At 43.6% G+C, this 116,023-nt stretch overlaps 4 protein-coding genes and 1 long non-coding RNA gene across 13 annotated transcripts; 2 read left to right on the forward strand and 3 right to left on the reverse strand.

Moving 5' to 3' along the window:
* Positions 1-1,167: 1,167 nt before the first annotated feature.
* Positions 1,168-17,310, reverse strand: OTOL1 (otolin 1). 2 transcript variants are annotated; one of them, XM_081007252.1, is made up of 5 exons: positions 17,259-17,310; positions 7,587-7,964; positions 5,716-5,805; positions 4,694-4,765; positions 1,168-2,574 (listed from the first exon to the last, which is right to left on the reverse strand). In XM_081007252.1, the coding sequence occupies exons 2-5, from the start codon at positions 7,951-7,953 to the stop codon at positions 1,676-1,678; spliced, it is 1,428 nt and encodes a 475-aa protein (XP_080863378.1). In that variant the 5' UTR covers positions 7,954-7,964; positions 17,259-17,310; the 3' UTR covers positions 1,168-1,675. The 2 variants fall into 2 exon arrangements, with proteins under 2 accessions (XP_080863378.1, XP_080863379.1); XM_081007253.1 differs by having other exon boundaries at positions 7,587-7,961; positions 17,259-17,307.
* Positions 17,311-23,896: 6,586 nt separating this feature from the next.
* LOC308478380 (uncharacterized protein) lies at positions 23,897-46,123 on the reverse strand. Of its 5 annotated transcripts, none has more exons than XM_081008057.1 (3): positions 45,997-46,123; positions 28,452-29,039; positions 23,897-25,415 (listed from the first exon to the last, which is right to left on the reverse strand). In XM_081008057.1, exons 1-3 carry the CDS (start codon positions 46,103-46,105, stop codon positions 24,526-24,528), a joined length of 1,587 nt encoding a protein of 528 aa, XP_080864183.1. In that variant the 5' UTR covers positions 46,106-46,123; the 3' UTR covers positions 23,897-24,525. The 5 variants fall into 5 exon arrangements, with proteins under 5 accessions (XP_080864183.1, XP_080864182.1, XP_080864184.1 ...); XM_081008056.1 differs by having other exon boundaries at positions 28,434-29,039; XM_081008058.1 differs by lacking the exon at positions 45,997-46,123 and adding an exon at positions 45,736-45,804 and having other exon boundaries at positions 28,434-29,039.
* Positions 46,124-46,979: 856 nt separating this feature from the next.
* SPTSSB (serine palmitoyltransferase small subunit B) lies at positions 46,980-58,565 on the forward strand. Of its 4 annotated transcripts, none has more exons than XM_081008370.1 (3): positions 46,980-47,118; positions 48,319-48,379; positions 56,521-58,565. In XM_081008370.1, the coding sequence occupies exon 3, from the start codon at positions 56,553-56,555 to the stop codon at positions 56,793-56,795; it is 243 nt and encodes an 80-aa protein (XP_080864496.1). In that variant the 5' UTR covers positions 46,980-47,118; positions 48,319-48,379; positions 56,521-56,552; the 3' UTR covers positions 56,796-58,565. The 4 variants fall into 4 exon arrangements, with proteins under 4 accessions (XP_080864496.1, XP_080864497.1, XP_080864498.1 ...); XM_081008371.1 differs by lacking the exon at positions 46,980-47,118 and adding an exon at positions 47,182-47,222; XM_081008372.1 differs by lacking the exon at positions 46,980-47,118 and adding an exon at positions 48,021-48,045.
* A 17,194-nt stretch (positions 58,566-75,759) lies between these two features.
* On the forward strand, positions 75,760-94,750 carry NMD3 (NMD3 ribosome export adaptor). Its single transcript, XM_081008075.1, has 16 exons — positions 75,760-75,868; positions 77,374-77,463; positions 79,395-79,529; positions 81,097-81,193; positions 82,538-82,618; positions 83,731-83,859; positions 84,310-84,400; positions 84,907-84,985; positions 85,464-85,560; positions 86,352-86,469; positions 86,718-86,863; positions 87,726-87,838; positions 89,498-89,570; positions 90,850-90,956; positions 92,840-92,910; positions 94,414-94,750. Exons 2-16 carry the CDS (start codon positions 77,420-77,422, stop codon positions 94,545-94,547), a joined length of 1,515 nt encoding a protein of 504 aa, XP_080864201.1. The 5' UTR covers positions 75,760-75,868; positions 77,374-77,419; the 3' UTR covers positions 94,548-94,750.
* Positions 94,751-100,638: 5,888 nt separating this feature from the next.
* On the reverse strand, positions 100,639-111,442 carry LOC308478517. The gene is made up of 3 exons (XR_013987094.1): positions 111,324-111,442; positions 103,796-103,841; positions 100,639-101,725 (listed from the first exon to the last, which is right to left on the reverse strand). It is a non-coding gene; the product is annotated as an uncharacterized lncRNA (long non-coding RNA).
* Between the last annotated feature and the right edge of the window lie 4,581 nt (positions 111,443-116,023).

Here is a 116,023-nt window from a genome sequence, read left to right on the forward strand (position 1 = left end):
AGGGCTCAAGAAATGTTGTTTGGTAGTCCAATAGCAGAGGATCTAGGTTTGGAAGGAAAAAGCTGCTTTAAGAGCTGCTTCTTCTACACTGATCAGATGATCTACTTGAGGTAATCTTTACCTTCTGTTTTCAGCATGCAGTGCTGCATAAATGTTAGCAAAAAAGCAGAAGCATTGCTTTCATACTTTGCTTATTGTGAAGAATTTGATGCAGGGGGAGTTGGCTGGTGGCAGGCAGAAGAAAGAGAGAGGGCTACATCTCGACAGCTGCTCTTGGCAAGCAATTATGGAGGCGCACAAAAACAAGCCAAAGTTAAGCCAGGAAGCTGGGTTCTGATGTAATGACAAACCACAGTTAAGCCATGATTCATAGGCCAACAACAAACCATGGCTTCAAATCGCACTGCAAGTTTGGACAGTCAAACAAGATGCACTTATGCTAGACAACCCATCACTTAGTCTTATATGTAAACACGGCCAATGCCACTGGTTAGCCATTGCCAAACTTTGCCATAATGCATCTTCTGTGAGGAAAATGACTGTTCATGCCTCCCAAACCATACGGAGGATTGGTTCGCACATTTGCATTCTTCATGTGCTTTCTCACCACTTGATTACCACAATTTGTGTCCCATTTTGTTTCACATCTATATATTATGCAGAAGAAACACTTGCAATCAAACAGTCATATTACTTTATTATAGAACACTCCAAGGAATGCAATTTACTTAAGTACAAAAGCAAGTTGATGAGCGAATAGACTTATTTTAATACATTGATTATATGATACAATTTCTACATCAAACTTTCATTGCACTTGATGATATTGGATTGATAAACAAACTTTCTTAAAACGATTAATGTGACTGGAAGAAATGAGCACAAGATATTTTTAGCTATTCAATGCAGATACCTTTAGGTAAAATCCTGCAAGCCTTTTTCAGATTCTACAATAGCCATGCCCACTCCATGGAAGGTCATGACTGCAGAAGGAATGCAGAGCTTGACCATGTCTGAATTAATCTAAAACTAAGTTGAGATCACAGAATAATTTTAATTAGCTAAAAATTAAAACATGAACTCCTTTTGGAGGTTTTATCCAGCACCACCTCCCACAGCCTGGTGTTTTCTGGATATTGTTAGACCACAACTCCTATTGTCCCTGACTGTTGGGTATGCCCAAACTTTTTTCAAAGAGGGCCAGATTTGATGAAGTGAACATGCATGAGGGCCAACCAAAGTTGTTGAGCTTTCTTTAGGATTGAAGTTGCTGAGCTTTTTTTTAGGATTTTACCCCAGGACATATACTGCAATGGGGGCCAGATTGAATCAACCGGCGGGCCAGATTAGGCCCCTGAAACAGACTTTGGACTTGCCTGGCTTAAGGGAACTGTAGGCCAAAACATCTGGAGAACATCAGGGAAACTAGCTGAACCAGACCACTGCCAAAAATAAAACCTTTATTACATTTTATTATGCAACAATGAAAATTTACTCTGAAATAGATTCTACGTGCTTTAGTGCAATACAATTAATAAACATGCCTTTTAAAAGAAATATTATAAATATATGGATTGCGGACTATGATATGGATTATAAAATATGCTTCTTTAAAATAAACAAGAGAGAAAGGGGAAAAAATTATTGGTGATGCATTCAAATCCAGACGCCATACTTATAGTAAGGTGTCAAGCATTTCATCAGGATATAAGAGGAAACCAGAAAATATGCTGTCGTCTTCAGCACTAACATAAACCCCGTTCCAGTCTCGCGTGACCTCCAGCCAAACTTGATCCCCTATGTTTAATTTCAGAATGGTTAGGAAGGAAGCCTGGTCTATCTCTTGCCCATACAAGGTCTCCCGAGACCTGACCATCTTCCTGTTTTGGCACACAATGCTGATGCGGGCAGGCCGCCCTCGGATGGTCATGTGGTAGGAGAAGACATAAGCCCCAGCGATGGTGCAATTAAATTTCCCCGTCGAGGGATTGTAATCTTCCTGGTCATTGTACAGAATCTTGTCAAACTTAATAGGCATGTTGGGAGGTGGGAAAGGCTTGGACAGGCCAACGCTGAAAGCTGATCTGGGGGGGCTTAAGATCTCGCCCTTTGACCCCTTGGGACCTTTTGCTCCTTTCTTCCCAGGGGGTCCCCTGATTCCTTTGAAGCCAGTCGCTCCTTTCACCCCAGGGGGTCCCATTATCCCAATTGGCCCTGGGTCACCTTTGTCGCCCCTAAAACCTTGGTCTCCTTTTTCTCCCTTCTGCCCATCCATCCCATGGATCCCCTCGACCCCCATGTCTCCTTTGACACCTTTGTCTCCTTTGGGCCCAATCTCCCCCCGTTCTCCCCTATCACCCTTATCGCCAGGATCTCCACAGTAGCCCTTTTCCCCAAGCTCCCCCTTTTCTCCCTTCTCCCCATTTTCCCCATCGATCCCTGGCAATCCCAGCTCCCCTTTGTCTCCCTTCTCTCCTTTGGTGCCGTTCTCACACGTTTCACCCTTGTTGCCCTTTTGCCCCTTGGCGCCCGGCAGGCCATAGTTTCCTTTGTCTCCTTTGAATCCCATTTCACCTAGAAATAGTAAAGACACAAATATAGGGTCATGGGGTCAAGTAAACCATAAGGGACATTGCAGCCTAGTTCATGAATTAACCCACAAGCTAATTTCTTGCAGGCCTCCTCCCTGCTCAGCACAGCTGGTTAGCCTAAATAAATGCTGAGGAGCAATCCCAATGCAAAAATTCTTTGAATAGCAAGGGCCCGTAGCTCAGTGGCAAAGCATCTGATTTGCATGCAGGAGGTCCCAGATTTAATCCCTGGCGTCTCCAGGTAGGCCTGGAAATGTCCTCTATCTATTACCACTGGCGAGCCACTGTCACTCACTGTGGACAATAGTGAGCTAGAAGAAGAAGAGGAGTTTGGATTTGATATCCCGCTTTATCACTACCCGAAGGAGTCTCAAAGCGGCTAACATTCTCCTTTTCCTTCCTCCCCCACAACAAACACTCTGTGAGGTGAGTGGCGCTGAGAGACTTCAGAGAAGCGTGAGTAGCCCAAGGTCACCCAGCAGCTGCATGTGGAGGAGCGGAGACGCGAACCCGGTTCCCCAGATTACGAGTCCACTGCTCTTAACCACTACACCACACTGGCTAGATGGACCAATCGTCTGACTTGGTATATGGCAGCTTTCCAACACTTATCAGCAGCTTTCCAACACTTATTAGCAGGTTGGTGAGGGAGAGGAACGTGTGGTGAGATTGGGTCTGAGAACATCTGAGGACCACTATAGTTCTCAGCTGTTCCAAGGAGAAGTCGGCTCGCAGCGCCCCCTCCAAATACCTCACACATCTCCCAGAACATGATGCAGGGCTTCACCGGTGTGTGATTACCTGGTTTCCCTGGCCCCTCCTTCACAAAACAGGATACTATTCTTTGCAAAGGTCCATTAGACATAGAACTGTACATGTGAAGCAGGGGCACCAACTTGCCCCCCCCCCCCACACACAGACATACACGCATTGGGGGGGCGGTGTCACATGACATGTCCCACCCCCACCTGGTGCACCAACACTCTCCCGTTAGCAGCAGGGGATGGCAGCCCCCTCAATATTGGGGGGGCTCAGCCCTCTGCCCACAAATATTGAGGGGGCCGAAGCCCCTTTCACCATACCCCCTATGGTTGGTGCCCCTGATGTGAAGTCATGGGGATCCAAGAGCCCCTCCACCGGGGAAGGAACTTTGTGATGATGTAATTGTATTGACTAGAAGGGTTGTGTAGCCTGGTGTGATTAAAAGGAAAAAGGAAAAAAACTTGAAGAGGAGCACAGGACTACAAGTAATGGCAATTTGAGGATGTCATTCCCAACCAGGTGCCATAGCAAAATGGTAGCAACCCATCTACTGGTGTTTCGTTTAAATACCTGGAAGGTTTCAAGGGTGAAGTTAGCATAATTTGACACGAAGGAGGCATGGAGGGAGGGCTGTTGGTTGCTTCTCTAGCAAAATGATCCAGTATGTGTTGGGAGTAAACAGCGACACTTGCAATTCACTACCTGAATTGGGGGGGGGGGCTGAAAGGCAACCTGTTCTTACTCCTCGTTGATTCCTTCTCTTCTAGTAACTGCTTGTTGGTGAAGAAGACCACTTCCTTTCAGATTTTTCTTCCTTCCTGCTTCTTCTCCAAGTTCTAGCCAGTTACAGTATGAGCTACTGCCTCCATTTTGGCCACATGTAAAGCCAGAATGGTTTTGTTTGCCATGTCTTTATTTCTGTTTCTTTTATTTTTTCAGTCAGCATTCTTATTAGATTATTTCTTTCTACACATGTACAAACATACTTTACCAAACTATAACAGTATGATATATATATATATATATATATATTCAACTCCTGTAACTTTGTATCCTACTCCATCTCCCATCTGCCCACTTTTCACATGGCTTTGTGATTTTCTGGGCCTCTTTTCCCTTGTCACCAGGCCTCACTCATTCATCCACCTCCCACCCCAGAACTCGGCACTGATCCACTACAAGCAGTATACAATCTGTGCTTTGCATTGACATGTGACAGCTGGGCATATGGTGACAACTTGTGGCCAATGGAAGAGATTGGGTTCAACGAGAGTGTAAAATTCTTATGCCTTATGAACAGCCCCATCTCCCTAACTCTCATCAAATTTAATGTGGCATACCTTGTTCTCCTGTCTTGCCTGGAAATCCAGGGATTCCATTTGCTCCTTGGGCTCCATGTTCTCCTTTATCTCCTGTGACATTTTTACAATAGAATGCTCTGTTATTGGTGTTCTTTGCGATGTCCCTACATGTCAAATGACTTATACATCACATTTCATCTCTTGCCTTTCACTTAAAATGAGGGCACATCTCGTTCCAAACAAACATATAGTAAGTCCGAATAAACATTTTAGGTTACATTCCATGAATTCAATTGTCCGTCGGGTAATTGTGACCTGTGAAAGAAGGTTTCCTGATACAAAGATGGTCAGACTAATAGAATAAATTCTGCTGGAATCATAGAATTGTAGAGTTTGATCCAAGTTCATATGGTCCAACCCCCTGAAATGCAGGAATCACAGGTAGTCCAATCCCTGACAGTTGGACATCCAACCTTGGTTGGTTGGTTGTTTGGTTGGTTGGTTTGTTGGTTAATTGCTTGGCTGGCTGGCCTCATCTGACTCAAGCACACCCACCGCCTCCTCCTCCTCCTCAGTAGGCTGCCTCAGCCTCATCTAAAGATCTGGGGGCAAGGCGCCCACGAAACTGCTGCTACTGCCAGCAACAGCAGCAGGGTGCGCAACGAAGAGTATTCCCTGCCTCTTGAGAGAGGCACAGGCTGAGGAAGAGGGTGTGCTATTTTTTTTCTACTTCTGAAATTTTGCACCCCAATAGTTTTGCACCCAAGGCACCTGACACTTTGGACCCCTTCCCCCCCATGCTACGCCAGTGTCTGTGATTGTAAGTTGTTTTAGACTTTTCTTAACATTGAGGGTTGTAACCCAGTCTGGAACCTGAGGGTGAAGGGCAAGATGATGCTGATGATGCTAACCCTATTGGAGGTCAGAAGCTGAAAAAAGAGGTTCAAGCCTGAAAATGTGAAAGAAGTTGTGGTTTCCTTCATTTTGCGCTCCAACGACATTACTGTGCAAAACTAATCCCCATTCATTTCTCAAACAGTTCACTTCATCAGTGTCCATACCTTTGTCTCCTTTGAATCCTCGCGCACCTTGTAGTCCAGGACTTCCTGGTAGACCCTGAAGTCCTTTTTCTCCCGCCTCTCCTTTCAGACCTATTTACAGAGTGGACATTTGAAATATCTGCTGCAAGCGAAACAAAAAGTCTTGTAGCATCTTGAGGGCTAACCACTTCAATATCTCATGAGACTTATGCCGTGACAGATTGCTGTTGGTCTTGAAAGCTTCACAAGATGTTGTGCTGCTTTTGCTGCAACAGAGCAACAGGCCTGTCCCCCTGGAAGCAAGTTGCATGACCACACAAGTTTGCCAACAAGGCATTGATATATTGTCCTTTACACTGCATCTAGTTTCACAGACACTAAATAAGAATGAAGATCACTCAGTGATGTTGTTGTTATCAAACTAGCAGACTTTTGAAATCCTAAAAGAGATGTATATGTCATTAGCCATGGAAGATAAATACAGGAATGCTCAAGTTACAGAAGGGCCTGAAGAAGGGGCCTTTTGTGGTAGTCACCTTAGTTACTTAGGTACTGTTTTAGGGAGACAACTTAACTCTGCTGCATCTTTAGCCCTGCCACACACAGCAACCAGGGTGAAAGGGAGGGCAAGCAGATCACTGCACTGGCATGGAGCTGGTGCAGTGATCAGGCCTGGATCAAGCCTCCTGCCATCATGTGATGGCAGCCAGACTGGTTCAGGATCCAATAGATCCCAAGTTGGCTCAACACCCGCCTCCATTGCCCAGAATGCCCACATGCAGTGGACAAAAGGAGTAGCTGTGTCATGGACTGGCCAGATACAGAGGAATGGTGGAAGGGACCAGCTAGGGAATCCCCAGGGAAAAAAGGCTCAGAGCCCAGGGATTGGCGGTGTTCAGAAGGAGAAGAGGGAGAGTACTGGGAGGAGGAGGTGTTGGCTGCTGAAGAGCTAACAGGGTTCAGTGAGCGGGAAGAGCCTTTGGCAGAGAGAAGTCCAGAAGCAGAAGCAGGAGAGGAAGGAGGCCAAGAGGCAAAGATGAGTCAGGTTGGTGAAGAAGCCAGGGTATCTCCCCCTCCTGCTGCGACAAGCTCTCCTCCTCTCTCTGATTGCTTGGGAAAACCTGGGAGAGGAGGAGACTTAGGCAGCTGTGGGAAGGCAAGGACTTTCAGTCTCCACAACTACCTCATAGGGAAGGCAAGGACTTTCAGTCTCCACAACTACCTCATAGGGGCAAGATCAACTGAGAAGAGTTGCTGTACCCATTAGACCTGGTATTCCTGAGTGGACCTTGCTTCTTCTAATAAAGAGTTAACTTCACTTATTCCATGTGATTTATTGCTGGCTGGCTGGCTGGCTGCTGACACTCTGCTCCAGTGACCCTGCATCAGCCTGCAGGTGGCCAATGGAGGACAGCAGAGCTGGAACGAAGGGCAACTCTTCCCAATCCAAACCACCACCCCAAAGCGGATTTGGACTGCTCTCCCAGAAAGTTACAGGGGTGACTTGGTTAAAATTGAGGAGCAGGGCTTAAGGATTTCAGCAAGCTGCTCTTTTTTACTCACCAGCCCCCAAATAATTTAAGAACTGTTTCAGCAGCAGTATACTTCCACCAGATGCTTGAGACAAACAGATTCTGTGTTGCCTTTTTAAAAATCTATATTTTCATATATTCTAGCTTTACCTTGATCATGGCACCGCATCTCTCTTCCCCAGGGCTTGACATGATTATTAAAATGTTTGCACCTATTTATCTCCCTCCCTCCCTCCTCTCTCTCTCTCTCTCTCTCTCACACACACACACACACACACACATCCTGCTTATTTCAGTCTGGAAATATGAATGACAAAAGGCCATCGTAAATCACTCAGTTGTGCATTTGCCTTCCCATACCTGGCAATCCTCGCTCTCCAGGTTCCCCTTTCTCCCCTGGGGTGGCAGCACAGCAATCACAGCAGTTAAAGAAGAAGTCGGATGAGTCGAGGGTGAAGTTTTCAAAAGGGAAGAGAGTAGTGGCTGTTCGGAAGGCGTAGTTTGGAGTGGAGAGCTCCAAGGTGGAGTCGCTTGTCTCTGCTGGTTCAGTGAAATGGTTGTCTTCCGTGGGTGAAGCATCAGATGCACCAAGGCCATCACCGTCTTCCATGCCAGCCACTTTTATCTTTGTGAACTTGGGCGATGGAGTACTTTTGCCCTCTGTGCTCAGTTTAGCAACAGTGATTACCACTGCCAAGACGGCACACCACCAGTGCATGCTCCACATTTCTGCAGCTGCTGGAAAAGATTGATGCAACAGTCACACCTTCAGAGTATTCCTACTATTTCTACCACGACTAATAAAAAAAATACATATATATATTACCTACCCTTCACCAGCAGGTCCCAGGGAGGGTTACAACAATTCAAAATTAAACGCAGTTACAACAGATTACAGTCGTAGGAGTAGGATGGGTCCTGGAAAGACATGTCTCAGGTGCCAAAGGCTTGTGTCTTCAGCATCTGATGAAAGCTGCATAGCAAAGAAGCCAGGAGCGTCTTTCCAAGAAGGCAATTCAACAATTTAGGGGCTATCACAGATAATGCCCTCTCCTTGGCCACCGCCACCCCCATTTCTGAGGAAGATAGAAGCACCAAGAAGAGGAAAGTTCTGCTGACCTTAACATCTAGTAGGATCCAGAGGGATTTGAGCGACACAGTCTCAAATATTTGGGGGGGCCTAAGTCATTTAGATCTTCAAACGCTAATGTGTTTTACTGAAATAGCAAGGGCTTCTAACTTGTATTTTGCTGAAATAGCAAGCTAGTGCACAGTTAACGTTGCCTCTAGGTTCGCCACCTTGCACCAAAAGATAGCAAGGCCTGACTCTTAAAGCACTGTAGGTCTATCTCAACTAATTAAACATTTCTTTACCCTATATGCTTCCTTATGCATAGCCTTTCTTTATCTCTAATAACATTGGCCCACACCAAAGCAGCTGCCTGGGGACCATTAAAAAAAAATTTTTCACACTCCACTCAGTTACCCAGTCCCTGCTCTTTCCTACACAAGATAAGAAAACTCTTCCAAGAACTAATTAATCGCATGAGTACAAACTATCAAATACGCAGGACTGTTGGCTTCAGGAGCGGTGCCGGTTTCAGCATTATTTTCATTACAGAGCCCCAATTATGTTCTCCATAATAACTACGTCCTTTTATCAAAACAGCCCAATCTCTGTGGTCAGTTGTATCTCTTAGGTCAGGGCTTGGCCAGCTGTCCATATTTTTTCCCCTTTGACCTATAAATAAGATGGGCAGAACAATCCAAAACTCCAGCTTCTGCTGGACTGGAGGGAATTGGATTGCGTACAAGTGTCCCCTCTGCCCAGCTCTGGTATCTGAGCCTGCCTTCCCCTGGCCACGGCCAATGGAGTGAAGCAAGTGTTACTTTCCTTGTGAGGAGCTTCCCCTTCCACCCTCCAAATGTAAGGGTGAATAGAGAGGTAGGTGTGTCATGGTGAGATTCCCCACTTGTGATAGTCAGAAGGCCCTGGAACGATGTATTACTGAGGGAGAGAGGAGGAGGGGCTGAACCAGCCTTGCATCTATAGGATCCTGAGTTGGTCTGATTGCTCTTGCAAGGCACCATTGGGTCCGATCACTGTGCCAGTCTGAAAAGGATCACTTGTGTGCATATAATGGTAGGTGCATAGGCTCCCCACATAGTCAGAAGTCACATGAAGTTCACAATTACACAGAAAGCCTTCCGTAGGGAGGGGGAGGAATTCAGATCCCAGTTAAAGACAAATCGATCAAGCTGAACTGAAACTGAAACTGAAACGCAGCCATCTGTCGACACCTGCAAATTCTGCAATGCAGTTCTCCAACCAGTGTTTACAAAGGTTCGTGTAGAAATGTGGTGAACTTAATTTGAAATTGGGAAAATGAGAAATAGGGGGAAGTGAAAATGACAGATCCTTCCATCTCTAGTATTTAGTTAGACATTTTCTTCTGAGACAGTCTAAAGGGGAAGGCAATAATTTCAGAACAGCTAGAACACACTATAGAATCTGGAGAGCACCAGTGTAGAGAAGACTGGGCTAGCATCTTGTTTTTCTAATGAAAACTGAGAGTTCAGGAAAGGATCCTGGAATTTCCCTGAGTGGGGCAGGCCCCCACTTCCTTCCCTGTAGTGATGGCATTGGCTGCGGCTAAAGCCAATCATGGTTTCCTCATAAGTGGCATGTATTTTTGGAAATGCGCTTGCATCTCGGGCTTTCTATTTTTAGGTGTACACTTGAAGCATGTGAAGCATACACCTACAAAATGTAACATAAAGTGGCTCTCCAGTGCATGCTCAACAGGGAGAAACAGTCGATTCCATCTCCCTGGCTTTTTTCCAGCCGGAACTCTCCAGAATGGTGTTCCAGCACCTCTCAACTGGGCACCGGAGTCATGGGGAGAGAACTGACCAGGATCAGCAAAGCCCTACTGCACCTCTGGCTCACAAGGAGATCCTCTCCAGATCCCAAAGGGAACATCCTCTACACTCTCCAGAGAAGGTCTCTTCACAAGCTGGACGTGCAGCTCAGCTTTGCCGAAGCTCGTCAACCCCCCAACTTATAGCTGGTGCATGGGGAAACCGTGTCTTAGCTGATCAAGCCCCCATGCTGCTCCGGTTCACAGGAGCTAAATAGGCAGGCGGGGGGCTTGTTAAGTTCCTCAGCTGAGGCACAGAAACCTCTCTCCATGCCTCAGCAGAGCAGCCTCAACAAGCCTCAAAGATCGTCTTTGGGGTGGGTCTTCTGAGGAAGGTGTGTTCTGGCACCTTTTTTTTTCTCTAGGAAAAAGAAAAGGCACTGATTATACTTGTTTGGTATAAGTACTTCTTTGTCCTATTCAAATAGCTACATTTTTAGCTATTCTCCTTTTAAAAAACTGTGTGAAGAAGCCTTTAATGCCTGCTATATATTGCATGATTCATTTATACCAATAACCAGTGAATTCCATTCATATGTTTAAGGCAGGGGGCCTTCTTGGTAGTGGCACCCGCTCTGTTGAACGCCCTCCCATCAGAAGTCAAGAAAATAAACAACTACTGTATCTGACTTTTAGAGGACATCTGAAGGCAACCCTGTTTAGGGAAGTTTTTAATGTTTGATGTTTATCGTGTTTTTAATATTCTGTTGGGAGCTGACCAGACTGGCTGGGTATAAATAATATATTATTATTACTACTACTACTACTACTACTTACTACTACTATTATTATCCTGAGGGGGGAGAGAAGTATCACATGGAGGAGGAGAGGGGAGTCGTGTTTGGAGAAAAAGCACTCATCTTTCCGGTGAGGAAACTTTGACAATTGCCCACGGGTATGATTTCAGTGCTCACTGAAAGGACAGATTGTGAAGCTGAGGCTCCAATACTTTGGCCACCTCATGAGAAGAGAAGACTCCCTGGAAAAGACCCTGATGTTGGGAAAGATGGAGGGCACAAGGAGAAGGGGACGACAGAGGATGAGATGGTTGGATAGTGTTCTCGAAGATACCAGCATGAGTTTGACCAAACTGCGGGAGGCAGTGGAAGACAGGAGTGCCTGGCGTGCTCTGGTCCATGGGGTCACGAAGAGTCGGACACGACTAAACAACTAAACAACAACATCAATATGATTTCAGAAAAACCCTTAAAAACATGAGACTGCAAACTCACTATGTGAGGAGATTAGTGCCTTGGGCTGCATTTTCTTGACATTCCCCTAACTGTTTAATTTCTGCATTACGTTTGCGCTTTCGCGTGACAAAAAAAAAAAGCCACTTCCAGAAATACAGCAAAATATAGCACGTGTTTAGCACTCGTTTCCGGGGCGGGGGGGAGTGGAGTTTGCAAATAACATGGAAATGAGAGATAACTTTGTGTTGTGCTGCAGTATCCCTAGTGAACCAGCCTCCACTGGGTGGGTGGAGCCTAGATGTGTGATCCCACTCCACAGTCCACACACAGGCTGCAACCTTCTCCGTGGTACTCCAGAATCTGTCACCTGAGAATTCCTCAGGTCTTTGGATCCCTTGCAACAACAGACCACCTTGTTGTGCTGTTTTACATCCAGTCTGCAGCTGTGGAAATTTCAAATCGAAAGAAGATCGAGCATGAGATCCCATTCTTGCAGCAAAACACACCCGCTGATACAACATTGACTACTCCAACGTTCTTTTAATATTTCAGGAAGACAGTTGCCTTTGTTAGAAGTCTGTCAGTTCAGAATTCCAGACTTTTTACAAGAGGACAGAAAGAACATGACCAGTATCCAGCTCAATTAACTTTTCTCCACTGCGACATTACTAATACCAACTTTAATAAAACTTGAAAAAAAACATCTGGTGCATAAGGTTGAGTGAGCAAGAACATTCTGAGCAGCCGAAGAACATTCAGAGTAGCTCATTCAGAGGACGGCACAGCTGAATCCCTATCAGAGATAATTCCATAATGATGATCAAGTCAAGCATAATTACACACGTTGAAAGGTTTTAATAGGAAGGAATAAATGGAAGCAAAATTAGGCACTTTTTACTCAGTGCATTAGGAAGGTGCAGTCATCTTTGGACCATATCTGATTCTCCATTTTCATAAAATTTCACATAAATTACTTATTATGGACATCTTTGGTTCAGGAAGGGTGGTGAGAAGCCTAAAAAAGAACTCAGCACATTGTTTCACAGATTTCCTATCTATAAAAAAATATAGTGGTACCTCAGATTAAGTACTTAATTCATTCTGGAGGTCTGTTCTTAACCTGGAACTGTTCTTAACCTGAAGCACTACTTTAGCTAATGGGGCCTCCCGCTACCACCGGAGCACGATTTCTGTACTCATCCTGAAGCAAAGTTCTTAACCTGAGGTAATATTTCTGGGTTAGTGGAGTCTGTAACCTGAAGCGTACGTAACCCGAGGTACCACTGTATACTTTTTTCAGGGAGTGCTGCTCCCTTCATTTCAAAAACATGCAATGCACAATATGTGGTTTCATACAGTCCATTCAAATATAAGATGGTACATTATGAGGAGGCAGCCCCAATAGCCATGCAGGGGGGGGATGTGTGCAGTGTCATGTGTGTCCATCTCCCCCCCCCCCATGAGCTGTAATTCACACACACCCACGGATTTGGGGGGGGTGAAATTTTGTGACATAACAGAAAATGACAACCACTATTTAAACAATGACAGCTTGTTTTAAGAACAGGAGAAAATTAGTAATAGGATCCTCTTGAAAATTCAGGGCTGCTTGGTGTTATGAAAAATCTTGAATTTTGTTTTCCTTCAGTGTTTGCGAAGAAAGTTATTGAGATTCTAGAACCTGTAGATAAGGTCTCACAAGCCCAAGAAACGTGGCAGGGGGACTTTTTTTGTTGTCATGATACAAAATTCATTTGAATTTTTGAGAAACGATCTCCACACTAGTTTTTAAATTGTTAATTGTAGCATAAACTATTTTGCTTGAATTACACTTTCTGGTACCCTGTGGGTCGCCTGTATTGTAAGCATCCTTTTTTCTTATGAAGCAAAAAAAATATGTGGGTCATTTAATTCCTGGTGTTCATACTAAATTTCTGTGAACTTAACCCTTACATGGCCTGTCATGTAAGTTAACTCCCTCTCTCCATGTAGGTAATTTATTATTATTATTATTATTATTATTATTATTATTCAGGATTGGAAAAATGGGATTATAAACTATCCTGAGGTTGAGTACTCACTCCCAAGCCTAGCCTCATGTGGACCTTCCTACCAGAATTAGTGTATGTGACCGTATGTTAATACAAAGTGTAGAAATGTACTTTTTATTAACTCAATTGTACAAGTAACCAAATTCGGGGGGGGGGGGTTTAAAAGAACAAAATCAGGAGAAGATTATCTATTTCTCCTGAAGGTTCTTTCAGACCTTATCCAAATGGGATTTGCTGTCATCATGTGCGCTCAGAAGTCCGGCCTGCTTACTTCATGGAGCACCTTGTCTCCAATGTGGCGAGAGGGCTTTGTGCCAACAAGCTGATAATAAGGCACACATCTGCAAAGCCCCAGCTTCAGAGTCAGCCAAGAGCCAAACAACAAAAAGGCTGTTTTTCACGATGTTGGCAACAGGTTGAGGGAAGAAGGTTATGTGGTCACTTCCCTTTTCAGGAGAAGCCCTGGTATGTTCTGCTCCAAGCAGCTGAGGACAATCCGTCCCATTGTATGAACTCCCGTAACTCGAACAATTAGCAAGGTAATGGCCTGTGAGGTTTGCTGAAGCAGAACATCACCTCAAACGCTCAGGGAGGAAAGTTTGGAAAGGCCCATGGCTATCAAATGCTACACCCCGCAAACAGAAGAGAAGGGTGGTAACAGTGGCAATGCCGGGATTATCAAAGAAAAGAGAGAAAGCTTGGAAGCCCCTGAATAGCTGCTTCTTTCATGGGGATGGCACAGAAATGCAGTTGAGAAACATATAGAATATCTGCAAATTCAGCCCTGACCCAAGTACCAGGGAGAACCTTCTCTTTTAGGCATTGGAACCTAAATATTTTAGGACCTTCTGCTCCCCCTCCACCTTGCTCACACACTACCAAAGGGTATTTCAAATATTATACAAGAAGAAATTTTCAGACTTTTTATTAAGGAAGCAATTGTTTTGGGGTTTTTTAAAGAGCATTATGCGCTTTTTAAATATCTCCCCAAATTTGCCACTGGAGATAGCTGCCTCGTGACAGAAGTTCTGCGTTATGCCTGGACACAGGGCCATCTTTACCTGGGGGTGCAAGGGGTGCAGTACCCCTGGGCGCCGAATTCGGGGGGGTGCCAAGTGTTTACCTACTGCATACTGGTCCCTCTCAATCGGCGGCAGTGAAAAGCAATGGAGCGGAAGTCCCCGCCCACCTCAGTTGCTCTGTTACTCCGTAGCGTCAAACAAAAACAGTTTTTTCCATTGCGTCGTTGTTACAGGTAAGTGATATCCCCCCCTTAAAAAAGGTCAACAACTTTAAGTTCACCCCCCTAAAAAAGGGGGCGCTGGGCAGATCTTTGCACCCTGGTGGCACATATGCTAAAGACAGCCCTGCCTGGACAAGAAATGCCAACATGTGTCACAGCCCCAATCTTGCATGCACGGTCTCTAATCAAAGATTCTGTTTTTATCTATGTTTTATTTATTGTATAGGTCAAGCGTTTGTGTACTGCTGTACAATTTATGTTCATATGTTTCTGTTTGGCTACAACCTGTATTTTGTTGTCTTATTGATAGATCTGATCTGAATTGTTCCCAATGTCTCCATCCCTGACCTACTTCTTACTTTTATTCATTGTGCAGGAACATCTCTTGGGTGCTTCTAAGTGTGTTCAGCTTAACATATTTTGAAGCCTCCCAATGACTGGGAACTCCGTGTTGCCAATCCTGGAGAACTCCGTGTTTCTGATCCTGGAGAGATTTCTAAGCATGCTCAGCAAAACACACTTGGAAGCCGCCATCAGATCTTCCTACTCGTCATAGGAAGTGTTGGGGTGTAACAGGCTGGGTCAGCACATACAGGGTTATCAAAGAGGGGACGCCTGCACATGTTGGCACACACACACACACACACACACACACATATATATATATATATATACATACAGAGAGAGAGAGAGAGACAGACAGACAGACAGACAGACAGACACCTAGAAATGCTAGAGTATTTGCTAGTGCACTCAAGAGTTGGCTCTAGACTCTGTAAGACTAGATTCATCAAAATCAGGAGAACTTCAGTTACTCATTACCAACTTAAGTGCCATTGATTTCACTAAATATGACTAAATCAAGATCAAACCTAATGTCTTCTTCCCCTTATAATAGAACATTGACCTCCAAATTATTCATTAGTCCTTGTGGTGTCAACGAGGCCCCATTGTATAAATGTGCATGTCAGTGGCACATCTAACTATTTCATCAACTTCCTATAGACATCTGGTTGGCCACTGTGGGAACAGAATGATGGTTTATATGGGAGTTTGATCTGATCTGACAGGGCTCATCTTATGCACTTGTGTTACATTCATATCTAGTCTGCATCCACATCTTCCAGTCCAGAAAAGGAATTTACATGAATCAGCTCTTTTTTAAATTGGGCTAATTCATCAACCAGGAATATTCGTGTTTAGTCAAATATCCTATGGGATAGATAGATAAATGATAGATAGATAGATAGATAGATAGATAGATAGATAGAGGCATTTGAACAAAAACAGAGCCCATTCTATGTTTATCTGGAAGTATAACTTTGTTCCATGGGGTGCATGGCTGGGATTATTTATTTACTTAATTTTTATGTTACTTTTTTAAAATAGGGTTTACATACTGTTACATAATCATCAATAAACCTCTGAGGTTTTCCTAGAATATAAACTTTTTCATTAAAAAAGAATACTCATAAGATCAACCATAAAAAGAAGTTAACCTAAAATATATCAGAATGCAAGTTTTTATAAAACATCTGTATATGCGAATAAAGCTGCATGTTGAAATTGGAGGTATGGCAGGATTGTAGACTTCATCATCACACGTAAGTCCAATTTAATAAATGGAGCTTAAGGTACTTGCAGTTTATTTATACCACTAAGACTGCAATCCTAACCCCACTTACTCAGGAGTAAAACCCATTTAATTCATTTCAGATTTACCCCTGAGTAGCTATGCTTAGGATTGTGCCATAAGACTTACTTGGAAGTCCTACTGAGCAAAGTTACCCTGGCTGACTACTATCCCCCCTTTCTTCTTTTTCCATCACTGCCTTCACCTTGTTATCCAAGTGGGACCAGGGAAGATTCCTATTTGAAGATTCCTGCAGAGCTGCTGCCAGTCAATGCAAGCTGAGCTGGATGGACCAATATTCTGCCTCAATATAAGGCAGTTTCCTTACAGTGTCTTTGTAATATTTTCTTGATACAGGGATACCTCAGCAGGCCCTAGAGAGCTGCTGCCAGTCAGTGTAAACAACACTGGCTTAGGCGAACCAACACTCTGACATGGCATTAAACATCTTCCTGTGTTCCAAGTTCATTGATACCTGGATAGGATCTGTTCTATTTATTTTTTCATTGTATATTTATCTGGGTACCATTTAATGTAAGAAACTATCTAATCAGCTGCCTTGAAGACCCTGTATTTCATAGAAGGCCCTTCCATATAAACATTTTTTTGCCAAAATATCCAAATATATTTAGTTACACTTAATTTAAGTTCAGTATTATTCTCTCCCCCCCCCAACTCAGCTTTAATATGTATTATTATTATTAATAATATTATTATTACTACTACTACTACTCTCTAATAAAATTGGATAGTTCATGTTTTCAGAAGTTGTCTATAAAAGAAAAACCTTAAGAAAACGTTTGCTTGCTCTAGTTCTTTCTCCTTTGCTCTCAGAACCTCCATCTTGAACTTTGCTCCAGGAAAAAGTCTTGTTTCATACGTAATTGGTTTCATGAATCAAACTCTACTGACAGCGACAGTTGAAGCCCAAACGTTTGTTGTAAAAAGCCCTCCTTAAAAAGAACGAAACGTTTTGTTATTTATCTCCTACCTTATGAATATTCCTCTAATCGGGACTTCTCACCCTGCATAGTACAGCGAAGGAGCCAATCTTATTCTCTAGTAGGTTGCAATCTATTTTATTTCTTTAATTACTTTAATCATAGCCAATGAGAAGATGCGGTAGACAGGGAAGAACGGGGATTGGCGACTTCTCTAGAAAGTCAACAGCATGACACTGAAATTGGAGTAAATGCAAATTCAATGCCAACTGCGGGTCAGGAGTCGGTTTTTCAGCTGGTTCTTTGTTCTTTGGGCACTTGCTACTTACCTTTAGAGACAATAGAGTTTTCCTCTAATAGCTACATTGAAAGCAGTTGCTAGTAACTAGATGGTGGGGGCGTTGTCAATTTAGAAAGTTATTTACAGCATATGATGTGTCTACCTTCATAAGGATGCTATAAAGTATCTGTTTATACCTCTGTTATAAACATCTCACAGACAGACAGCTGAAGCACCCAAGACGGCAACTTGTAAAGTTCTTTGTGGTGTGGAATGAGTCCACCTTCACTTCAATGCTGTAAAGTCACTTCTGTTATAGTCATCTTGCATACCCCCCCCCCTACATTTTGGGAGGGCAATTCGGGGGAATCCCCACCACCCCACTGACCACCACCCCCCATTCCTCGCCCCCTACCTGCCACCGTCTTTGGGTCCTTCGCTCTGGCACAACCAGCACAGGGGAGCAAAATTAGGAAATTTGGGATTGGGAACAAAAGCCCCAGTGGCTTCTGCCAATCCGTGATGTCCCAGGTAAATTGGGACACTTAAGGGGTCTGAGACCAGCTCACCTTTATCATCCTCACAGATAGCATTAACCTGCTTAAGGCACTTGCATTCTATTTGCTTGCCTTCCATTTCACCTGGAAAACTTCCAAATAAGGATAACGGTAGAAATATACACTTGTCAATTTTCTCTCATCAGCTGATGCAGGAGCAAAACCAGTTGTCAACTCCAGTGTGTTCAGGGGTGTAGACGTGCAATAACATCACTGTTGCTACACTCCGAGCTAAATGCACATTTGCTGGCACAGTAAGTTTTAGGACTAGGCTATTAATCATCATGTCCTCATACTCTGCGTGGTTTGTCAAAAATGTGTGGGATTGGTGGCCTTCCATTGGCACCCATTTAGGAACTCCTGACCCAGAGCTCCTGAGGTCAAGATTTATGGGGGGAAGCGGAAAGCAGAGCAGATTCCAGGCCTCTTTGGAGCAAAACACCTCACTCCTGTCGGTCTTTGTCAGCAAGTGTGTCTGCTAGGCTGCTTAAGAAGAAGAGTTTGGATTTGATATCCCACTTTATCACTACCCGAAGGAGTCTCAAAGTGGCTCACAATCTCCTTTCCCTTCCTCCCCCACCACAAACACTCTGTGAGGTGAGTGGGGCTGAGAGACTTCAGAGAAGTGTGACTAGCCCAAGGTCACCCAGCAGCTGCATGTGGAGGAGCGGAGATGCAAACCTGGTTCCCCAGATTAGGAGTGTACTGCTCTTAACCACTACACCACACTGGCTCTCTTAACTGATGGTTAAACAAATCTTCACCTGTGCACAAGGACTCTGGGCACTGTGAGAGTGACATGCTCAACGGAGAAAGGGAAAGATGCAGCACGCAAGTCAAAATATAAATGTATTTATTTAAAACATTTATAAGCCACTTTTTTTTCAAGTGGTGCATTACATAAGACCAGTAAAACAGCAATATAAAAGCAAGGATTCAAGGAATTAATATGGATTAAAAAAACAACAACAGGGCCCAACAGGGCCAGAGGATTTATTTATTGCATTTGTATCCTACCTTTTTGTCCAAGGAGCTCTATACGGCACATATAGTTGCCCCCCTCCTCATTTAATGCCCACAACAACCCTATGAGGTAGGTTAGGCTGAGAGGCAGTGACTGGCCCAACGTCACCCAGTGAGCTTCATGACCAAGTGAGGTTTGAACCCACATCTTCCAGGTTCTAGCCCACCGACGCTCTAACCGCAATACCATACTGTCTCTCAAGGAAAGCCTAGGCAAAAAAAAGGTGTCTACAAGACACCTGAAGCAACTGATGGCTGCTGCTGCTGCTTTATGCGTAAGAGAAGGAAGAACATTCCCTAGTACAGGGTCAATAGCAGGAAATACCCATTTTGGGGTTGTTGCCCTGTGATATTCTGTAGGTACCACAAGTGAAATTTCCCCGGGTGATTAGGTGATCTTATAGGTCTATATAGAGGCAGGTGGTCCTTTAAGGTAACCTGGTCCTGAGCTGTTCATGCTTTATATGTTAACAGTTAAACCATTTGTTTGTTTGTTTTTAAATCTTCCTATTTAAGACTTCCAGAAGCTGAGCATGACTAAATATTATGAGGCTGTGTATGCCCATCTACTCTGCATCCAGTGTGTCCCCCATCAGTTTGGGAAATGGTGTACACAAGGCATTAGCTACAATCCATATCCTGTCATTTCTTGTGGAATACTGCATTTTTGTTACATCCCCCCCCCCCCCTCAAACTACCTTCAATCTCAATTCAGAAAAAGAAGGACCTAGCTGGTAGGTAATGTTTGAACAACCAGCTTTTAGGACAAAATCTAAGCTCCTGCCACAATGAACTGCTGGTGATGCATGGGCAAGAATCTCCCTTTAATGGCTATAGAGTTTAAAATGTTTCTAATTACACTCTATTGTAAGTAGCAATAAACAGTATGAAACCAATAAAGTGCATATTGCCTTTCATTTATTGTTCAGGGTGATAAATCTACTGCATTACGAGAGGGGTGAACTTTTTTTTTTTTCCTAATAGCTTTGCATCCAAAAATTGGAAAGAAAATGAAATATAATAACAGACGCAAAAACTGCAATGTTGTTACAAAAGGGCAATTTGCACTTGCAATTTGGAAGGAAATTGCTTGCTTGGGTTCAATCAATTGCATCTTAATTATGATGCACACACTTTGAATCAAAAAGTTTAAATTTTACTTGTGCATCAGCAAAGTTACCCACCGCTTTTAAGAACAACATCTCGATTTTATTCCTCATCCATTCTTTGGCTGGCATCATTTTTCTAAACAATATCGTTTATCTGAATTGCTTTATGGTGTGAATATCTAAAAGAAGGGGATGTCCATAATTATGTCCAGCCCTGGAAAGCGATGAAGTGCAATCTGTTTTAAATAGTAGATCAAGCTGCTGATACGTTTCTTTTTCCCCTTCCCTTTTTTTCATTTAAAGTAAGAAAGTTCAGGACAGTATCACATTCATCTCTCCTTTTTCAAACAACTTACTTTTGCCTGCAATACTCAAAATGATTCTGCTCCCTTGATCTTAGTTAAAGCTGCCTGAAAAGACTGCTGAAGGAATCTTTGAATCTGGCTTTTTAAAAAAAAAAAAACAAAGTTATTAGGATTTGTTGTCTCGTTTTTTATTATTTTATTGATAGGATTATAATTTATGGATTGTGACCTACCCTTAGAGCCTTTTTAAACTGAAAGGTAGCATTGAAATCACTTGACCATGATTCCTGCATTGCAGGAGTTTAGACTAGATGATTCTTTGGGTCCCTCCCAACTAAACAGTTCTGAGTCTACGACATACTTTGCAGGGGGCAAACCTATTAGCTACAAAGAATCGTCAAAGCAATCCTATGCATCAGGCTGGGCAATCTGGGGTCCTTGGGCTGCACAAGACCCAATATGAAAAGTCATCTGCAAGCAATTAGTTCAGATCATATTCCTTCTATGTGCAGCCCTCCAGATGTGGTTGAACTTTAACTTCCATTGATCTAATGTGTAGAGATCTATTCATATTCTAATTAATTCAAGAGGGTTGTGGAAGCTTCTCTGTGTGAAAGAAACTGGTGCAAGCTGGAAGTTTCTGGCTGACACGTAAGTTTCTATTCTGCCTAGAAACAAGCAGAAGGTTCATAATGTTTGGGTTATTCCTTCAGAGAAGCTGAGTACAGCTGGCTTAAACTGGTTCTGTTATCTCTTTCTGTCAAGGTCATGCTGGCTATAATAATAAAGCCAGAAGGAGCGTGGGTTTTCTTTCATTCTATCTCTCTTTCCTTCTGGCGTGGTGTTCTGTATATAGTATGCTTAGTGTTATTATAAGTCACTGTAAGTTTAAATTAAGTCTGCTGCAACTGGATTTCTTATGGACAGTGCCAATCCTGAATGTATTGGATTTGTGACCATTTGCCTTCAGTAGCAGTAAAGCTCTGCTGGATGAAATATTAATTGCCTCTGGTCTATTTTCAGGAATCCTGCAACGTGTTTAAGTTTTTACTCTGCTGACTATACGGTAGAATCTGCTCTGGATCAATATGAGTAGAATTCACGTCACCATCAGCCCCAGGCAACATGGCCAATGGTTGGAGATGATGGAAACTGTAGCCTAAAACAGCTGGATAGCTCAGTTGGTTAGAGAATGATGCAGATAACACAAAGGTTGCAGGCATGAGCCACGTAAGGGATAGCTGCATATTCCTGCATAGTAGGGGGTTGGACTAGATGATCCTCAGGGTCTCTTCCCACTCTATGATAATGATCTGGAGGGCACTGTATTAACTACCTGAAGCTGGAGATAAGGGCAGAGAGTGTGGAGTCAGCAAGGGACTGAAGACAGGGACAGCAGACTAAGAAAAGGGGAATAAGAGAGGTGGGACTTGAGAAAGCAGAGACCCAAGAAGGAGCTCTGGGAAAGTCAGCTGAGAACAGGAAAGGGAAGCTAGGAATGGCCTCACCCTCTCACTCGGCCACAAACTATGGTCATCTTTCAGTAGGTCAATTTATGCTTTCTAGGCTAGGTAAGGAATTAATTGGTCTATAGGAGCAGTGCAAGAAACACAAGGATCCCTGCAGAAGCTTTTGGAGTCATCATTTCAGGTGTCTCTGTTAGAACATCAGCAGTTTTTGACTAGTTGAAGGAGCTGTGTAATGTGGGATCCATGAAGAAGATGGCAGCTCTGGGGAATATCACTGCATGACAAAGAACTGAAGCACGTATTCAACGAGTCTAGAGCAAAGTAAACTCAGGAGTCAACGGCTGAAACAGCCCATGCTCAGAATTGCAGTTTATTATTTTTAAGCCATCAACTTATATAGATCAAACCATCCACATAACACAAAATAAGTAAATCATTTTGCACAAAGGTACGACAAGACACCGCAGTTCTGATAAAAAGGGGCAAAGTCATGACGCTTCACTAAAATTTTATTTCCTAAAGAAAGGAATCAGTTACCAAAAAGGGAGAGTTAATGCACGACTTTTCACCCTCCACGACCATCACAAATGAACAATGACAGATAAATACCTCCAGGTAGGGCTGAGGAAAACTCCTTTGAGAAGCACTTGAGAGTCACTGTGGACAATCCTGAGCTATGTGGACCAATGGTCTGGCTCTCTATAAGGCAGCTTCATAAGAAGATACAAATGGAAGGGTGTAAATGTTCAGTAATTCAGGACAGGGTGGGATCTTCAATCTTGCAATGCAATCCTACGCATTTCTACTCAGACTTAAGCCACATTGCATTCAGCGGGGTTTACTCCCAGGCAGGTGTGTGCAAGAGGGGGTGCCAACAATTTTGAGGCCAGTGGGCACGTTTAGAATTTTGAGAAAGTGCCCTGAACACCAGTCACAAAATGGCTGCCATGGAGAATGTGACACAAAATGGCTGCCACATATTAAAGAGCAGGAAAGGAGACAGGGCCACAAAAAGGTGCAGCCATGCTCCCCCATCAGCCATACCCATCAATGGGAAAACGGCAGCTACATCAGCGACCACAGTATTTGCTCACCAAGGCACCCATGGGCTCCACATTGGTGAATTCTGAGATGGTGACAGATCTAAAATCTTCTAGTGAACTTCATCCTTGAGTGAGGATTTCAACATGGGTCTCCCCAGCTCTATGAATGAATTTACTTTATTCGGTCACAGACCAGCATAAGCAAAACATCTAAATAAATAGCATAACAGTATGAATCTAAGCGAATAATTATTAAATACATGGGAGCAAGAACCAACCGTAGATGAAAACATATACATAGAATATTTGATTAAGCATAAATAATGGGTGAATAAAAACGTAGAAGAAAAATGAAAAAAGACCAGTTAAAACAGCTATATGGGGTGGCACTTCAATGATACAGATCTAACAATATGGGCCTTCATTTTAGGACTGATTTGTAGCATAGACCATCCTTTGACGAGTATCTATTATGGCAGCGCAGGATCTGGCAACTGAATATGTGACTTCTGGGCTTCCGACCTGTAGTAATAGGGAGATGTTGTCTTGTTCTGAACACCCTGGGAATTTATATAGGATGGGCTGGATAAACCTGGCTCGAATGTCTATATAATACTGGCAATGAAGAAGGGCATGCTCCGTTGTTTCCTGCTGCCCAGAGCCACAGGGGCATTTCCTCTCTTCGTAAGGTATCTTCCTAAAACGGCCTTCCTGAATTGCTGAAGGGAAGGCCTGACAACAGGCCAAGGTGAAAGCCTTTCACTGTTTTGGTATTTCAAGATTAGCTATGTATGGCATTTGGGAAGTCAAGTATCTTCTAGTTTCACTAATTAGAAATTTTGGGGACCTGGCTAGGTCTACCTGTCGTTTAGTATCTACCACTCGCTGTTTAATACTGTTCCTTGCTTGTTCATACCCCATGTCAAGTAAGATCTGTGGATTAAATCCTAAAATTGTTATTATATTTTCCACTGCTTGTTTCCATGTTGTTTGGAAATCATCTTTAATGGTCAAGAAAGCAAGGCCGCTCGGAAGGAAGGCTAGTCTCAGCCAGAAATTAAGAGTGGCGGTCCCCAAGTCTAATCTAAGCAATTAATGATACCACACTGACTCTCATTGATGAAATGCTGCTTCATAATAATAATAAAAATAACAAAATAAAAACACAGTAATTTTAGAACTGACAATAAGCCACTGTCAAAGCAAGAGTGAAGAAGTTTAACCTTAAAATCACCCTTTAGGGAACAGTTTAATCAAATATCATGAGAGCTAGAAACCTAGTGTAAAATCTCACAAGTCTATTAGAGTTTGTGGTTTTAGGCCTCTAGAAAGTTCTGCATGTGCTAATCTAATGGTAAAGCTGGAAGAACTGGCCACCGCTGTTCTACAGCTTAATAACCTAGCAATAAATCTGAAACTCTGAAATTGAGAAAAATGTGAAAATATTAGGTATGCCATGTGATCCAAGACACAAAGCTGTCAGGTGTGGGATGCTTATTCCCAAGCCTATATGTAATAATGTTAAATTTCATTAATCAGGGTATAACAGAAACCCTGAAAATATAGAATCAGTGGTTTCATCAGCCACCAGCCCATTTTGAGAGCCATTCAAAATCTGAAGCCAAATCTCATCATCTTCAGAGAGGTGAACCAGCATCGATCCAGAGACCTGGGAAACACTCTGTGGAGGCTGCCTTACACTTGATACCTGCATAACTCTTTCACCGTTATGGAAGAGCGCCGCCCTCAGCGCCTTGCCAGAAACACTCAGGTGATAACTGAAAGAATAGACTCCTCCAGTGCTGGCAGTAAATATGCCTGATTCCTCATGATATGCTTCATTTTCATTCAGGAAAACCTTTTCAAATCTCACTGGGGATCCTGGCAATGGGAAGCTTCTCCTTTTCTGAAGGCCAGCTGAAAAGGCTACAGGTTCAACCGATCTGCAGTCCCCCTTCTGGCCCTTTTCGCCTCTTCGGCCTGGAAGTCCAGTTAGCCCTTCTCTCCCAGGGGCACCAACTGTTCCCTGCATCCCTGCATCTCCTTTTAAACCAGGAGCTCCTTGAATTCCTGGTGGCCCTCCTGGTCCTATCTCCCCTTTCTCACCTGCTATGCCTCTTTCTCCTTTCTCCCCAGGATCACCTTTCTGTCCAGTGTCACCTTTTGGACCTGGTTCTCCATGTTCCCCTGCCTCTCCCTTTGGCCCCGGAATTCCTATGGGGCCAGGGCTCCCAACCTCACCTTTGTCACCTCTTGGAAAAGAAAAATCGGTAGAGCCACCATATTGTTCTGCCTGATGAGGGGACACGGGTCTACCTACAGCAGCCCTGGATCTGGAATCTCCCCTTTCCGCTGTTCTGTCTTGTCTGACGTCTACCAAAGACCGCAGTTCTCCTCTTCTCCTAGCAAGTCTCAGCACATCTGGAAGGAAACAGAAGCAGATCTTTATCCACTGTCATATAAACTGAGAAAAATTCCCAATCAAAACATATAGCAAAATTGTACTAAGCTCAAGTATAAACAGTAACATGCTTACACACACACAGGACCAAGCGAATCTCAACTAGCATCACTGCAGGTCCTCAATTATGTTCCAGTTTCTCCTCTGTAAAACATGCAGCTATAGGGGAGGGGGCACTTCAGTGGAAGTGCTTTGTATACAGAAGGTCTCAGACTCAATCCTTGCATCTTTCCTTTAAAAATTCTGGGGAATGTCGCTGCATGAGACCCTCTGAAGCTATTGCCACTTCACAGTAGACAGATCTGGGCTTGATGGACAAATGGTCTTACATGGTGCAAGGCAACTGTCTGTGTTCCATGGGGACAAGAAACAGACTACAAAATCTATTACTATAGACCTCCCAGTTGGGTTGGTCCTGTACCTGCAGCCAATGCAGCAAAGTGCAGTTCTTTGATCTACACCAACACTATTCAAGGAGGAGCAACAACAAATAGTACTGCTATATAAGTGAAATGCCATAACCCAGCCCTTAACTGAACAACTTCTGCCCAATGTGTTCTACCTTCACCACCCTATGAGTAACCCTTACATATTGTTTTGTGGTGGGTGCTTAAATCTAACACCCCAAAGGTCCAAGAAACAGCTTTGAATTTTACAGTTAAATGTATGCAGGAAAAGATGGTACGAGCATCATGGTAACTATCATCATACTTTGGGTCAATGACTGTAACCATAGGAGTCCCTGAGATCATATTTAAAGAATCATTAAAATGTACTCATTTATATGATACTCTGGTGTGTCTCCAAATGAGCCATTACAGCTCCACGTGGTGAATTATGCACCCCTCTAGAAAGGATTGTGCTTTTCTCAATTACTGCACAGGAGGTGCCAAACACATTCATATTCCACACTGAACTGAGCACCACCAACACTTCTGAAACATAATGGTTAATGCCAGGACATGAATCCCCTGGCATTTTCACATGAGGCTGAAACCACCTTTGAATATATCTTATGCTGTTTGTGTTAATGGTAGGGATGCAAGACAATTAAGAACATTTTAACCGATTAATCGTTAGGTTAAATGTGCCTACACTTACATACGTGTCTAACCAATAGTTCTGATTTTGCATCACAACAGAAATCATCTTAAAAGATACAATCTTCCCTAGGTAAGGGAAGGGGATTTGTTTAAATGAAGCTTGCAGTCTGCAGTTTTATAAGCATTTCCAAAAAGGTGTGCTGGTTTAATAATATATTAAAAGTTTTTAAAAGCAATTAGTCTGGGAGATTAATCAATTAAACACCACAGCCACAGTTCATAGCATTCATGCAGAAGCAAAAAAAAGAGCATTTGCAAGCTTCATGAACATTCTGCCCAGTGTAGATCAAAGAGCTGCTTTAAGCTACACGTGGGGAGCTTAAACCCCCACCATGCTTTACTAGCTGGGCTGTAGTTCAGTGGAAGAACTCATGCATTGCACACACAAGGTCCCAGTTTCAATCCTCAGCGTCTCCAGGTAGGGCTAGGAAACACTCTTGGTTCAAAACCCTGCAGAGCCTACTGAGGTGGATGGGCCAATGGTCTGACTCAGGTCCCATCTGCACAATACATTTAAAATAGTATCTTGTCCCTTTAAAGAACTCCCTGAATCCTGGGGAGTGCAGTTTGTTAAGGATGTTGAGAGTTCTTGGGAGACCCCTATTCTCTTCCACTGACAGAGCTTTGATTCTCAGAGTGGTTTAAAAAGCAATGGTTCTTCCCAGGGAACTCTGGGAATTGGAGCTCTGTGAGGGGAATCGGGGCTTCTTAACAGCTCTTAGCACCCTTAATAAACTACAGTTCCCAGGATTCTTTGCGGGGGGACGTCATGACTTGTTTAAAGTGGTAAGATACTGTTTTAAATGTATAGCACAAATGGAGCCTTAAGTCAGATGCCCTGGCCTAACACTGAAGATCCAGAATGCAGTCATTTTTAGTCTTTTAGTCTGTTAGTCTGTTGTTTATCCCAATAGTTTTCCAACTTTCTACTTCCCAGGAACTCTTCCCACATTGACATTAGTCAAGAATCTTTTGCATGTCTGCCGCGGAGACCCTGTGGGTTGCAGAGGAGTCTGGGAAATGTTTTAGGCTACACACACATACAAAGTTCATGAAGAACATTGGCCATTCCTAGTGGGCCTCATTACTCCTCTGCATATACCCAGGGCTGTTTGTTTGTTTGTTTGTTTGTTTGTTTGTTTGTTTGTTTGTTTTTTGCAGCCGGAACTCTCTGGAACTCAGTTCTGGCACGTCTCAGGTGGGTACCATTCTAAGCAAACAAGGGAGGTGTTCGTGGTGAGTTCCGGGACCTCTTTTTCCTAGAAAAACAGCACTGCCCCAGATTGCTGCAGCTGAACATTTTGTAGTACCATCAATAGTGGAGGACAAGCTTTCCTGAACAGGAACTTGGCAGTTGTTACTGAGGTTCCCATTGAGGAAGCCTTGCTAAGATTACAAGGAGCCCTGGGATTTCCCAGAACACTATTTATCTCAGTCACCTCACGCTGTAGTTACATCTGTCCAAGTCACGCTGCTTCATTGCAGGTGCAACACAGGTTCAGCAGAGTCTTGGGGCTTATAATAAAATTGCAGATGGTCTGCTACCAAATACTACCAGATTATGAGAAGGAGAACATGGGTGTTATGGGTCAGGCAGCTCTGCTGGTGTTTGGTGCTCTACACACCGGCAAGTTTGTGTGCGAGCCGCGAGGGACACAATTTGTCCATTTACCCGCCGCCGAGTATCTCTTTACTTCATTGCACAGAGCATTTGGATTTGGGGGGATTTTCAGTATGATACTGATCCGGTTGTTTTTAATTAGAAAATAAATGAATGGCGTTCAGTTTTGTTTTGTTTTTTTGTTTTTAAAAAAGGAAAGAAAGAAAGAAAGAAAAAGATTTTGGCAACCTGAAGGCATTAAGCGATACAATTACCCGCATTCTCTTTTTCACCTTGGTCTCTCTTTTGTCCTTCGGCTCCTGGAATTTTACAGAAGCAGTGTCGCTCAGTATCGGTGCTGTTTCCCTTTGGTGCATTTGAGAAGGCAGGATCTAAGCGGTCGCCAACTGCAAGGCCTTTGTTAGTCGCAGAAAATGGAACCAGGCGGGTAGTACGGTTTTCCTCCCTGGAAACACCCATAGCTGGGGAGGTATGCTCTGTGTTTGGAGCAGTGAACAATTCCAGGGCCACCTGTTGTCTGGATCCAATGGCAGTGGTGGTTGTGGTGGTGGCCCCTGGTTCCAGAAGGTTCTTCTTGCTTCCACCCACCCCGTTAAAGAAAGAGGTTGCCGCAGGTGTCACGGGGATCTGGGAACTCGCTCGACTCCCACCATCTGTGACCAGATCAATTACATTGGTCTCTGGGTCCTGATCAGGGGGAACAGTGAAGGCTTGTTTAGGGTCTTCAGTTTCAGCGACACCGCTGAGTGACTCCATTGTGAAGAGAGGGTAGGGAGAAAAGCTGACGATGGCTGTTGTCCTCGCAGGGCTCCAGAGGGCGCTGGAGAGCAGAGCTTGGATCAGGAGTATGGGAAGCATGTCTGAAAAGGCGCAAATATATACATAAATACTGAAATGAACGTGACTGAAATAAATTAATATTATAAACCACAGTTGGGAGGAGGGCAGTCATGTTGTTTTGCCGGGATTGTGTTGATTATGCCGATTCACAGGGCTCATGTTGTTTTAAACTTTCACAGCCTCAGACCACCAAGAACCAAGGGTAGCATGATGCTCAGGATGCCAGACTTGGACCAGAGATGTCATGGTTCTAACTCGGGGAATAAAGACCAGAACATCTGCCTTGCATGCAGACAGTCCCAAGTTCAACCCCTTTCATCTCTGTATAATAATAATAATAATAATAATAATAATAATAATAAATTTTATTTATACCCTGCCGTCCCCTCCCCGGCCAGAGCCGGGCTCAGGGCAGCTAACACCAGTAAAATTACAGTAAAAACATAACAGGGGGAAAAAACCAATTTAAAATACAGGTTAAAATGCAATTTAAAATGCAGCCTCTTTTTAAAAGTAGCCCATAGATCAAAACCATAAGGGGAGGGAAAACATAAGGGTCAGACTGAGTCCAAACCAAAGGCCAGGCAGAACAGCTCTGTCTTGCAGGCCCTGCGGAAAGATGTCAAGTCCCACAGGGCCCTAGTCTCTTGTGACAGAGCGTTCTACCAAGTCGGGGCCAGTACTGAAAAGGCCCTGGCGCTAGTTGAGACCTAACCACCTTGCGATTTGGGACCTCCAAAATGTTGTCATTTGTGGACCTTAAGGTCCTCCGTGGGGCATACAGATGTTTCCTGTCTCAAACCCTCGAGGGCCACTGCCAGTCAGAGCAGACAGTGTTGAACTTGATGGACCAATGGCCTGACTTGGTGTAAGGCTCCTTTCTATGTTCCAGGGTAACTCCTGCTCAGCCATGGAAGGTCACTGGGCCACCCTTCTCAGTCTAGTCTGCCTCGCAGGGTGGTTGTGAAGGAGGGAAATTCTGTGCCGCCCCCTTGAGCAAATTTAAGATGGACTTGGGCTGAGCAGTCCTTGAAATACAGAATAGTCCTCCAGGACATCTTAGAAGGGATAAAGGACTCTCCCCCACCCTTCCTTTACTGAGGCATTCCCCTTCTGTGCTATATAAAGAGGCTAAAAAAAAAAAGGTAAAGGACCCCTGACAGTTAAGTCCAGTTGCAGACAACTCTGGGGTTGCGGTGCTCATCTCGCTTTACAGCCCAAGGGAGCCGGAGTTTGTCTGCAGACAGTTTTTCCGGGTCATGTGGCCAGCATGACTAAGCCACTTCTGGCACAATGGAACACTGAATCCAGAGCAGCGCACGGAAACACTGTTTACCTTCCCGCCGGAGCGGTACCTATTTATCTACTTGCACTTATTGGTGTGCTTTCAAACTGCTAGATTGGCAGGAACTAGGACCAAGCAACAGGAGCTCACCCCATCACGAGGATTCGAACCGCCGACCTTCTGATCGGTAAGCCCAAGAGGCTCAGTGGTTTAGACCACAGCACCGCCCGTGCTCTAAATCTGCGCATTATATAGTTATGGGGCAGGGAGGGGTCACACAGTTTTACATACTTTTTTATATAATATTTTTATTCATTTTCAAATACAAATTTATATAACCAATCTCAGAATTTATCACATAATCTTCTTTTTTTTTTTTACTTCCCCCAGTTTCTCTGCCAATCTTCCGTTTTGTTTATTTATTCACACATTTACTAATTTTAATATTGCCTTTAAAATATAACCTCCCCCACACAGTTTTACATACTGAACCATTCCATATATAAAGTGCAAGGGGGGGGGAATTTAAAACACACACAAATTCCCACACCACTCCAATACCCTTCTTCTTCCAGGATAATTATTATAAATTGCTTGGGGCTTGAGCAGGCCAGTTCCTTCTCTCCACCATCCTTTGTGTTCCTTTTCTGGAAGCGTGGGGCACCCTAAAATTCAATTTCTAAGCTGCTTATTTCATTCATTTTATTTATATCCCACCCTCCTTCCAGAAGGAGCCCAGCGTGACAGACCCAGCAATGATAAAATATTAAAAATACAACAGCAACAAAACAACAACACAGCAGCTACTAAAACAGTTTAGAACACTCTAAAACAATTTAAAACAGTCTAGAAACAAGGGGTGCCAACTTGATAAAATATTGGGGGGGCAGGTAAGCCCTACCCCACGTAATCAGTCACGTGATACAGGGCATGCACATCATTTGAATGGCAATGCCTATCAACTAGGGGGGGCCTCTAATATTTTATGGGGGGCGAAGGGACCTCGGCCCCTAGGAGTTAGCTCTTACACTAGAAACCACCTAAAACACTCTAAAGACTACATTAGCCATGTTATAACGTTATAAACATGCGGCACTAGACGGCGCTGTAGAGCACAAAACTTTGTCTATGCATTTTACATAGAGTTTTTTTCTTCATTTGTTATAATGATTTTATTTAAAACTTATTTATAGCGGGGGGGGGGTCCCTGTGTGTAGATCCAGCCTAGGAAATACTTTAAAATGTTCTCAGTCAGTGATCTCAGGGTTGCTAGGAACAGTGCTTTTCTGCCGTCAAATGCCTGGGTACCCTGGAATGTTTTTTTAAAATTTCTCCTGAAAGTCAACAATGAGGGAGACAGATGCACCTCACTAGGGAGGGCTTTCCACAAACTGGGAAACTCCACCAAAAAGGCCCTGTCATGGGTTACTGCCAACTACCTAGACTCAATGGACCTTTTGTTTAAACACCAGTCCATCTGACAGCCCACCAACGGTTTGATTGTACAACGTGGAAGCAAAATCATTCTGAATTCCTGTAGGGGGGGAATGGTTAGTAAGCACAAGTAGTAAATTCAAGATGGATGGTTTACCTGGAAGGAGTCTTCAGAATACTCAGATGCTTTCCCCACCGCATCCGTGATGCTGAAATGGCAAACTGAGCTGACTTAAATACTAAAACCTCAAACAAAGACCACGTATTTTGTACAATAAAGAAAAGCATGCAGGAAGGGCTAAGCTACTCTTTGGTATAAATGATTGCTTCCTAGAAAAGCCCGCAAAATGCACTGTTTTGTTGTATTTTAATAAATAAAACTTGTTCTTAATGACCTCTGTTGTCTGAAAAGATAGGTTAGTTTTCCAAACCGGTGATTGCTTCTCAATACCTGTTATTAAGAGGAATAAGGAGCAACTGTTTCCACAGAACTTCCCTCTTTTTCGTTTCTTTCTCGAAAGAAATTAACTTTTTAAGGACTAGATACAACATTTCCAGATGTATTAAAGACTGAAACTAAAGCGTTACATCAAGAATCATTTTTAGCTAACTGTGCTTAGAACTGGTTGCAGCCCTTTGTTTGGGGAGAAGAGGACAGATACAGGGGACCCAATCCAAAGACGTGTCCTAGCATGGTAAAGGGTGGGGGGATTTTAACCCTTTCTGCTCCCATGCCATTTCACTGCTCAAATTCCCTGCTACCAAAGCCACTACCAAGGCTATTACTTCTCTTCAATGCTGCTATTCGGAGGTGAATGACAGCTGGGTAGACAGGTTTTGGAAGAAAAACAGCTCAATAGAAGTTCAGATAATAATAATAATAAATCATTCCCCCATCCCGTACAGTTGCACTCTGTATCAGAGGTCCTCTTGGCTAATTTTTTTTCTGGGCACGAACACTAGTTGAAAATGGTTTCAGCCAAAAGCATTGCAAAAAAAGGAAAAGAAATGGAGAGGAGGCTGAAAAAATAGGCCAGAAGTCATGGCTTAATTATGAGAAGAGCAAGTGATCCCCAGTTTGTTTTATTATTTACTTACTTACTTACTTACTTACTTACTTACTTACTTATTTCACAGAATTTATATACTGCTTGATTGTAAAATAATTTTAAAAAATTGAAGGCGGTTTGCAAAAAAAAGATAAACAATAAAAATGTTAGCAAAAACAAAACATTCAGAAAATTTTGTTGTTGTTGTTTAGTCGTTTAGTCGTGTCTGGCTCTTCGTGACCCCATGGACCAGAGCACGCCAGGCACATCTGTCTTCCACTGCCTCCTGCAGTTTAGTCAAACTCATGCTGGTAGCTTCGAGAACACTGTCCAACCATCTCGCCCTCTGTCGTCCCCTTCTCCTTGTGCCCTCCATCTTTCCCAACATCAGGGTCTTTTCCAGGGAGTCTTCTCTTCCCATGAGGTGGCCAAAGTATTGGAGCCTCAGCTTCACGATCTGTCCTTCCAGTGAGCACTCAGGGCTGATTTCCTTCAGAATGGGTGAGTTTGATCTTCTTGCAGTCCATGGAACTCTCAAATTAAAACCAGCAATAAACTAAAAACACTTTGGGATTCTAGATATCTAGGTAAGCATGTCTAAACAAAAAACATTTTTGGCAGGTGCCAAAAGGAGTTCAGTGAAGGCACCTGTCTGATATCCATTGGCAAGGAGTTCCACAGTGTAGATGCCAAAAAGATCAATTTCTTACAGATGCGGAATGGGTATGATGTGGGACCTGTAGAGTCTGGCTCAGTCCTCTCCCCGCATACACAACAGGGTTTCTCCCCAAATATGTGGAGGGAGAGCCTCAGTATTTGCCACAAGACCCCTGGTGTTTACATAATTCAGTGACAACAACAGTACGTCCTAAAATTCTATAATTGCAACAATAGGCAAAAGGAGTACTGTGGATTACCTGGCGGCACCCACAAAAATAGAAAATGAGGAACAACTGCCAACGTCCGAATGAATGAATTCCTTATTTCTCTTTCCCAGCAGCAACTTCTATTGTGATTGCAGCAGGTTTAGCACATTGCAGGTACCTTCTAGTCCACTAGAGAGCAACAATAGACCATTTTTTTATTCCCTTGTTTGCTTCACATTTTTGGAAAGGCATCTCTTCAGAGGCCCACACATTTTCTTATCTCATTTATTTATTTATTTATTTATTTATTTATTTATTTATTCATTCATTCATTCATTCATCAAAGTGGAGAAAATCACACTAAAGTGATGGTGAAATTTCGCAGGGACTTTAAAAAAACCAAAAACTATGCGGAAATGTGGAGTATGGGGAAAAGGAGAAACTGAAATTGACAGGTTTGCCCATATCACCACAGTTAATTTATATGTCGCCAGTTCCCCATGGACACTAACACATGCCTCACGATTTTCAGGTGAGACCTTTAAAAGACAACACAGAACAGGATGCAAGGTATACTGCAATTTCGGTGCTGAGTTCAGTGAAAGCATGAAATGTCAGAAATAGTCAGGCACTTGGCACTAAATGCCTCATGTGAATGCCAGGGCCTGCCCCCATCCCCACCCCCAACTAAAATTGACCACGTTTGCCTATCCTTAGGGCTGGTGTACATGTACGCGGATGGCGCTGTGGTCTAAATCCCTGGACCTCTTGGGCTTGCCGATCAGAAGGTCGGCAGTTTGAATCCCCACTATGGGGTGAGCTCCCGTTGCTCTGTCCCAGCTCCTGCCAACCTAGCAGTTCAAAAACACACCAGTATGAGTAGATAAATAGGTACCGCGGTGGTGGGAAGGTAAATGGTGTTCCGTGCGCTCTGGTTTCTGTCACGGTGTTCTGTTGCACCAGAAGCGGTTTAGTCATGCTGGCCACATGACCGGGAAAGCTGTCTGTGGACAAATGCCGGTTCCCTCAGTCTGAAAGCGAGATGAGCGCCGCAACCTCATAGTCGCCTTTGACTGGACTTAAGCATCCAGGGGTGCTTTACCTTTTTACCTTTACCTGCATGTACCCACTCCTCCTCTATAACCACGCATGCTCTCCTGAATGTATGGAAAGGTTTGTAAAAACAACCAGGGAGAGTCCAGACGAGAAAGGTCTTCAGAAAACTGGAGTGAAATTGTTTTCTCCCTTCCTGCATTCATTACTTCCCTGGAGCAGAAGCAAATCACAGTAATAATCGTTGCTCAAAAATGCAGCACTCCCACAACAGACCCTGTGATTATCACATGGAAGAAACTATACTTTACAGACTGAAAATTAAGCTCATTTCCTCTTGGGCGTTCTGAGCCTCTACCTTGGATATCCTTGAACGAACTGGAAAGTTGCCATGAATCATTACCTCCCACCAAAAAAACAAAAACAAAAAACCCTCAAAGTAATAGAAATTGGATTAAAAGATTATCTGTTTTTTAGGTTGCAATCCTAAACACTCTTTCCAAGGAATAAATCCCACTGATCTCTCAAAGGGGCTTATTTCCGAATAGACATGCAAAGCATTTTTGCTGTTATTTACTCAGATACATTCAGGGCACTCTCAGACTGTTATGATTTCAAGTGGGATTCACTTTCCTAAGAGCAAATTCAAAGTGTACAATTACAATTGATTTTATATTCTAGGACATCAAACCCACTTCCCCCGAAAATCTGACTTCTTTGCAAAAAGGAAAATGACAGAAAAATGCGATGGAGAGTGTGAAGTAACATCATTGATACAACATCATATAATCTCACCAAAACCAAATAAGGATGAATGTTCAGTAAAAACAGGTCATCTGGAAGGGATCTCAGAATAGCCTTTTGCACTATTAAGGAAATCGATAGCATTTGGCCTCTTTGGGGTCTGTTTTTTTTGGATCTGTTTTAAGTGGTTCACGGCCTAGGTGAGATTTGCACTGGGGTCTTCACCGCTCAGAGTCTTCAGTACCGCATCAAAGATCACAAAGGTTTTATGATTTGTTTGTGTATTGTGAATTTTCCCACAAAGCATTTGGAAAATATTTTATGATTTGCATTGCACCAGAAGGACCTTAAGAAAAGCCCTGTTCGCCAACTGATTAGAAGGAGAAGAGATAGTGAAGTGATGCCAACTGAAAACAGTTGAAGGTTTATATGAGAAATGCTGCAGTAAATGGAGCCAAACAAACAAAAAAATCTGAATAAAAGCAGCCTTTCACCATCATCAGGATGAATGCTGAATAAACAGATCATCTTAGTTGTTTGTCTCTACTCAGGTTGCCATTTCAAAAAGTAAAAATCAGGAAAGTTGTTGAGCTTTTTTTATTAGGAAACCACTGCATGTGCTAAATGAAGGTATATTGTGAAGCTATTCAACCCAAAACAGCAAGATACATCCAGCAGATGGCAATCTTACCCAATCAGAAGCATTTTTGCCATGAAGAAGGCAGCAATACTTCAAAGCCAACTACCTTTATGCCATGCTTATTCCGTATGCATAATATGGATCTATTTTAATACCACACAATCCATTCTGCCTGGTACTATAAAGGCCGGCTTGTCTTATGAGCCACAGGCTCCACTGATTTGTACATTGCTTTTGCCCTGCTCCATTACATTGCAAGGCTGGTCAACACGGACTGAAATAATGCCCCTGAAACAGAATAGACCGTCCAAAGTTAGCAACAACAACAAAATGTGACAGTAATCCATGATGGGGGTAGATTTACTAGCAGGATAATGAAGGGCCAAACCAGATGTGACGGTGGCGTCTAGTTAGTGTGCTTAAACCTGGATCTACTACAGTCATGGATGCAGGTGGCACTGTGGGTTAAACCACAGAGCCTAGGACTTGCCGATCAGAAGGTCGGCGGTTCGAAGCCCCACGACGGGATGAGCTCCCGTTGCTCGGTCCCTGCTCCTGCCAACCTAGCAGTTTGAAAGCACGTCAAAGTGCACGTAGATAAATAGGTACCGCTCTGGTGGGAAGGTAAACGACGTTTCCATGCACTGCTCTGGTTCGCCAGAAGCGGCTTAGTCATGCTGGCCACATGTCCTGCAAGCTGTACGCCGGCTCCCTCGGCCAATAAAGCGAGATGAGCGCCACAACCCCAGAGTCGGTCACGACTGGACCTAATGGTCAGGGGTCCCTTTAACTTTACTACAATCATATAGTAAGCAGAGGCGGACTCTAATTTAAGGAACAAGAAAGTGATGGGTAACAGGAATGAGGAAGTGCAAGTAAGGAGAAAGTGAAGTGCGTGTGCCTGTGAGCCTAAAAAAAGGTTTGCATGTACATGGGGAAGTATAAATAGCAAGTTGGAGGGGGGGAGAGAGTCTGATTGATACCACAGCAGGGCCAGAGGACTAACATGCCCAGTTTTTTCCTAAGCCAGTGCCCTGATCTATCTCAGTACTGCCCATCCCAAGGCTGTTGCAGAATATTTGTTGAAGAAAACTACATAAAGGCTGGCTACATGAAAAAGATCACATCAATTTGGGCCTCAAGGCTTTTGTGCAAAGTATGCCTCCATGAGCAGTTGTGGAGGAGGGTGACCAAAACTGTTAAGCAGCTGTAAATAAACCCGAGGCCCCAATGAGAGATGAAACCATGAGGGGGCTCAACAGTCCTTGAGACAAGTTGAAGGGAGCCAACACTGCTACGGACATCACCATACCTGGCCATTACAGATGAATAGACCCACAGCTGTAAGGAATATATGAGCCTTCCCTAGCGCTGTGGGCAAAACCCTCAGGCACCGGTGAAAGAAATACTTGTACTGTTTGTTGATTGTCATTCTCTACACCTTCCTCATTCTTGTTTGTTAGCTACAGCCGTTCCCTTGATTTTTGCTTTGCTACAAATACTTTTGCACGTAAACATTTGGAAATGTCATTCTTCTAATGCCAACGTTTGAGGAAACCCTGAAGGCAAGAATTGAAGTGGCACACCATCTCCCAGGATATGGTGGGAGAGGACACTGCTCTCACAACACAAACACTTTTGTTTGTTTGTCTACTTTGGCTTTTCATTGTGCAGTTAACTCGCAACTTATGTGCATTTCACATGCGTGATCTCAACTGCTGAAGGCCAGCCGGTTGAAAGCCAAATGCACAAAAGGCAGACAGCTTAAAAGCTCTTTTGTGCAGGGGTTTCCCAGCACAGAAGGAGCTTTTCAGCTCTCTGCTTTGCTTAAAAGCTGTTTGCCTTGCTTGTTGGAGTAAGGTCCATTTGGTGCACTGACTTTGGAAGGTAAGATTGCTCGCACGGGGTGGTTCCAAGGGGGTGGTGCAAGCATACACATTTTTGCATATACACACAACCCCAGAACATAAAGGTAAAGGTAAAGGGACCCCTGACCATTAGGTCCAGTCACAGACGACTCTGGGGTCGCAGTACTCATCTTGCTTTACTGGCCGAGGGAGCCGGCATACAGTTTCCGGGTCATGTGGCCAGCAAGACTAAGCTGCTTCTGGCGAACCAGAGCACTGCACAGAAATGCAGTTTACCTTCCCGCCGGAGCGGTACCTATTTACAGTGGTGCCTCGGGTTAAGTACTTAATTCGTTCCTTCACTATTGCCCAGAATTAAAGTATAGTCCCATCTTTAAAATGATTTACAGTGGTACCTCAGGTTAAGTATTTATTTCATTCTGGAGGTCTGTTCTTAACCTGAAACTGTTCTTAACCTGAAGCACCACTTTAGCTAATGGGGCCTCCTGCTGCCGCCGCGCCGCCGGAGCACAATTTCTGTTCTCATCCTGAAGCAAAGTTCTTAACCTGAGGTACTATTTCTGGGTTAGCGGAGTCTGTAAGCTGAAGCGTATGTAACCCGAGGTACCACCATATCTACTTGCACTGGCATGCTTTTGAACTGCTAGGTTGGCAGGAGCAGGGACCGAGCAATGGGAGCTCACCCCATGGCAGGCATTTGAACCACTGACCTTCTGATTGGCAAGCCCTAGGCTCTGTGGTTTAGACCACAGCACCACCCGTGTCCCTATCCCCAGAACATAACCCCTGCATAAGATGTGGGTTACCTGTAGTTTGAGATGTATGGGGTGTTAAGGGGAGGGGTAGACACCTGCTCCTTCTGGGGTAGTTTGTCCACCTTTGGTCCCCACCCTGCACTCAGCTCTCAACTGTGGCTTCTAGAAGCTGTCAGCATGCGACAGTGGCCACACCCCAGGAAACAGCCAGGCTGTCATGGGGTTAATTACCACTGGATTTCTCCGTCTTCCATCTGTACTTTGTGTGTTCAAGGGGAATTCACTAAGATGGAATGGAGAATCAGAGATTCTTGGTCTGTGCTGCAAGGGGCAATCACTGCCTCGTGGCACTAGCTTTACTATGCAGCCTACTAAAGGGGTTTGTGGATGTAGAAAAATATATTTCTAGCTTTCAGCCTGCAGCAGTGACCACAAACACAGAACTCAGCCACACCTGACCAAAGGAATATTCCACTCCAGCCAATGTTTTTCATGGCCATTATTACTATGTTTTCTGGACCAAATATTTTCTTTCTGACATGCGTGTGTGTTTTTCCTTCCCACCCCCCTCTAAGGTAAGAAAGGAGCTCCATACCTTTGGGTAAATGACAGTTCTGCCTAAATAACCTTGGAGCAGAATCCTTCCCAATGTGGCCGCTGCTGCCACACTGACCAAGACAGCAAGTGGGAGTGCCTGTTTCTGAATAGAACTGCAAGATTCTCGTTTACAAGTAAAAGAAGAAGAATGTCCTGATTGGCTGCTTGAAGGAAAGGGGGATTTTTAACATACTCAGATTATGGAAATATTCTTTTCCTCTTTCAACACACAAACATACACAATATTCTGGTACAGTTCTCGTGCTTGCGTTCCTCATTTATGTTACTAGAGGACAATCTGCTAATCCTGTGAATCCATTACTGTGGTAGTAAATGTATGCACAATGTATTTACCCCCTCAGGTTTACTGGAAGTGCAGATTACAGCCTGGAAAAGGGCGTGGTCTCTTCTCAGGTACACATATACACCTGCATGCTATCTTACGTTTATCTGTGTTAAACCTTCAGCATACATAGATTGTAGTCAACTGTGGGTGGCCCTGAGATAATGCTTCAGGTTATAGCCAAGAGAACAGTCTCTGAAAAACAAAACTAGGGAATGCACTAAATGGTTCAAACGCATGCCAATTTCAAAACAGAACAAACTCTCAGGCAACTGGTGAATTTTACAGCCAGAAGCATGGTGGAAGCCTCAAATATAGGCAAGGCAGTTCGCAACATAAAAATGAATACAAAATACAACCAGGGTTTTTTTTTTTTACTGTGTAAGTTTTATACTCCATTCTACTGAGTTGCTACTGAGCAAAATCAAACCTCAATTGCAATCCGATGAATATTGGTGCGCTGGCCAGTTTTAGGCATGATGTGCACTATATGTTGATTGACTCACCAGATTAACATAGAGGACTAGAAAATTTCAGGGGGGGGAATTGTGTCCACCATCCCGGGGTTGTCCTCACTTTCGGTGTTTCTCCCAAGCACTGAAGGAAAGTGTGGTTTTATGGAAGTAGTGGGTACAAACTTCTGGGTCATATTTAAGCAACACATACATTGCACATCTTTCCATATCTTGTTATTGCTTATGCAAGACCTGCAAGTTTAAGGGCAAGGAGTCTTCATGTGAGATATCTGTGCTTGTTGGAACATGAGTGAATCTGTATGAGTCGTCTGTTTGCCCCCTTTTGAGCAGGTGGCTTTGCAGCTGGGCCCTGGACCTCCCTGGTCAACTGGCCTATCGCAGTCCAGATTGTATTCCTGCAGCCAATTGGGCCAATGGCTCTGAACAACCACAAGCAAGACGTGGCTAATAATGCACTCACAAAATATTTATAGCATTATACCGTTTCACAATTCATAAACAGAAGACATGAAATCACAAATAATAGGAGTCAAATAAACAGAAATGGTAGGTGTGATCAGTCACTATCAAAGAACACTAAGATGGAGGCAAAAATGCCTTTCCACAGTCAACATCCTGCAAATGTGTGGTGACAGGTGCTCCAAACATAGCAATATGGTACTCCGAGCACAGCAGCAGACAGAACAGTTCTTCCAGGATAATGAACTGTTTCAATGATAATTCTTCATCAGCTGGTAATAATATGAAATAAAATCCATTATATTCAAGTAATACAGAAATCGAAATGACAGATCTGCATATAAACAACCAATAATAAATACATACCAAATAAATTGTCCCTGCGGGTACATCAAATAGCCATGGATCAGCTATCACTTAAAAGTGTAGTAAGCCGATACTGTTGGCAGAATCCTAGTAGCATTATAAAGGCAACCCACAGGTGCACTGAATCACATACAATTTCAGGAAATTTAAAGATACAGTATCCAAAATCTAGGATAGAGAACACAAACAGTAGACATCTTGTCTGAAAACTTAAATAAAACAATTAAAATCTAATTCAGTGTTCAAACCCCCCAGGTGCAGGGATTTAAATAGGTAAATCAATTTAGTTTCTTGTTGGTTAGTAGTAATTTGTAGTAATTTGACGTGATCTCTCCTCATCCCAAATTTTCTCTGATTAACCCACAGGACCGTGTAAAGTAGGTCTGTATCTGCATGATGGTGTTTTACAAAGTGCTCAACTAAAGGTGCCTCCATGACTTGATTCCTAATGTGGGATCACCGCTCGTGTGGTCAATCCAATGTAAAGCAGATTGCAAGGGCATCTTATTAGGTATCCCTAATACCATCTTTGGTCTGACACGTACTGAAATGACGGGTAGTAAATCTAAAGCTAGAGTGATCATCATAGATCTCTTTCGTCTGTAAAACAAGAGGACAAGATACACATCTACCCCATTTATGATGACTCAACGGGCTGGAACTAGTGGGAGAACGTGTCAATGTAAGGTCAGAATGGACCAATATGCCTTTAATTGACCGAGTTTTTCTAAGGCCAATAAGTAGAAAATCAGAACAGCCTTGGACATTCCACAAGATATGCCAGTGTTTTCTTATGATCCTAATGATCCTATCTGAATACGTGGTAAATTCTAAGGATCCCGTGATCCGTGTATTGGACGATGTTTGTGGCGTAAGGGGAAAATGTGATGAGCAATCCTTAGCTAAGGATCTTTTTTCACCAAATTAATCACTCGGTTAGGATATCCTCTGGAAAGTAAAGAATTGGACAGGGCATCAGCTCTACTTAAAAAAATCATTCTTTAATGAGGAATTCCTCTTAATTCTCAATAGTTGGCCGTACGGTAAGTTATCCTTAAGATGCCTGGGATGGAAGGAGGAATAATGCAATAAAGAATTACAATCAGTGGGTTTTCTGAAAGGTTTCACAAGTAAGTATCCATCCTGTTTTACCACCTCAACATCTAGAAATGTAGAGGAACTGGTACTATGATGTCCTGAAAAAGAGAGTTGGGTGTATTTTTCCCTCATCTTCCTCTGAGCTGTGACCTCCCTCAAACCCTTGTTGTAATTCTGAACTGTCTTCTTCTTCTCTGGAAGGGTCAGGCTGGGGAGGTGGTCTCCACCATTCCTCCTCTGCCCAGTGCCTGACATGTCCCTACCTAACCTTTCTAAGAGTAGTACAAATGGAACAGAACAGAATTCAGAAAACATAACAGAGCTAGGGCAAAATTTTCCAAATTCCTGATGGCCGGGTCACAGTTGTTTTTCTGGATTAATGTGGAAACATGTTTTACTTGTTCATACCAAAAAAAAGATGTGTCTTAAATGTCTTGATCAGCTCCTAGAACAACAAGCAGGCAATCTCCTTCAACTGCAGGGCAACCCAGCTAACATTGCCCTCTTACATACAGTGGTACCTCAGGTTACATACGCTTCAGGTTACATAAACTTCAGGTTACACACTCCTCTAACCCAGAAATAGTGCTTCAGGTTAAGAACTTTGCTTCAGGATAAGAACAGAAATCGGGCTCTGGCGGTGCGGTGGCAGCAGGAGGCCCCATTAGCTAAAGTGGTGCTTCAGGTTAAGAACAGTTTCAGGTTAAGAACGGACCTCCAGAACGAATTAAATACTTAACCTGAAGTACCACTGTAAATCAGTTTAAAGATGGGACTATACTTTAATTCTGGGCAATAGTGGTGGATCTGAGCATCCAATACCTTCGCTCAATTCAAACACACACACAGTACAGTGTAAACAGGGTTTGGATTGCACCCTTACGTATTTAAATATACAACAAGAGTTTAATATCACTATTTCCTTCTGTAAATTGTCAGAGAAGTAGTAAGCCTTTGCAAGTCAAAACAATATAATATCTGCCTTTTGTAACACAATAAAACAATACGAGGCTCACCCACACAGCACTAAACTATGGATTAAGTTAATGTCAGAACATGGCATCTATTAATTACACTTCCTTGTGATGGAGTTGTAGAAAAATTACATCCCTCTGCATCATTGGGGCCTTTGCCATTTAATAGCATTAGAGCAACTTTTATTCAGCGTTCACTAGGCTTTATATAAGACCTATTAATCTTAGTCCTTTGAAGGTATCATTATTGCAAATATGACTCTTCTTTTTGCACACCTAGCAAAGGGTTACGATTCTGTCTCATTTGAACTAGCTCCAGGTTGTCAGTCTTCTGACAAAAAACTGTGATCTCATTTGTTAAGGAATTGCTGTGACACTCACATTTCCCATTTAATTGTTTTTAAAGCACGATTCAATCTACTGGAGCAAAGGACAAGATGTTTTTATTTGTGGCTTCCAAGAGTCTTCTTGGAACTGCTTTCCACATAATGAGGAAAGGAGAGTTACTCAAAGTGTAAAGAGGGAATGTGTAAAGAAAGAGTGTAAAGAGACACCCAGAGAGGAGCTCACACCTGTTTTGCTCTGCCACTTTCCTTTTTGCTCAGGGCAATGCTGAGGTGAGCCTGAGTGTGTCATCTGAACCTAGGATCACGGTTAAGTTCTATTCCTTAGCAATTATTAGTAACCAAGAACACACCTTGTGCAGTTAAGGAAAACAGTGCATAACCACTACCCCAGGTTTGAGTGGCATGCTAAACCAAACCTTGGTTTAACTGCCATCAGAGCCGGCCCACCGATGAGGCATGGTGAAGCACCTGCCTCAGGTGGCAGAAGTACAAGAGGTGGTGCCACCACTGTCGGAATGCCTGTCTCACCAGCAAAAGGGAGACATTCCAACAAGCAGCAACACCTTGTGGAATGCCACAGCTCTTGCCGAGTTTGGTGAGAGGTGGTGTGCCTGAGAACAGCACCACCGCTCATCTTCTCCGGCCCGGTTTGGCAAGACGGGGGCATTGAGGGGGGAGGACAGGGAGCAATACATTCACAATTTGCCTCAGGTGTCAAAACAGGATGGGACATCCCTGACCTCCATGCCACACTGAGCTAAAAGGACTGGGGACGAGCAAAGCAGCTGCAATCTCCTCCCTGTAAGCCAGCACATTCACTCTAAGTAAGCCATGGTCTTCACACAGCAGTATGGAAGTTGGCCCCACAGAAGGCAGCGATAGCCACCAACTTCTTCTTTTTTTGTAAATGCTTTTTATTGGTTTTTCCTTTAATACAAACAAAATACAGTGAAATTTAACAGTCGTTTACCCACATTCTTTCCCCACACTCTGCTGAGCATTGACTTTCTTCCCTCCCTTCAACAGGCTTTCTTACTTCAATTACCACCAACTTCGATGGAGAACCGGGCAAATTCAGAGAAGATACAGCTACCAATGGCTGCTACTTGAGATGGCTATGCCTGCCCACAAGGTCGGAGGCAGTATGCTTTGGAATATCAGTTACTAAAAACCACAGGAGGGGACAATGCTCTTGACTCAGGTCACGCTGGCAGACTCTGGTTGGCCACAGTAAGAAGAGAATGCTGGACTAGATGAGACACTGGCCTGATCCAGCCAGCTCTTTTTAGGTTATTATGGTTTATCTTACAATTACATGGGAACAAAACCAATGTGTGGGATGATGGCAGACCTAGACCACATTGTTTTTTAACCAGCTATCAGTGTGAATTAGTACAGGTCCGTATAGTTAAAGCTATGGTTTTCCCAGCAGTGATGTATGGAAGTGAGAGCTGGACCATAAAGAAGGCTGATCGCCAAAGAATTGATGCTTTTGAATTATGGTGCTGGAGAGTCCCATGGACTGCAAGAAGATCAAACCTATCCATTCTTAAGGAAATCAGCCCTGAGTGCTCACTGGAAGGACAGATCGTGAAGCTGAGGCTCCAATACTTTGGCCACCTCATGAGAAGAGAAGGCTCCCTGGAAAAGACCCTGATGTTGGGAAAGATTTGGGCACAAGGAGAAGGGGACAACAGAGGACGAGATGGTTGGAAAGTGTTCTCGAAGCATGAGTTTGACCAAACTGTGGGAGGCAGTGGAAGACAAGAGTGCCTGGCGTGCTCTGGTCCATGGGGTCACGAAGAGTCGGACACGACTAAATGACTAAACAACAACTCAGAAGCAAGCTCCACCATAGGACTGGCTCCCAAGTAAGCATATGTAGTGCTGCAGCCATATACCCCACCTTTCCTAAAAGTCTGAGGTTGTTCACATAACACACCTGATTGGCTCTGAGGACACTAGGAGGGTTGGTTTTTATGTATACAGGAAAGGACAGTTAACAGCAAGAATCAGGAGCTGTAACTGTTGAGACATCTAACAGCCTCCAACTGTCAAGTTCTAACCTTTTGTGATCCACAGTACATCAACCTGCTGCACTGTCCCATCATCTGCAACATAAAAGATCGCCATGAAACAAGTTCAAAAGTGAAAAAGCAGCCTCAGTTAAATCCTCAAAGAGATGTCCAGCATTATAAAGTTTGCAGCACAGTGATCTTAACATAAAAAGGAGTGGCTGGTGAGTATCCCTGGGTCACCTCCAGGTTCCTTAAATAGGTGCCATCTGGTTCTTCAGTTAACAAAGAAAGGGATGGGAGGTTTGTCACCACAGGCCTGCAAGTGCAAATGGGATAATACACACCTGTGTTTTCTAGGAAGTTCCATTCACCGTGACAGAACATGCAGACCATTCTTATGAAATTGAAGCACATGGTATCCTCACCCTGTGTAATTAAATGCTTTACTTTGAAGCATACAGCTGCTAAGAAGCTCCTCTTTCATGCCAGTTGGACAGTATCTCTTGGAGCAGTGGTGTAGCGTGGGTTGCCAGTGCCCAAGGCAAGACATGTATTGTACCCCATAACCTGTGACAGCACTGGTATGGCAATAGCAGTCCACTCACCTCCTTGATCAGTCCCTGCCACCCATTTCTCCCTTTCTACCTTCAGTTCAATGCAGGTCACAGCCACCTGCCCAAAAATAATATAATAATAATAATATGAACACCCCATTCACGGGGTGAATGTGGCCCTTTCCAACCGCATTGGGAGCATGTTCCTTCCCTCAAAGAATTCTGGGCACTGCCGTTTGTTGACGGGAGGTGGGAATTCTAACTCTGCGAGGGATAAACTTCAAGGCCCAGAATTCTTTGAGGGAAAGAAAGGGTTTTAAAGGTGCTTTGAAGGCACAGTGTGTGGTGTGAAGGAGTTTGCAGTTCTCTTTCATACAGGTGTCTCCAAGGTGGTTGGTGGGAGCGGGCCTTTTTTCAAGGGTGAGGAGTGGGAGCAGCCTTTGGCCTACCAGCTATTGCTGGACTGGGACATGGGTGGCAGTGTGGTCTAAAGCACTGAGCCTCTTGGGCTTGCCAGAGGTCGATGGTTTGAGCTTCTGTTGCTGTCCCAGCTTCTGCCAACCTAGTAGTTTGAAAACACACCAGTGTGAGTAGATAAATAGGTACCACTGTGGCGGGAAGGTAAACGGCATTTCCATGCACTCTGGTTTCTGTCACAGTGTTCTGTTGCACCAGAAGCGGTTTAGTCATGCTGGCCACATGGCCCGGAAAGCTGTCTGTGGACAAAGGCCGGCTCCCTCGGCCTGAAAGCGAGAGGAGCGCTGCAACCCCATAGTCGTCTTTGACTGGACTTAACCGTCCAGGGGTCCTTTACCTTTACCTATTGCTGGACTACATCTCCCATCATCCCGCAGCACTGGCCTGGCTGGCGGGATTGAGAAGTCCGAGAACTCGTGGAGGGCCACAGGTGCCCCCCCTTTTTTTTATTTCAAGGATGGCTGCTTGTTATTCCATTCATAGCGTAATGACCGGTGTGCTCGGAATTAACGCAGCGCAAGATTCCTTCCCGGGCGGCTTTCTCTTGCCGAAGGAAGCTGGAAAGCGTCGCCACCGCGCCCGTGTGCCAGACGCCGCCCAGACGCCGCGCTCCCTCGAAGCGAGGCGACGACCCTGCGGCCGGAGGCGAGCGCTGGGGATGCCCTCCTTCGGCATGGAGCAGAAGAGACTTTAGAGGTAGGCGGCGGCGGCGGGTCGAGGGAGGGATGCTCTCTTGTCTCCGGGCGCGGCGGGAATCCTGAGTGGAAGGAAGCTCGCCTCCGTCGCCATGCGCCACTGCGGTAACGGCCTCCTTCCCCCTCCTCCGAGCGCGGCGCTGCGTTTGCGCTTGTGTCCTCCCTGCTCGGAGCTCTCGCCACGCTGCCGTCTCTCTTTTTCCTCCTCGCTATGCAAAACGCAACAAGGACGGCCTGGGGACGAAGTAGCGAGCTGGCCCTTCCCTTTTCCCTTCCTCTCCTCCGGGCTGCGGCGGGGATGCGGCTTCCCTTTCCGAGCGAGGCGGTTGGAAGCTGGGCAGCCCCACGCCAGGAGCGCTGGGGATGGTCTTAATAGGATGAATATGATTATTATCTGTCGTAACAATGCCAGCAAATACTCCTGGGGCATCTTTTTTTTTTTAAGAACAGCAACAACAACTTTAACCACGCTTTTACCATGCCCTTAGTTGCTGTGGAGCCCAAAGGAACAGCTCGTGCCATAAGAGGGGCGTTAAGCCGTTTAAGGTGCTTAACTATTTTATTATAATAAAGGCTGGGGGGGGGGGAGGAAGGAGCAGTCTTGGCAGCTTTTACTGCTGCCTTTGGGTGTTGCGGTTTGGCACATCCAACAGCCTCCCCCCCCCAAAAAAGGGGGGGAGAACCTGCTGAAAGCAAAATGAAAAGGCTTCTCTCCCCCCCCCCCCCTCTAAATGCCTGCAACCTTCCTGGTGTTTTTCCTTCTCCTGGTTTCGTAGACACACGTCTCTCTCCCTGCCACCTTACCCCTGCCGACGTGATGCCCTCCTTTAAATATCCCTGGCCATAGAGGAGGAAACAGCCCTTTCCCAATATATGAACTGAAGCTGCAGTACGGTGGAAGCATCAACAGTGGCTCCATGTGCTCAGGGTAACACCCACACACCCAACGGTATAGGTGGTGCATTTTTGTTGGTTGCATTGGCTGCTGGGGTTGGGTGCTGCTTGGCTCTCGGCCAGTAGTGGCAAAGGAGAATTCACATGCTGAGAAGCTGCTCCCTAGGAAGGTGGACCAAGTCATGTGTGTTTGTTTGCACTGTCAGTTGCTTGTTCTGGAACTGGGTTGGCAGTCAAAGTGGGTGGATAGCAGCCCAGAGAGGAGGTGGAGAAATTCCTTACTCGGTTCTCTAATCTCTCTGTGCAGTGTAGAGTCCAGTCAGTAAAGAAGTTTGGAGCATCCTTTGCCTAACTTTTGAAGCACTGTGGTGAGTTCGTTCTCTTTTTTTCTATTTCTATTATTATTACTATTAAGGAACATACCGTACTTTCTAGAAGAAAAGCACTGGTTAAAAGTGTGGCACATACTATAACAACTTCATGGTGAGTACGGGCACCATTTTATCTAGAAGAAAAGCACTGGCAACACCCAACCACACACCCCAGATTATTCCAGGAATATATTGCATTAGACACAGTGAGATTTATGGTGCAAACCTATGTATGCTTACAAAGAAGTAACCATGTCATCACAGCCCTTGCGGAGCTGGGTGTGGCTTTCTCCGAAATAAGTAGTATCAGAGGGGATCCTAAGACAACACTGTTACCTGCAATTACCTGGGAATTAGTCCCGCTGAATCCAACAGGACTTACTTTTGAGTAGATGTGGTTAGGATTATGCTACAGGTCTGCTTATCTCTTCTGTGACCCAGTGCAGGGTCTTGTGGCAGCAACATCAAGCCAGCTTTGCCAGCCCGTCTGGTGAAGCATTCTAGAGAACTAGAAAACTTCCCCACATTGCTAGAGTCAGAGTGGTGTGGTGATCAGAGTGGTTCAGATCTCTGCTCAGATATGAGCAGATACGACCTTGGGTCACCCACAGTCTCTCAGCCTAACCTACTTTACAGGGTTGTTGTGAGGATAAAATGGGGAGGGGGGAACCGGATAAGCCACCGTGAGCTCCTTGGGGAAAGGGTGAGATATAAATGCAATAAATAAATATTTTGTGACATTATCGCTGGTCTTCATAAAGGTATTGCCTGACTCTGGATTTAGGCATTTTTCTTGTGGACTGACTTCCAAATTAGGCACATGATTGTGCTGGTAAAGCACTATTTATGTATGGGCTGCATCCTTTTAAAAAAGTATTATTGGTGAGGCAAGCACTCTCTTGCTTGGTCAAGCTTCAAAACACTGCTCTGGACATGAGCTTTTGACAGCTACAAAACTGTTCTTCGGGGATAAAGGTGGTGTGTTGTTCTTTAGAAAAAAACATTCTTTTAAAATTGTTGTTGCATCTTGTGGGCTGGCACTGATGCCTTGATGTTATAGAACAAAAAGCTTCACGTAAGTTCTTAATTGCTTATAAACTACCCAGCCTTATGAGTTTCACAAAACCCAGGAACAAGGTAGTTGAAACATCTCTTCCCCAAGAAATGGGAGAGGACTTGTAAGGCTGCAATCCCACCAACCCTTTGCATTGGGCTGGAGTTGGGGGGAACCTCAGGTAAGCAGAATAAATGGTTGGACAACAGATGAGCCACTCAATCCAGGCTGGCCTTGCTTGCTTCAGGTTGGCCCAGTGATTTATCTGCTCCACTTTCTACCCCACAGTTTTGTTAAACCTTGCCACTGCCTCTAGCTGTCCAACCACATAATACCCCAGGACTTTTTTCCTGAGTCCATATAATGGAACAGTCTTGCTGAAGCTAAGAAGGTCTGGTTGGTTCCCATGTAGGGAGGACTATCTAAGAAACCCGAGGTATAACACACAGAAGAAAGGTTTGGTGTAAAATGTAATAAAGAGATTGTAAATTTCCATTCTTGCACATAACAGGATGGTAAAATGACGGAATTCTTGAACTGTGCCAATTCTTAATGCAAGAGGAGCTGTGTGTGTGTTTTAATGTGGCTGTAATTAGACCACTTCCCCAACTTGCCAGTGTTTACAAAGTTTTTTCCATAGAGGAACACTGAACACTGAACACAGCGAGACCCGCTAGGAGTGGAGACTAGACTCTCAGGGCAAATGGGACACTGCCCCACCGACCTCAGTCTGTCCACAGCCTCCCCCAGCTACCTGCCATCTTTACTTACAGCCAGCCAGTCTCTCTCTGTCTCTGTCTCCACCTACTGCTTGCCTCTCTGCCCTCCCAGTTGCAATGTGCACCACCTACTACTGTTTCTAATCCAAGATGCACAGGAGTGCCCCATGAAATAGCACGGGCATGACACCGCAACTGTAATCACTCATGGAGTAAAGTTTGCTTTGCCTGAGTATACAGGAAACAGTATCATAGTGCCTTTATCAGAATGACCTAAAACCCATAAAGCGGAAAGCTAAATTTTGAAATTTTGCAGAACGCTTCTTCAAACTTGACGTGTGTTCAATTTTTGCTTTTGCTTTTTTATGGGGGCATTTTAGAAGTCCTGTTTTGTTTAGGGGTGGAATATTCTGAAAACCTTGATATCAAGCTGATTTGCACAGATTCTCTCCCCTCCCACCCCAAAAAAATCTCACACCTTGGTCTCAACAAGAAGTGAGAAACTATTTCTGTTTGTCTCTGTGGTGGGGACCTTAGCATCTGACTTGAATTCTCCTAAGCCACTATCATTTTGACTGCAATTAGCACTTCATGTCTTTATCCTCTGCATGACATTATAGAATTGCAGAGTTGGAAGGGACCCTGAGGTTCATCTAGTCCAGCCCCCTGCATTGCAGGAATATGCAGCTGTCCCATACGGGGGTCAGATCTGCAGCCTTGTCGATATGAGCACCGTGAATGGATTTTTTAATTATCATGTTTTTTATTCTTTGTCTGTTTTGTTTGAATGAGTTTCTGCCCATATAATGAATGATGGATTGAGTCATCTTGAGCCAATGGCAGCCCAGGAGCCACATTGAGGGCAGATAGAGAAAGGATGAGATTGCAAAGAAGACGCATGGGGAAGCATTCCAGATGGGTGCTAATTTGGATAAAATATGGGGGGAGGGACAGGTAAGCCCCATCCTGCATAATCAGTCACAGGATGTGGCTCTCACACACACCATCTGAATGGCAATGCCCATCAACTTGGAGGGGGTAGTCCCCCCAAATATTTTATTGGGAGTTGGCTGCTATGAGTCCAAAGATGCTCAAATGCTTTTTTTTCTTGACTGTGGACCACTCTGAGGCATCACACATGTGACCTCTCCAGTATTAAAGGCATGCAGATGAAATACAGCCTGCGACCTGTGATCCTGGTTTGTTTTAAACCCTGATTCCTTTGTTTTGTTGTTGTGTATGGAAAGCATAGTCTAAAACGGAAAGCTTCTGCAAATATGCTTATCCTGTGGCAAAAGAAGTTAACAGTTACGGAACAGGGGTGACCAATGTGGAGCTCTCCAGATGTTGTTGGACTACAATTCCCATTATCCCTGACCATTTCCTATGATATTCGGTGTGTGTATGTTGTTAATAAACCGAGTACAGTTGGGTTTCTCTATGGTATATCCTAAAATAATAGCTAAACAAGTCTTGCAAATAAGGTTGTGTTCCCTTAAAAAAACAAAAAAACTTGCTGAGAGCAATGAGTCAGTGCGTCGGGCTGTTAACCAGAAAGTTGGTGGTTCGAGCCCATGGAGAGACAACTGTGGGCAGGATTCCTCCATTGTGGGGTTAGACTAGATGACCCTTGGGGTCCCTTCCAACTATGATTCTGTGGATATCAGCTCCCCCATGCTTTGTATTGGATAGATAGATGTGGCAGTGATTTAAGATGCAGATCTCAGTGTCATTTTCTCCTTCCACCCCTACCTTTTTTTAAAGCACGTGTTCATGTAAATTCCTTGCTTTAAAGGTTTCAAAAACAACAACAAAGAGCTGGAAAGCTGCAACTGGAGAGTGGGTTCATGATGTTACTTGAGAAAGCCAACCTTTATTGTATACAATTGGTTACTGGTGCACATTTGCAGGTCTGGTTGCCTGTGAACTCAGTCCTCTGCAGGGGCTATTTTCTTATGTCCATTGACAATGTATCGAGTGTGCTTCCACAGCTCAGATTGATGCCTCAAACAATGCCTCGAGCCAGTGTGGTGAAGTGGTTAAGAGCAGTTGTCTTGTAATCTGGGGAACCGGGTTCGTGTCTCTGCTCCTCCACATGCAGCTGCTGGGTGACCTTGGGCTAGTCAAACTTCTCTGAAGTCTCTCAGCCCCACTCACCTCACAGAGTGTTTGTTGTGGGGGAGGAAGGGAAAGGAGAATGTTAGCCGCTTTGAGACCCCTTCGGGTAGTGATAAAGCGGGATATCAAATCCAGACTCTTCTTCTTCTACTACTTCTGCACACACTGTAATCTCATAAAAGTTGCTAGCTTTGTTTTGCCAGTTTTGTTTTTTACTAGCCTGCACATACATACATCCCACTGTCAGCCACGTGTGGCTTGACAGAAGAATAAGAGAATGGGGGTGGGGGAGAGAGAGAGAGAGAGAGAGAGAGAGAGAGAGAGAGAAAGGAAGAATTTGTTTTTATAAAGCTTCGTGGCCTGCCCACCTGGAGGCAATTCTTGTTGCACGTGACTAGGCCAGCCTGGTCAAGTACGCTCTGGTAATTATTACTTCCAGTGGTGCTAAGATTCTTCTGAGTGTCAGTTCAAAAAAATGAAAATGAGTCCAGTGGTACCTCGGGTTACAGACACTTCAGGTTACAGACTCCGCTAACCCAGAAATAGTACCTCGGGTTAAGAACTTTACCTCAGGATGAGAACATAAATCGCGCAGTGGTGACAGCAGGAGGCCCCATTAGCTAAAGTGGTACCTCAGGTTAAGAACAGTTTCAGGTTAAGAACAGACCTCCAGAACAAATTAAGTTCTTAACCCGAGGTACCACTGTAGTTGCAGGTAGAGGATGGAGCAGGCTTGTTTTCTCCTGCTCTGGAGGGAAGGACTCAAACCAATGACTTCATCTGATTCCTACTAAACACCAGGAAGAACTTTCTGACAGTAAGAGCTGTATGCTGTTGGAACAGACACCCATGAAAGGTGGTGGACTCTCCTTCCTTGGAGGCTTTTAAGAAGAATTTGAATGGTCATCTGCCATGAATGCTTTAGCTGAGATTTCTGCATTGCAGGGGGTTGGACTAGATGACCCTCGGGCTCGTTTCCAGCTCCACAATTCTCTGGTTCTCGGTTGCTGTAATCTGACAAAACTTAACAAGGAACGGTAGAAGAGTAATGGATTGTTGGTGTGATAATCCTGGGAGCGGGGCGCTCCTTTCCACTTCTTGTGCATAAGGTGAGATACTTGACTGGTACCCGGAATTTTCCAAAACTGTTGTCAAGATGTGGCGAAGAGAGCTAAAATCAAACAAGAGAGCAAGCACAAGTAAGTGTGTCTCCTGCCTCAAGTTGCTTCGTTCCAACACAATGAGCCAAAACTCTATGCAGTACAGAGACCAGTGATCCACTCTTTGGCTGTTTTGTTAAGCCTTATAAAGGAAGGGCAGGATAAATTAGATTGGGGCATTGTGCCACTAGAGTTAATCCTATCAACCCGTGATCAGAAGTGCTGACCCACCAAAGCCTGCTTTTTTTGGCCAGGGGAATCAGGCACAATGCAGATACCATAAGCAGGACCATAAACTGTTTGGGTGGGTGTTGCCATGAGGAAAACATTAACTCTTCTTGCAGCACCATCCTAATGCAACCTGTTCCTATTCTCCATCCCCGACAGAGCTGCGTTGATTTGATATTTTTCGTTATCCTTTTAGTTACCCATATTTTTAGTTAGTATCATGTGTAGCTTACCGCTCAGGCCCCAATAATTAAATGGGCATTGGCCAGGAATAGAAATATTTCTCTAAAGGAGACAGGCAGTAAGCAAGATGCGAGCCTCCCCTTCAGGAAGAAGCCCTCAATCTTTCACTTAGTAGATCAAACTGATCTGAGCAGTGGTATGCAAAAGAAAAGCTGGAAAATCTGGTTTTGGGTCCAAGGAGCCAAAGCCATTTTTCAGATTCTCCTTATAATGTTTTGCTCCAAGACTGTGATGCAGTGGCAAATTCTGAAGTGCAGGTGCTGTTTTACGACAACCCTCATAGTTATGCCCCTGTAGCCATGCCCCTCCTGTGCAACAGAGATAAATGTTTGGCCAACGCAGACATATTATGGCCTCAGTACCAAGACAGCTTTTTCTCCCCATCCCATCCACGCTTCTGTTTTGTTAAAATTCAGCCTGATTAAGAGTTTTGGTGGGCTCAAAAGCTTACTCACGCTTCTGGTTCTGGTCTGCCTTAATGGATGCCACTCCCATGATAGCAGAGACCGTACAATTCTGGGATTCTACGATTCTCCTGCAAGGAAGTGAAGAGACCCAGCAATATTTTGTCGCACTTCCCATGAGTACTCTTTAACAGTGACCTCAGGTGTTTGTGTGGCCCATGGAATTGGGAGACCGTTGCACCCTGACTGGAAGGGAGTTCCATAGAATTTGGCCTGCAGTGCTGAATGTTCACACAGCTCTTTTGGTTACAGCCCTTCAGATAGAGGAATGCCCTTTGCAAAGTCAAGGCACATGGCTGCCCTCCAATTGCCATGCCCTCAAACTTGGTTAACTGTTCCAGACAGCAAGGAACCCGAAGTAACGTGTGCGATGATAATTGCTCTGATCTCCAGTTACTTGGTACAATACATGATTTATTTGGATGACCATACCCCCTCCATTTTTCACAGGGATTCAAAGTAGCTTAAGGCGTTTCTGGTGCAATCTGATAATTTGGAAGCTTTTTACATTCATAATGCTGGCACTCAAGCCTTCTTTCAGTGACGCTGGCACCAGCTCTGTTGGCTTCTGTTCGGATGCTGACAACAAAGGATTAGCTCAGAGTTAATAAGGTTGTTTTGAGCAGCCTTCAAATTCTTGCAGTGTGGTTGGAGTGACGCTCTGGGATTGTGACATTGCACTTATTGGGCAATATGGCTTGAGTTGAGACTTGGATAAATACTTAGGATGATCTATTTTTACTCATAGAGTACACCCATGGGGGGGGGGGGAATAGGTCCATTAATAGGTTTATGCTGAGTTAAACTTATCTGAATACCAACCCTGCCTTAATAGTGGTACCTCGGGTTACAGACGCTTCGGGTTACAAACCCTGCTAACCAGGAAGTGGTTGCTCCTGGTTAAAAACTTTGCGCCTGGATAAGAATGGAAATTGCGCACCCACGGCGCAGCGACAGCAGGAGGCCCCATTAGTGAAAGATCTATTTGCAATCCTTGTTTTGCTGATTTCATTTAATATTCTAATTTTCTGAGATTGTTAATTTGGGGTTTTCATCAGCTGTACACCTAATCATCACAATTATAACAAATAAAGGCTTGACATATCTTGCTTTGCATGTCATGAGTCTATCTCATATATTAGTTTCACCTTTCAAGTTGAATTACTGAAAAAAATGAACTTTTCCACTATATTCTAATGTTTCGAGTTTCATCTGTATGTATCTGAAGAAGTGTGCATGCACATGAAAGCTTATACCCAGAACAAACTTAGTTGGTCTCTAAGGTGCTACTGGACAATTTTTTATTTTTCTATATATTGTGACTGCGTCACAGCTACTTACCTGAATTTTGAACTGTATGATTACTGACAAACACACTCCTGTGACACCTTGGGATGTGTGAGCTCCTCAGCAATCTGGACATCTGCAAATACTCTCTAGGATGTAGAGTGCTAAATTCATCAGATGATAATGATGGCTATATTTATGAATCACCTTTTATATACGTCTCAAGGCAGCGTAGAAACATATCATAAAAACTGCAAAAAGAAATGCTTTTTAAGATAAGTGTTCATTTTGTATTGTTTTTAAACCTAAGGCTGGGGGAAAAACAAAAGTAACTCTCATAAGCCTCAAGCCAGCAGGCAGGGATGCTGGGAGCTGTTCTCCATAACACCTGGAGGACATACCGTATTTTTTGCACCATAACACTCACTTTTTTCCTCCTAGAATGTAAGGGGAAATGTCTGTGCGTGTTATGGAGGAAATGCCTATGGGTGGCATGCCTACGGATTTTCCTCCTCTAAAAACTACGTGCGTGTTACGGTCAGGTGCGTGTTATAGAGCGAAAAATACAGTAATCTTGGCTACCCCTAGGATAGTCACTTATAGACAACCTCCTGCACCCAAACATATATTCAGCCCATGGCCTTTCACTGGTCTTCCTGTGTATTAACACACATCTGATGGGGATTAATGGGCAGCTGTGAAATAAAAACCCAGCACCCCAGGTTATTTTTAAGCCATTCTGCAAATAAGTGTAGCAACGCATTTGCCTTGCAAAGAGCACTGGTAATTCTAGTCTTGCAGATTCCCTGCTGCAGGGTTTTCCCCTATCCTCTCTGCATCTATACTCTCCTGTTTTCTCTCACAGATCCGCTCTCCTGAAGCCAGCCTGAGCCAGCAATGGATCTGAAGCGAATGAAGGATTACATCTACTGGCTCTATTACCAGTATCTCCTGATCACCTGCAGCTACGTCCTGGAGCCCTGGGAACGATCCATGTTTCACACCATCACAATTACGGTGGTTGCCATGGTGGTCTACACGGCTTACGTCTTCATCCCCATCCACATCCGCTTGGCTTTTGAGTTCTTCTCGCAGATATTTGGAAGTCAACCCGAAAGTACTGCTTCACTTATGGAGTGATCCCACCAGCACCAATGAGCAGTTCTTTGCATGCAGTGGGAAAAAACAAACACCACAGTCTTCCTCTTTCTTTGACTGTATTTGTTTTGAAAGCAATTTTGAACATGTGGGTTGATGTGCATGCAGATTCCGCCTTCTCTTAACCAAGCCAGGCTGTCATTGCCCTAAATACCAGCTGGCTCTCTCATTGGACCATCTGTTTAAAGCTGCAATTGGACCATCTGTTTAAAGCTGCAATCCTATCCAAGCTTACCTGGGAGTAAGACCCATCAAACGCAGCTTACTTCCAAGTAGACATGCGTAGGTTTGGGATGTTGGTGACAACTTCCCCTTGTAATGTGTTGCTTTGCTAAGAACCTCTGTATGGATTGCATTCCTATGTGACACATCTTAAATGCCTAGTGAACCTGATTCATTATCACCTTTTGGGGACCACTGTTGGGTCAGGCTTGCATGTGGTTCACTCACCTGTCTTGCACACCTCATACCTTGAGTGTTTTCCTATCTAGCAGGAAGGAATCTGTGAATATTTTTGTTTAGGGGTAAGAGAAGAACTCTTACAATTACAGCGTTTTATGGCTTTTTCTTTTGAAAACGATGCTTTTCTAAAAGTTCAGTAACTTTTCTCTCGTGATGCTTCCCCAACCCCAGTTCCTCCCTGATGACACATATAAAGTAGCTCTTTATATAGGACTTTACACCTGGATTTAAAGCGATGACTTTCAGCTTATGTATTCTGAGTAGAGAAGGGCAAAATTGGGAAACACACACCTGGTTTGGTGAAGGCTAAGCAGAAATCTGCCTACGCAGAGGGGTATTCTCTCCCCTTCCTCCCACAGCAGCCCTTTTGCTCCCCCACCTTCCCAAAAAGCTGGTCCTGTGAGGGACCCTCCACAAAAGTGATGGATGTATTGCAGGTGGCTGCCACCGGAGGCAGGACTTGGCAGAAATGGGGTGGAGGGCTGACTTATGGGAGTAGAAGTGTTTTTCCCTCAAGTAAAGCTCCTTCTGGATCCCAAACATGAAATAATCAAGAGCCTGTATCTCAAATATGTTATAGTTCTGTCAGGACAGGAAAGTGTATCTGGGTTTGAGGGGAGGAGCCATTGCAATATATATGTTTTTTAAAATCTTGACATTTTGCAGGAAACAGACTTGGAGCTGTACCTGTTGTTTACGGTGAAGGTTTTGTTGTTGTTTTGCCTTGCAGCATGGAGTTCACCTTGCTGAATGCCAAATACAGAACTACTTCCTATTCTGTTACTTTTCACACGAGGTAAATAAAGCATGTGTTCATGCTATTCTGGAAGTAGAAGCAATATCCAAATAGCTGCAAAGGCTCTAAAAGCATTTATATGGAAGATTCAATACTGAGATTTCCCTTTTTAGAAAGCAAAAAGCAAGCTGCCCTTGGGCCGACTTTTCTTTTTGCCTTTTAAATGTGTCAATGTTATACTTTTATCTAAAGGAAATATGAATGCCACACAGGGCAAGCTTGCATATCTGCTAGATGTGCTTCTTGCAGCAATGCGCAGCTCTACAACTGCTGGAGGCGATTTTAAGTGTTAAATGTAAATAACACTCAGTGTTTGCAAAATTACATGCAATATCAGGAAATTGCTTCTTTTATGCAGACTGTGTGAGACACTGCATGTAAAAAAAAAAAGCAAGTTACATTGTTTCTGTCACAAAGATGTGTTTTGAAGATTTAAGAGATCTGAACATGTGTGCTGTTTTGCAGAAACAAGAATAAAGTTAAGTTTATTTTAAGAGGTGCCTGTGTATCATTTGTTAGGGATGCAATTCTGCTCACTCCATTCATAGTGAGAGAAGGTGTGAAGGCAGCTGTTAAGACAGGTTCATTGTCACTCCTTGTAACGCTAAATGAACCCCGGGCAATTTTTATGCTCTTGTTTCTTTGCTTCTTCATTGTTGTTGGCCTCCGTCCATCTCGAGAGAGAATGGAGTGTACATCCGTGGGTGAAGTGAAACTGCTGTGTTAGCAGCCCTGAAGTGACCTCCCTGGGGTGCAAGCCTGGGCAGTGTGTATGGAGGTCCTGGGCTGCCCAGATGACAAGACACCCCCCCTCGGCCTTGCTGATGTGGTCCAAAGGAAAGCAGAACAATATGTTTGTTACCAGCTTGGCTGCAGGAGTTGCCAAAAGGAGGTGTACAAGGCACCATCCAACTGTCTTGGGGACTCCAAGTTTGTGAGGGGTTTTCTCCTTAGCCTTTTCTTTTCCTGAAGACATCCCTCAAGGCAATGGAGGTTTAGGTTCAGAGTTTTCCTTCTCCTAGATTGGTTACCTTAGATTGTCGTGGTGAGTGGGCTTGCATGTTCCTATGACCCTTGTGAGTGAAGCCGTCGGGAATCTCATACTCCCAGCAGGGTCACCCAAGGTGGTAAGGTCAAAGGGAAGGAGCTAGACAAAGAATGATCCAAGAAGTCCTCAACGGCAGAACAGGCGGATGATAACAAGCGGTATGTTACAACAGCTGTGAAGGTGGATGAAGGCTGCAGTCGTGACTACTTCATGCCATCGGAACAGAGCCCTACTGTGAAGACTGTGCGTTGGTCAGTGTGCACTGATCTACACAACATAAAACAAATTCACACACAGGCGTCTTCCAAAAACCCAACCCAAACCCCAAAAGTCCCATGGCGATCGGCAAATGGTAACGGGGGCAGGATTGTGAAATCTGGAAGCCCCCTAGTCATGAACCAGCACATGGGCAGTGGATACAGATTCAGTCGTTCTGGCTCAAGGAACGAGGCAGTTGAGCAGCTCGGCAGCTGTATCCATGACTGAGCAGCCCTTTTTAGGAACCGTGTTTATGGAAGACAATTTTACTCAGCTACGAGTGATTGCCAAAGAAGAAGAAGACCTTCCCAGGTTGACAAGCCCCATCTGCCCCCTCTACAGCATGTGCAGAAGCCACCTTCTTGACCATTGGACCCACTATTGGCCTCATCTGCTCAATCTGTCAGAGCCTGTCTTCACATGCAGGGGAAGTCCCTAATTCACCCAGGGTTTGAGACCCATTGGCTACCCTCACCTGGTTTAACCAACCAGTCTAAACCCTTTCCTGGGGTGTGGCCTCTGTCGCATGCTAGCAGCTTCTAGGAGCCACTGGTGATGGCTGATTGCAGGGTGGGGACCAAAGGTGGATGATATAATCATTGTATTGTGTGCATTGTCAGCATCGCCCTTGAGCCAGTGCCACCAACTGGACTCATCCACTTCAGCCCTGACTGGACTAGGCGAGCTGGGTAGCACTTCCAGAGACCACCTTCTGCACAGGAACAGGTCAAAGTGCTGTGGACTCACAGCTTAGAGTTGTGAGCACCGGATTCACTCCCACAAGAAGACAGTCGTCGCACAGCAGAGTACAGCAGACTCTATAAACAACTCGGAGAGCAGCTCTGTAGAATATCTTCTTTTATTCTATCTACAACTATATAAACTATATACAGAGCTTAATAGGTCTAAGCATAAATGAATGCTGCACTGCACTGAGTGTCTGCAGCTGCTCTTAGCAGCAACCTTATCTCTACACACGATCTCTAACACTCAGTCTCTCTCTCTCTCTCCGACACTGACTGACTGACTGACTCGGTGCTGGAGCAGAATAAGTAGAGAGCAGAACACGCCTCCTCCTCTCTGGAGAATCAGCAGACTCCTCAGAAGATTCTTGGATATGGGAGGGGTGAAATCTCCTTGCAAACTCTTCAGAAAACCTTTTCGGAGGTACACCCTTGGTTGTTCTCTCGGATCTGCGCAAAACTCTCTGATCCTCTTGTTCTGGTGCTTCCTCCTCTTTGGGAGAGTGGGGAGCTAAAGTATATGAAGCTGCTAAGTCTGAGTATGCGTCAGACTCTCCTGAGGCTTTTGGGCTCTGATAATCTGTGCCACCACCTGAATCTACATCGGCATCAGAATTATCGTCAGGTACAACAGCACTTGCCTCCCTCTTAAATGTCTTTGCCCCTATTGCACCATCATCACAAATGGGATGATACTGAAAAATGCCAACTCTGTCCCATTGTGGATTGTCGTCAATACTCCTGGTCAGCCTTATGGTTTTCGTGTCTGTGATCAGGACACGATAAGAACCTTTCTCGTACCCTAGGAAAACACCATGTTCTCCACGCTTGCTCAGTTTGTCACCCTGCGAGGTGTGCACCCAAACCTCCGATCCAAATGGTAAGGTAAAGGTAAAGGGACCACTGACCATTAGGTCCAGGCGTGACCGACTCTGGGGTTGCGGCGCTCATCTCGCTTTATTGGCCGAGGGAGCCGGCACACAGCTTCCAGGTCATGTGGCCAGCATGACTAAGCTGCTTCTGGCGAACCAGAGCAGCGCACGGAAAAGCCGTTTACCTTCCTGCCGGAGCGGTACCTATTTATCTACTTGCACTTTGACATGCTTTTGAACTGCTAGGTTGGCAGGAACAGGGACCGAGCAACGGGAGCTCACCCCGTCGCGGGGATTTGAACCACCAACCTTCTGATTGGCAAGTCCTAGGCTCTGTGGTTTAACCCACAGCGCTACCCGCGTCCCTGTGCATATGGTAGTGTTATGCTTTTCATTTGAACACAGGAAGCTGCCTTATGTGGAGCCACTCATTGGTTCATCTAGTTCAGTATTATCTCCAGTGGCTGGACAGTGGCTGTCCAGAGTTTCAGGCAGGGTTCTCTCCCAGCCCTGCCCAGAGATGAACCTCAGACAAAAGGGGAAAGGCCATAGGTCAGTGGTAGAGCATATAGAAGGCTCCAGGTTCAACTCCCCTGTTGCACACATACAGATGACAACTCCATTATACAGGGGGGGAAATCAGGTAATGTGCATCAGGTGAAGACATCCCCATTCTTTCTCCTCCTGGTGTGTGGAGAGCAGGGGGAAATCACCTTCCTGAGTTATAAGCTTCTGGTGTGTACATAGCCTTATTTTACTGTCAGTGGGAATTGTTAAATGAATTCCTAAGGATTTAACAGATGCCATGACTCTGGAGTTTTGACTTGCCCTTTTATTCTGATAGATTGCTATGTTTTGCTTATAGCATTTGATAAATTGCTATGTTTTGCTTTGAGTGATCCACATTTTTATATTTAGTACTGTTTTCCTACTTTGGGTTTTCCTCTGGAAGAAATAGTAGATATACAAAATGGGGAAGAAATGAAATGATACATCCGTTGGGAGCTCTTCCCATGCTCAGATGCATTCCACAGCCCCTCCTAATTGTGTGAGCTGCCAGCAGATCTGGGGAAGAAGGGGTTGTCAGATGCTTCTGCAGATATTAATCATCCGTGTTCAATGTTCCAAGCACATCAATCCATGTGCCCAATACAGCTGCATCTTGACAGAGGAGACCTCCTATGGGAGCCACTCCTCACCCTGTCCTCCTGTGCACATAGGTGCAGGATTGCAGCCCAGGTTGGAAGAGGTGTTAACATCTGCAGTGGGTGTTTCTGTATGATGCATTTATTGTGGAATTGCCATGCCTCATTCACTCACACTTTGCAGGTTCTGCTTCCATCTTTTTTTCCTTGGCACAAAAAGTCTGCCTGCTTTTTTTTGTGTGTGTGTTTTTTTAAGGAGGACAGAAAATTGGTGCAAACACAACAGTTAATAGATGTTCTTCCCATTCATCCTCTCTTTCTTTCAAAAGCTATGGTTTTGATGTGGGCAAGGATGAACCCATTACAGCTTTTGGCACATGTTCACTATTAACTTTTCCAGAAATACTATTTTATAGGCCAGTTAATATTTTAATCAGTACATTAATTAATGCAAAAATACTTTCCCAGCTATATATATGTTTAAATATAATAGTGGTTGCATGCTTTTCTAGGAGAGTTTTACAACACTGTAGTAGCAGTAAATGCTTTTAAAAAAGAGCTGTTTTCAAATATTACCATTTTAGCAACGGTTTCCACTAAACAGTTCTAATTCAAAAACAATAATTGAACACTTAGCCCATTACTACCCGAGATGTCAAAAAGCTACCACACTTAAATGAATAAAATACCTAATGCAAAATTAATAATTAGTTCTTATTATTAAGGATTGCTCAGAATTCCCCCTGCCCCAAATGTCCACTGAGGTGAATTGGACCTTCCTCTCCTTACAGAAAGTATGTTACACTCAACACTGTGCAGTAGATGGAACATAACAAGATGAACATGCAGAAAAATGCAGTATCCCTAGTGTGGAAAGCCAATTGGGATTCTGCTTATAGGCTACAGAAGAAGAGTGATTTATGAGTACAAGACCTCCCTGTCTGGAAGCAGCCAATGCAGCCTGTTTTAAATTCATTCTGTGTCTGTCTCTAGGTAACTTTCTACAGCACAATTTCCTTTCTTGATTATCTCTGCTTCTGAAGAGGAGGAACATGGCCGTTTCTACTTTGCATGGAAATAGTTATTTGTCTGAAGGCTTTCTGTGTTGATGCTTTGTTGCAACATCCCTGGGAGGCAGGAGCTTCAGGAGTTGACAGTGAAAGCCCATCTTGCTCAGATGTTTTCCCTTTTCTGACCTTAACTGCTGTGGTACTTCTTCCGAGTCCCCTGTCTCATTAGCTTCTTCTTGCCCCTCTGCTCATTTTGAATGGATGCATGCAATGCTTCTGGAATGCCTCTACAATTTGATTGCAGTCGCCATTAACAAACACCAGGCTAAAGTGCTTTGAAAGAGACTGCATGGAGCCTTTAGGAACAGAAAGCCGCTTGTGCAATGAGGCTTTCCTGTGCAATAAACAAAAATCTGCCCTTATTCCCTTCTGGAGGCCTTATAGAGTACTTTGTAGGTTCTCCATCGGTCGGAGAAAATAACAGAGGCCAACCAGAGAATATTGAGAAGCAAAGCAGCTTGATCTTTATTGAACTGTTGAAACAGGGTGCCCCCTTCACATGCAGGAGAAGGAGGAGGACCCAGAACCCAGGTGTGCCCGCCCTTGTATAGACATTTTAAATTGCCCGCCCTGGAGTCCAAGACCACCCCCAGAAACATCATACATACATAACAGAAGGGGTGTAGCTCAAGACCACCACCCCCCAGACACATCATACCTACATCACAAAAAGGGATGGTCTACACCAGAAATATGTTGTTTATCTCCTGTCTGGCAGGTTACCTGTTAATGCTTTGTTGTTGTTGTTGTTGTTGTTGTTGTTGTTGTTGTTGTTGTTTAGTCATTTAGTCGTGTCCGACTCTTCGTGACCCCATGGACCAGAGCACACCAGGCACTCCTGTCTTCCACTGCCTCCCACAGTTTGGTCAAACTCATGCTGGTAGCTTCGAGAACATTATCCAACCATCTCGTCCTCTGTCGTCCCCTTCTCCTTGTGCCCTCCATCTTTCCCAACATCAGGGTCTTTTCCAGGGAGTCTTCTCTTCTCATGAGGTGGCCAAAGTATTGGAGCCTCAGCTTCACGATCTGTCCTTCCAGTGAGCACTCAGGGCTGATTTCCTCAAGAATAGATAGGTTTGATCTTCTTGCAGTCCACGGGACTCTCAAGAGTCTCCTCCAGCACCATAATTCAAAAGCATCAATTCTTTGGCGATCAGCCTTCTTTACGGTCCAGCTCTCACTTCCATACATCACTACTGGGAAAACCATAGCTTTTACTATACGGACCTTTGTTGGCAAGGTGATGTCTCTACTTTTTAAGATGTTAATGCTTACTTGATTTGATACCCTGGGGAGCCTGGCCAATCTTTTGTAATGATAAATACTTAGTTCCTGAGACAGGTCACAAGCTCACCCTATTCATACACAGACAATACCCTTAAGACAGGATTTGTGAATGAAAAGACCATGGGGAGGCTTTTCTGTTTTCCTTGTCCTTGCAGAGAAATCATTTGGTCAGTTTGGGAGTCAAAATGGTTTCCTTTTTTTTTTTTTTAATGATATTTATTAAGGTTTCAAAAAAGGGGTACATAAATAAGAAAGAGAAAAAGAAGAAAAAGAAAAATACAAAATACAAAAAAAAACAATTAAAAACAATTGCATCTTTTCATCACTTCTCTTTCATTTACTTGTTTCCCAGACCTCCTCATACCTCCCTGTTTTGTATTCCAGTTCAATTTGTTAGTCCAGCAATTCCTTTCCCTCTTTTTTAAGCCTGATCTTTAATCTTAATATATTATAGCATTAGGTTTTTACGTATTGAAAATCCAATTTTTCCATATTCTTTTATACCATTACAGCTAGAAACCACTTAACTTCAATCCAACATCATTCTAACATTCATTAATTTTACAATATTTCTGTAAGTAGTTTTTAAATTTCTTCCAATCTTCTTCCACCGACTCTTCTCCCTGGTCTCGGATTCTGCCAGTCATTTCCGCCAATTCCATGTAGTCGATCATTTTCATCTGCCATTCCTCCAGTGTGGGTAAGTCTTGTGTCTTCCAATGCTTTGCAATAAGTATTCTTGCTGCTGTTGTAGCATACATAAAGAAAGTTCTGTCCTTCTTTAACACCGATTGGCCGACTATGCCCAGGAGGAAGGCCTCTGGTTTCTTCAAGAAGGTATATTTAAATACCTTTTTTAATTCATTATAAATCATCTCCCAGAAAACCTTAATCCTTGGGCACGTCCACCAAAGGTGAAAGAATGTACCTTCAGTTTCTTTACATTTCCAACATTTATTATCGGGCAAATGGTAGATTTTTGCAAGCTTGACTGGGGTTATGTACCACCTGTATATCATTTTCATAATATTCTCTCTTAAGGCATTGCATGCCGTAAACTTCATACCTGTGGTCCACAACTGTTCCCAGTCAGCCATCATTATGTTATGTCCAACGTCTTGTGCCCATTTAATCATAGCAGATTTCACCGTTTCATCCTAAGTATTCCATTTCAACAGCAAGTTATACATCTTTGACAAAATCTTAGTTTTGGGTTCTAACAATTCTGTTTCTAATTTTGATTTTTCCACCTGGAAGCCGATTTTCTTGTCCAAATTGTATGCCTCCATGATCTGATAATAATGAAGCCAGTCTCGCACTTTGTTTTTTAGTTTTTCAAAACTCTGCAGTTTCAATCTATCTCCATCTTGTTCCAAAATTTCCCAATATTTCGGCCATTTGACCTCCATATTGAGCTTTTTCAGAGCTTTCGCTTCCATCGGTGACAGCCACCTTGGGGTTTTATTTTCCAATAAATCCTTATATCTTATCCAAACATTAAACAATGCTTTCCTGACAATATGGTTTTTAAATGCTTTATGTGCTTTAACCTTATCATACCACAGATATGCATGCCAATCAAATACATTGTTAAAGCCTTCTAGATCCAAAATGTCAGTGTTTTCAAGAAGCAGCCATTCTTTCAACCAGCAAAAAGCTGCTGATTCATAATAAAGTTTGAGGTCTGGCAGGGCAAATCCACCTCTTTCCTTTGCATCTGTTAGTATTTTAAATTTTATTCTGGGCTTCTTGCCCTGCCAGACAAATCTAGAAATATCTCTCTGCCACCTCTTGAAACAGTCCATTTTGTCCACAATTTGCAATGTTTGAAACAAAAACAACATTCTAGGCAATACATTCATTTTTACCGCAGCAATACGACCCAGCAGTGAAAGCTTCAAATTTGACCAAATTTCTAAATCTTTTTTCACTTCAGCCCAGCATTTTTCATAGTTATCTTTAAATAAGTTCCCATTTTTTGCTGTCATGTTAATCCCCAGGTATTTAACTTTCTTAACCACTGTTAAACCTGTCTCATTCTGAAACCTCTCTCTCTCCATTGGTGTTAAATTTTTCTCTAAAACCTTAGTTTTTAACTTATTCAATTTAAACCCTGCAACTTGACCAAATTCTTGAATCAGTTCTAAAACCCTTTTGGTACTAGATTCTGGCTCCTGTAACGTCAGTACTAAGTCATCTGCAAATGCTCTCAATTTGTACTGTTTGGCTCCGACCTGTATACCTTTAACCAACTGGTCCCTTCTTATCATATTCAGCGGAACCTCCAGGACCGATATAAAAAGCAGTGGGGAGATTGGGCAACGTTGTCGTGTCCCTTTTTCTATCTTAAATTCTTCCGTCACCACATTATTTACAATTAATTTAGCCTTTTGTTCCGAATATATTGCACTTATACCATTTTCAAAACCTTGGCCTACCCCCATACCCTGTAGATTTTTTTTCATAAAAGTCCAAGAAATATTGTCAAAGGCTTTCTCCGCATCCACAAATATTAAAACTGCCTTAGTATTTATATTCACTTGTAATTTTTCTAAAATATTAATTATGTTTCTCATATTATCAGATAGATGTCTTCCTGGGAGAAAGCCTGCTTGGTCCTTGTGTATCTCTTCCACTAAAACTCTTTTTAATCTTTTAGCCAAAATGTCGGCAAAAATTTTGTAATCCACATTAAGCAATGATATGGGGCGATAGTTCTTAAGCTGCGTCTTTTCAGTCTCTATTTTCGGTACAAGTGTGATATATGCTTCTTTCCACGACTCTGGTGCCCTTTTCCCCTCCATTATTTCATTACAGACCTCTTTCAAAGGTTGTACTAGCCATTCTTTTAATGATCTGTAGTATCTAGAAGTCAGTCCATCCGGTCCTGGAGATTTACCCAATTGCATATTCTGAATGGCACCTTCTATCTCCTGTTCAGTTATTTTGTAGTTCAACATTAATTTATTTTCTTGAGAGATTTTTTGTAATCCATTTGTTTTCAAAAATCGATCTACATCAGTTTCTTTCAGTGGCCCTTGTGTATATAGTTGTTTAAAGTACCTCTGGAAACAATTTCTAATCTCAGCTGGGTTCTGTATATTCCTTCCTTCCACTTCTAAATTTGTAACTGTATTTAATTTTTGTCTTTTTTTCATTTGCCAAGCCAACAATTTCCCACATTTATTAGCCGACTCGAATGTCTTTTGTCTCATTTGTTTAATTTTCCATTCTATCTCCTGATTCATCATTTTCGAGTCAAAATGGTTTCCGGGCTGTTTTCCTGTACTGCTTCAGACACGTGGTTCATATATTTATGTACGTGTTTTGCTTGGTATATTTATGAACATTTATTATATATATAAGACCTTAAATTTTTTATTTCACTTGCCTGGAATGCTGTCCTGGTGCTGGCAAAAGAATCCTACCTTGTATTAGTTTGATGAAGTAATGCCATTAGCATAAGGACTTTCATTTGTGCAATGGAACATCTTCTCCCCATGCACAGGCTGTGCCTTCCCAGATCTGCTCAGGAGGCTTGGGAAAACACCCAGAAGGGATGGGAGGGCGGGGCTGCAGTGGGCACATGGGGAGAGGAGAGGGGGAAGTTCCACTGCACAGCCAGAAGCACCTTGCACCAGTGGACCTGCCAAGAGTATTTGGAAACCTGAACAAAAGGCTCCACGCTGCAACATTTTGTAACAGGGCCTCACTTGTTCCATTGCATTGCTGTGGGCTGGACCTCGGCTAAATTAGTTATGCCTTAGTCTCAGTGAAATCACTGGGATTTAATTAAGTCATAACTAACATAAGCTTGATTTCAGTGGGACTAAGGCATGACGTACTGTATCTAATCACACATGCTTGGAAAAACCGAACTTTCAACATCAGAATGCCATTGTACAAACCTATAGTCTGTCTCCCCTTCATGGATCACTGCCTTGCCGTGAAAACGAAGATCATGGCCACTGGTCCCATCACCTCCTGGCAAATAGAAGGGGAAGAAATGGAGGCAGTGAGAGATTTTACTTTCTTGGGCTCCATGATCACTGCAGATGGTGACAGCAGCCACGAAATTAAAAGACGCCTGCTTCTTGGGAGAAGAGCAATGAAAAACCTAGACAGCATCTTAAAAAGAAGAGACATCACCTTGCCAACAAAGGTTTGTATAGTTAAAGCTATGGTTTTCCCAGTAGTGATGTATGGAAGTGAGAGCTGGACCATAAAGAAGGCTGATCGCCAAAGAATTGATGCTTTTGAATTATGGTGCTGGAGGAGACTCTTGAGAGTCCCATGGACTGCAAGAAGATCAAACCTCTCCATTCTGAAGGAAATCAGCCCTGAGTGCTCACCGGAAGGACAGATCCTGAAAGCTGAGGCTCCAATACTTTGGCCACCTCACGAGAAGAGAAGGCTCCTTGGAAAAGACCCTGATGTTGGGAAAGATGGAGGGCACAAGGAGAAGAGGACGACAGAGGACGAGATGGTTGGACAGTGTTCTCGAAGCTACCAGCACGAGTTTGACTAAACTGCAGGAGGCAGTGGAAGACAGAAGTGCCTGGCGTGCTCTGGTCCATGGGGTCACGAAGAGTCGGACACGACTAAACGACTAAACAACAAAATAGTCTGTCTGCATTTGTAATATTGTGTGCAGTTTCATTCACCTCACCTCAGAAATGATATTGTAGAGGTGGGGAAAGTTACAGAAAGGGGCGAGCCAGTTGATCAAGGAGGTGGAGTGTCTCCTCTGTGAAGAAAAGTTGCCGCATTTGGTTTAGAGAAAAGGTGAGTGGGAGCAGATATGATACCAGATGAAATAATGGATGGCGTGGAGAAAGTCGTTCCCCCCCCCCATAACATTAGGACTTGTGGGCATTCACTGAAACTGAATGTTGGTGCATGGTTAAACTATGGCACTTGCTGCCATAAGAGGCAATGATGGCCACCAACTTGGATGACTTTGAAAGAGTGCAGCAGTGAGTTCCGCAGGCTTAGGTTGGAAGGTCAAACAAGAGTACGTACAGCCAAGAAATTGAAGCAAACCAGCAGCCAGGAGGCCTGATCTTTATGGTTGCAACTAGGCTCCCAACTACATAGAAGAAGCCCCAATCAATGGGTTACATTTCAAAGTTTTCCAAAGTTTTCCATAATACATCTCAGGATGCATCATCAAAATATAGATATGTCACAGCAAGGGTGTGGTCTCAGGTAGAACCTGAGATCCAGGCCTGCCCCTGTCACTCAGATGTAGTCTTTTACACTTACTCCATCACAGTACAAAGGAAAGCATTTAGAGTTTCCAGGTTCCTGAGTCAAGTCAAACACACCCCTTTGTCTTGACTGGGCTTCATCCCACTATGGAGTAGGTAAGCATTGTGACTGAGATGATTATCTGTCTGGCACTCTTGGGGCAGGATATCACCAGTCAGGACTCCTTGGGAAGGCCCTGCAGACATGACTGTACATCTCAGGGATTATGGTGGGCTCTCTCACTCCTCCCCTTATACCTCACTTCCCGGGGTCCTAATGCCATTGGAACTGAGAAGATTGATACGAGTGATTTCTTATGAATTCCTAAGGTTTTCCCATTGAGCGTAGATACATTTATCCGTGAATTTGGTACTGACACTTTCCCTGTTTTCCTTTGTTGGAGACCTGGGGCTCAGTGGGGAATCGCAGGCTCCTGAGCTGAGCTTCCATGCAGAAGCAATGCCTTTGCAGAAATGCTGCTGTTATTTTCTCTTGACACTAGAGCAGTGGTGGCCAAACGTGGCCCTTCAGCTGTTTTGGGACTACAATTCCCATCATCCCTGACCACTGGTCCTGTTCACTAGGGATGATGGGAGCTGTAGTCCCAAAACAGCTGGAGGGCCAAGTTTGGCCATCACTGCACTAGAAGATTTGATTTGACAGTTGAAAGGCAGGGAAATGTGCGTGAGCAAATGGTTTGGTAATGTGCAGTGGAGACTCTGTAGTCTCTCACCCCTCCTTCCAATTTTCCAGTAACAAGAGGACTGGACAAGTTGTGCATCATAAGGCTATAGATGGCTACTAGCCATGATGCACACACTCTGCCTCCACAGCATGCTTCTGAACACCAGTTGCTGGAATCCAACTTGTTGGTCACTGTGAGGACAGGCTGCTAGACTAGGCTGGCCCTTGACAGCCTCTTCATATGTTCATAGACTTCCTGCAAGTTGAGTAACAGCCTGTATCCAAATACTTGGCATATGTCAGGTGTTGCCGGATTGTATTTGGTCAAGTGATGGTCAAGCCTGATAAAGCTGGCAGTTCAGGTTTGGCTTGTATTGCTGTTTAAACATCTTCCCCCCATTTTTCTGCACATACCAACCCTTCCTACCTCTCACAGGTCCCCGGCTTGCCCTCTGGCAACCCAGTGAACAGAGAGAGAGATGCTGAGATAAATCAAGTCTGTGATTAAGAGAGTTGCAACAGGTTTGCACACAGATAATGCGATAATCACTGGTCGGTATGATTATAGACCCTAATAAAAAGCACAGTGGATAAATATTTGAAGACTCTAAAGCACCCAATGGAAATATCAGGAGTAGCCAAAGTGTCCTCCAAATGTTGTAGGACTATAACTCCCAGCCACCAAGCAAATATTCACTTTGCACCAGGCTCCCAGGAAGAAGTTACTGTATTTACCGGTAGCTTGTGCACACTTCTGCCTCCACCATCCCTTAACAGACACACACTGGTGGGGCTTACCTAAATTGTCACCAAATTTTGGAGAATTCCTTGGTTTGGCAGAAACTGATGGCTTTTTAGGGAAGAATGGGATTGACTGTAGCCCCCATCACTCTGATAAGCCTTACCTTTCAACTGGATGGACCATAATTCAGTGGTACAGAAAATGCTTTGAATGATGCAGGAAATGCTTTGAATGATGCAGGAAGTGCTTTGGATGATGGAGTTAAAATGATCTGGATGAAGGCGATGGGAAAGACTTCTGCCAGTCAAAGCAGACACTGCTAAGGTAAATGGTACTTTGACAGGGCTGTCTTAAGCATATCCGGCGCTGTGGTGCAAAGATCCCTCCGGCGCACACACACACACCCTCCGTTTCCCACATCATACATTCGACACACATTTAAAGCACATGATTCCCCCCAGAGAATCCTGGAAACTGTAGCTTCCCACTCACAGAGCTACAGTTCCCAGGATTCCCTAGAGAAAGCCATGTGCTTTAAATGTGTGGTCTAGAACTGGTGTCAGCGGCTGAACATCTGCTTCACATGCGGAAGGTCCCTGGTTCAGTCCCTGGCATCCCCAGGTATGCTGGGAGAGGACCGTGTAAAAATCCCAGAGGGCTGTTGTCAGTCAGTGTAGACACTATGGAGCTAGGTAGGCCAGTGATCCAACTCTGGTTAAGTTATCTCTCTATAAAAGTAGCATTTCATTTCCTCAGGTCATGTGTCCCCTGTTAAAATGGCATTGTGGAGGAGGTTGTCCTATATAATGGACAGGGGGAGGGGGAGGATTCTCCTTTATGGAAAAAAAAAGGTGTCAGGGAACTGCCACCGGCTCAGAGACGAGAGATGGAAGGGCAGTTGTGTTATAGGGAGCCTCCGAAAATCTTGTGAAGCAGTTCCTCTTCCAGCAAGGAGGAAAGCCCCACCTCCAGTGGAGAAGAGGTGCAAGGACCAGAGGATTCTAGGGAGAGCCTTAACACCCAGCCTGAGCAAGCCGGAGAGGCAGGGAGCACGCCCTTGCCCATCCTGTGCAGTAGTCTTCAGCGCAGGGAGGGGCAGAAAAGGCTGGGGGTGATGAGACTTTTATGCTGGGGGAGGTACAAAAACAGACCACTCCCAGATTCTGCTAGCAATTGAGCCAGAAACTTCTCCCGGTTTCTCACCCCAGGAGCATGTGCTGAGCGGGGCTTTGCTAGGGAAAGGGGTGCTAGGGCAGAGATACGGTGTTGGGAGAGCCCTTGATCTTGGTGTAGAAAGTTAAATCCGCTGGAAGTGGGGAGAGGGCAAGGCTGCTTAGTTTGGAGATCACAATTTACAGCGAGCCAAGGAAGGAAACATGGTCCTAGCGCATCCTACGAGCACTGGAGGCACGCAGGCACCAAGCCCCCGCTCCGCCTCGCTTACATCCCTGCTCTCCCCTCCCCAGACTCTCCTCCTGGCACCCTCCACAGCTTGGCGCCCTGGTTCACTGCGCCAAAGCCCCTGTACTCCGGTATGGTCTAGGCTGCTTTGTTGGTTCCTAAAGGTAAAGGGACACCTGACCATTAGGTCCAGTTGTGGACGACTCCGGGGTTGCGGTGCTCATCTCGCTTTATTGGCTGAGGGAGCCGGCGTACAGCTTCCGGGTCATGTGGCCAGAATAACTAAGCCTCTTCTGGCGAACCAGAGCAACCCACGGAAACGCTGTTTACCTTCCCGCCGGAGTGGTACCTATTTATCTACTTGCACTTTGATGTGCTTTCGAACAGTTAGGTTGGCAGGAGCAGGGACCGAGCAATGGGAGCTCACCCCATCGCGGGGATTCAAACCGCTGACCTTCTGATTGGCAAGCCCTAGGCTCTGTGGTTTAGATCACAGTGCCACCCGCATCCTTGGTTGGTTCCTAGGAGCTACAAAAGCTTCTTAGCATGGTTTGTAAGCAAACACAAATACATCTTCATGTGGCAAATGAAAGCACTGCCAATGTCCCGAGCTAACGAAGGGATCAGAATAATTATTTTGAGCGAAGAGAGCTGAGGTTCAGCATATCTGTGGTTAAAAATAAACCTGTAATGAAGCGGAGTCACGTCAGACAGTTCTGACTTCACAATAGACCCATTTCACACAAAGCATAGGCTTTGTACCATCTCTTCTAGCACTAAGTGAAAGCCTGTAATTTCCGAAGCCGTATTTCGAGCTTCAAAAGAATCACAAAGGGTTGGAAATGAGGAGGGTACGGTACTTACCACAGGGCAAAACAAAGCAGAGTGCTGATGGCCTGAAGTCATTTCAGATGAGGTAGCATAATCAACAGTTGTTTACAACTCCATAATTCATAAAAAAAATGAAGAATTTCGTGGAGACGTACCATTTGTCTTTAAGTCGCCAGAAGATTCTCTGCTGCTTTCCATGCAAAATTCTGCACAGCCAGCTATCCCTGTAAAACCGTTTCAGGCATTGCCCTATAACTGGCATTTAAGGTCAGCCTCCGTGACATGGATGGGAAAACTCAGGCTGATGGTGGGGCAAATGTGGCCCTCCAAACCTTTATATCTGGCCCACTGAACTCTCCTCAGGCCATAGCCCTCACCTGACTTCCTTCTGTGAGCGTTTTGGCCAAGCTGTAATGTGTCCCTGAACGTCTGCTTGCTGAGCAGCTCCCCCCCCCCCCATCCACAAATATTATTGAAAAGCATTAAAAGTACCCACTTAATCCTGGCTACACCAATGTTCCCACCCCTATCTTCTCAGGATAGCTCACACTCCTGCAGCCAATCAGAAGCCGCACCTTGAGTTTCATACGGTTCCAGGAGCTGAACAGACTGCCGGAATGCATTCTGTTGGAGAACCAAGGAACCACTGTGGTAATATTTGAACACACACCCCACCCCCAGTTATTCCCTCCCCCTCTTTCTTCTTTTCCCCACTTTCTCTTTTAGTTTTTTTAATCTTATATAACATATCAATGAGATTGACTGCTGTTGGCTTTTGTTCTCATTACCTAATAAACAAACTGTATGAATAAACTTTTAAAAAGCAACAATTGAAAAAGGGTCTTTAGCCAGTGACTACTCTGTTTAGTCCAAATTGTTGCAGCAAAGATGTTGGTACCTGCTTTAGTTTAGACACAGCATTTCTGCCATCTGCTGGGAACCTTCAGAACCACAATTTCATTCAAGCCATCAAAGCAATTGTGCCTGACAAAGGATGGACAAAGCCAATTCCTGCTTTTAAGCCATAGCCTGGGTATAACAGTGGGGTTTGCTTGTTTTTTTGCCAGGGCTGCAGTCAATATTGTAGACCTGTTTTAAGGGTGAAAATTCCAAATCAGTGGCCAAAGCACCAGGCACGTTGGTAGACCAGCTCTGTTACAAAGATGTTCCTGCAAACATGAAGGCTGGCAACGTTCGTGGTGACATGGCTGAAAACCATGTATAATAAGAAAGGAGTAGTAAAATTCATGCTTAAAAGATGGTCTGATAGTTGGTACCAGAGGAGAAATGGGACACCATGATGGATTTTTGGACTCTTGCTTGGTTGGAGATTTGTTTGAATGAAGGGTGGCAGAGAAATATAACAAATTTTTAAAAGTGTGTCACCAACATGAAAAGTTTGGAAAGGTCTGTTCTAACCCTCCAGAGCAGATTTGGGGAAGGTGTGGGGCAGGGGAAGAGGTGAAAGCCCCACTGCCCTGGCAGGAGCCCTTGGGATGCCTTCCACTTGCTGAATCTGGCCACTTGAAATTAACGGGTCTAAATTACTTGTGGTAGACTCATTGAAATCAGTGACCACACGTAAATTAGGACCATTAATTTTGATGAGTCTGAGTAAAAAAACTTAAGATGGGAATTCCACAACAACAACAACTCAAGCAGATGGGCAAGCTATAAATAAAATTATTATTATTATTATACACGGATGCCAACAATTTTACTGCTTGTATTGCATATTTACAAAATAGATACCCCATGAACATATCTGCTTTGTTATTTATTGATATTTAACTGAAAGCTTTGTTAACGACTGCTCTGTTTCTACTGTTGCCTTTCTTTGTATTTTCGGGTTTTATTTATTTATTTATTTTTATTATTAATTATTAATTATCTTGCTGTGTTTAATGCAAACCCGCTGAGGGATTTTGCCCTCAACCATATATTAAGCGATATGTTAAAATGCTACTGATGAGGAATGATGGTGATACTTTCGTTGCTCTTTTAGAATAAAATTCTTATTGGAAGCGAAGAAAGGAAAGGAAAGGAAAGCGACGCCTGCTCTGCCGAGATGCAATCTCCCTGTTACAACGAGTCAAGCTTATGAAGCCACCGTTAAAAAAAAGAAAAGAAAAAGGGACCCCTGAGCAGCTGCAGATGGCACTTCTACCGCCACCTGCCCATGCCTCTGTCTCTATCTCTCCCTCCTCCCACTCCATCTGAACAACGGGGCTTCCTTAGCAACACCCGACGAGAGCAACCCTACGCCTCCGGTTCTCAACTGAACCTGCGGGGAAGGGAACGCACGCTTTCCTTACCTCTACGTCGCCACTCACATGGCGACTTCACGTTTCCCCCCCCCCCGCTTTCTTTTCCCACCGTTCTCGCGAGAGCTGTGCGTTCTCTCTATCTCTCCTCTTCCAGGACGTTGGAACGCGAGGCGTAGACCTGACCGTGAAGCGAAAGAAAGTAAGCGGCGAGGGGGAAACCGAGCGCGAGTCGCTTTGTGGGGCCTCTGCGTTTGGCAGGGGAGGAGAGGAACGCGCGGGGCGGGGGGGAGGTTGTTTCGGCGCGCGCAAAACGACCGTTGGCTCCCTCAGCTGCGCTGGGCCCAACCGCCACGTGCCGCCTCGGCTGCTCTTTCCCCTCCTCCTCCTCCTCCTCCTCTTCTTAATTTAACCGCTGGCCCGAAGTGCTACATTACCTCTCCACCCGTGGCTGGATATCGCTGTCGCCATCTTCCGAAGCTTCCGAAGCTGTGGAGTTTGCCGCGTTGCCATGTGGGCAAGAGTGCCTCTGAGCGGGTGCAGATCGCTGCTGCTGCCGCCAAGGGACCCCGCGACCTTTGCCCTACCTAGAGCGGGAAGGCGACGAAGGCTGCTATAGAACGTGGCATTATCACTGAAATGGTTGATTGGTGGATTTGTTTTCGAAATGATCGTCTAAGTAAAAAGATTTATTTTAAGGAAATAAATCTCGTTTGAGTAGGCTTGAAAGAGGCATCTGTTTTTCGTTTCCTTTCAACACAGTACTGTGTTGCTTCCCCCCCTCCCCACTACGTGTTGCTTCGACCTTACAGCCATGGGCATAGCCAAAGGGGGCAGCTGCCCCCCTAAATCAATAAAAACACTTAACTAACTGAGGTGCTGCCCCCCCAACACAAATGCTGGCTATGCCCGTGCTTACAGCCAGTCAGAGAGCCCCTGCTTTCCTGGATGCCAAATGTGTTGTATTGCAAATCACTTTGGGTTGTCGTGGAAGTGACTGGCCAATTTAATTAATAATAATAATAATAATAATGTTAATAGTATATTAGACTGGCAATTTGTTGCTGTACTCAGTCAGCTCAATGTCCCCTCATGCCAGCAATGATGTGCTTAACAGCTTTGGGACCCGACATATCCACATCATACTTTTAATAATTATAAATTTATTATTTATACCCCGCCCATCTGGCTGGGTTTCCTCAGCCCCTCTGGGCGGCTTCCAACAAAATATTAAAATACAGTGGTGTGTTAAACATTAAAAGCTTCCCTAAACAGGGCTGCCTTCAGATGTCTTCTAAAGCACATTTGTACCATTTTTAAAAGCTATGCCTTCCTCCAAAGAATCCAGAGAAGTGTGGTTTATTCATCACAGAACTACTGTTTCCAGCACTGTTAATAAACTACAGTTCTCTGGATTCTTTGGGAGGAGCCAGTGGCAAAGTGGTAGAAAGCTGCTTTAAATGTATGGTATGGGTGTGACCTAACATATGTCACCACCCTACCTCAGTTTCTTTAGTACTTGCACCTCAGTATTTGAGCTTCATCAGTATCAAAAACATAACATCCCACCCACGTAGATATCTGGTTGACGACGATGAGAACAAGATGTTTAAATGTTTGGCTTTTTGATCTGATCCAGTTGGGGGGTTCTTATGTTAGACACTCTCTGTAATAGTTGGACCCTAACCTGTGCTCTCAACTCACTAGGTGCTAATGCGTGTCTCATTCTTGGGTAACACGTGTGAAGCTAGAGATGGAATACATGAAAGAGCCTTCTACGGTCAGCCAGGGGAACATGTGAGTACCATACTGTCTTTGACAGCCATACAGGAAGGAGTGTTATCCTTCATGTGAATATATGTGTGGGAGAGTCACTATAGTGTAGTGGTTAGTAGGCCTGGGTGATACCGTATTGGCCCAAATATAAGCCGCATCTTTAAAATTGGGGGGGGGGGGAGAGAGAAAATACCCAAATATAAGCCGCTCCATTCATCACTGCTCCTGGCTGCATACAGGGGAGGGGGAGCTGACTTTTCCCTTTCCTCACTCTCTCCCTTCCTGGCCTTAAGAGAGAGGATGGGGGGACTACGCAGGGGCTCTGTTTGCCCTGCGCTCCTGGCTGCATACTGTAAAGTCGCGAATATAAGCTGCACTTTAACTTTTCACAGTCGGAATTTGGGGGGAAAGTGACGCTTATATTCAGTCCAATACGGTATATTGATATACCAGGATCGGTATGAGGAGCAGACTGCAATGTCGGCTTCACTCAGCGGTATATTGCCAGCATTCCTTCCTCCAGCAGCACTGCTAGCAGAGGGACTCAGGAGCAGTGGCAGTTTCACCAGCGATATACCACTGAATGAAACTGCCATTGCACTCTGCCCTCATGATGCAGAGGAAGAAACAAGCTGAATCAGTGCGGCTGGGGAGCGGGAACCTTCCCGATCCCCAGCTGAGCTGCGCAAAGCAGCCCTGGCGTTCATGCCCCTTGCATGTGAGTGGGGAAGTGCTGGGGCTGTCTCAGCTGGGGAGGGGGAATCTTCCTCCTCCCCAGCTGAGCTGTGCAAACAAGCTGCCTTGTCCCAGCCCGCGAGCGCTTGGGTGAAACCGCCTCAGTTCCCGAGGTGAGAGCTGGAACAATTTCACCAGGTGCCTCGTGGGCAGAGGCGAATGCAGCTTGTTTTTTCAGCATCGCAGTATATCGCCAAACTGTGATGTTTGGCTGGCGAAACACCATGATGTTGAAAAGCTGATATCGCCCAGCCCTAGTGGTTAGCGTGTTGGACTAGGACCTGGGAACCAGGGTTCAAATCCCTACTCAGCATTGAAGGTGACCTTAGACCAGTCATTCACTCTCATCTGAACTACCTCACTATTGTGAGAATAGATTGGGGGGAGCTCTGTATGATACCTGGAAGTTAAGGTGGGATATAAATGAAATAAATGAATAAGTTGCTTGTTTGAAATCAGTTGATATCTCCTTATATGTGGAGGACTAAGGCAGAGCTGGAAGTCCCCCCCCCCCCCGGTGTATTTGCTTTCCACTATGCAAGAATTGGGAAAGATTGAGGGCACAAGAAGAAGAGGACGTCAGAGGACAAGATGGTTGGACAGCGTTCTCGAAGCTACAAACATGAGTCTGACCAAACTGCGGGAGGCAGTGGAAGATAGGAGTGCCTGGCATGCTCTGGTCCATGGGGTCACGAAGAGTCGGACACGACTAAACAACATGCAAGAATTTGCCATGGAGGGCTACTTTGTAAGAAGCAGTTCTCCCCATACATGTCCTCCTGTTATTTATACTCTCAGATGTGTTGGAATATCAAAGCATTAGAAATTAGTAGTGCTAGAAACAAATAGTCATTTTGCCTACTTGTTCATGGGTCAGAACCTACTTTGGCAGTGCATGTACCAAGTGCTTCATAATTGAATTGTGAAATGCAAGAACAGACCTGACTCTCAGATTATTACTAATATTTGCATCAAAGCACTTGAATGAGCTCTATTCTTACCTTGTTCATCCTCAAAACAAGATTGTTGTTACACCGATCTAGCCAACTAGGCACATGCAACTGAGAACTATTTACTGAAGGCCATCCATTGTGTTGCCTCAGTAGCATTTGAACTCTGGTCTCATATGTTTGAATTATAATGCTGTCCAGGGAATAATCATGGCTTTGTCTTTTGTGCATTTTGGTTTCAATGGTCATTTTCTTCCTTCCTTCTAGCCTGTGCTGCCAGTGTGGCATTGCAATTCCACCCAATCCAGCCAACATGTGTGTAGCATGTTTACGGACTCAAGTGGACATAACTGAAGGAATTCCTAAGCAAGTCATTGTTCATTTCTGCAAACAATGTGGAAGGTACCAACTGTTTTCTCAATCTTAAGGGTGCTGACATAATATAACTTTCCTGAGTGCTTATATAAACAAATTTAAAAAGTAAAAGTAGATGCATAGATCCAGAAAAAAATGGCTTAATCCACAGTCAAGCAAAACCTTTTTTTAGGCTAAGGGGGAAAATGCAAAATAGTGTGCAAAGGCCTTAAGTCTGCTTGTGGCCAGAGTCCTTAAGCAGAATAAGCAAGTATTCAAAAAGGATTGTTCTGCATGTTTCAGTAGATAAAAGGTTTCACCAAGGGTTTTGGAAGCATCAGCTTAACAATGGCTGGTTCCCTCTCTCTAGAAATACAAAAATTGTCAATTACCATGCCTTCTTTCTGTGGCACACATTGCAGAGACAGATAGTAAATCTTGTAGTGAGGAAAGAAACACTTCATAATCACCACAACATCAGTTGTCACAACATCATTAGGGATTTTCAGAGCATAGTTGCTGAACAGAGAAATGTCAGAACTCCAACTTTGGGGGGGGGGGGCATGTAGCTACCTGCATACTTTCCAAGAAATATGGAATCTACTTTGTGGAAGGTATGGGTAGACAGATTGAGAGTCTTCTGAAACAGAGTGCTTTGTTCTTTTGTTGCATGATGTGACAGTCTCATCTTTTTAAAATTTATCGTTTGGTGTCACCAGTCAGGTGCAACCCACCAGAAACTTCTTTTGCATAAGGGCAGTTAAAGCGAATAGGACTGCTGCATTGACTATAAATCATTGCTGTTCATTTTATTTAAAGAAGTAGCTGTCTGACATAAGGACATTAATATAATTAGCATACATTAATGTTGAATATCATAATGTACTATGGGGGCATTATTGTTTTGTAGAGGGGGTTATTGTTTGCTCATTATTATGTTATGTATTTCTGTGTTTTTATACTGTAAACCATCACATGGGTCCCCAGATGAAGGGTGATGTGTAAATTTAATTAATAAGCCTTGATTTATATTTTGTATTTGAAATTGTTCGTGTTTTTCTGCCTTTGTCATGGAGTTTGGCTACCACAATAAACTTGATGATGAAATAAATAATACCCTGAGAATGTTGTCTAGAGAATTCAAGAGCTCATATTATATTCACACTGTATAGCATATTCTTTGAAGGTCAGTTTGTCTTAATTGAGGTAGTTGTTGAGTTGTCAGTTACCTCCAGCCTCTAATGACATTTTGACTTAAACTTTCCTTATTGTTTGTTAGTCAAAATTCTAAAACCTTTCACTGTTTACATCTGTTGTGCATGGTGATCAGTTGAGTTAGCAGGTGCATATGTATGCATCATACTTAATCACAACTTCTTTGACCATTTCTGGCTGTAACATTGTGAACCATAAACCTCTGTTTTTGTGGCATTCAGTAGAAAGCAATGAGTTGTTGAATGATGATGAGGAATTATTTTCAGATCCAGAAGACTAGGAAATTATTTTTGTGGCATTATTAGTGTTATGTAGTTATAATGCTATTTAAATATAGGCACATCATTGTATATATTTGGTTTGAGTCAATTTCATGTATTGCTTTTATTTTCAATTTTAGATACCTTCAACCACCAGGAACTTGGATTCAGTGTGCCTTGGAATCAAGAGAACTTCTGACATTATGCCTTAAAAAAATCAAAGCTTCCCTTAGTAAGGTTAGTCTTGTAGCTCTATATTTTTATATGAAATTGGAGTCTACTATATTTCTGTAAATTTCATTCTGCTTGTGAAAGCTGTGATTCTTACGTGGAGTTAGCCACTAATGATGAGTTGATTCTCCAAGCAGATGTACTTTGGTTGTACCTTCCAGTTCTATTTTGGAGGCACTGCATACAATGATAGTTCCTTAATGGTATGTACTGGGGCATGTTTATCACAGAAGAGCTGTTCCTTGATTCTGTGTTCACAAGTACCTATGCTATTAGAATCTATACCCATAAGCATCCACAGAAACATAATGGACTGGGTTATCACTCTTGACCCATTCTGTTTGTGAGGAAAAAAGCATAATTAAAATTATAAGAAGAACTGAAGAAATACCACTTTCATGATGTGACTAGACATGGAAGCTGCATGAAATACCTTCATCATTCAACAAGCAGTCTTTTATGAGAGATTGAGAAGCAGAATGGCCGTTGGACCATCTGAGTAAAAACCCCACTTCTCCCAGTGCTCCTTGTGTCCCAAGCTGTGAAGGACATCAGCAGTAATAGCCTAGGTGACAAAACCCCAACCTGTGAGGGACACTTAAAGTTGGGTGGCTACAACATTGTGGTTTTTTCCCTGAGAGCTGTCGTGCCCAAGAGATTCAGAGCAGAGTAGTAGGAACATGTGGGTGAAATGTTATTTGTAAAAAGATTTATTTACCACGATATTGTAAAACATCAGGGCTACACTATAAGGCACAGCATAAAACTTTAAAAATACAGATAATGTGATTAAGTTATGAAATATGTTTTCATCCATCTTGTCCAAGTCTGAATAGGCATTCAGACAAATGAAATTATGCTGTTATGTAGCTGACAAAGAGATGATGATTTATTTAAAGTGCTAATAGGTGTAGGGATATGTTTGATGTAGCAGTTCCATTGGTGTAAGGGTTCCATTGATGTAAAGTATTTGCTGCTAACTTAGAGGGTTCTTGTAGCAGTTGGGTGGGGTATATTCTAAACAGCAGTTTATGGCTCTGTACAGGATTTCACTCCATGAATTTCCAGTTTGTGCATGAAGGTGAGCTAACGTTCAACGCAAAAGTCAATAAGCCAATGGGCAGAAGCAAGCCATGAAGTGGAAGCAGGGATTATTGTCATCATTTGTTGATTAGGATAATAGTAAATGGAATATTAAAAGTTTTAATAAATGCCATGTATCATTTCCTGTATTTCAACAGTGACATTAATTGAATGTAGGAGCCCAGACCTGTGTGGCACCATTTCTGTTGTTCAGCATTTGTAGAAATATACAATAATGGTAATCATGCATCTCTTTCCTCCTGGCAGGTGCGGTTGATCGAAGCAGGATTTGTATGGACTGAACCACATTCCAAAAGACTTAAAGTAAAGCTGACTGTACAAAAAGAGGTGATTAGACTTTGGAGTGACGTTTATAAATAAAAATTATTAGGGAAACCAGGAGTATGTTGTGTTAGCTAGAGGAAGTCAAGGATGTTCTTGCTTGTGCCTTGCTGAGTTCTGAACAATGTTGCAGCTGTATTATGCACCATGAAAGTCAGTCCCATTAAAACACTAGAATTTGTTTCCATATAAGCATGTATAGAACCAGGCTAGAGGTTTCTGTATATTGAAGGGATCCAGACTTAGGATTGGGGACCGGACTTAATGATCTTTGTATTCCTTCCACTTGTATTCCTTCCATTTCCATCAGTCAACTTTATAGCACAATTGTGAGGTCAGTAAGAAAAAATAGCTAGGTAGAAAGCTTGGAGTATTGAGCTAAGACTCAATACTTCAGAGCATTTGGGCTATTAGCTGTATCTCTTTTAATGCCAGTTACTTTTTAATTTTAATTTATTTAAACAATTTATTGACCAGTAAATTGCAATCATCTGTAAGCAGTTTACAATGATAAAAAACAAAAATTATATGAAAGTATATCTATACCGCCACATTATAAAAGATGGAATAAACTATAGAACATAAAATATCATTTAATTTTTCTAAAATGCATACAATTATTTAGATGACTTCCTAATCAAAAATTAAGTAGTTGCAAAGACCTTTTGCCACAAAAACGTGAACAGATGCTTGAAAGTCAAAAGTGAGGATGCCCAGCAAATCTCTGCTTGAAGAGTATTCCATAGCACGGGATTGGCAACTCTAAATACCTGACTTCTAGTTGAGGCAAGTTGCTCCACCACTTCATTAAGGTCCAGGCCTTGCAAAGCCCGATTCACATGTTATAGAGAAATAGAGCTTCATGCCATCAACGTGCTGATGGCACTTTGCTCCAAAACTCCAAAGCTTTCAGTGGCTTTATATAGATGTTAAATAACAATGGGGCCAAATGGTACCCTGTGGAACCCCATAACACAAGTGGCAGGGGGTCAAAGAACACTCTCCCATGTTACTCTTTGGCTTCAACCACACAGGTAGACTGTCAAAGGTTACTCCCCAGAAACAACCTCGTACAGATGACAGAAAAACTTAATATTGCACTTAACTTCCTTCCATAGGTGATCAATGGGGCAGTTCTTCAGCAAATCTTTATAATAGAGTATGTTGTTCAGTCTCAAATGTGTGATGACTGCCATCGAGTTGAAGCTAAGGACTTCTGGAAAGCAGTGGTACAAATTAGACAGAAGGTATATTTGTGTTATATATACATGCATTTGTGGTTGCCTCGTGTACTGAACTTGTGTATAAAATATATGGCTTTTTAAACTCTGGGTTGCGGGGTATTGTTTTTGTTTCTTAAATATGGTACATATTTTATATTGTAATCTCCCCTGTGATGCTTGGGTGAAGGATGGTATGGAAATTTAATGAATTTTGAATAAGCTACAAAATGCTTCAATGTTTTTGGCAATTATACATATGCCTAGGTCCTAGTATGTTCCACTAAACGTGCTCGAACTTAATGCTGAGTAAATACAATATAGTGCTGCATATTTATGTATTCCTGCTTTAGTAATTTCCAGGGTCTTAATGATCTGTTTGGACCTTGGGTGAAGTAGCAACCCCAGCCACATTTTCAGATGCCCTGGGGGCCTTTACATGAAAGTGATGTGTACAAATCTTATTTTTATTCTTAGACTCTACATAAAAAGACTTTCTACTACTTGGAGCAATTGATTTTAAAACATAGGCTTCACCAGAATACTCTTCGGATTAAAGAAATTCATGGTGAGTGATGTTTATGAAGCGACTAAGTTCTTGTAAAAGCAAATATGATATGAAGTACTTGCAGGCATGAAGGAGAGGCTAGGTTTTTGAAAATAAGGGCTTTGGCATGTAATAAATATGATGTCTTGTGTATATAACGTTGGTCACACTTGGAGTACACCCACTGAAATCAGTGGGCTTCATTGCTTTCAATGGTTCTGCAGTGGCTAACAGTAGATATCACCCATATAATTAATATTTTGCATAGAGATGATGAGAAGTATATTTATTACTAGGGGCTGCCATGCCTGCTTGTATTGCTCACCAAGCCACCACCTCATCCAACCTTCCATTCCCTCACAGCTTGTTTGTGATAAGCGTAATATATTGTAATATATTTTTAATGAAGGGAGAAGTAGTTTTGGGACTTACATGAAAATCCATAAGAGCTCTGAAGAATATACATCCCTATGATAATATATCAATATGAACTGCCATGAGTTTTAATTCCATATACATGCTTTCAGATGGCCTTGATTTCTACTATGCTTCAAAACAACATGCTCAAAAGATGGTGGACTTTCTTCAGTGCACAGTTCCTTGTAGGTAAGTCTGTCTTTAAAGTGTGTGATCCTTTGCATAGATGCATCATTAATTAAAGTGTTTTAGTTTAGTCCCACTGAAGCTAGTGCATAGAAGTAGTTTCAGTGTTGCTCTACCTGGATCAGGGAATCTGTTTATATCACAGAGGCAGCAGCGGTGGCAGTAGTGCCTTTGCCTCTTGCCTTTTTGTAGGTGCTTGCAACAACTACAATGCTAAACTTTAATTGTCCAGAAAAAGCAGCTTTCTTTTCTGCCTTCAAGATGCTGACCCATCCTCGAACTTCCCCTTTAGGGTCCCTTATCCCACACACCTAAAGTTTGAGAACTTGGGAGTGGTTTGTTAAACATAGCCAAAGATTCTCACTCTTTTTTGTCATTTGTGGGGTTTTCACTTTCCTGCCCAGTTTGTTATTGTAGCCATAAAATTTCCTTTTTTCCCCCCTTGTTATCTCTGATTTGGATTTGCTTTTTTTAATTTCAGGTCTAAATCATCCCAGCGTTTGATCTCTCATGACATTCATAGCAATACATATAACTACAAAAGCACATTTTCTGTGGAGATTGTTCCAGTATGCAAGGTATTTTTGACTTGATTCCTAGCCCGTAAACAAGAAGAAACTATGCTTGGGTGCTTGGGGGACTTCCTGTTAAATGGATTGTTTGCACTGCCAGTGCTATAGAAGCTATAGCTGCTAAGACATACGCCCCATTTTATTCAGTGGGTCTATATAGGATTATAGCCTAAAACCACAATACTATGAGAAAACAGAAGCTATCTATTTCAATGCTAGCATGAATTTCAAAGAGCCAGTGTACAGATTTACACATACATCTTCTCTGGTTCAGTGTAGTTTGAAGGGATAACTTTCATGAGTGAGCAAGATGTCATAGCTAGAATTTTTCATACCATCCAGTATCCAAACAACACATAAGGAGTCATCAAGTACTAAACAAGTATGTGTGAATCCTCTTGAGAATGTTAATTATTGAACTGCAGTAACAGTTTTTCCTCTAGACTGCTGGTACAACACATTGATACGGCAATAAAATGCATATTGAAGTATTTGTTTTTCAATTGGAACTTTTGTGTTTGGGAAAGACTTGGAGAATATGTTCTAACGATTTCAGAGATTAAGAAATTTTACAAGTGAAATGCGCCTACAGTTCTTACGGTCTGAAATCTTAACTACTAGCTTTTACAGAAATTCAGCTAAAGGATTTAGTTAGTTGCTTGTAGTTTCCTAATCCTCAGGCCTCCTTTTAGCATTTTAGTAATTCTAACAGCAGATTTACAATGGGAATTGATGAGCTTTTTGTTTTTGTTTTGTAATTGCTTTGCTTTCTTTCCTTCTTTTCTCTCTCTGTTCAGGACAATGTTGTATGCTTGTCTTCAAAGCTGGCTCAAAGCCTTGGGAATATGAGCCAGATTTGTATTTGCCTCCGAATAACTAGTGCCATTCACCTCATTGATCCTAATACATTGCAGAGTAAGTTTTTTTGATATTTTTCATATTGAAATGTAATCCAATAATACTAATAGGAATCACACTCCCATCAGCAGAAATTCATATGAGCCTGAGGTTGATGTATTTGAAAAACTAAGCTACAGGCTACTATGATGGCATCAGGTGCATTGAAGAGAATATCAGTCCTATGCGACTTTTCCTGCACACACAAATCATAATAGTGACTTACAAGTAACATCTGCATTACTTCTATATTTCTTGCCTTTCAGTTGCTGAAGTGGATGGAAACACTTACTGGCGTCATCCTTTTAACAGCTTGTTCCAGCCAAAGCAGTTGGAGGAATTTATTGTAATGGACATCAGCAAGGCCCATGGGAGAAAACAAGGTGCTGGTGCAGGCATGAAATCCAACAAAGTAAGAATTGTTATTCTCTTATTTGCACCTCTTCTAGAAGCTTGGCCAGATCTTTCTCCCTGCCTTGGAATTGTTTAGCTCTGTCACATGTCATTTGAAAGCTGTCAGACCATTGATCTATTTAGCCCAGTTTGCTATTCTAACTGGTAGCAACTCTTTCCCATATCTGCTCCCTAAGATCCTTTTAACCGGAGAAGCTGAGGATTGACCTTGGGCATTTTGTTTCCTAAGCAGGTGCTCTGCCTTTGAGCTATGTCCCTGAATTATATGTTAGTGTAAGTTCTTGTATTTTTGAATGAGGTGTACTTCTGTTGAAAGGGAGTTCTACATTTGAGATGTCACTCCCAAGAAGGTCATGTCCATCTTTGTCCATTTAATATCTCAGGTTGATAAAAATTAAAAGCATTTATGCACATTGGAATACGCCAACTTTTGCTGTGGATAAAGAAGGAAAAACAAGAGAATCTTTTTTAATTATTATGAATCAATTCTTACTGTACACTTTGTGTATGTAAAGTGCATTAACTATCACAATTCTGCATCAAAGTGACTCAGACTCCATGTGAAGCAAACTTATGTTTGTGGCGTATAAATTAAGCAAATCTGCATGGTTTTGCTTTATTTTTACATTGCTTAGTCAGCTTTGGTTCGGCATGACATGACATGTTTTGCAAAATCAATTTGTAGGTCAGTGTAGCAACCAGCATATACCATTGATACATGGAATGGCATTTTCATTACATTGCTAGAAAAACCATGCAACCATGAATTTTAAAATTTGAGAGAAGGTTTGGTTCAACTCTTAACGTATCCAACTTTCATTTTTAATCATATGTGTTCTTTTCCCTTTGTTATTTTGAAGCATACACTTGCTGAAGCCTGGGTGCAGAAAACATCAGAGTTGAATACCAATACCCAATATTTCTGTCGTACTCACTTGGGGCATCTTCTGAATCCTGGAGATCTTGTGCTTGGGTTTGTAATGCTCTATTCTGCTTCTGGTTGATGTTCAGTTCCATGCTTGCATACCACTTTGGAAGGCTGCAGGACTGTGCCCCTTCAGAACTAATAACTTATAATTGATGCTAATTGGAGCTGGTTTTCTGAAACCTTAAGGTACTCTGAAAGCTGGGAGGTATGAGGGCTACAGGACTGGGCAAGGTAGACACCTCTGAGTTTTCTGCAATATAATGATTATAGGGAAAGTTGATGACAACATTGCATTAAAAGGAAGAGGATAAATTTGAGAAGAACTTCCTTTTAATAGCTAATGCAAAATATAATGTGCAGTGGGCAGTATTTACCCTCATGCACCTACTTGTTAAAAGGCAGAGTAGTTCACAAAGCTGAATCTTTTAAGAGCAATGCTTGTTCAGGGTTGTTTGTAATAGGCTTCTTACTTTAGTCGGAGGCAGGGTTCTACAAACCCATTCCCTAATGGTGAGTGCCTCTCCCTTTCTAGCAAGTGCCTGAGTTCTCTGGATTTTAAGAAACCATTTAAAGGACTTCTGTGCGTACCCCCAGTAAGTGCTAATCCTGGCGATAAATGCTACTGTGTTTTTCTCTTGGAGACCTTCATCAATAGCTGTTGGCCCTGGGCACCATCCTGTTTCTAGGCTTAATAATATTCTTGACACAGAGCAAGCAGAGATGTTCCAGCAACAGGTTCTAATCAGGAAAGCAATGGCACCAGTTTAGCCTCAAGGCCACGCTCAGCTCTTCTGCCCTTCTGACGCCAGACCTGTCCTCTTAGAGCCCTTAGAGTGAATTTTTCTTCTTCCATTTCCAGCACATTAGCTGGTGACCATCCCTGTTACACGCTTCAGGACTCCACAGTTAAAAACATCCGTTTGCCACAACTTTTTAGAGGTGGCATTGTGCCATGCCTTCAGGATTGGGAAAATTAAAAGAGAACACTGAAGGCTGTAACGTGTCATTCACATGCTGTCTCCTTAGATGCCCATAATAAATATTGTCATCTTGATATTACAGCTGGAAAAGTGCCAACAAACCATTGGCACACCAAATGCTCAACAAACTTTGTTTCTCTCCAGGCTTCTTCCAAAGTCCCATGCAGAATGCAGTGAGATTAAATCCTCATGCAGAGGATTTGAGGCAGTGGAAGTGGAGGAGAAGCAGGGCAGAATGGGCTAATGGCAACCATTTATAATAAAAGTAGCAAGTAAGCCAAGCCAAAATGTATGGAGCTCTGATTTGTCACCATTATATCAAAAGCTCTATAACGTATCTCAAACCAAGCTGTTAAATGGGTATAATTATATAATTTTAAAACAGAATTAAAATCTTCTCAATGCCAGCCTTAAGACAGCCCAAGTAGGTGGATAATTTGACATTTCCTAAAGGTGCAAGGTCTTGAGTTTTAGCAAGTCTCCATTCTTGTTACTGTTTTGATTATTTGTTACATTTTCTGTATGAGCATCCTTTGCTTTTCAAAACTTCATTCTTAACATCCCGGCAGTGCCTGTTGTTGTTGCTGCTGCTGCTGCTGCTGTTGTTGTTACATTTTCTTTCCCATTGTGCTTTGCTGTTTCTATTAGAAATATTGACATTTCTGAGTTGTGTAGAAGTATGATATAGCTAACAAAGAAACCCTTCTTCATATTATTATTTTAGATTTGACTTAGTGAACTGCAATCTAAATGATGAATTTGCAAATAAGATGAACCCACATAATGTTCCGGATGTGGTAAGTTTTGGATACTTCTTTCCTTCCTTAAACAGACATTTGGGCACTGATGAACAGTTTTAAGATCATCATGATAGAGACCAAGAATCTCAATCTCTTTGCTAGCATAGGAAATTATATAGTTTTTTATTACCTTTATATGTCTGGGTTTCGTTTCCTGTCTGCCTAAGCTTTCTGTCAAGCCTTATGCCCATCCTGCACAACTTGGCTCTCTTTGTCTCCCACTAGTGTCTCTGTGCTTTCTGCCTGTTAGGTCAAGAAAAGTGTCATTTGATGAAAATCCTCCCCAAATCTTTTGCTTCCGCATAATGCTAGACAATGGAAGCCTTGTCGATTCTGTCTAGGTCATGAAGGCTCACTTCACCATACCTTTCCCAGTATGTGTAGTCATTCCAGAAGCAGAAACTGGAGCCTTGGTGGTCCACATACAACCCATGCGGCTTGTGTTGCTTAGCCTGCTATAGTGGCCTTTGGTGTCATTGATACTGCTAAAAATAAAAATCACCCTCCTGCTTTTCCTGAATTTGTACATTTGTTCATTTATTCTTAGATGCATTATTTAGTCCCGCCAATATATCTCTGGTGTTTTTATATTGAGGTTTTTTCTTTATTTTTTTGTCATATGGAAATCTTAACACCACTTTAATGATCACAAGCCTGAATATTCTGGTGGAATAGTTAAGAGTATGAGCGATGAGTTCAGTCTCTGGTTCAAATGTCATTTCACCCATGAATTGACAATGTGTATAATATGTCACATTCCGTGTCTGTCTTCCTTTCCCAGACATTAACATGGAGGCATATCTCACAGTAATATACAATATATATGAAGTACTTTCAGCATTTATGGAAAGCAGTACAAAAGTATTTAATAGCTTCCTTCAATATTTGTTCCCCCCACTGCCCCTTGTGGTCAGTTTTAATACTACAGTTCTGTAGTTGCTTCAAATACCAACAGAGCCGTCTTTACCCAGGGGTGCAGGGCCCCCGAGCACCAAATTCTGGGGTCGCCAAATGTATTCTGAGGGGCACCCAAAAAAACCTCAACAACTTTTGAGTTGCCCCCCCCAAAAAATTGGGGCAGCTAAACTAAATTGGGGGCAGCTAAATAAATTGGGGGGGGGCACTGGGCGGATCTTTGCACCCCGGCAGTGCATATGCCAAAGACGGCCCTGAATACCAATTTTCATTTATGCTTTCTCCTTTAATGGATCCCTCAGTATTGTTCTGTAAGTGGTATTTCTGACACAGTACCTCGCCTTCCCCTTTCCATTCTTAGGTTTTGATCAAGAAGAGCTATGATCGCACAAAACGTCAGCGTCGCAGGAACTGGAAACTGAAAGAATTAGAAAGAGACAGAGAGGGCATGGATACAGATGATGAAAGGTATTTGAGGGGGGGGGGTGTTCCGTGTTATCTCCCATTTGTTCAACCACCCAATACATAATTTTATGAGCAAAATAAGGTGGCAGAGAAAACAACTTGGATTTCATGCATGCTCTTTAGACCAGGGGTAGCTAAGGTTGTATCCCCCCGATGTTGTTCATTTCCAGTTCCCATCATCCCTGACCATTGACCATGTTGGCAGGGACTGCCCTAGAGGTCACCAAGTTGGCTCCCCCTGAGTTTAGACTATTGCTGAGGCTTGTGGCTGAATTCTATCATGGGTGCCATGTGAAGAGTTCTGTTAAGTGTTGAAACCTACAATCTACAACATATTTTGTAATAAAAATTGCAACATGGATTTCACAAAATGAGGCAAATGTGGGACAGTAGAACCAGAGGGGGAGAGAGCTGGCCCCGTGTGTATTTTGCATTTTGAAAGTTTGCAAAAGTTGAACATCTAGACAGGTGATTTCTAACTACCTATTAGACTAATGTACTACTATAATTTCCCAATAAGTCAGTGAGCACAAAACTCATTGTGTTTCAAAACCAAGATGGAACATAAGAGCAGTCCTGCTAGATTAGACCCCCAAAACCCATCCACTCCAACTCACAGAATGCTAAAGGACTTAACTGAGATTATTTCAAACATTGGAGATTGCCTCATCTTGGGATAGCAGGATGGGCTGTTGCTAAATTATTAAGAGAACTTTTATCTTGTGGAAGGATCCTAACTGCATTCTACCTTTGCAGGAGTGTGGTTTCCCAGTAGTATGCATCATAGTGTGCTCTAGGATGGGCGACCTCAGTTTTCCCATGGATCTGTTAACTTGATATAAACTGAATGATCTTGGGTGCATCCTACCTACTAAACTACTGTATGAAAGTTTGCTACCAGAGCTTTGTTCCTCAGTGCAGGAACTGAATAGCCTTTCAGCTCTGGAATATTATAGGCTAAGCTGATTGCTGGAATCTGGATGAGAACACCAGTTGCTACATTCAGCAGTAAATTAGATGCTGCATAGTTTGAACATTTTAGAAATTTACATTGATGTTGTTTCAGACTGGAATTGATGTAACGTGTGGTTGAATCTCATGAGTGGTTCCCCTCCGGTTGTAAAACAGCTACAACAGACTCCAGTTTTGATGTCTTGGATGAGGGGATATTTAACCATGTCCCTCCCACACAAACCCTGTTTTCCCACAAGTGATTATTAAAGCACTTTTATACTACCATTTTAGTATGTTTAGGGAAGTTTTTAAATGTTTGATGCTTTATTGTATTTTTAATATTTTGTTGGAAGCCGCCCAGAGTGGCTGGGGAAACCCAGCCAGATAGGCGGGGTATAAATAACAAATTATTATTATTATACCATTTATACTATTGGAATTCATGGCAGTGTATAACAAAAGCAATGCATGATAGTTGAACTCATGAAAAACAGATGGAAACAGATGGGGAAAGAAAGGTAAGAAAGGGCAACCCCGTCAGACGAGTGGGGTACAAATAATCATTATAATTATAATTATAATTATAATTATAATTATAATTATAATAATTATACAGATACCAGTCTTTTTCCACAGTGTGTAAAAGCAGCAGGAGGTGTTTGATGGCAGGGGTCAGACTCTGGAGAGATCCAATCAGGAATCTCCCATGTCACATCTTAGCAATTTATAATTTGAATTTTTCAGACTAATTTTACTTGCTCAGCTTGTGAATGTTCATCTTTCCCAGTAGTCAGACATAGTTTATATAGCCTCCAGGCAAAAATATTTAGTTTTCTGTATTCTATTTATAGTTTATGAGTATAACGGTGTAGAATGCACCTAATCCCCAGAAAAAGTAGTAAAATTGCTCACTTTTATTTCAACTTTTATAGACAATACCAGGACTTCCTAGAAGATCTAGAAGAAGATGAGGCTATTAGAAAAAATGTCAATATTTATAAAAGTAAGTTTCCTATGTGAAGTATTTACCTTTTTTGCCGTATTGTAATGCCCAGAAATATTGCCTGTCTACAGTGGTGTCTGGAATTCACAACCAATGGTGGCTACTCTTAAATTAGTTGTTTTCTAGTTAATATGTGTTCTGTCCACTGTTTCTGTCATGATCTAAGTATCTGGGGCTAAATGCTCCAAGCCAATTTAATAACATTTAGGGGGATGAGAAGCTACAGAAGTACACAATAACTGCTGGCATCTCTTCCTTTCCCAGAGTATGCATTAGACCAGCTTAGGACTGGTACTCATCATCATCTATCTCCCCAGGTTACATCAACTAAAGGAAGCTTTGTCTTGACCATGCCGCATGCCCTGGCATGCAGGAAAATACTGTGCTCCTGCAAGCATACTTAATCACCTCCTGGAGGCACAGTTTGTCTGACATTAGTTGAGTATCTGATGAGCTGAAACTGGCAAACAGGATGAGGAAATTGACCGCCTGACCAAGCCCTTAGCAACTTAAGAGTACCCTGGAGGAGCAAATGAAATTAGGGTTCTCTCCCCAGGACCAGGATGCTGTAAGCTTTTAAGGACTTGGGCTCCTTTGAAGCTAAAAGGATGTGGGGCAGTAATTAGGGGCAGTCAGAAAGAACTTTGTCTCAACCTAATTATTCCCCGCTCCAAGGAAATCTTAAGCTGTGATGCAGGCAGCAACCCTAACAGCTTAATATATCCTTTAAAAATCAAAATAAGAGTAGGGGGTATATTCTTGCTGATCCCAGGTCTCCCCACTCCTCTCCAAATCCTTTTGTACACCACAAGGAGGGGAAGAGAAATATATTCCCCTTTCCCCATTGTTCAGGATAAGGCTTAGATAAGCAGCTCACTTAGTCCCAGACTTCAGCAGTCTTGCATTATTTTGCTGATGGAGGGGACAGGGCCCCCCAAACATTTATTTTCTTTGTGGTCTTCCAGTTTGTTCCTTCTAGTGATGAAGTGTATTACCATCCAGAAACCTCTGCACACTTGGACATCCCTGATATGCAGAATTTATGTCTATGTTTGTTTGTTTTTTGAATAGAAAGGAATGCAAACTGTAGGAGACCAAGGGCTGTATACGTATAATGCCCTCATTCCGCCATGTAACTAGCAACAGCAGGGCAGAGAATAGACACAAGCACTTGGTATGAATCCTAGGCGAAAGGGAAGCAAGTGGTCTGCTGCTTGCTCTCTTCAACCTTTTGGGGGAAGGATAATTAGTATTCTATTCCTAATTAATTATTCTGTTCCTAATTAATCTTGCACTATAATTATCCATCACTCAGGTTTAGACTACAAAACAGGCATTAAAACTATTGTGGAGGTGCAGGGAGAGAGCAAATATTTTGAAAAGAATTTCCATTGTTTTCTTAAAGAATGGCTAGCTATTTGACAGTTAGCTCAGTTGGTTAGATAAAGTGATTTTTATTTTATTTTATCTTTTGAGGTCTTATGTTGCTTTATGGTTTTATAGATGCAGTCATTCCTGTAGAAAGTGACACGGATGATGAGGGTATTCCCCGGATCAGCCTTGCTGAAATGCTGGAAGATCTTCAGATATCTCAAGATGCTACTGGCGGAGAAGGCGCTGATATGTTGACAGAATAAGCTAATAGGTCTTGTTAATGTGAATATTTTTCTTCCTTAAGGAAAACTAGTTATTACAGGAACCTATTATAGGCATTCATAGACTTGATGTACAAAGTTATAATCACAGTAAAATTTGAACAACAGTTCAACAGTAAATCATGCTGGAAAGTATCATTAATGGCTAATAAATGCATTGGGATATCTACTAAACCTGAATGGCATTCAGACTGTGTGATTATGATTATTTTTACTTGTGTCTAAATTTGTATAGGTATGCAAAATAGAAGGATAGTTCCAAAGCCGTGTCACTCACTGAATTGGTTTATGCTTTGGCAATCTGTAATCTGCACCTGGGATCTCTGGTGTGTTTGTGTGTTGCAGGGCTGCTCCCAGTAATGTCAAAAACTGTTCTAATCTACTTTAAACTACCATTTAGTTAGAAATACAAATCTTACATTCAGTTGCTATATGAAGCTGCAGAAAATGAAGAATGTGGAGGAGAGGAAAGTGGATGGAACTCATATTTCTGAAATACAGTCATCTAATAACTGTCTAGAATATAGGCCCTAGATTACAAGAGGCTTAATTTTAATTCCCTCTAGCATTATTGGCAGCTGATGCCCCATAGTGGAGATGTTACTGTGTGCTTTGAAAATTAGCCACATTCTATCGAGGGCTCAGGCTTTCTAAAAGTTAACTTTGCGTCAGTCCCGTTGAGGCAGGCTACTGTTTTTCTTGGAAGGGAAGGGAAGCTTAGGAGGTTGCATCTTTGTTCTGGAAATCCATCTCTACATGTCTCTCTCTTGCACAGGTGGAGGGAACTGATGTGCATGTGTAAAAGAATGACATGGACCCGTTTTCTTTATTCAACCAAACCTTGGGACTGGCGGAGTTCATGTAACTTGTAGTTGAAAATGTTTGTTTTAAACATTTGATCCCAGATCAAACATTAGATCAAAGTTATTATACAATCTTCCCTTGTGTTAAGAATAAAAATTGTGCCCCTATATAGTGCCTACTTCCTAGTACAGCATTATGATCATTCATTGAGATTCCTAAATTTGGGTGCAGGGTGGGTGATAGGCAAGAGCACAATATGGTGTAAGTACTTTTCATTAATAAGTCTTTGGTCACTTCCATTTTAAGCCCACCAGCATTGTCTGACTCTTTAAAAACCTCTGTCTGGAACTGCTTCATCACATGTTATACCCACGTAGTAAAGAAAACCGACACTGCTATAGGCCTGAAGTAATACTCATTTCATTAGAAACAACAACTCTTTTCTGGGTGAGCTGGTTCAGACAGTATGATGAGTAAAACTGTAGGCAGAGAAACAAAACCGTATTGCAACATTTCAATAAAAGCAGGTTGCTTCCACTTCTGAACTTCTCTCTGCCAGAGACTCTCCCTTGAACTCACGAAGCCCTGTTATCTCTTCTGCTTCCAACACCACCTCCGCCCAATCTTCTCCCTCCTGCTAGTCATCGTCTCACGAGTCCCTTGGCTCTGAGCCTTCTTCCCTTGGGGGCTACCCAGCTGGTGCATCCCACTGGTCCTCTGTGTCCAGTGCATGACTTCTCTCATGAGTCTTGCCACTCATTTCCAGCTTATCATGTTTTGGCTTCAGTATAATAAAACACAACAGGATACAGTGGTACCTTGGGTTACATATGCTTCAGGTTACATACGTTTCACGTTACACACTCCGCTAACCCAGAAATAGTGCTTCAGGATAAGAACAGAAATCAGGCTGTGGCGGCAGCAGGAGGCCCCATTAGCTAAAGTGGTGCTTCAGGTTAAGAACAGTTTCAGGTTAAGAACGGACCTCCAGAATGAATTAAGTACTTAACCCGAGGTATCACTGTATAAGAAATAAAAGCAGCATCAAAAATACAAATAAAAATCATACAGCATCTAGCACACCACATGGCAATTACTACAACAGGCAGAAACATCGTTAAGTGGTTCTCCCAAGACCCTCAACAATTTGCAAGAGGTTCATAGGGAAAAGAAATTGGGGAATCTTTGATCTCGGAGGTACCTGTCAAGATGCAACCAATTCAAATAGGGGATGCTTTTCCATGAGGTAATCTCAACACAATTGGGAGAGGCTGTGTTGTAAATTATGCAACTTGTTGGGATGGTGCTGGTTTTTTGAGGGAGTTCCATGTCGTCAGCCCAAACACATTTATTTCAACCATTGTCTTTTCCCTGGCAAGATTCCTGCTCTTTTAACACTTATTAATAAAGTGCCTAAGATGTGGTTGCGCAAAGATTAAAGCACAACATGGGACCAGCCCATAGGTTTACCATTGAGAATAGTGATGAGACATGGGAAGGAAGAGGGGAAATAGGGAAAAATCAGCATGAACTAGGTTGGTTTTAAGATGCCTTTTGTAGCTGTGTGTCGGGCAGAAATTCCTTTCATGGACATGAAGTAATAGGATGACTTTGGCTGTTGCAATTTGCTCCTGCTGTGCACTTGTGAAAGCTACAGAAGACTTGTCAGCAAAAGAAAGGCAACCCTACTATTACAGAGTGTCATCTGTCAGGAATGTGTTATGCAATAAGAGCTGGCAATTGATCCATTAATGCTTTCATGTGAAGACAAATACAGGTATGGAAAGGCTTAATTGAGGCATGTTTCAAAACAAAACACTAGTAGGTTAGAGATAATCTTTTACCGATGAGAAGCATATGCTAGTGATTCTGGGCTGAAAAGAGATACATTTAATGACAGTGTGAAGAGAAAACTGAAATATGCATTTATTACTATCTCAGCAGTAGATTTTTTTCATTATACAGTAATAATATAATTAAACCTTGTGTACTCGTGTCTGTAAATAAATAACCAGCACCTTTGTCTTTAATAACAGCCACATCTGAGGAAAAACTTGTGCCTTAGCCTGTATAAGCTTGTTTTATGCTCTTTGAGAGTGATAGGTAGGTCCTGTTTTACAGCTGTTGGGAGTATACAAAATAAGTTATGAAAGTGACTATTACATCTACATTGATAAGACAGCATTCTCAGGCGTTGGAGAGTTTGCTTCAGAGTTTAGATATAATCCTTTGCTTCAGAGTTTAGATATAATCCTTTGCTTCAGAATTTAGATATAATCCAATAAAACGGTGTGGGTTTGCATAATAACACCTTGTCACCATATAATGCGGCTGGATTAGTTCTCTTCTTGCATGTAACTGTCATAATTGCCCCACTAGCAAAGTGAGTGTCAGCTGTAAGCACTGAGAATGTGTACAACTCACCCCAAGGAGTTCAGAAACAAAAGCAGCAAGGTAACTAGGAGATAGCTGGAAGGAGAAGGCTGAAGAGGACTTTTTCAACTAGGACATAACTAAAGAAAAATCTCCAAACATGATGAATGCTAAGATACGGTTTTGTAATGCTAGGCATTATGTGGGTTGTGTTACACAATTCTAGGTTTGTCACTTGCACCTGTAGGAGGTATGTCTCAAGTTCTTTCTTGAATATGGAAAGAAAATGGAACATTGCAAACCCCTTTGCTTTTGTTTTTAAATGTGTTTTTGAAAAGTTTTATTTCTGGGGGAAAAGGAGCCAAGACATGAACATTGAACCAGCTCTTCCTCTGTCCTTTTTATTGTTGCGCCATGGTTTGTTTTGGGCTACATATGAGTAAGGAGAGAGCTTAACCATGTGTCCCTGTTCAGCTGATATGCTGAGCCAATGCTAAGGCTTAGCTCAGCAGGGCTCACCACTAGAAAGATGGGGTTTTCTGCTTTGCCACCAGCCCGTGGAAGAAGGGGAAAATCATGTAAAATATAAGAAATGTCCTTAATTTAAACAGCATGCAGGATTCAACAGTCTAGGTGACACCAGTCCATTTCCTGCAGTATCTTCTTTGCTCCCTTTGATTTCCCAATTCTAAAAATCATTTTTTTGTTATTAGTCTCTTCAGTTCAACCCCAGTCATCTAACCACTAGACCTTTGTGTGCAAGTGAAGGAAAATATTTCAGATACACAGCAAAGGAGGCAGAATCATTTAGCTTCCATTTTGCACCTTTCAGGGGTCTCTAGTCCCATCAGCCTTGTCAAGCTGCAGGAGTTTTTCCTGTTCTTACATGAGAGAGACACTGCATATTAGGACTCCAAGCACCAACAGGCAGAAAGAAAGCTTGGAAGAAAACATAAGGTGCATTTCTCTGTTAGAGACATGGCACATTTCAGTTCCCTCATGATAGGGCTTCCCTGTGATAACAAAAACAAAATTGCGTTAAGAAAAATTGCACATTGGAGGCATTTTCTGAACATTTTCTACATGCAGGTTGTTAAGCCCCAACTTGCAGCTTAACTGCTATCCTGCCATGACTGTTCTATTTTTATTACTTTCTGTGTGTACAGCTACTTTTTGAATTTGTATATATTCTCTCAGCCTTCTTTTCAACACCCAAGTAACAGTTCAGTATTACGTTTCATCATAAAGAGGTGGGGTGTAGGGTGCTTAAGCACCCTACACAGCCAGATAAATCACTGTTAAGCTGCTGTTTGCCTGCTGATACTGAACTCCATAGCACCTGCTATGGCTTCGGAAGGCTTCAGAGTTAATGGGATGATGTGTAAGTGAGTTTCTGCTCACATCATCTCCCCAATGTCAACCGTCTTCCTCCTATATGTGTTTATGATGCAACTTCTAGCAACTTAGCATCGGAGGAATGCCCTTATGGGGAAAGGTTGTGACATTTGGGGCTTTTTAGTATAGGGGAAAAGGCGTGGCAGGGAGGAACATGTACAAGATTATCCATGATGTGGAGGCAATGACAAAAGTATCATTCCCGCTGCCCCCCTCTTTCATATAACTACAGTGGTACCTTGGGTTAAAAACACCTTGGGTTACAAACACTTCGGGTTACAGACTCGGCTAACCCGGAAGTAGTACCTCGGGTTAAGAACTTTACCTCAGGATGAGAACAGAAATTGCATGCCAGCGGCGCAGTGGCAGCAGGAGGCCCCATTGGCTAAAGTGTTACCTCAGGTTAAGAACAGTTTCAGGTTAAGAATGGACCTCTGGAACGAATTGAGTTCGTAACCAGAGGTACCACTGTACAATCTGGGACCATCCAACGAAGCAGAAAGATTTGGGATAGACCCCAAAAGAGCGCTTCTTCACGCAGCGCACAGTTAAACTGTGGAATTTTCTCCCACAAGTTATAGCGATGTCTTAAAAGACGAGGCAAGTGTATGGAAGATAAGCCTATGATCTGCCTCCACTGTTGAAGGCAAACGCCCCTCTGAATGTGTTGCTGGGAATCACAAATGTGGAGAGTGCTGTTGCACCCGGGTCTTGTTTGCTGGCTTCCCAGCTGGCCACTGAAAGAGAAGGATGTTTGACCTTCTCAAAGAGCCCTTATGTTCTTGCTGAGCTGCTCTGCTGCGCTAGAACCATATCCCATAGTTCCTACTCCTACAGCGTTGTTCAAATGGCACGGTGCCAAGTAGTTACTGCATGTAGCTAAATGAAGGACGATTTCAAACTTGGGTGACTGGTTTTATTATTAAAATACAGTGGTACCTCGGGTTACATACACTCCAGGTTACAGACGCTTCAGGTTACAGACTCCGCTAACCCAGAAATAGTACCTCAGGTTAAGAACTTTGCTTCAGGATGAGAACAGAAGTCGTGCGGCAGCAGCGGGAGGCCCCATTAGCTAAAGTGGTACCTCTGGTTACGTACTTAATTCGTTCCGGACCTCCGGAACGAATTAAGTACGTAACCAGAGATACCACTGTACTCGGCACCCCTCCTGCCAGTGGCAGAGCAAGCAGATCGAGCACTTGGGGCAGCGTGCGTGCCCTGCACCCAGGGGCGGAGCCAACTGTCCATGGGGGCACCGCGGGGCCTTGGAGGAGTCTGCCTGCCTCCTCCCACTCAGCCGCCCTGCAGCTGAGGGGGAGGCAGCGGGCGGACTGTTTGGGGCAGCGTGGAGCCTGCGGGCGCTCAAGCCACCACGTCACTCCCAGGAGAGATGCATGGCTGAGGCACACTGCAGGCCCCGTGGTGAGTGCCGCCCGGCATTTTGTCACCCCCCTCAGTAAGGGCACCTGGGGCGGACCACATCCACTGCACCCCCTTGCTACGCCCCTGCCTCCTACTCCTACAGCTGGACTCTCGCAGCAAGATTACCCGATTAGGACAACTAGTCCTTAATCACTGCAAGCTAATGGTGGCAGGATTTCTTTCTTTTGTGGCATCACTTCCCTTTGAGTTTTCAGTGACATGTTGAGCATGTATCAGCAGGCCAAGGAAACATCACTAAGGTCATGACAACAATGGCTCTCTTTGTCCACACATAACGCTGCCTTCTAGTCAACTGCAGGTGTAACAGTGTGGCTTGCAAAAAAATAATAAATCCATAATGTAGGGTGTCCGTTCTTAGAACCATAGCTTATTTCAACAGCCTTCAATTTTCTTTCAAACCCAAGGGCCCACCTTTAGTGCCAGCCTACTTGCGATGGTTTTTAAGCATGTATACTTTGAATTCTCCCTCCCTCCCTCCCTCCTTCCCTCCCTCGCTCTGTTCCCTGCTTTTACTGCCTCGTTTTCTTTTCTCTTTCCTCTTCACTAGAAGAGAGTTAAACAATTAAAAGAAATTGTTGCCGGACTAGGTGGCATGTAGTGTTCCTTCATCGGCTTTGCATGGAGAAAGTCCCAGGTCCAAGTCCAACCATCTCCAAGTAGGGTGGGGAAGGGACCAGTCTAAAATTCTGGGGATGGTCAGGTGGAACAGTGCTCTGATTCACCTTCCTGTGTTCCTCTGTGATTCACTGTTGTAAAAAAAATGGTCATCACAACCGGCAATCGCGTATACCGATGCACTGGATTAAAAGTGGTGAGGGGTAAAGAGACCTGCGCATACTTCCAAATTGTTCTATTTACAGAAATAGATCCAAGCTCAGTCATGAAGCGTCCACTTCAGCTACTTGACTAGCTGTAGAAAGAACTGGAAAGCCTGGTTCAAATGGGTAGGAATGAATAAATAAACTGTGAACACTGACATAGTCAGAGTGGTGGCAGTGAAAGAATGCATCACCACTTTTTCCCAGGGTTCCATGTCAAAGGCACACGTGACCAGCATGTACTGAACATAAAGCCAGTAGATAAAATCCTTCACGCCCTTCATCATTCTCGCTGCCATTAATCGTTGCTTCTCGAAGTTCGTCCTGTTGGAGCAACAAAAGTGTGGGTGATATAGTTTGAACTGGGAGCAGAGGAAACAGAGAAGACAGAACAATCTTTTGGGCTTAGGGGTTTTACTTTTCGTTTTCAAAAAGCGATACGGGGCAATCGCGTCTTGCTCGGGGGTTACATCCCCGGGGGGGGGGTGCAGATAAACAAAGATACGCATACAGTCGTACCTTAGTTTGCGAACGGAATCCATTGTGGAAGTCCGTTCGACTTCCGAAAACGTTAGAAAACCAAGGCACGGCTTCCAATTGGCTGCAGGAGCTTCCTTCACTCAATCGGAAGCTGCGGGTGCTGTGTGGGACGTTCAGCTTCCAAAAAACGTTCGCAAACCGGAACACTCACGTCCAGGTTTGCGGCGTTCAGGAGCCAAAACATTCGAGAACTAAGCTGTTCAAAAACCAAGGTACGACTGTACTCAAACCACTGCCCCTGAACAGTCATGCTTGCACTCTAGGTGGGGCTACCTTTGAAGGCGACTTGGAAACTACGACTAATCCACAATGCAACAGCTAGTCTGGTGACTGGGAGTGACCACTGGGACCACAGAACACCAGTCCTGGAAGATCTTCACTGGCTCCCAGTATGTTTCCAAGCACAGTTCAAAGTGTTGGTGCTGACCTTTAAAGACCTAAACAGACTCAGCCCAGTATACCTGAAGGAGCGTCTCCACCCCCATTGTCCAGCCCGGACACTGAGGTCCAGCACTTAGGGCCTTCTGATGGTTCCCTCACTGCAAAAAGTGAAGTTATAGGGAACCAGCCAGAGGGCCTCTACGTAGTGGCACCCATCCTGTGGAATGCCCTCCCATCAGAAGTCAAGGAAATGAGTCACTATATGACCTTTAGAAGACATCTGAAGACAGCCCTGTATAGGGAAGCTATTAATGTGTAATGGAATCTGCCCAGAGTGGCTGGGACAACCCAGTTAGATGGGTAGAGTATAAATAAATAAATAGTTGTTGTTGTTGTTGCTGTTGTTGTCGTCATTATGTTTCAAGGAAGTCAATGAGTTTTTAAGCTTTCTGCCCTGTTTACCAGGCTTTGGGAGGAGCCTCTTGTGAGAATTTGCAGGGCTGCTCCTGAGTTATCGTGAGATCTTGCAAGAGCTTCCCAGAGCCTCCCACAACCCAGCAAGCAAGTCTAAGAGCTGAAAACCTTCTTTCTACGCTGGGAAAAGCACTCCGCCTCCCATGCGTTTAATTTGTGCAATTCCAACCACATAAAGTTGAAATTGCACGTGTCAAACGGGCATAAGTTGCAAGTTACCCATGCATTCAGTTCATCAAACTTGCAAAGCTGTCTCTAAATAAGTGTTACACAGAGCAGACCCAATGAAATCAACAGACCTAGGTTCAGGGCTAATCAGGTGTGTGCCTGAAATTCAGACACATCAAAAATGCCCAAAAAATATGACAGATTTCACAACTTGTTTTACAGCATATCAGACATACACTCTCAGGTAAAGAGTCTTTCTTAAAAAAAAAATTTAAATCAAAGTATGTCTCACTCTGTCTTTGATGCCTTATTTTGTGTTTGGATGTTGTTATTCTTATTTTTATTATGGCTAGCAGCCTCAATAACTGGAAGTGGCCTGAGTTTCTTTCAGCCTCTGCAAAAGCCTGCCTAAATCAAGTTGCTTGACCTGTACTAAAGCACAGATGTGCCAACCTATTGAGCTCTATATATGAACCTGTCAGAACAATATTAGTATAAAACATTTGGAAGGTTCAGGATATAGAATGATTGCCAAATGCAATCAAGGGCATATATTTCGGAGGCCTTTCAATTTTTATTTAAGAGGAGTTATGTGCCACAATGATTTTTTAAAAGCCTTCAAGTCCTTTCATAAAACAGTGTGAGGTGCTCATATAAAGTACAGAGAAAATCAGTGATTAAAAACAAGTTGACCGCACTCAAACTTATCCAGAATGGCTTAACGAAAGACGACTCAGTACGTAAAGGAATTACAACATTTATATTTCCTAACAGAAGGAAGTTTGGTATTCTCTCTGCAAGACTAATCCTAAATTATGAGTTCATTCTTACCTGTATCCGCTCACGATTTCCTGAAGATTAGTCATTCTTGCCACTCCTAGGAAGCAATGGAGAAATATAGTCAGCAACTTACAAACACCAGAAGTGTCAAAATAAAGTAACGTGTAAAAAAAAAACTGTATCAGAAAGCATGCTAAAGAATTTAATACAGATTAGGGATCAGGCAGTTGACCTAGAAGAGGTGGGTAGGTCACCAGCACAAAAGCTCATGGGACACACATATGCTAAGAGATGCCTCCTCTGGGGCTTCTGGGGCAGTGATGGCCAAACTTGCCCCCCCCCAGCTGTCTTGGGACTACAACTCCCATCATCCCTAGCTAGCAGGACCAGTGGTCAGGGAGGGTGGGAATTGTAGTCCCAAAACAGCTGGAGGGCCAAGTTTGGCCATCACTGTTCAAGGGTCTCTTCCTCCCCCCCCCCAAAGTTTTAAAAAATCATGCAAGGCAAGGAGAAAGTAGATAGAGAAAGGTCTTCTCCTGCTCTCATAATGCTAGAATTCATGGGCACCCAATGAAGCTGAGTGTTGGAAGATTCAGGACAGCTAAAATAAAGCATTTCTTCATGCACTCACTGCCACAGGAAGCAATGATGGCCACCAAGCTAGATGGCATTCAGTGAGGAGTGGCCACATTCACGGAAAGGGCTCTTGATGGCTGCTCGCCATAGTAGCTGTGCTCTGCTTCCACAGTTGGAGGAAAAAATGCTTCTGAAGATCAATTGCTGGAAACCACAGGAGGGAGGAGTGCTCTAGTGTTCAAATCCTGCTTCCAGGTTTCCCACAGCCATTTCGTCAGCCACTGTGAGAACAAGATGCTGGATTAGACAGGTCAGCATCTTGTGGTCTTTGCCCCATGGCTAGAGGAAGCAAACTGTGTTTCCAGGGAAGTGCTTCCTCCACCCTCATCAGCACTGTGTATGGTTACCTTCCATTTCCCACAATGTGAAGGGTATATCCAAGGGATGCGGGCGGCGCTGTGGTCTAAACCACTGGGCCTCTTGGGCTTGCCGATCGGAAGGTCGGAGGTTCAAATCCCCACAATGGGGTGAGCTCCTGTTGCTCGGTCCCAGCTCCTGCCAACCTAGCAGTTCGAAAGCACGCCAGTGCAAGTAGATCAATAGGTACGCTGCAGCGGGAAGGTAAACGGCGTTTCCATGCGTTCTGGCTTCTGTCACGGTGTCCCGTTGCGCCAGAAGTGGATTAGTCATGTTGGCCACATAACCCAGAAAGCTGTCTGCAGACAAAGTCCAGCTCCCTTGGCCTGAAAGTGAGATGAGCGCTGCAACCTCATAGTCGCCTTTGACTGGACTTAACCATCCAGGGGTCCTTTACCTTTACCTTTACTCTTTTTTTTTACCTTACCCAAGGGTAGAATTCAGCAATACACTCAGGCAGTTGCTCAGTCAGCACATGCATTTATGTTGCCATATGGAACAATCTCCCTCCTTCTCTCCCATATGGGGATGACAGGAAGTCCTGTTGCACCAGCTAGATTCATGGCACTGGCTTCCACTAGTGCAATAACCTAGCTGAATCCAACTCCAACGCAACATTGGCCTTGCCTGCATTTGCAGAATCATAGACCACAGGTCGTTCATTCTGGTCGTTCAGCTACCAGACGCCCACACCGCATTCAGTCTGTAATACGGGAGCCCCCTTCACACGTAAATCATGTGAAGGGGGGGTCATGCAATTAAAAGGACAGAGGAGCCCCCCCCCCCAGGTCATGTGGCTTCCTCACCCCACCCCCTGACATCCGCACATGGAGAAGGAAAGCTTACGCACCTAGACTACTACATATGAACCCTTTCACAGGAGCCCTGCACAACTGGGATTCCATCTCTCACGGAGGCCTTCGGATGCTAAGCTTTCATCCTATGCATATCCAAGCCACGAGCCACATGTTGACATGAGCAGAGACCCATGGATCTCCAAGGGCTGACCTTTATTCACAAGACACCGTCCATCATCCAATTCATGCATGAAGTGGACCTGGGCATAATCTTCCAAGCAGGTGAACTACAGTCAAGTATTAGAAAGGGCCAAGTTGCCTGTCAGCTGAAAGCAACCCTGTCTATCTTGGGTGGGGGTTTTTTTTGCCCTAATTTGCTTGGAGACCTTAGGGTGACAAGCGACTAATAAGTCTAATAAATGAAACCTCTCCCTCCACATTGAGACAGGCCTCAGGGCCGCCCGAAAGCAGCCTGGACTGCGGCAGACAGAAAGTGCCTTCCCCTATAACCCACAACATTAAAATAAAACCCTAAGTGAGCAACCCAGGCCAGCCTATTAGACAAGCACAGTGGCCTGAAGATACTCAGCTTCCCCATTTTTGCAGCCTTAGGCAGATGAATTTCCTTCCCAGGTCTAATGGCAGCTTGGGGGAGCAGCATTCTTAGTCAAGATCAAGTGTGCAGCAATCAAGATCCTGTCCCCATGTCCTATGTGGCAGCTCTTTAAGCTTTTCAAAAAACAAACAAATTAACACTGCATCTCCAAGATGTTGCTGGCTAGGCTTGTTGTGGCCTACGGTGTATGGCAGCTGGAGCGTAACATCTGGAGCACAGCACTTTGCCTACCCCTGCCATATCTAGCTTGGTTCCTACCAGGTCTGCGGTGCACTGCCATACTTGTCTGCTGGTCTGCATTTAGCCTGGTAAGTTGTGCAGATCAACCCTATGCCCTATTAATAATAAACCATCTTTTTATGTCTCCTTTCTGACTGGGTTGCTCCATATTCAATTGGATGGATACCTTAAGACAAGCTTGAAACAAGACTGTTATGGAAATAATCCACCTACTTGAGGACTTTGATCATTACTTAATGGAGGGTGGAACAGAAACAACACCAGCAGGTTGGGAAATACTAGCATTTCCAGAGCATGGAAGAACACGAGAGGGGCCTGTTGGATCAGGCCAATGATATTCAGAAGCATATTTCATCCACTTATGAAGGCAAAGCATATTTTTCTTGAGTAGTAGCCACTAATAGTCATCTCATCCATGAATTTGTCCAGTCTTTTAAAGCCATGCAAGTCAGTGCCCCCCCTCCTGTGAGAGTGAGTTCCACAGTTTAAGCACTGCTTCATCTGTCTTGAAACCTAAAAACTATTATGCAAAATCCCACTGACCATTTCTCAACAGATAACACCCTTTATAAGCCTTAGTTTTCCCAGCAATACAAACACATTGGGAAATGAAATCAAAACCAACAGATCTGCCTTCATGGGCTTTCATAATTCTTCAGTATAGCTTTGCTGACAAAGGTCTCGTGTAAAGTCCATATCCAAAGAGGTTGGAAATTTTGATTTGTCAACTCAGCCCTAAGTATCTTTATCTGTAAGCAAGACCCTTGAATTAGTAGTACACAAGACTGCAGCCTGTGGGTCAACTCAAAATATAACAAAGACTCCCCCCAAGGGACTCCTTGTTTTAATTGCTTTAATTTCAGCTATTAGAAGGCTCTTATTTGCAGTTGCTGAGCTGTACGTCATTGGTAGGGAAATGAGCAAGTATTTGGCACAAGGGCCAAAAGCACTTTCAGGCATCTAAAGCAAGTCAGACACAGTGCCTGCTCATACAAATGTTGTATGTGCCTTTTGGCAATATCTATGTAGCTGCCTTTAGATATAAATAAGTGTGCCTGTATGAGCAAACACAGAAGGGTTTTTCTGAATGACGTATTACTGATTTTTCTTGGGTTGCTAGCCTACGGGGGGATGGTTCCACTTCTCCTGTGCCCCAGCATTTTGCTGTGTGATTTGATTCAGTCTAGGGCTGCCATATGTCTGGGATTTCCAAGATATATCCAGGATTCGTCCAGGCAGACTGTCCAAAAATGCTGAAAATGTCCAGGGAAACCCAGGAGTTTGGCAACCCATGCTGGAAGTGAGTGTTTGTTTTTTGCGAATTTCCTTAAAAATAGCTTTAAAACTTCATTTTTTGGGGATATTTTTTTTTAAAAAAAACCCTCAATCAGCTGTTTGCGCAAACGCAACAGGTCAGAGGAACCAAAGGATGATGTTTTAGCATCACGATGGGATGGATGGACAAAGGTGACCTGCCAAAGGTGACCTGAAATTTCAAATAATGTCCTCAGAGGACCCTGCAGCATAAACAATGTGCTCGGTGCTTTGTTAAAGGCCAGGGGGGAATGTAGATCATTGAAGGCCGATCCATCTCAGCTTTCCCTCATCTTTTTCCTTACCACCAGTCGGAGGGTGGCTCTGCCAATCATTGAAAACTAACCTACTGTTAGTTTCCCTGTCTTCTTCCCTAGTTGTCCCAGGGGGCAACAGCCACCAAGGGAATAGATGGATGGTCTTGGGCATTTTATTGCTTAGCCTTTTTCTCACCATCTGTAAAATGGGAGCAATAAAGAACTCTCTCACAGACTGTGGCCCCACCTACACAATGCATTTAAAGCAATGTCATGCTACATTAAGCTGTCAAGGTTTTCCCCAAGGAACCTGGAGAACTACAATTTGTTAAGGGAGCTGAGAGTTCTGAAGAGACCTCTATTTCCCTAATGGAGCTACAATTCCCAGAGTTCCCTGGGTGGAGGGATTGATTAAATTTACTCTGGGAACTGTCGCTCTGTGAGGTGAACAACTCTCTGCACCCTTAACAAACTACAGTTCCCAGGATTATTGGTGGGGGAGCCATGACTGTTTAAAATGGTATGATGCTGCTTTAAATGTAAATGTATAGCGCAGATGGGGCCTGTAAAACCGGGAAAGACTGCACATTGTAAGAAAGTAAAAAGGTGCTAGTCCCTTTGGACTCCTCATTCTCCTCACAAGGTTCCCCACCCCTCACTGCAGCAGCAACTCAAGGTCTATGTCAGAAGTCAAGTTTTCTGCTCTGTCAGTGAGAAGGGAAATGAGAGCATTGCTCAAGTACATACTGAACATCACATGCAATCTGTAAGCATCAGCACCTGGAATTCATAATGCTTTGTGTAACATAATATTACAACATTTAATGAGTTTTTTCCTGCCATTATGTGAGTTCAGCTTTTTTTTGACTTTGCTATGTAAAAGACAAATATGTCAGCAATTTGAATTCCACTTCAAGACATCAGTCTGACATCTGCATAGTACATTATATACATTTTATAAAGTACCACATTATTCTTTCATTAATTCAAACCAGGGATGGGAAACCCGCAGACTTCCAGATACTGCTGAACTCCCAACTGCCTCAGCCAGCATGGCCAATGGTCAGGGGGGTGGGAGTTACAGCTCCAACAATACTTGTAAGGCTGTGGGTTGCCTGTCCCGGTCTCTGGTCCACCCCTCACCTTTTCCTTCTTACAAAAGCTATTCAAGAAAGAAATGCAAAACCACTCAAGCAAAGAGGAAGGGAGTTTGCAGCACTGGTGCTAGCCAATCAGTTGCTGCACACAGCCAGTGTCTAGAGCTCAGACTCAGAGAATAAATGTTTCCCATGCTCAGCCCTGAAGAAATAAATTTTCCATAGCAGCTCACGCCACTCAGATAATGTTAGATTTGTATGCAGTCTGAGGCTGCCTTGTCTGCTATACCTCAGGTGTGGTAGAAGATGAAGGAAGATCCATCTGCAAGTTTGATCAGTCTGATGCCTAAACTGACTCTTATTTTGCCCAAGCAAAATTTATCCTCCATCCCTGGATTGATGTGGCTGCTTTGGACTTCTTCACAACGCTCAAATTATGGAGGTTAATAATAATAATAATAATAATAATTTATTATTTATACCCCGCCCATCTGGCTGGGTTTCCCCAGCCACTCTGGGCGGCTTCCAAAAGAATATTAAAATACAATGATACATCAAACATTAAAAGCTTCCCTAAACAGGGCTGCCTTCAGATGTCTTCTAAAAGTCTGGTAGTTGTTGTTCTCTTTGACATCTGGTGGGAGGGCGTTCCACAGGGAGGGCGCCACTACCGAGAAGGCCCTCTGCCTGGTTCCCTGTAACTTGGCTTCTCGTAGTGAGGGAACCGCCAGAAGGCCCTCGGTGCTGGACCTCAGTGTCCGGGTAGAACGATGGAGGTGGAAACGCTCCTTCAGGTATACTGGACCGAGGCCGAAGTCAACATGCCTCACATCTCACCTGCCCCTTACCAGTTTAGGCTCAGCCCCCTTCTTGGACAGTAGTTGGGGGTGTGGGGTAAGGGTAAAGGGACCCCTGACCATTAGGTCCAGTCGTGCATCTGGGGTTGAGGCACTCATCTCGCTTTATTGGCCGAGGGAGCTGGCGTACAGCTTCCGGGTCATGTGGCCAGCATGACTAAGCCGCTTCTGGCAAGCCAGAGCAGCGCACGGAAACGCCGTTTACCTTCCCGCCGGAGTGGTACCTATTTATCTACTTGCACTTTGACGTGCTTTCGAACTGCTAGGTTGGCAGGAGCAGGGACCAAGCAATGGGAGCTCACCCCGTCGCGGGGATTCGAACCGCCAACCTTCTGATCGGGAAGTCCTAGGCTCTGTGGTTTAACCAACAGCGCCACCCGCGTCCCGGGGGTGGGGGGAGTTCTTTGCAATTCAATCACTGAATGTGATTGGTTCCAAACAGACAATCCAAGTAAGGAAGCGAAGCGGAGATGGGAGACCAGACCGCTGCTCTCCACCAGCCCCAGAAAGACTTGGTTGTGGAGATGCAGGAAGGCTACGAGACTCATATACAGTGGTACCTCAGGTTAAGAACTTAATTCGTTCTGGAGGTCCGTTCTTAACCTGAAACCGTTCTTAACCTGAGGTACCACTTTAGCTAATGAGGCCTCCCCCTGTCGCCACGCGTTTTTTGTTCTCATCCTGAAGCAAAGTTCTTAACCCAAGGTACTATTTCTGGGTTAGTGGACTCTGTAACCTGAAGCTTCTGTAACCCAAGGTACCACTGTACCACGGATGGCCCTTGGAAAGAGGTGAAGGGCAAAATCATAGGGAAGGTGGTAGCTCAGTAGTACAGCATCTGCCTTGCATGCAAATGACCCAAGGTTAAATCCCCAGGCTCTCCAGGAACAACCAGGAATATCTGCAATCTGTAACCCTGGTTTAGTACAAAACTGTCTTCTAGGTTCCATGTCTCGCTGGAACCTCGCTGGACAATGGAGATTGTCACACAAAATAGAGCTCCCCCCTTAAACACTACTTGAAGGAGGGCAAAACACTGAATTCTACAAGGATGGAGAACCAAACAGTAATTGAAACTAGGGACAGAAACTGAAACTGAGGAAGATCTCTTTCTGTTTGCCAACTGGATAACTGATAAGATACTGCCTGATCTCTCCAAGCAGACTCTAAGGTTCTTGACTTTCTTACTGCCTTCAAGAATCAGAGGAAAGAAACTGCGATCCCACATAATTTATAATTACTTTACTATGGATCTCCGCCAAGTTATACATCTTTACTTTTTAAAAACAAAAAACAAAAGCATCTTAAACAAAAGAATAAATAAAATGTTATCCTGTGCCTTTCCAGACAAAAAAGGGTGTGCTGTATTTCCCATAGCCCATTTCAAAAAAGAAGAAGAAAGTCTCACCTTTCAAGTACCGGGATCAGAGAGTGCTGCAGACGCACTCGGCTGTCAAGCTAACTGATTGCAAACTGAGGAAGGAGAGTCATTAAGCATTTTTTCCCAAGCGCGGTGAGGCATAGCTGGCTTGATCTACCTGCCCGCCCACTTGAGGGCTAAATCTAAATTACACCTTTGCCTTCAGCTGTCTGAGCAGAGCAGATGCTAGGAAGTAAGCCCCAATGAATAAATCAGAGAGTATTCAAAGCAGGTGTTACAGCTGTTGTTCCATCATAAAGAAGGATATGGCTGAGCTTTAAGGCTGTTATCCTGACCTAGGTACATTTTCTGGAAAATGACCTCCTCTGGGGTGCATGAAATTACCACTTCCAAGTGTCCCTCTAAGTACTGTATCCCTATTTTCCAGGGACAGTCCCAGATTTGCCGAAGTTGTCCCGTTTGATTTGATCCTGGAATGTCCTGCTTTTCCTTAAGATGTCCCTATTTTCATCGGAGAAATGTTGGAGGGTATGGAGTTATGCGAGCCCCAAGCCAAGGAGATAAATAACTATACAACCTTTAGAAGACATCTGAAGACAGGCCTTTAAGGGAATTTTAAAAAATGTTTAATGGTTAATGTTTTGATATATGTTGGAAGTGCCCAGAGTCGCTGGGGCAACCCAGTCAGAAGAGTAGGATATGAAGAAGAGGAAGAGGAAGAGGATTCCTATTTTCATTGGAGAAATGCTGGAGGGTATTTAAATGTGATTTAGGTCATAACCCTTCAGCATAAAAGAGGCAGAGAAATAGCCAAGCACCTAATTATGCCAATTTCTAACAAACTGCACATTATTTGGAGTTTGACTTTTTTCTTTCTTTCCCGAAGCTTGTTGGCTCTAAGGTTGCCAACTTCTTTTCTAGGGTTCAGCTCTTGTGCCTTTAACAGCATCATGGCATGGAAAAAAAGCAGTGGAGATTTATTTGCTTTCCTTTTACACGGAGACAAATGGTGAGAAAAGCTGCTTCTGTTTAATTTTCCGTGGGATTGACTGCTGTTAAAGACTGTGGAGGAAAACCAGTTATTTAAAAAATAGTAGTAATTTGGCAACTGGTGTTTTTCTCATTCTGGTTATTGTAGTTCTTTTTAATTGCTTTACTGATGTTTGGAAACTTGATGGAACTAACTCCACATGATTTGGAATAAAACCTACTCCCAATTAACTGCCCACACAGCCCTCATGTGAGCTGCACCAGTGAAGCAAAGAAAAGAGGAGGAAGAAAATGAAAATAAGAGAAGCAGAGAGTACGAAAAATCTATATAAAGAAAGAAAGAAAAATAGTAAGGGAAATGATAGGTATGAGGGAAATATCTCTGGGGAGCATATTGGGATAATCAATCTGTCTTTTAAAACGAGGGCAGGTATTGCTTTGTTTGTTGTTATGTTATGTACTTTTGTGTTTTTAGACTGTAAACTGTACTGCAATCTTCATAGGAAGGGTGGTATATAAATAAGAGAAAAGGCTCTCAGAGAGATACTAGTGAGAGGTGTGGCTGAGGAGATTGTGTTGTAGCCTTATGAGGCTTTGACCTCGGGTAGGAAAAATATTGCGCCCGGGAAAGGGAGATGGGAGTCAACAGACACTTGAGGAATAGTTTCGGAGAAAAAGTTTTTATTTCTACCATCCATGAACTGGTAGAAGGAGCAAGTTTGATAGTTCACAAACAAGCATGAGTTCACAGTCATTTGCACCAGAGTATATATTCGCCTTCCAGTTCCCTCCCCTTTCTCCTCCTTCAGGAGTCCTGCCCCATGAGTTCCTCTGAGCATGAACAGAAAGCTCCTGTCTTGGGACTCTTGGACTCTTGGCACCCTTCCCAGGAAAGGGGAATGAGAGCGGTTCAGCATGTCCAAAGATGTTGCAACTAGAATGAGATAAAAGTCAGTTCTTAGGCTTGCTTTGAACAGAGTCTACTCATTAGCCTTTTGAAGCCTTCTCGTACTGATAAAGGAATAACATTTTGCCTTGCAACAGCAGAGCAAATGAGCAGATGCTTAGCTGCTGAGAAAATGATTTTGAAAAGCTTTGAGAAGCTTTGAGCCTGCTTGGGGGGGGTGACTTCGGGCCTAGGTGGGGTCACCTGTCCTCACCTTCCTTCAGAGTGGGCTGAAGAGAGTCCCCAGGCCCAGATAGAGAGGCCTGGAGGGCTGCATTGGGCCTGTGGGCCTGAGGCTCCCCTGTCCCTACCCTGGTGCAACCAAACAGGCTTTCTATCAGTGTCATAGGGCATGAGACTCTTTATCTCAGGGTTGTGGGTTCAAGACACACATTGGGCGAAAAGGTGCCTGCATTGCAGGAGATTGAATTTAGATGACCCTTGGGGTACTTTCCCTTCCCTTACAAGCCTAAGAGTCTATGATCAGTGAGCCCAGCTTTGCAGGTGCAATTTGAACCCAAACCATGCCTGCCAATGGACTTCAAAGCGGCCTGCTGTAATCTCTCGTCAGCACTTGCAGTGAGTGCCTTTTATAATAACAACAACAACAACAACAACAACAATTTGTTATTTATACCCCGCCCATCTGGCTGAGTTTCCCCAGCCACTCTGGGCGGCTTCCATCAAGTGTTAAAAACAATACAGCATTAAATATTAAAAACTTCCCGAAACAGGGCTGCCTTCAGATGTCTTTTAAAGAGAAGATAGCTGCTTATTTCCTTCACATCTGCTGGGAGGGCGTTCCACAGGACAGGCGCCACTACCGAGAAGGCCCTCTGTCTGGTTCCCTGTAACCTCACTTCTTGCAATGAGGGAACCGCCAGAAGGCCTTCGGCGCTGGATTCAGTGTCCGGGCTGAACGATGGGGGTGGAGATGCTCCTTCAGGTATACAGGACCGTGGCTGTTTAGGACTTTAAAGGTCAGCACCAATACTTTGAATTGTGCTCAGAAATGTACTGGGAGCCAATGTAGGTCTTTCAGGACCGGTGTTATGTGGTCTCGGCGGCCGCTCCCAGTCACCAGTCTAGCTGCCGCATTTTGGATTAGTTGCAGTTTCCAGGTCACCTACAAAGGTAGCCCTGACTTTGGCAAGTGGGCAGCCCTGCTCTCCTGTCACAATTGGCCCATGGGGGTGGGCGGATTAAGGAATTCAGGCTATGCCTCACTGGCAAGATCTAGTTCCCTACCCCGATATAGGAGACGTTTGTCAGGAGCTTGTCCTACACTCAAGTAGGAACTTGGCAGAGACACATGCCCGACTAGCATGTTCTCTCCCTCCTGGTCAATTCTTCGGGAGCTTCATTAGCTTTTTTCAGCCCGAACTTCACAGCGACCGATGCCAACAGACATTGACACACTTAGGGATCCGCAGAGCCTTCACAGCTTGCGTAACAGACCTCAGCAACTCAGCATTTTGGCTAATCTACTTTATTTACATATAAACACATACGGAGCTCTGCAACATGGCTCCCTCTCTCTCTGGCATCAGGCAGCAAAGAGAAAAAAGACAAAGGACAATAGTCCCACTTCACGGAACACAGTAACACAAACATCCTGTCACTGTCACTTCCCACTCTGTGGAATCAAAACATATACCGTCATGTGAAAGACAACAATCACGGAGCAGGAATTCTAACAAAGTTGCCCTAGTCCCAGGCCTTTACTGACTCAACACCAGCACTTTGCACTGTGCCCAGAAACTAACAAGAAACAAATATCCTTCAGCACTGGTGTGTTGTGTTTCTTCCAATGAGTCCAAGTTTGTAACATGGCCAGCATATTTCGAGCATGACTTTTTAAAGGACCTACATAAAGCACACTGCAAGAATCCATTCTTACTGTTGCAAGACAATCTTATTCCAGGAAGGAATTAACCAATTACCCAGTCAAAGTTAGCAAAAGGTGCTCTGTGCTAGGAAGCAGTTTGGCGCTTGCCCTGAAAAATCAGCCAGGCCTTTTGAGCTTCCCTGTCAACACCTCCGGGAAGAGAGGGTGGTACTTGGCAGATATCTCTGACAGAGAAAGGGAAGGCCTGGCAGGCCTTAAAGTGATGCTGATTGTGGATTTTGCTCTTGGGGACCATGAGGGCGTTTTCCTGCAATTTCATTCACAGATCAATCATAGATAGTGAGCCAACATCACTTGCCTCTTTCCATCTTCATTTAGAGCCCTTCTCTGGCTGCTACCCTATCTTTCTTCCCAAAGGTGAGTTTTCTGTCTTTCATTTTTGACCGGAGTAACCACTGGCAGAGTACCCTAAAATCAGTATCAACTTGGATACGCGAATTTCGTTTAAATTGCTACACCAGTGGCATTAGACACCATTATGGTATTGTTATATTAATAAAACTATGCCATCACTGTGCTGGAGAGTCTGCAATAGTATAGGCACAGCACTTCACATGTGGTGGGCATGTGCCCATATAAAGCCATTCTGGCACAGGGCGTTTATAGAAATAAGCTATATTGTGGGTCAACATGCGGAATGTACCCCAAGTTTGGGATTGTTAACTGAATCGTATCTGAAGAAGTGAGTATGCACACGAAAGCTTATACCAAGAACAAACTTAGTTGGTCTCTAAGGGTGCTACTGGACATTATGTGTATATATGTATATATGTGTGTGTGTGTGTGTGTGTGTGTGTGTGTGCGTGTGTGCGTGTGTGTGCGCGCGCGTGTGTGTATATATATAATAATTATTGTTTCACTTGTCAATGCAAGAGTTCTGTG

This window comes from Podarcis pityusensis (genome assembly GCF_964106645.2).
Source record: "Podarcis pityusensis genome assembly, chromosome: 5".
Lineage (NCBI taxonomy): Eukaryota > Metazoa > Chordata > Lepidosauria > Squamata > Lacertidae > Podarcis > Podarcis pityusensis.

Excerpts from the sequence above, each read along its gene's own strand:
- OTOL1 (XM_081007252.1), bottom strand. The coding sequence starts at position 7,953 with ATGTGGAGCATGCACTGGTGGTGTGCCGTCTTGGCAGTGGTAATCACT. Across the intron at positions 5,806-7,586 it reads TGGAGAGCGAGGATTGCCAG|GTCTGAAAGGAGAGGCGGGA; the intron begins GTATGGGAAGGC and ends CTCTGTAAATAG. Across the intron at positions 4,766-5,715 it reads AGGATTCAAAGGAGACAAAG|GAGATAAAGGAGAACATGGA; the intron begins GTATGGACACTG and ends AAAATGTCACAG.
- LOC308478380 (XM_081008056.1), bottom strand. The coding sequence starts at position 46,105 with ATGGGGTGTTCATATTATTATTATTATATTATTTTTGGGCAGGTGGCT. Across the intron at positions 29,040-45,996 it reads GGCAGGGACTGATCAAGGAG|ACATGCTTCCCATACTCCTG; the intron begins GTGAGTGGACTG and ends GCGCCTTTTCAG. Across the intron at positions 25,416-28,433 it reads AGGTGAAAAAGAGAATGCGG|ATGTGCTGAGACTTGCTAGG; the intron begins GTAATTGTATCG and ends GTTTCCTTCCAG.
- SPTSSB (XM_081008370.1), top strand. The coding sequence starts at position 56,553 with ATGGATCTGAAGCGAATGAAGGATTACATCTACTGGCTCTATTACCAG.
- NMD3 (XM_081008075.1), top strand. The coding sequence starts at position 77,420 with ATGGAATACATGAAAGAGCCTTCTACGGTCAGCCAGGGGAACAT. Across the intron at positions 83,860-84,309 it reads TGGTACAAATTAGACAGAAG|ACTCTACATAAAAAGACTTT; the intron begins GTATATTTGTGT and ends TTTTATTCTTAG. Across the intron at positions 84,401-84,906 it reads TCGGATTAAAGAAATTCATG|ATGGCCTTGATTTCTACTAT; the intron begins GTGAGTGATGTT and ends ACATGCTTTCAG.